Genomic DNA, 144,179 nt, shown 5'->3' on the forward strand with positions numbered 1-144,179 from the left:
CAATAAAGGCCAGTGGCTCATTCTGTGGTACATAGGCAACAAGCTGTAACTATCTACATTATGAAGTGCCCATCACATTGTCAGATTACAGGAAATAAAAATCACCAGGACATTGTTCTTTATACTCCCAGCCATCCGCAGAGTGATGGCTGAACCAATCCCATTCTGCCCTGGAAATGTATTCAGGAAATTCATGTCTGCTTGATAGTGAAAATAAAATAAAATAAAAATAAAAATCAGACTTGGAACTGGATCTATAGTGTTCTTTTTTTTTAAAAAAAATGTACTTTTCAGATTTATACATTTCACTGATTTTACAATCATTTTGACATTTCAAAACTTGACTTCCTCCCCCCACTTTCTGCAGTTCCTTAAATTAATTTTTAATATCTTCTGCATATCCAAATCAACTTCATTTGTTCTTTTGTTCATCTTCTTTAAATATACAGTGGTACCTCGGGTTACATACGCTACAGGTTACAGACGCTTTAGGTTACAGACTCCACTAACCCAAAAATAGTACCTCGGGTTTAGAAATTTGCTTCAGGATGAGAACAGAAGCAGCAGGAGGCCCCATTAGCTAAAGTGGTACCTCAGGTTAAGAACAGTTTCAGGTTAAGAACGGACCTCCAGAACACATTAAGTTGTTATAGATATTTTCCCAGAATCCCACTATCTCTCTGCACTCCCACCACATATGTAGAAAGGTTCAGGTTTTCATGGCAATGATCAATAGCCATCATTCACCTACAGAGATTCCTAGCAGTCCCTTGGGAAGTTGTGGACTCTCCTTCATTGGAGGATTTTAAGCAGAGGTTGGCTGGCCATCTGTCATGGATGCTTTAGCTGAGATTCCTGCCTTGCAGGGGGTTGGACTAGATGACTCTTGGGGTCCCTTCCAACTCTACAATTCTATGATTCTTTTATGGGAGTTGGGGTCCAACAACATCCACAGGGAACCACATTGCGGAAGGTTGTTGTATACCAATTATTAAGGGAGATATTGTAATATACCCTGGCTGTTGCGCCTTCTTATTTGTTTGCATTTTGAATTTCAGAAGAATAATTATAATGAAAAACAAGACAAGACCGGGGAAAAAGAGAATCCTACAAAGGCAATCCATTGTTATTGACAACATGAAGACAGTGCCAGCAAACATGTTGGAAAGTGTTCAATTAGAGATGCGGTAAGTGTAACGTAACTACAGGGAAAATCACAGCAACAAAACAAAGCTGAAATGTGAACTCCATTGATAATGCCAAAAAGCGCTCGGAGACCTATATTGTGACAAAATGTTCTCATACCGTCCTGGAGCCTTAAAAAGCCATCTCGACTGCAGGGAATTTCCTCCCTTGCAGGGGAAAATTTCAGTGACAAACAGTGTTTTAGCTTACAAAACAATGCTCCCTTTGTCACAAGGCAGTTGGCATTCCCAACAGCTCGAGGCCTGTATAATCTTCCACCAAATTAACATCTGTAAGGAGCTGTGAGCACACAAGCGCAGGAAAGAACGTGCTAAATTTGAAAGAATTCAGAGGAGGGCAACAGAGATGATAAAGAAAGGTGTGCCATAAGAAATGGAATTATTATTATTATCATTATTATTGTAGCAGTTACCTGCAGCACTTTTGAGGCACTATGAAAAGGTAAGTTACAGATAGGTAGCCGTGTTGGTCTGCCATAGTCAAAACAAAACAAATTCCTTCCAGTAGCACCTTAAAGACCAACTAAGTCAGTTCTTGGTATGAGCTTTCGTGTGCATGCACACTTCTTCAGATACACAGATACATGTGATACATGTGTATACATGTGATACATGTGATACATGTGATACATGTGATACATGTAGATACATGTGATACGTGTGCATGCACACTTCTTCAGATACACAGATACACAGATACATGTGTATCTGAAGAAGTGTGCATGCACACGAAAGCTCATACCAAGAACTGACTTAGTTGGTCTTTAAGGTGCTACTGGAAGGAATTTGTTTTGTTTTGACTATGAAAAGGTAAATAAGGGAAAGGACCTCTGGACAGTTAAGTCCAGTCAAAAGTGACTATGGGGGTGTGGACCGTCTATTTCAGCATCCTGTTCTCCCAGTGGCCAACTAGGTTCCTATGGGAAGACTACAAACAGCAACTGACCTCCCTACTTGCGATACTTAGCAGCTTGTATTCAGAGGCTTCATGCCTTTGGTAGTGGATGTCGAACATATAGCCATTGTGGGTATACCGGTAGCCTTGTTCGCCATGAATTTGTCTAATCCTTGTTTAATGCTACACTCCAACTCCACATTCGTGTGGGATGTGATATGTAAGTAGCAGTCAAGTACAACATTCCTTGTTTTCCTAGAGTGGACATGCAGGGAATGTTTGGTCCAGCCCATCGAAAACTTCCTGTTTCCTCCTGGCTGGGACATACTTCCTTTGCATGTGACTAGAGGTGGGCATGACCTTACCTGTCCAGGTAACAAAAGGGACAAGGCACACAGCACTCTCTCTCTCTCTTTGACTTCCTTTGTAGTTGGAGCAGCTTTTTGCTAGAGATACTCTGTTGGCTTCCAGAGCATAGCTCCACATGTATATACTTTGTAACTACGTCTGCCTTCAGGGATCACACTGTGCTCTGCCTGATGTAAGTAAACTTCTTTTATTGACTTTCAATAAGATTGTGGCATCTTTATTCTTTTAAGAGGGATTCACGGGAACTTATCAGGAACTAATAGTGAGAGGCTTACACAAGCCTGCAACCAGCTATCTGCTGTGCATTTAAAAGGGGAATGTGAATGTGAAACTCTGCTAGTGCAAGTTAGGAAGGATATTAATAAACAATATATCCAGGAGATGTAGAATCAAGATGAGGAGAGATCCAGTCCGTGGGGAGCCCCAAGAAATTAATAAATACAATTTGGACTATAATTTGATCTTTTTTATTTTAGTTTTTTTTAGTTTTAATTGAAGCATTATGATTGGATATTTAATTGGATGTTTTTTATTGGAAAATCAATAAAAATGATTTAAAAAAATAAAAATAAACAATATATCCTCTCCTGCCTCCCTGAACATTCCTACAATTTGGAGGCTTCTGAACACCAATTTCTGGAAATCATAGGATGGGAGAGGGTTCTTGTGCCCAGGTCCTGCGGGTTTTTCCCAGGCATCTGCCTGGCCACTGTGATAGCAGGATACCAGACTAGATGTGCCACAGGCTTGATCTTGCAGGCTCTTTTCTCCTGTTCTGATGTCTATTCTCTCTGAGCTGGAGGTTGGGCCAGTCATTCTGCTGGCTTATCTTCACCAGTGGAATAGCTCTGCTAGCACACCATTCAGCTAACATATTGGAGGAATTATTCTGGTGCAAAAGGACCACAGCTCAATGGTGGAACATCAGGCCTGCATGCAGAAAGCCCCAGGTTCAATCACACGTGTTTCCAGGTGGGGTTTGGGGAAAGCTTCCTACCTTAAACCCTCGCCAAAGCCATCACTGTTCAGACCAGGTAATACCGAGTCTGTTTGCATTTCTTAACACAGAAAGTATTGATCTGATGTGTAGAGATCTTTCCTATTCTAATTCATTCAAGAGGGTTCTGTAAGCTTCTCTGTGTGAAAGAAACAAGCAGAAGGTTCATGGTGTTTGGGTTATTCCTTCAGAGAAGCTGAGGACAGCTGACTTAAACTGGTTCTCTTATCTCATCTGTCAAGGTCATGCTGATTCTAAAAGTAAGGCCAGAAGGAGCCTGGGTTTCACTCTTTCTCTTTCTATCTCTTTTCCTTCTGGTGTGGTATTCTGTATATGGTATTAAGGTTTATTATAAGTTATTGTAAGTTTAAGTTAAGACTGCTGCAACTGGACTTCTTATGGACAGTGCCAATCCTGAATGTATTGGATTTGTGACCATTATGCTCATCCAGGGGCGCCGACTTGTAAAAAATATTGGGGGGGCCCCCAAGACCTCCAAACCGCTGCTGCTGGGGGAACGAAAGGGGCGAGCCCCAGGCTGCCCCGACCTTAAGTGAACCTGTGAGGGCCCGCCCTTTGCGGCAGCCGATCGGCTGCCGCCGTGGGCGGTAAATATTAATGAGCTAGGGGGAATCCCCGCTTCTCGCGGGGCTGGCGTCAGCCCCACGAGATTGTTGATGGGTCGAGAGCCCGCAACCCCACCCCCTCTCTAGATCGGGAGTAGCTTTGTTTTACCTCATTACTGAATGTATTTTAAAAGGTAACTATCGTCAAACAAGGAAAATAAAAAATACCAACATAATTTTGTGATTTTACAAAGCATAATATAACTAATAATTTTCTAAAATTATTGGGGGGGCAGAGCCCCCCCAAACGAATTTTTGAGGGGGCTCGGGCCCCCTCAGGCCCCATGGAGTCGGCACCTATGTGCTCATCTGCCTTCAGTAGCAGTGAAGCTCTGCTGGATGAGATATTAATTGTCTCTGGTCTATTCTTGGAGAATCCTGCAACGTGTTTAAGTTTTTACTCTGCGAACTATACGTCGGAGTTCTGCTCTGGATAGAATTTCTGTGACATACCGATGGTCTGGCTGAGTATATGCTCCACCAAATCCCATAGCTCCCTCAGCTGGAAGATCTTCCACATGCGATTGCACCCTCAGTCACCCTCAGAAGAAGGTTGGGAAATGTGGCAAGCTTGTGGGTGTGGGTGGTTTGGGTAGGGAAATCCAAAGTCTAAACGGATTTTGGAGCACTTTCAACTCTACGTGCAACTCCAAACTAGTGGTGTTGTTTTCTTCCAATGTCAGAGGATGAACTTATTGATTTGATTCTGTTCAGCGATGCCATTGGCGGTGATCAGAGTGAGAAAATCATTGCACTACTGGGAAATGGGGAAAAAAAAGATTTACCTTCATCAAGCAGAGAGAGAGAGAGAAATCCTCTGGAATGTACTGTTGCCACGAACCTGATGATTTAGAAAGAAGAGCAGGTGTTCATGCCAAGGGGCACAGTAGATGTGTGAGTTGAGCTCCAAGCTAGTGATGAATAAACCCACACTCTTATATAGAAAAAAAGAATTTTCTGGTGGATCTATTAGCCTAAGACCTGCTTATGAATACACCTACAATCTAGTAGTGTTGAAAAGATTATATCAGTGTGAGACAGGCAGCAAGGAAAGGGCACTGGGTATGTAGGCAGCTAACCATGGATGCTTGTTTGAACCTGTGTGGGCAAGAATGGTGACTGGAGGTCAGAGGGTGGGTGATTTTCTTCCTCCTCTTCAGTAAAGCATGGGGAGAAATACTAGTGTTATGTGGTAAATGAGGTTGCCTATATTTAAGCCTACAAACTCAACACCTCAACACCTTTTGAAATTAAGGGCACTTACAACTGGCAGGTCATGTTTCAGCAACCAAGTGCTTCTGAGTTTTTCTGCTGAAATCTGAATTTTGGTTCCAAGATTCAAATTTGGAAATTCACTTAAAAATATAAAATTGTGATGAGTGTAAAGTAACACTCAGGTGGCGCTGTGGGTTAAAATACAGAGCCTAGGACTTGCCGATCAGAAGGTTGGTGGTTTGAATCTCCGTGACAGGGTGAGCTCCTGTTGCTCGGTCCCTGCTCCTGCCAACCTAGCAGTTCGAAAGCACGTCAATGTGCAAGTAGATAAATAGGTACCACTCCGGTGGGAAGGTAAACGGCGTTTCCGTGTGCTGCTCTGGTTTGCCAGAAGCGGCTTAGTCATGCTGGCCACATGAGCTGGAAGCTGTACGCCGGCTCCCTCGGCCAATAAAGCGAGATGAGCGCCGCAACCCCAGAGTCGGCCACGACTGGACCTAATTGTCAGGGGTCCCTTTACTATTTTTGCCAATGCTATCTTCATTGCACTCTTCCTCCTCTTATTTATCTATTTACTGACTAGATTACTTATATCCCATTCTTCCAATACAGAGCTTCCCAGAGGCTCACAGTGTTAACCCAGCCCATCAACTGATCAGGCCTGCAGCCTATTGACTTCAGAATGCAGGATTCCCTGTGCTCTGCACTTGTTCCCAATGGTTTTCCAGGGCATGCCATCCAGATCATTTTTGTTTTCAGTGTGCTTTTCTGATTCCAAAATGAAAGGGCTGGATTTATGGCAAGCAGTGCAGGAAACTGCCTGAAGCATTAGGGAGTGGATTTGGGGCAGCGGCGTGGGAGGGCACCCAGGCTGTCTACTCAACCATCGACACCAATGATATTAATATAGCCTCTGAGATAGCTCAGTTGGTAAAGCATGAGACTCTTAATCTCACGGTCATGGGTTCGAGCCCCATGCTGGCAAAAAAATTCCTGCAATGCTGGTCCCATCCAACTCTACAATTCTGTGATCCTATCTTCACTTGCAAAGCTGGCCATACTGACCTGCATGGCCAGCTTTGTGCTAATGTATTCTCTCTCTCTCTCTCTTTCTCTCTGTCATATATATATATATATATATATATATATATATATATATATATGAGAGAGATAGAGAGAGCATTTACACTACTTGTTCAAGGGTGTGCATGTGAGTGAATTTAAATGATTGCAATGAGATCCATGCATGCAAATGTATTGCCTTATACCTATGACATGGATTAAATCACACAAGCAAATTGTGCAGCAAAGTGATGAAATGGGCTGTAATAATAATAATAATAATAATAATAATAATAATAATAATAATGGTTTTCAATCAAGTGGATGAGGGTGCCAAAAATTCCCAGGGCACCATTTGGTCAAAAAAATGTTTTGCTGGAAGATGCAATGCCCCCAAACCCAAAAAATATTCTCAGTAGAGGAATACTAGCTTGGCACACCTTATAGGCGTTCAACCAAAGCTATCCAGAGTAACAGAGCTTTCAGTCTTAACTCACACAAAGACCAAAAGACTGCTTTGCTCAGAAAAGGACACCCGCATGAAAAGGGGTCCATGGAGCTACTCCAGGGAAGAATTTGTCACCACACAATTGCCACTTGAAATTGAAAACCCTGGCAGAGTTGCCCTTTACCCAAATACGTGGCAAGATCCGATTAAAGTTATGTATGATGAAATCTCATCAGTGGGAAATGTAAGGATTGCTTCAGTCTCGGCTACTGAAATCAAAGCCGTATAAAACTGCTTCACACTGGCCGCATCATTAAAGGACATTTTAAATGACCATCTCCAAATTGGTTCTGCACAGTGTTCTGTGTAGCTCAGGGCTGCTTCATGCCTTACAGGAGAAGATGAGAAGCTGGTATTTCTACAGCAAGGCAACCACATCTGTTCTGTAAAGTTTGATGGGGGCAACACATGTATGCAGTGCTTTTTTTCCCAGCCGGAGCATGCCACAGCCCAGTTTCTGCACCTCTCTGGTGTGTGTCATTGCGGGCCGTCACTGTCTCCACCCGCTTCCTCCCTTTACGTCCTTCTGAGAAGCCCCAAATGAACATTTCAAGTCAAAACAGAAGCTGGCCAGCATGCAAGGGTCTACATTTTTCTAGATCTAGGACTCTGTCTAGTACCTAGCTGCTCCTAGCAATGATTGGTCAAGCTACAAGGTGGTGTCAATTCGCTTTTTTTTTAATTTTATTGAAGTTATTTACAACACAAATCTACTACAACAACTAAAACAGATAAATCCACCACCATAACATCTAAAACAAAACAAACTTAACAACATTAGACTTACAACAAAGAAAAAACATTAAAAGAAATAAAAGACTTCCTTTATCCTGTACACGGCTTCCTTATTTACTTCTTATAAACTGTTTCCTGTATAGATGATGATTATTGGTTATCTCAAATTGTAACTTAAGAACCATAAATCCTCCTGTGGGAATTGCTCGAAACAAGTCCAGGTGGTTATTTGGGGGCACTGCTTGATAAAATATTCTCTACATTTTCCCCATTCTTTTTGAAATTCTTGTCTGGGGTGGTCCCTGATTGCCTCTGTTAGTCTGGCCAATTCAATATAATCTAGTAGTTTATTAATTTGCATTTCATTTACTTCAATCCTTCTCCTGTGTAGCAGCGTTGGGCTTTAAGCTTTCCAGTCAGGTCTCTACCATTGCACACATGTGCATTTGTACAAGGGCCCTTCTGAGCTGCCCTAGCCATCTGCCTGAAATTAAGAGAACGAGGGTGATGGGGGCCCACTTATCTGACCTGCACCAGAACCAAGGGCGACCCCCCAAAACAGCTAGGGAGACAGCTTGCTGTCGTTTTCAGCAACTCTGCAGGTGGCGAATGTGGTAGTTGTCAAAGCAGCATCTTTTCAGGGCTGCCCCGATTCGCCCAGTGACTTACTGTAACATCTTCATTGTGTGTTCCTGCACCTATTTTTCTTGGGGAGAAAATACTGCATGTAGGCAAACAAAGAAACAAATAAAAACACGTACCTGGAAGATACTTCCTATGAAAACCACCAGCACCCTGCCATGCTTTTCTGCTATGTTAGGTGGCAGGGGAACCAAACCCCACGAACAGTTTGCCAGGAATGGATAAGACGAGGAAAAGTCCTTACCATCTGCTTTTTATTAAATATTTACAGAGAGAGGCTTGGGAATGCAGCCTCTTGGAATAATGGCTAAAACTCCAATCCCCTTCTCTCCCACTTCCTCATTCATTCATTCGTCCTCTCTTCTACAGGTGTTGCTGAGGGTCCTTTGCTTCTGAGCCATTTGCTCTCCTACTTTTAAGGCTCACCGGGTGCTGGGAGATGGTGGGTCTGGAATGCTTTCTAGTGACGTGTCAGCCAGCTGCTACACCTCCTCTCCCATGATTTCCCAACTTTCCCCCTCATCTTCCTCTGAGCTGTGACCCCCTCAAACCCCTGATGTAATTCTGAACTGTCTTCTTCTTCTCTGGAAGGGTCAGGCTGGGGAGGTGGTCTTTACCATTCCTCCTCTGCCCAGTCCCTGACAGGTGCCTTCAAAGTGGCAGAGACTCCAACAGCCAACAAGAGGGGATGGACCTGGATTCGGGATTCAGATTGCTCTGACACTTGTAATCTCTTACAAATGTATTGTGTGGATATTGCTTTGGGCATATTTAGTCAGGGGACTGGATCATTCAGGGGGATGAGCAACTCCTGCTTTTGCCTCCTCCCTGGGTGCAAATGAAATGAGGGAGCTGAAAGCTGTGGAGAACTGTTCCAGTACCTCCTTGTTAAAGGTAAAGGTAAAGGTAAAGGTAAAGGACCCCTGGATGGTTAAGTCCAGTGAAAGGCAACTATAGGGTTGCGGCGCTCATCTCACTTTCAGCTGAGGGAGCCGGCATTCATCCAGCTTTCCAGGTCATGTGGCCAGCATGACTAAACCGCTTCTGACACAACGGGACACAGTGATGGAAACCAGAGCATACGGAAACACCATTTACCTTGCCTCCGCAGCAGTACCTATTTATCTACTTGCGCTGGCATGCTTTCGAACTGCTAGGTTGGCAGAAGCTGGGGCAGAGCCATGGGAGCTCCCTCCGTTGTGGGGATTTGAACTGCTGACCTTCTGATTGGCAAGCCCAAGTGGCTCAGTGGTTTAGACCACAGAGCCACCCGTCTCCCATGCTTCCTTGTTAAACCATAATCCAGGAGGAGTGAACACACAGTAGAGTAAACCAGAGGAACAACAAAACAACAGAGCGAGGGAAATCATGTCATCCCCTATATCCCTGAGTTAGCCATGTTCCCAAATAGCATTGCACATCAGCGATACCGTGTTGACGCAAATCAAGAGTTGGAAATGATGCATTGAAATCAAATATTGTATCGGACACCGTTTCCAAATCCACAGAGAGAGTAACTGAAGGATATTTGACATCGCAATCCAGAAATATGAATATTATGGAAAAAAAGGTGGGAGCTACACTCCAAAATGCAAAATAGCACTGTTTCCTTCTGTGTTCCCCTTTCAGAAAAATCCTGCCCACGCTTACTACTGCTTCAGCAATAGAGATGTAGAACAATAGAGAAAACAGCATTCTTATTACCCCATTCCCCCCTGCAATCTTTTTCTGGTCCATGGAGGTTACAATAAATAAATTATTGCAGGGATGCTGCGTAAGTGTTTGGTATTGCCCTTCTCTCTTTCCTTACAATAGCTGCTACACAGACAGCAATGGGAACATTAAATTGCTGTATTAACTTGAATCAGCTGTGACTAGAGGCTTGAGATATCTGAAAGTGAAGCGCAGAGATATGTCCAGGTGTAATATCAAAAGAGGGGAGGGGGAAATGTTAAAAACCTCACCAAAATAAAGGAACAGGAAAGGAGGGGACAGGGAGCCTGTAATTATGACAGATAGCAAGATGTTTATAGGGCAAACAAAGTCCTCAGCAATACACTATAGGCAATTATATAGCATGTATTCCAAGCAATATATATATATATATACACACACACACACACACACACACACACACACACACACACACACAAATAATAATAATAATATTGGGATTAAAAACAAATATCCACTCTAGGGTTTTGATGCAGTCTTGCAGTTCCAGATTTATATAAAATAGCAAGCAAATCTTGCCTGTGTACAGCATTGCTTCTCAATCCCTGCATTAGCCTTGAGAAACAGGCTCATTTATGAAGAATATTTTATTTTTTGATAGTGCCTCTGTTATGATCTAGTGTGATTAGGGACGGTATTTCTTCTTTATACTTTTGGAAAGGATTTTCTTATGCTGCTTCTAGAGGGATCATTGATTCTTAAAACTAGATTTGATTGAGGCTGCATCCATATATTTTTTTTGCAGGTGAAAATTTTCAAGGGGAAAGTTGGAAGAAAGGCTTCTTTTTTTTTTTAAGGCTCACTAACTTCTCCTTGCTCACTTGTTGCCTGTTGTAAGGAGCAAAAGCTTCTTTCAAATTTAGTGACTTAAAAAAATTGCAGCCAGCTAGGAAACATATAAGCCTTAAAGCAATGTGGTCACACAACACTGTCATAGAGCCAGACATGCACACAAGCTTATGTGGTGTGTGTTTGTGTGTGTGTGTGTGTGTGTAGCATCTTGTATCATTATTACAATTTCCTTGCCCATATATGTTTCCAAGAAGATGCTGGTTTGAGACCTGGAACACTTGAGAGTTGTATTTATTTTCTTAGATTCTAATGGAATCTTATTAAGCTCTGATATTTATAAGGATAGGCCCAATTCATTATTTTAACCATTCATTCATTTGCATAACTGTTCATTTCCATGCAGATAACAAAGATAAGCCCTTCTAATTAGTAGTATACTGTATACTCAACACGGTTGAGTAAAATGGCAAGACTGGAGTGCTGCAGAATTTTTACAGAACTGAAATTGCAACGTGAAGCTGAAAGAAAGACATCCCATAAATTTTGGAGAAAACAGAAAAAGAACACTGATAAGATTATCTTGTGGACAGGAGATGGGGTCAACAAGTCAAACATTCCTTTATTGCCACCAAATTTAATCAACAAATCAGTAGATTCCAGTTGGGAATAAATAAATGAAGAATTTTGAGGTTAGTTTAGAATCTCAATAGGGCTAGGTACATTTCTTGTGTGGGTGTTACCCACATCCTTACTGAATACTGGTTTTAGAGCCAGTAAAGTTTAAAAGGCTTAAAAACAACAACACCAAATGCATGTTTCAGTGAATTGTTTTCTGAGGTTATTAGAATCAGACATCAATATGCTACTTAGTGTGGGCGAGTCTGGCTGATATAGCATAGCACTCCCCCCCCCCCCCCATTTCTGACACATCTTAATGTGTGGGCTGGATCTAAGTCTAAGAGAGAAGCGAAAAAATAAAATAAAACAGAGCTCTGATGATTAATACAAAGCTTCAGGCTGAAGAACACATTCGTCAACATCAGTGTGGCAGAGTCCTTCCTGGAATGTACTATTTTACACTACTAAATGGGAGCTACATTTTTTTTTTAACCCTCTCCCATTCCCTGAACATCAAACCCTTGGGTATCAACAAAAGGGTTAACCTAATATCTTTCTCCCTGGTATAATGACTGGGTCCTATATTGGCTCCTAGTCAGTTTTATGGGACAGTCACTTTAAAAATAGGTTATAGGGCGCAAGGACATGAACCAAGGGACCAAACAAAAAAACAACAGAAAATCTAGCACATTTAGATAGTGTTTGTTTGCACATAGGGTTCCCCCCACCACCACCTGTTGAAACTTTGACATCCGAAATAGCTGTGATTATCTTAGCCATGTTCAGTTTCATTGATGTAAAGCTCCACGTAGGAACCTCAGGGTGGAATGTTTTGATCCATTTAATGTGGGGCTTTAAAAAGGGCTGTTGTTATCGCTGTTTTTCAATTTAATCATGCAGATATACAGTCGCCACGGTACAGCTGATGGTTTAGCTGCAAACAAAAATGATGGAAGGGAGTCAATGTGTGTGCAAGCAAGGACATGGCAGAGTTTCAATTTAATGAATTCAGCAGACAACAGAGGTTCTACTGTGTGTTTGAGTGTTCAGTGGCATAGCGTGGGTTGCCAGTGCACGGGACCACCTGAAGGGAGTGGGTGGGAGGGACATGGAGGGAGTATGCATGTGCATTCAACTGCCTTATTGCATCTGCGTGACCCAGGAGATCACAGCCGCAGAGATAAGAAGAGTCGTTTCATTATCTGGAGAGGTCACTTCCTGGAGAAGCCATTTCCAACAGAGCCCACATACGGAAGTGTGCAGCTGCATTTGTTTTTGTCTATGTTTAGGCTGGTTAACGCTGATCTTTCAGCTCCCCCCATGAGTGTTGTCTGTTCCAGCTCCTTTGACTGTCTTTCCGCCCATAGACTAGCATTTGCTTTAACTCTCTTGTAAGTCTTTGTCATGCATTTCCTTTAAGCCAAATAAGAGGGGACCTCCTTTTTACCCCCTTTCTTCACTCTCCACATTCCAAACTCCTCCAAAAAATATAGTTCATTGTTTGGGGTATTGAAGAATTTACCACTTTGCGGACCAGGCTCAGGGCTGCTCGTTGTGGGCTGCTGTGTTCTGAGTTCTCACCCCCTCTCCGTCCCTCCTCACAGTGGGTCGAAGAGACCGCAAACTCCCTAAATGACACTGCTAGGTCCTCACTGTGCCCAAGACTTCTTCTTGGGTGTTTTGGGCTGCGCATTGCCCTCACATCTTCCCCTCATTCCCTGCTGACAACGGAGTCCTTCTCTGAGTGCCGGACCCCCCCCCCATTATTCCACTATGCGGCAAACTGGAAGTCTGGGTTCCCCATTTTATTCTGACCACCATCCTGTGAGGTAGCTTAGACAAAGAGACAGTGGCTGGCCAAAGGTCACTGATGGGAAGACATAGGAGCTGCTGCTGCCTTTTGTGTTGTTCCTCTCCCTGCTAGCTTACATGAGACACAAGTGAGACAGGTGACAGTGGAGTATCACCCAGCTTTTCAAAGAAATCTCATAAAAGGCAAGGTTCTGGAACCTGAGTGAGAAGACGCAAAGATGCAGGAAGAGAGGTACAGGGAATGGAATGGGAAGGTATCTAAAGACTTTACAGACTACCGAGAGGAAACAGGACAAGGAAAGTGAATCGGAGACTCCGGGAAAGAAAAATAAAATTATGAGGGGGCCACTAGGGGGCGCATTGGAAGATGGCCAACAATACCATCTCTCTGACCCACACGGGGTAATTAAGAAGCTGTTATGGGAGTAGGCAGCCTCCCTTGTTGCCCCAAGGAAATGGGGAACACTGCCCTTGCCTGCTGTGCCCATAAATCACCCCCTAATTCGAAAGAAGGGGGTGAGGGCCCTAGGCAGAATGCCCCCATGTGGACCTCGGCTCTCCTGGACACTGTCTCTGATCATGCACTAGCTGCAGCAATTTGGAATAATTAATTACAAAAGAAGCAAATATTTCAAGTGAAGAAGGGGAGTGAAGTCTGCTAATTTAAGTGACCTCTGCGAAAGAAGACGACGGGTTGGAGAAACAGGAATATTTTACGATGAAGATACACCAAAGGCGGGGTATGTTGACAATGGGACTGAATGGGGGGGACCTTTTTTTACTTTCCTTCTATGTGATTTACAAGAACCCCTCCTCATTAGAATCGTCGGTTGAACTGACCCAAGCAGGATGATTAAGGTCTGTGTGGAGATAAACTTTAACCAAAAGTATGCTTTATGCAGATTGAGAAGCAATAAGAGCTTTTGGGAATGGCGCAGCAATTAATTCGGAGTCGCCATCTTGCCAAAGGATTTATAGCCGGGAGGAAGAACGGACTTGTTTTTAGACTGCATTCCTAGTGAATCTCCTCAGAGGTTTTGAGAAAGGAGGCAGATTGGTGAAGATTAATGACGCTAAGACTGTTTTGATGTATGGAAGTGATGTTATATGGAAAACGTCTGGATATGGCTATTGGATAAAAAAATATATATATCCACGCAGGATTACAAACTGTTCTAACCAGCTTGCGGAGACTATCAGAGGTCATAAAGAGAAAGGAAAAATGTATGAAAATAACAACAAGAGATGTGGGAAAACAATAAGAAAGGACTGGATAGTACTGTGAACATCATAAGGTTAGATTTGTGGACATTAAAACAGCAGTAAGAAGCAAGAAGTTGATTGGATCCCCTTCGGAATTTGAAATATGGGTACCCCCAACAAAAATTTAAAATTCGGCTGTGTAATTTGGAATTTATGTAATTTGGTTTGATTTGATGTGATTGGTCGGTTAATAAAAAATTATTCTTAAAAAAAGAAAAGAAAAATAAATTTATGAGAGATAAAGGCACAGGGAAGCGTAAGGAAACAGGCCTGGGTTAGTAAGTGAACCAGGAGAAATATAAGGAGAAGTGCAAGGGTCAGGGAAGGAAACCACTGTGAGAGAAAACTTTTATAGATAGGAAGGACTCCATCATAGGAAACAGACTAGCTTACAGGTCTTGTGTTGAGAATAGTATCTAAGCCTAACTGGTCATGGTCTCATCAGGTGGTCTCTGGCAGGAAAAGACAATCTGGGACTCTGAGGATCCTGAGGACCTCAAGGACCACAATTCTGCCAGTCACCTAGTGAGCTTCATGGCAGAGTCCTCACTGAACCCTGGTCTCCTAGCTCCTCGTCCCACCTCCAAACCAATGCACCACTCTATTTGACCCCCAATAATGTAACTAACAGTTAGTGGCTTGTGTGTCAGACTAAGACTGAGGAGACACAGGTTTGAATCCTCACGCGGCCATCAAACTCATTGGGTGGCCTGGGCCCGTCTCTGCCACTCAGCCTAACCTACCTCACAAGGTTGTTGTGAAGATAAATGAGCAGGAGGGTTGACTAATGTTATTTCACCTTACTCTCCTTAAGAGGGAGGACAGGATTTTAAAAGTGTAAAGAATAAATGAGTTAAATGGCTGAAGCAAGTGCATCAAAACCCTACAATCCATTCACATATGAAAAAGCTTTGGAAATCAGCGCTAACCCATCTGGTATTCTCAGTGAAGCCATTTCTCTTCAAATTCAAAACCAAATATTCCTATTTGATGAGTCTGAAATGCTACTGTGAATGCTTAATGATTTCAACGCAACTCTTAAATGTATCTATTGTTGTCGGCAAGAGCTTTTTCTTTTCTTTTTAAAAAAGCAGAAAAAGCAGAAGGGCCTCAGGATAGTGGGAGTGACTTTCAACATTGTTCATTGCAAGTATAATACAGCACACTATTGTTTTCTTGCATAAGGTTTTGTTTTCCATGAAGACAGTTTGTGTTAGGGAAACAAGGCCAAATATTAGCTATTAAAATATTCAGCAAAAATGCACTCGCTCTTAAATTAATTTGTTTCATATTTAGGCATATCCTTCCTTTCTGCAACTATCACTACCTTAATAATAATAATAATAATAATAATAATAATAATAATAATAATAATAATAATAATTTATTACTACGGTCGGAGACCAGTTTGTAAAACACATAATGGGACCCAAAAGCAAAGCAGACATTTAAAACAATATACAGCAATGGCTTACATGTTTAAAAATGCACTAAACACCCAAACAAATAAAACCTTTGGGGAAAAACTATCATTGAAAATTGGCCCAGAGTCACCCATGGGTCCGAGTATGGGGGTTTTCTTGAGGGTCTAATTTGTATTGGGGGGTGGGTAAATGGCATTTTTGTGTGCTCTGGTTTCCATCACGGTGTTTCATTGCGCCAGAAGCAGTTTAGTCATGCTGGCCACATGACAAAAGCCAGCTCTCTCGGCCTGAAGCTAGATGAGTGCCGCAACCCCATAGTCACCTTTGACTGGACTTAACCATCCAAGTGTCCTTTACCTTTTTATACCGACCCGCAGTGGTTCTCCAGGGTTTCAGACATGGAACTCTCTCAGCCTACCTGGAGATGCCAAGGACAGAACTTGGGACTATCTGCACGCAGAGCAGATTCTCTGCCACTGAACAACAGTCTTCCTCGAACCTTCGCAGAAGAAGACAGTTTGAAAATCACATCCAGAAAGAAGACTTAACCAAAAGCTCCCGGGTGCAAGCCAGGGCAGTGTGCATGGAGGTCCTGGGATGTCAAGATGCCAAGACCACCCCCCCCCCTTGGTCTCACTGATGTGGTCCAAAGGAAAGCAGAGCAATACATTTGCACCAGCTGGGCTGCAGGAGTTGCCAGAAGCAGGCATAAAAAGGTAAAGGTAAAGGGACCCCTGACCATTAGGTCCAGTCGTGACCGACTCTGGGGTTGCAGCGCTCATCTCACTTTATTGGCCAAGGGAGCCGGCGTACAGCTTCCGGGACATGTGGCCAGCATGACTGAGCCGCTTCTGGCGAACCAGAGCAGCGCACAGAAACACCGTTTACCTTCCCGCCGGAGCGGTACTTATTTATCTGCTTGCACTTTGACGTGCTTTCGAACTGCTAGGTTGGCAGGAGCTGGGACCGAGCACCGGGAGCTTACCGCGTCGCGGGGATTCGAACCGCCGACCTTCTGATCGGCAAGTCCTAGGCTCTGTGATTAACCCACAGCGCCACCCACGTCCCTTGCAGCTGGGCTGCAGGAGTTGCCAGAAGCAGGCATACAAGGTGCTAAATTGGCTACGCTCACTGGGTTTAGGCAGCCAGTCAAAACGGTTCCACATTTTTTGTACATTAACTGTTTACTCTTAATCAGACCTCTTAATGCTGCAACTCTAGAGAAAATTGGTGTACTGTGTCAAGCACTTTTTAAAAAAATGGACAGGGATTTCAATAGAAGCATTTTTCCCGAACTCCAAAGTATAGACATTATCACAAAATTGTTTACAGACTACATGGAATTTTAAACCTTTGATCCTAGGCCACCTTCTTTTTAAACTAGTAAAATATGCATGCATATGAATCACTCTATGTGCAATCTTAAGATATGCATATCTACTCAGAGATTAAGTCCCATTGTAAAGTTGTGATACTAAAGTCACTTTCCTAGGAGTAACACCAACTTAGCAGTGGGGCTTATTTTTGAGATTGGGCTGCAAGTACCTGCAAGTGAAGCAAACATCCTTAAAAAAAGTACTTTAATTTAAGTGAAGGAAAATGATGCTTTGAGTGATGACTGATGGGGATGCAACAGAAGTGGCCAAAATACAAAAATATACACAAGGATGGACTCACCATGTAAATTACATGCTCATGAAAACAATACATAGGCTGAAGCCGATAGCTGACTGATTATTAGATAAAGACGTTGCATATCCAGGCAACTATCTGATTTCAGTAAACAAGCATCATATGTTCGATTTTTTACCAAATGGAGTTTTCAAAGGGAAGGCAATAAGCCTGAGCTTAATGCTTGTTCTTGTCTGGACACTCAGTACAATATGAAAAATATTGATTGGCTAGATGAACTATTTTCCGAGCCAGAGTGGCATAATGGACCTTCATTCAGCTTGTTCTTAATGAGATTTGCCTGCACTTAGACCACTGTTGACTCTATTTTCTCCCTCCACAGCAGTCATATCTATTTCTCTATCTATCCAAAGAAAGCGAAGAAAATCCCTCCTCCCCACTAAATCCACATTTATTATCAAAGGATCGGCAGGCTCTTGAGTCTATGGGGGAAGAAGTGGTGAGACAAATTTCACACAGAAATGTTGTTTCTTCGTAATTCTTTGGATTGATCCATTTCTGCTTCCACCCAAGCATAAATGAAGCTGTATATGTGTTATTGGAGCTGAGCTGAAATTTCTCAGATGTCTGAGATGTTTATCTTCTTCCCCATCTCACCCCTGGAAAGCAAGTCCACTTATTTATACCAGGAGTGTACAAAACCCGACTCTCCAGTTGCTACAGGAGTGTATGGGATGTTAGGAGAAGGGGAGTACCTGGGCTCCTTCTTGGGTAGTTTCTCTACCTTTGGTCCCCCACCCTCCATTCAGCTCTCACCTGTGGCTCCTAGAAGCTGTAAGCATGAGACAGCTCCCACACTGTGGGAACAGCATCTTAAAAAGCAGAGACATCTCCTTGCCAACAAAGGTCTGTATAGTTAAAGCTATGGTTTTCCCAGAAGTGATGTATGCAAGTGAGAGCTGGACCATAAAGAAGGCTGATCGCCAAAGAATTGATGCTTTTGAATTATGGTCCTGGATGAGACTCTTGAGAGTCCCATGGACTGCAAGAAGATCAAACCTCTCCATTCTGAAGGAAATCAGCCCTGAGTGCTCACTGGAAGGACAGATCCTGAAGCTGAGGCTCCAATACTTTGGCCACCTCATGAGAAGAGAAGACTCCCTGGAAAAGACCCTGATGTTGGGAAAGATGGAGGGCACAAGGAGAAGGGGATGACAGAGGACGAGATGGTTGGACAGTGTTCTTGAAGCTACCAGCATGAGTTTGATCAAACTGCGGGAGGCAGTGGAAGACAGGAGTGCCTAGCGTGCTCTGGTTCATGGGATCACGAAGAGTTGGACACGACTAAACGACTAAACAACAACAAAACCAGGTGAGAGTAGTTGATGGGTCTCAAACCCTCAGTGAGTTAGGGACTTCCCCTGCATGTGAAGACAGGCTCTGATGGATTGAGCAGACAATCTGACAGTGGGTCCAAGGGTCAAGAAGGCATTTTCTACAGGTGCTGCAGAGGGAAAGGAGGGGCAGATGGAGTTTGTCAATCTGGGAAGGTTGCCCATATAGGAGAATGAAAACTCTGATCCTAAACCTCCGCTGCCTTGTGGGATACCTTCAGCAGCAGGAAAGCGCTAACGAGTAAACCCTACACAAAACCAGGGCAGAGTGCTTAAGGTAGTTGCATGATGCCTTGTACACCTCCTTCTGGCAACTCCTGCAGCCCAACTGGTGCCAAATGTATTGCTCTGCTTTCCTTTGGACCACATCAGTGAGGCCGAATGGGGAGGTCTTGTCACCTGGGCAGCCCGATACTCTATGTATACTGCCCAGGCTCGTATCCCAGGCAACATCAGTTTGACTTCACCCTCAGAGGCACACTCAATTGTCTCTTGAGACAGATGGATCCCAACAACCACCATTTCCTACAGAGAGTCTACCTTGTTTCCCCATACTCTCAGATATCCATGGAGCACCCCAACTTTCCCAAACAACTTCTGCACATGAGGAATTCTAGGTACATAGGCAGCTTCCAGATCAGATCATCAGATCATCTATCTCGGCATAGTCTGTGCTTGTAGTGGGCAGACTTTGAGCTTGTTTGAATTACTTCACTTTTTCTTAGATTCCCAAGATCAACCAACCAGAGTCAGGTGCAAAGCACATATAGTTAGCTGTGATGGCCTGGGATTCAGATTTGGATGCTGAACCTGAGGAATCCCAGCCTGCACAGGAGTCCCTGCCTCCAGAACCAGCTGAGCCGGGGCTGGGGCATGAGCCTGAAGGGTCCTCACCTGTGCTGGATCCTCAGGTGGAGGCACCAGCTGAGTCTGCTCTGGCTCCTGAGGGGGTGGAGGACCCATTGCCTGCAGGTACTCCACTCTCAGCCCTGTCAGGGGAAGCTGAGGTTGCCTCTGGGTCCAGTAACCCTCCAGCTTCTCCTGAGCTGCAGAGGCTCAGGGCAGAGAGGTGGAGGGAACTAATTTCCCACAGGAGGAGTGCTCGCCTCCAACCTAGGAGAGGCGAGTCACCTGAGGATCGGGGCTGCCCTAATGCCACGGGGCAGATAAAAGCCAGCCAGCCCCAGTCCCAGGTTGCGGGAGCAACGTCGTTGGTTGTCAGTTCCAGTCTGAACCCTGTCCTGCTATCCTGCCGGAGCTCCTGACCTCACCCGACTCCCTGCCCTGCATCCAGCTTCAACTTTTATGGACTGCCTCCACCTTTGACCTTAGACTGGACTCAGACCTCGCCTCTCGGTTAGCCCACGGGACCACCACAGTTAGCATTAGGGGAATTCAAAAACGGAGTTTCTCTGACTGCATTCTGAGCCTAGGGATTTCTATCCAGTTTCATAGTTCAACTGAGCCCACAGTCCTTTAATGCAGTCCTCCCAGCAGGTGAGTCACTGTTACTTACAGGGAGGGGTGGGACGGCAGTGAGGTTGGTGTGGTGCAAATGAACCAGCTGAGCCAATCCGGCACTCCTGCTGGTTCATTTGCACTGCACCGCCCTCCCTGCTGCCTCACCCCTCAAAGTAAGCATCAGTGACTCACCCACCAGGAGGTCAGATTTTCATCTCCACCCTACCATGCTGTCCACTGCTGCATGCTGTTTGCATACTAACTAGCCGTGGACGTGGGTGGTGCTGTGGTCTAAACCACTGAGCTTCTTGGGCTTGCTGATCAGAAGGTCAGCAGTTCAAACCCCGTGACGGTGTGAGCTCCTGTTGCCCTGTCCCAGCCCCTGACAACCTAGAAATTTGAAAGCATGCCAGTGCAAGTAGATAAATAGTGGGTGGGAAGGTAAACTGTGTTTCCGTGTGCTCTGGCTTCCGTCACTGTGTTCCATTGTGCCAGAAGCAGTTTAGTCATGCTGCCCACATGACCAGTAAAGCTGTCTGTGGACAAGCGCCGACTCCCTTGACCTGAAAGCGAGATGAGCGCTGCAACCCCATAGTCACCTTTGTCTGGACTTAACCGTCCAGGGGTCCTTTACCTTTACCTTACTAACTAGCCATGCCAGTTGTGGTTGAGAGGATGCAATAAGCATCTTTCCCCCTCTCTACCTAGCTTGCGTATATAAATTCAATAAATATAACAACAGCAACAGCAACAGCTTGTGCAAGTGTTTGTGCACCAATAACAATGGTATAGAATTGGACATAAGGAAGGGTCAAGAAAATTGCCTACACCAATGGACACACAGTATCTACAGTTATTGGGTTATTTATGGCGTCCTTCATTTGCGGGGGAGTGTGCTCAACTCCCCAAGTCGTAATGTTCCTGCAAAGTCAGCAAGTATAACAAGGCATAGCTATTGTTTAGTTTGATGGTTTAAAGAGAAGAAGAGCAAATCTGTGTGAGAGAACTCACTTATCCTAAGACTACAATTCAACCGCTAGAGCTTACTTTCTTCCCAGGCACACACCAACAGCTGAGGTAAGCAGTTGAATAAGTCTTACAGTGGAATCCCAGCCACATCTACTTGGAAGTAATTCCTAATTGAAGTGGATGATGCTTACTCTCAGGTAAGCAGGGTTAGGATTGCAGCCTAAGCCACATACTATCAGAGTATCTACAGAGAAGCCCACTGTTCATGTTAAGAACTCTGACTGTCTACTATTTCCAAATTGCGATGCAGAGAATCGCCTTTCTTCACTGGTGGGTTATGAAATATTTTGGCACAGTTTCATTCTGGTTAAATTTGATCTCACTCCATAATCACATTTTATACTCCCATCTGTTCTATGAGAACCCTAAAATGAGAGAACTTTCAGCGAAGTAATATTTTTGAACTACTCTTTTAAAAACAAACGGATACACAGCAGGGTTTCAGAAGAAAATAGATTATGTTCTCACCGGGGTACTCATATGACCACAGAAATGTTTGGAATAATTGGGCAACCAACATTCCAAGCAGACAACCTTTCTTTTGGGGCATTAGCTACCCCTGAAGCAAAGCATTATTTATTGATACTATTTATTAAATTTATATCACACCCTTCTCCCAAAGGAGCCCAGCGTGGCAAACACACTAGGGATAAAGCAATGCAATAAAAACATTTGTAAACAATCAACAATGAAAATTGTTAAAAACAACTGAGCGAGATACAGACACACTTAACTGCTTCCCCAGCAGAGAAACAGAATTTCCAGCATCTAAATTGTGCCTTGGTTATGGGTGACAGGCAATCTCAAAAAGTAGTTGTGTGGTTTTAAGCCTTTTAAATGAAATCTACTTCATGTGTAGAATAATATTCAAGTAACAGAAATCTATATTTTCTTGAGATCAGGGAGATGAAAATGACTTCTCATGAACAAATCAGGAAATAAGGCTCTTGAAAGATACCCTACCAAAATTAACTGGAGCAGATCAGTTGTGCAGTTTTGTTTCCCAGCCATGAGCAATAATTTGAAACTCAAGTTGCCCATTCAAAGCTCAGCATATGAAAATGCATTCATTATGATCTGGGTATTTTTATGTATCCAGTTTCCATTTTCAGTGCAGTATGCTATGTGTTTTGGAGGTTTAAAACACTCTTTTTTTAAAAAAAATATTTTATTTAGGGTTTTCTTGTTTTACAGTGTGAGTGTAATGCCTCCTATTTTTTTTTTCTCCATGTAACATTTTTACAAATCCGTTTCATTTGTTGAGGCATTAGGGGGAGAAGAAAAAAAAGGGGAAAAAAGAAAGGGAGTGGAGGGAGGGGAGATGGATGGGGGTGGGGTCGGGTAGCGGTGTTTCTATTATGCTTAGTGTATGTAGAGTTTGGTGTCAGTGTGCTTGTGTTGTTCACTTGTCTTCCTTTGGTGGTGAGAGAGGTTGGGGTTGGCCTAGGATGTGATTGTTTGTTTGTGATTGGCTGTGATGATCTTTGTTTTCGTGTGTGAGTGAGGTGGGTGGGTGTTTTGGATCAGGTTAGCCATATTGATTTGTATGCTGTTGGTGGATTATTGTCATTGTCCTGTTGGGCTGTGTATGTGATAAAGGGGAGCCATACCGGGGTGAAGGTGTCTTCTTCTGTTTGTCCCCGTGTCAGTTTCAGTTTATTAGTTAATTTTTCTAGTAGGGCTGTTTCCCATACTATTTGGTACCATTGGTCCATGCTTACTCCTGACAGGTCTCTCCAGTGTCTGGTTATGGTGTTTCTGGCTGCTTGCTAAAACACTCTTAAGTGACACAATAGCCAGTTATCAACGGCTTACATTCATCCTCACTCTAATGTGTGCTGTTCCTTTATTTTTAAAAGAAGTCCCAGCAACTGACAGGCATAGGAGTTTCATGTATGTATGTATGCAGGTGTGATAAGGATTTATACCTTGCCTTTCAATCAAAATTCCCAGCGTGGCTATGGCTGTGACCCAGTGAATCCTGGGTCATTAGCTATCGGCGCGTCATTGTTCATGCATTTAATTCTCTGACATTTCTCTCTCAGGCAGTACAAACCACAAAGGATAAAGAAAAGTCTTTCCTTCTGGGCCCAGAAGATTAAAAACATTCTTTACTAAATGGACACATTTGGTATTCTCAGTACAGGAAATAACCCAGAAGCTGTAACTGCCATCCACTTGTAGGTAATACAAGAAAGGTTTACTGGAAAGCAAATGAAGCCGCAGGAAAATGCGACAGACCACTTGGGCAGCTCGGCTACAAAAGTCCTTTCTATTTATTGTGCCTGTGTGCTTAAAAAACAAACAAAACTATGCCATTAAGAACATGAGTTTGAAAATCCGGGGAGGGGGCAGCTTCAAAATGCATTGCAGAAAAGGGGAGATTATCCAGTACCCATGAGCCAAAATACCTGCCCAAAATGCTGGCTTGATTATTGAGGGACCCAAGTTCTGATCAGTATTCCTCATGACTGAGGATGCCTTCCACTGGAAGCTCATGAAAACAAGATTTAACATTTTTAAAATGCTGAGTTTTTTGTGTGGAAAAAAATTTATTTGATTTTACCAATACAAAATTATTTTTTTAAAAAAAACCCCAGATATATATCCATATACAGAGATCTCAGGATTTCCCCCACCCTCTGAACGGAGTCCCATTTTAAACATTTAAAATACACAATAAAACAAAAGGAAAACAAAACCAATAAACCCACCCCCCAATCCCACAAACACATTTAAAAGGACGTAGAATGTAAATCAGTTGGCAGGCCTATCTCATCCACTGCCATCTTGGCATGGGCATGGGCTAGTGGGCTACCTCTTTCTTCCAGGAGGAAGAGGGAGCCCACCTGTCCCCATGCGAGCTGAAGAGGGGGATTGATCATCTGAGAAGCAGGAGGCTTAAGGACACGGGTGACGCTGTGGTCTAAACCACTGAGCCTCTTGGGATTGCCGATTGGAAGGCCAGAGGTTCAAATCCCCATGACAGGGTGAGCTCCCATTGCTCTGTCCCAGTTCCTGCCAACCTAGCAGTTCAAAAGCACACCAGTACAAGTAGATAAATACCACTCTGGCGGGAAAGTAAAAGGCATTTCCATGCACTATGGTTTCCATTGCACCAGAAGCAATTTAGTTATGCTGGCCACATGATCCAGAAAGATGTCTGTGGACAAAGCACTGCAACCCCATAGTTGCCTTTAACTGGACATAACTACACAAGGGTCCTTTACCCACTTTTTTTTTACCTTAAGGAAGCCCACTTCTCAGCTGATCAAGCCAGTGTGGTGTAGTGGTTAAGAGCAGTAGTCTCGTAATCTGGTGAACCAGGTTCACGTCTCCGCTCCTCCACATGCAGCTGCTGGGTGACCACTTCTCTGAAGTCTCTCAGCCTCACTCACCTCACAGAGTGTTTGTTGTGGGGGAGGAAGGGAAAGGAGAATGTTAGCCACTTTGAGACTCCTTAAAGGTAAAGGGTAAAGGGACCCCTGACCATTAGGTCCAGTCGCGAACGACTCTGGGGTTGCTGCTCTCATCTCGCTTTACTGGCCAAGGGAGAAGGCGTACAGCTTCCGGGTCATGTGGCCAGCATGACTAAGCCGCTTCTGGCGAACCAGAGCAGCGCACGGAAACGCCGTTTACCTTCCCGCCAGAGTGGTACCTATTTATCTACTTGCACTTTGATGTGCTTTCAAACTGCTAGGTTGGCAGGAGCTGGGGCAGAGCAATGGGAGCTCACCCCATCGTGGAGATTCGAACCGCCGACCTTCTGATTGGCAAGCCCTAGACTCAGTGGTTTAGACCACAGCGCCACCCGCATCCCTCTTGAGACTTCTTAGGGTAGTGATAAAGCGGGATATCAAATCTAAACTCTTCTTCTCTTCTTCAAGCCTCCAGTCTCCAGCTCACACAAGCTGGTTTAGAGACTTTGGCACCTGCTAACTGTGGTGTGGGCAGCTGCGCTCTCCTCAGTGGCACAGTTTAAAGAAGCTGCCTGCCCATGCAGTCCCTATGTGGTATGAGGGCCACAATGTGCTGGAGGCTTCACCCAGCGTTTGTCATAGATGAGGCAGCCGCCACTCCAGAGTCCCTCTGCTACCTGGTTCCCCTCCACCCCAATCCCTTTTCTTGTTATTTCATTTAGGTTTGTGCACACCCACACATTTAAAGTACATTTATAGCATGTAACTTCCCTCAAAGCCTTCTGGGATCTGTCGTTGGTTGGGGCTATGGGAATTGTAGCTCTGTGGTAAATGACAGTATCTAGGATTCTTTGCGGGGAGGGGGGAGTTACATGCTTTAAATGTATAGTGTGTACACACTATTGCTGATTGTGGCAAGCCATTTTGGTAGCATTTGATAGTTGAATAGCAGGATATAAATAAATATTGGATAATATTCTTGACTTTTCCATGTAACGTTGCACGAGGCACACTGGTACATCTTAAGATTATACCTTTTTATGGTATCTACTTTATTATGTATAAGATGCACAGAGTGGGGGGGGGGGGGAATCGCAATAAATTTGGTCACAGGACTATGGAGCCACCTACTGGTCTTCCACAGCTGCTCTTCTCAGGAATGCTGATTTGCTTGTAGCGTATCCTGCCTAGATCTTCCTGGCTTGGATACTTTTGTTTGCATTTTCTTCATTCCGCACATCGGAAATCAAAATCTGCTCTTTTCTTGAAGCTCCGGGTATAGAGCCTTTTATGTTGCAATCCTCTGCCTGCTTACCCAAATTATATTTACTTCTGAGTAGACACATATGTCCATCCATGTGTCTATATATATGTTAATAATTGTTTTGTGGTGCAATACTATCAAGGTTAAGTTGAATGGGACTGAATCCCAGAAATAGAATATAGATATATTATATAGATCCTATATAGATATAGTATATAGAACTGCATTCCTGGACTATTGATTGCCTGCCAAGACCTGCGACCCTGCAGTTCCCAGAGAGTAATTAAGCAGACAAAACAATGGCATACAATTTGGGAGTAAAATAGGCCAGAAATTTTATTGGATACAGATGGGAATGGTTTCGCATAGGCATTATGCCATTCCAGCCAACCTGCTTGGAGTACATCTAAGGGTAAAACCAATTGGGGGGGGCTATGACCAACATCAAAGGGATGCGGGTGGCACCGTGGGTTAAACCACTGAGCCTAGGGCTTGCTGATCAGAAGGTCGCAGTTTGAATCCCCATGACGGGGTGAGCTCCTATTGCTCTGTCCCTGCTCCTGCCCACCTAGCAGTTCGAAAGCATGTCAAAGTGCAAGTAGATAAATAGGTACCGCTCTGGCAGGAAGGTAAACGGTGTTTCCGTGCGCTGCTCTGGTTCGCCAGAAGCAGCTTAGTCATGCCACATGACCCAGAAAAACTGTCTGCAAACAAACGCCAGCTTCCTCGGGCAATAAAGCGAGATGAGTGCCACAACCCCAGAGTCGTCCGCGACTGGACCTAACAGTCAGGGTCCCTTTAACTTTACCTTTTATGACCAACATCAAATAGGGGTTCCCCTGATAGGTCTCCATTGGTGGAGTGCTATGTCTGGGTGTTGGATAAAAGTCACTGCTCCCAGATCTCTTTAGCATGATGCTCTTAACCAGTTCATATTCCCTTAACCAATTCACACACACACACACACACACACACACAGAGAGAGAGAGAGAGAGAGAGAGAGAGAGAGAGAGAGAGAGACATGCAGGGTACTCTTTGCCAATTCATCCAGCGTTATTATGCATGAGGATGAGGCTTACAGCTACAACAGATATAACTCAAAGGGGACCAGGGGAAATCTTCCTGAAGTCCACTTTCCAGAATAAGAAGCAAACAGAAGCACAGGTGTCCCTCAAAATTGATACTTATCCGAATTTTGCATTGCGCTTCTGCAACCAAGGGATGTTCACAATAATGTTTATTTTAGTGGAAAGTATGCACAGAAATAAAGAAAATAGCATACAAAGATGCCTCATCTTAGGGGAAATTGCTCGGGCAAATGTGTATTTTAGTCAAAACTGCATATAAGAATGTGTTTATCAAGAGAAATCCGCATTAAAATGCTGGTGAATTTTCAAGAGGATTTTTTAAAAATGTTGCAAAATGTAGAGAACTGAATTGAAGATTTGAAAGTGATAAATTAAGAGACGTGCAATGGACAGCACCTTCCAAACCTTGTCAGGAATGACCTAAGAGTCCAGCTGCTGGTAGCACTCCCATTTTAGGTTCCCCAACTTGCATTCCTGGTATGGAGTAGTACTTACCCCATGTCCTGACAGCATGACAGTGTATGTTTTCCTCTCCTCATCAGAGACAACAATTGACATGGACAGGGAAATAGACATGATTCACGGCACTACGACACTGGATAAATTCTACTGCAGCAGAACCTCGATTTTTGAACGTAATCCATTCTGTAAGACCGTTCCATTTCCAAATGTTCAAAAACCAAAAATTAAAAGGGCTGTCAGCAATTTCAATGTGGGGAAAAAAGACACGTGTCTCGGAAGCCATTCAAAAACTGGAACACTTCCGGGTTTTCAGTGTTCAGGAGCCGAAACATCCCAAAATGGAGGCGTTCCGGAGCTGAGGTTTGACTGTATGTGTTATGCAGAAGAGAAGATTATATGCAGTTGTGTGCAATTTTGCATCATATACACATTTTTGCAATGCAGGATCCCTTGTGATGCATTTCCATAGGTTATTTTCACAAATTCATGCATACTTTACCCTAATATATGCACTTTTGTGCAACACATACTGAACTTAACTGCACTGGAAAAGCAGGCACATGAATTTCAAAGCATAGTCTGTTGTTCTGAAAGTATGACTTAAGTAGGCGCACCATCTGAATCAAATTTGTTCTCCATCCCTATTCTGAGGTTGATAGCCCATTAGTTTAACACAGTCTAAGGCAGGGATAGAGAGGCCAAATGTTGCCGGGCTACCACTTCCACCACCCCTGACCATTGGATAATCCAGCTGGGGATGCTGAGACTTGGAGTCTATCACCCTTAGGCTCCAAAATAACAAGCAGATTGTACAAAAGGAAGGGAACTCACATTGCATATAGTGTGGTTGAGAGTTTCCAAAGATAGCGCCTTCTGGGCAAATGTCAAAGCCCTCGTGAACAGCGGCTGGGTACCACCAAATTATTTTTGCTGGGAGACGTGGTTCTGTTCTCCTCCCTCCCCAGCTCTGCAGTTGCTCTGCCGCCATGGGAGTATTTATTATAGCGTAAATGATGAGAAAATCAAGATAGCGCAGGGAAGAACGAACGTGTGTTTTGTAAATTGTCTCTCATACTGCAGCAACAGTGAGAAAAAGAGGAAAGCAATATGATGATTAAAATGACTATCAGACACTCACCCGCTTGGCTATATCTGAAACAGTGAAAATTACAGTATAAATGTTCCAGTGTGCAACCGGCTTATTGAACATATTAATGCGGAGATGGAAGTCTAAGGGGAACAGATAGTCCCTCATACTGTATTTGTTTCCTTGTTGATATACAGCTGCAATAATAGCTCAGGGGTGATTATAATAAAAAAAGATAATATTTTAACTCTTCCAGGAGCTATAGATTGAGCCCATATATAGCATCTAAAGGGATAAATCAGAGCAGTTGTCAAGGCACCAATATAGAGCTAATTTATTTCCTTAAAAATGAGAAGAAGATGTGATTTCAGATGTCATCCTTATGATGAATGAGCCACATTCTGTAATCAGTCATCCAGCATAAACTATTATTTAGGAACTATTGGAAAGCAAACTGCCAAACATATGTTTCCCTTAAACAACGCACACAAAGACTTTGGAAATGCGTCCTGATTATCTCAGTCAACGGTTTGAGCACAACGTATGCATTTATGCAGATGTTATCTCAGCTATAAAACTCATCAAAATGTTTTACATTAAAAGAACTGTGTCTGTTGCTCTTCGCCCAGTTGGTTTTTCGCTTATGGGGGGGGAGGGACCAAAATCAGTTCTGCTCAAGTTTTGTAGGAAATGGTTGTGTTGTTAGATCGTTCTATTAGCTATTGACACAGCTTTTGGCCCATGTTTATGAACTCACGGTCTTCCACTGAGATCATCTGCTGAGACCCTGCTCCAGGTGCTCCCATTTTCAGATGTTAGGTGGGTGGCTCTCACAGACAGGGCCTTTTATGTTCTGGCATCCTGAGTGCGGAATGTCTTCTCCATGGGTCAGCAAACTTTTTCAGCAGGGGGTCGGTCCACTGTCCCTCAGACTTTGTGGGGGTCGGACTATTTTTTTTTGGGGGGGGGAATGAACTAATTCCTATGCCCCACAAATACCCCAGAGATGCATATTAAATAAAAGGACACATTCTACTCATGAAAAACATGCTGATTCCTTGGCTATATATGGGCCGGATTTAGAAGGCGATGGGTCGGATCCGGCCCCCGGGCCTTAGTTTGCCTACCCATGGTCTTCTCCAAACTGCTGGATTTTCGGAGTCAGTTGTTTTAATTCTGTTTATATTGTTCATTTCTTTTAAAGTTGCCTTGCAGGTGGTGTGGAGGAAAACCAGTTATTTCTCGGTATAGCCCCTCTTCGGCAGAATTAGCAATGCCTTTAAGAATTATGCCGTTTTTGACAAACATTGCACTCATGTGGCTTCTTTAAGAAAGCAGCAATCAAGGAATATGTCGGGCTTCAGGGAATTGGCTTCCTCCCCCTGTGGCAGTAGATAAGAGATCAAATGAAAGGAATACCTTACCAGTTAGAATCTTTAATAATCAAAGTGAGAGAACTGAGAACACATCTTGTAGAAATTGTGGTGATCTTAAAATCCCCCCTGCATCCCTATTAATCTACGTCACTCCTACGTCTTGTAATCTGAGCTTGTACCCTCTGTGCTTTCTATTCTGATACTTTCTGAGCTTTCCGTGACTTGGGGGGGGGGGGTAAGCTGTCCCGAGATTGAATCTGTTAACCCTCTTTCTTCCAGTGTTTCTTCTCCTAGCTGTTCCCCATCCAAGTATTTCCCAGCTTCTGCCTTCTGAACTATGCCCCTCTGCAAACCACTATTCCAAATCTATACTGTCCTCCTGCTCCCAGGAAGATTCAGGATCAGGGGGAGACACCCTTTGTGATTTATGCACATCAATAAGGTGTAGGAGTAGGTCAGGTGTTTTCTGTTTGTGGTTGATTTAGCTCCCCTGTTCATTTGGCCACCCAACTCAGATCAACATTACAGAATGTTTGGTCCCTCATGTACTCATCACTGTTGTTCAGGCATCAGATTTATTATGGGTAAACTGGGAGAGGTAGATGGATTGGGACACAACAGATGATTAAAAAGATTGTATAAAGTGGTACCTCTAGTTATGAACTTAATTTGTTCCGGAGGTCCATTCTTAACCTGAAACTGTTCTTAACTAGAGACATGCTTTCACTAATGGGGCCTCTTGCTGCAGCTGAGCCACCGCCACACAATTTCCATTCTCATCCTGGGGCAAAGTTCTCACCTCGAGGTAACTCTTCCAGGTTGGAAGAGTTTGTAACCTGAAGCATTTGTAACCTGAGGCGATTGTAACTCAAGGTACCGCTGTATATGGAAGGAAAAGGGATATTCATGGGTTAAAGGCGCTTAGCTCTGTTTAGCGATGCTGGTGGCCAATCTTGTAGCTGGCAAAAGTTATAGATCAACACCCTCTTAGGCCTCCTAAAATTACTTCCCTGCCTGTTGTGTGCAATTCTTTCATTTGCAGGATTTCCTGTCCCACTGTTCGAATGCTTTCTTTATCAGAGTGTAAATCTACAGCAACTGAAAGACAAGAGCTGCAGTACTTAAAGCTGCTAAAGTACTGCAGCCTTCACATAAAATACACTCTCTTTTTATGCTCTTGTCCACAGCTCCATATTTTACTGGGTACTTTTCACTCTGGGGCTGAAGCAATCCAAGTGCAAGACATTGCCTCGCCAGCAACGTGTTTACATTATGTAGGGTATTGAGTCTATAGAAATGCTACAGTATTTTATAAGCTCTCCAACCCAAGTTAAATAAAATAACCTGAGAGGTAGATTAGGTGGTAGAACATGAGATTTAGGGTCAAGGGTTCGAGTCCCATGTTGGGTGAAAGGTTCCTGCTGTTTCAGAGGGATGGACTAGATCAGGGTTTCCCAAACTTGGGTCTCCAGTTGTTTTTGGACTGCAACTCTCATCATCCCTAGCTAGCAGAACCAGTAGTCAGGGATGATGGGTAATGTAGTCCAAAAGCATCTGGGAACCCAAGTTTGGGAAACACAGAACTAGATGATCCTTGTGGTCCCTTCCAACTCTACAGTTCTATGATTTTGCTTTCCAATAAGTGCTCCAGATCCCCTAGTTTTGAGATACTATTGGGTTCTCCACATGGTTTCCCCATTCTTTGTACCCCAAGAACAGAACCTGCCCTTTATCTGTTCCATTGGGATCCATGCAACCTCACTTCTCATAGTGAGGGAACTGCCAGAAGGTCCTCAGACCAAGATCTCAGCATTTGGGCTGAACCATGGGGGTGGAGACACTCCTTCAGGTATGCAGGGCTGAGGTCATTTAGGGCTTTAAAGGTCAGCACCAACACTTTGAATTGTCCTTGGAAACGTACTGGGAGTCAATGTAGGTCTTTCAGGGCTGGTGTTATATGGTCCCGATGTCCGCTCCTAGTCACCAGTCTAGCTGCCACCAGTCTAGCTGCCATTCTGGATTAGCAGTAGTTTCCAACTCACCTTCAAAGGTAGCCCCACGCAAAGCATGTTGGAGTAGTCCAAGCAGGAGATAACCACTCAGGTGAGACAGTGTGCAGTCTAGTAGGGTCTCAGCCGGTGTACCAAATGGAACTGGTGGACACCCGCCTTGGACACAGAATTAACCTGTGACTCCATGGAGAGGTGTGAGTCCAAAATGACTCCCAGGCTGGACACAGTTACTCCATTCAGAACCAGCGGTCTGAGATAGTATAAGGAATCTTTCCTGCATTCTGCACATCAGAAGAGTGGCTTCCTAGGGGACTAATCCATACGACAGCGTCATTGATTTCCCTTTGCAACTGTTTGCCTTGAGCCAGTGCCACTTGGTCAGGTTAAGTATGCTTAATAAGTGGCAGAGCCATTCTAAACTGGGGTAAGTTTTCCTCCTGCAGAAATGGTGGCATTCAAATATATGATTCTGCTGATTGCTGATTGATATTAGTAAAAGGTAAAGGGACCCCTGACCATTAGGTCCAGTCGTGACCGACTCTAGGGTTGCGGCGCTCATCTCGCATTATTGGCCGAGGGATACATCAGCATACAGCTTCCAGGTCATGTGGCCAACATGACTAAGCCACTTCAGGCGAACCAGAGCAGCGCACAGAAATGCTGTTTACCTTCCTGCAGGAACGGTACCTATTTATCTACTTGCACTTTGATGTACTTTCAAACTGCTAGGTTGGCAGGAGCAGGGACTGAGCAACGGGAGCTCACCCCGTCCCGGGGATTTGAACCACCGACCTTCTGATCGGCAAGCCCTAGGCTCTGTGGTTTGACCCACAGCGCCACCCGCATGCTCCTTTTTTGATTGTGTAGCACACAAATCTATTAACCAATTGACAGAGCCAGGCCCAGATATTTCCTACTTCCACTAGTTCCACTTCCAAAACAGAGAAATTCTGTATGCCACATGAGGCCTCACAAGCTCAGAAGTGATATGCTCTCACCGCACTTTGATCTGCACTAATGCTACATCCTTTCCCTGATGCATAAACATGGTCAATATCTACAGTTAGGAACATCCTGTGCTGTGATGTCTTACGTTATTTATGCTATACTTGGAGGGAAAGCGGGGGCGAGAGAACTCTTATGCTTCCACAACATGCAAGCAGCATTCTTCTAACACTGCTTGATTTTTGAAATAGCATTGTTTACTAAATATTGATATTCTCCGGCTTATAGAAAATACAACAAAACAAAGCACAACGTTTCACAAAAACCTTTTATTAAAAAGAAATATAATGTTCAATTCTAAAGCACCACTCAATTAAACATCAGCTTTAAAGGAGCAGCAGAACGAAGCAATAGAATCATAGCATTGTAGAATTGGAAGCTGCCACAAATTTCATCTAGTCCAACCCCCTGCAATACAGGAATCTTTTATAAAGCTTGTTGGGTCAGAGAGGGGAAGCTGTCCTGGATGCATCTATGTTTGTCAACTCTTTGGATTAAAACCAAGCACTGATCTGCCCCAGGCACACCCTTACAAGATCCAAGTCCTTTCAAGGCTTTAGGCCACACATGAGGAACCTATGGCCTTGCAGATGTAGCTGAATTTCTTCTCTCATCAGCCCCAGCCAGCCTGGCCTGTGCTCAGAGATGATGGAAACTGTAACATCAAGTGGACCATAGGCTCCCCGTACCTGCTGTAAGTTGCAATTCTCATCAATTGTCAGGGGCTGGACTGAGAAGGAATGGTGGGGACCGCCCCCCTTCTCCTGAACCTTCCCAAGAACAGGAAGACAGTATAGATTTAGAACAGTGGTTTGCAGAAGGGCATAGTTCAGAGGCTGCAGAGGGGAAAAGCTGGGAAATATTGGGAGAGGAACAGCAGGAAGAATAAGAAGCACCAGGGGAGAGACATCTGATAGACTCAGTATCTTTGGAAAGCATTCTTGACCCCCCCCCCCCCAGGACCAGGTATGCATTGAGAGTAGTAGAACAGGAAGCTCAGAGGCAGAAAGCACAGATCAGCCAGCACAGGGATGATGTAGAATAGGAGAGAGACTTTACTCGGAGCAACGCCATTATTTAAGAGAGACTGCATTCCATTCTCTCTCTGTGTGAATATTGAATAAAGTACTTGGTAAGACCTCTTCTTGTTTATCTGCTTCTTGGCTGCCACCGTGGGTGGGATCGGATTCCCCTAACACCTGACATCAATGGAAGTAAGCCCAACTGAACACAGTGGGACCCACTTCTGAATAGACGTATTATTAAAGGCTAAAATAAACATTTTAAATTGACTAGCTTGATAAGGTCTGAAACACAATGGACATCATCAAATCAACACCCTGGGTACAGGTATGATGAAGAAAAGTAAAAGGATTATCTTTTTACGCCTTAGAAGACTAGTATTGTTTGTCAGCACCCATATTTATTAGATATATTTTGATACCATGGCTTTGCTGTTTTTGTTTTACTTGTTTACTTGCTTTTATCCTATATTTTATTCTGTGAACTATCCTGAAATCTTATGGGACCTGTGGGCAAAAAGGTAACAGTAAACATATTTAATAAATTAATAATAAATCTGTACTTCTCCAAACAGGCTGTGTTCCAGTCTTTCTCATGTAAGCTGCTCTGTGGAAACTTCCTGAGGAGTGGAGGAATGCTTTAATTAAAAAGATATTATTTTTAATGATTTTTTAAAAATTAAGTTGCAGAAGCATGTCAAATTTCCATACTTCAGTAATCCAACAAATATACAGGCTTTATTTATTTATTTGAGTATCTCCATATCCTTTTCAACTACGACAACAACAACATTCACCAAGTTGTTTACCTAAGACAAAATGACTAACAAATGTGTTCCAAGGAAGTTGTCTGCCAATCTCATCGGGGATGAATCTTCTGCAATATATTCATGAACGCTTCAAAACATCCCTGTCTTAATCCACCCATATTTAATACTGTTCCTGGTTTTATGCCAGTACTGGGGAAACTGTTAAGCCTGTCCACATTTTTAATAATCCTTATCCTTCCTTCTCTGTGTCAAGCAAGATATGTCGACCACAGACAGCTAGTTTAACACCCCAACATTTGTTTCCCCACATTTTAATTAATGATATATCTTTTATTTTTCAATATTGAGTTATTAAACATCTTGCAGCTATCAACATATGAAAAATTAATTCAGTTTTCTGTTTTGTGCCAAGTTTGGTTCAAGAGCCCCCATATTAGTTGCTGAATATCCAACAGGATATGACTGGTTTAGATAGCGTTGTAATTCCCAGTACATGGCTTGGGAGTGCTTATTGATTCATCTCTTTCACTAGCTTCTGTTTGTGCACCAGCCACACACATCCCAGGACATGGGCAGGCTTGCCACTGTGACATACATATATGACTTGCACAGACAGAACAATCACATTAGTGCTACATTGAATTCCACCCAATGGGTGTGCTTGGAGTATGACTAAATTGTATCCAACCGACGGGACATAAGTCATGACTACCTTATCCTATAATCTTCAATGAGATCTTAGCTCAAATGGACCCAACTCCGTATATATGGATATCCAACAGCCCGTTTCTTGTGAGGTTATGTTCAGGATACAGGTGGCACTGTGGTCTAAACCACTGAGCTTCTTGGGCTTGTCGATCAGAAGGTCAGCAGTTCGAATCCCCATGACGGAGTGAGCTCCCATTGCTCTGTCCCAGCTCCTGCCAACCTAGCAGTTTGGAAGCACACCTGTGCAAGTAGATAAATAGGTACTGCTGCGGCGGTAAGGTAAACAGCGTTTCCATGCACTCTGCTTTTCATCACAGTGTTCTGTTGCACCAGAAGAGGTTTAGTCACACTGCCCACATAATCCTGAAAACTGTCTGTGGACAAATGCTGGCTCCCTCAGCCTGAAAGTGAGATGAGCGCCGCAACCTCATAGTTGACCATCCAGGGGTCCTTTACCTTGTTCTCTTTTTTAAACTCCTTTTGAGATTATGTTCAGCAGATTCCCTTCCTGCATACTTTCAATGCAATTTTATTTACTGATACTTTTACAGTGGTTTATGAACAGCCCTGTTAACGAACTATTTGGTTTATGAACTCCACAAAACCATAAGTAGGTGCTCTGGTTAACAAACTTTACCTCGATCTACAAACAGAAGCCAAATGGTTGAAGGGCACCAGCAGCAAGAGGCCTCATTAGGGAAAGTGCATCTTGGTTTAAGAATGGACCTCCAAAATGGATTAAGTTCATAAACCAAGGTACCATTGTATTCCTATCTATATATAACAAAAAATAAATAAGTCTTCTTGTTTCTATCCAGGGCATTTTGCTGAACTGACTTGTCCTTTATGCCACACCAATGGTATAAACCTGGAATGGGGAACAAATGGCCCTCAATATGTTACTGGACTACAACTCCCAACTTCCTGGGCCATTGGCCATGCTGGTGGAGGTTGTTGAGAGTTGGTGTTTAATAATACCTGGAGGGCCACAAGCTCCCCTTCCCTGGTATAAACTGTAACTCTAACAAAGTAAATAGAATATGTGGAAGAACTGTGCAACTATTTTTTCTCTCAACCAAGCTGAGCACCAATACAGCTTAAGCTATGAGTAGATGTGGCTTCAAAAAACATGTGAGCTGAAGAAGCAGGACATCCAATCTTGATGAAGGACTCCTTGGGCCAATTATATATATATATATATATATATATATATATATATATATATATATATGTGTGTGTGTGTGTGTGTGTGTGTGTGTATGGTAACCCTGCCAATGTCTTTATCTGTTTACAATTTGTTTGTAGATATTCAATAAAGCATTTCCATTCTTTTATTAAAAAAATAAGCTTGTTCTCTTGATTTCTTATTCTTCTGTTAAGTTTCGCCATTTCTGTATAATCCACAAGTTTTTGTATCCATTCATCTCTCGTCGGGACTTCTTCTTTCCATTTTTGGACAAGTAACATTCTTGCAACTGTAGTTGCAATACATAAATAAATTTCTATACTGTTTGAGTAGTTCTACACCTATAATTTCCAAGAGAGGGTCAATTCAAAGATTGCAATTCCACTTTGACTTACTATTGATGTTTTTCCAGCGCTTTCCCTATATTCCGGTCTTCATTTCTAATGCATGACAAAACAGACATTTCTGCTGCCATATGCTTTCTGCTTGAATAGTATAATGAAATATAATGTGCAAAGGTTCTAACCCCCACCCCACTTATTGTTTCTTGTTACATCACCCAAATCCTGGCGCGCAATGTCCTTCGACTTTCCACCTCCACCCCAATAATAGATTTTTCATAGAATACAAATTATTTCAAGCCATTCCCCAACTGGTTCAATCAGAGACTAGTCAGCTGGGACAACTTATAATTTGTATATTCTGAGTGCAAAAATATGTTTATATTCCAGTGGAGCTAGTCTGGATGTTGCTTTTTATTTAACTTTATTTGGAACCCTTCCCATTCTCTGATTTAATGACTCAACAAACTCACCCAGATTTCATGGATCATGAAGGCCTATCTAGGTTCTGTCTGACTTTTTATAGGGTTACCAATCACCATTTTATATGAGAGCCTTGGGTTCCCTTTTTATATTACCCAATGAGAGGACAAAGTTTAGTGCGAGCTGTTTTTCTTCTTCCCTGCACTCTTTGCTTGCTGCATGGAGGGTCAGTTTGCCACTAATCTGTTAAACTGGAGATGTTCCTACCTAGAGTTGTACCGCAACACTGGCTTACTCTGAATGGTAAAAGGGGAAAAACGACTTTTTTTTTAATAAAGATTTTTATTGATACAACAAGAAAAAAGAAAAAAAGCACAAATACCAAATTACATACAAGAATAGCCATAGACACATAATTTTCTTAGCAAACAATAAAACATATATTGGTCTTAACACTATAGACCCAACCAATTTGGCCAACTATCGCCCAGTCTCAAATCTGCCATTCTTGGGCAAGGTGATTGAGCGGGTGGTTGCTGAACAACTCCAAGCATGCCTGGAGGAAACGGACCATTTGGATCCCTTCCAATCGGGATTCAGGCCTCACCATGGGACTGAAACTGCCTTGGTCGCGCTGGTTGATGATCTCCGGCGGGCTAGGGACAAAGGTGAGAGCTGTTTCCTAGTTCTGCTGGATCTCTCAGCGGCCTTTGACACCATCGACCATAACATCCTTCTGGACCGTCTAGAGGGGCTGGGAGCTGGGGGCACTGTTATACAGTGGTTCCGCTCCTTCCTCCTGGGCCGTGTCCAGAGGGTGGTGGTGGGGGGTGAGTGTTCAGACCCCTGGGCTCTCACTTGTGGGGTGCCTCAGGGTTCTGTCCTCTCCCCCATGCTTTTTAATATCTATATGAAGCCGCTGGGAGAGATCATCAGGGGGTTTGGACTGGGTGTTCATCAGTATGCAGATGACACCCAGCTCTACCTCTCCTTTAAATCAGAACCAGTGAAGGCAGTGAAGGTCCTGTGTGAGTGCCTGGAGGCGGTTGGAGGTTGGATGGCGGCTAACAGATTGAGGTTGAATCCTGACAAGACAGAAGTACTGTTTTTGGGGGACAGGAGGCGGGCAGGTGTGGAGGATTCCCTGGTCCTGAATGGGGTAACGGTGCCCCTGAAGGACCAGGTGCGCAGCCTGGGAGTCATTTTGGACTCACAGCTGTCCATGGAGGCGCAGATTAACTCTGTGTCCAGGGCAGCTGTCTACCAGCTCCACCTGGTACGCAGGCTAAGACCCTACCTCCCCGCGGACTGTCTTGCCAGAGTGGTGCATGCTCTAGTTATCTCACGCTTGGACTACTGCAATGCGCTCTACGTGGGGCTACCTTTGAAGGTGACCCGGAAACTGCAATTAATCCAGAATGCGGCAGCTAGACTGGTGACTGGGAGTGGCCGCCGGGACCACATAACACCGGTTCTGAGAGATCTGCATTGGCTCCCAGTACGTTTCCGAGCACGATTCAAAGTGTTGGTGCTGACCTTTAAAGCCCTAAACGGCCTCGGTCCTGTATACCTGAAGGAGCGTCTCCACCCCCATCGTTCAGCCCGGACACTGAGATCCAGCGCCGAGGGCCTTCTGGCGGTTCCCTCATTGCGAGAAGTGAGGCTACAGGGAACCAGACAGAGGGCCTTCTCGGTAGTGGCGCCCGCCCTGTGGAACGCCCTCCCATCAGATGTCAAAGAGATAAAGAATTACCTGGCGTTCAGAAGACATCTTAAGGCAGCCCTGTTCAGGGATGTTTTTAATATGTAATGCTGTATTGTTTTTAATACTGATTGGGAGCCGCCCAGAGTGGCTGGGGAAACTCAGCCAGATGGGCGGGGTATAAATAATAAATTATTATTATTATTATTATAACCTCCTGTCTATTCCATATTTCAATTTCATATTACTTATTGCCAATACACACTTTTATCACAATTAAACTTATTCTTAATAAATCTAATTTTTTATATCTACCTTGCAACTGTTACTGAAGTTCCTCGAATGCTGCAACAGAATTTAAACTACTATATTTATTTTTCAGATATTCTTTGAAAACCTCCCATTTTGAAACAAATTCCTGTTTTGATTTATTCTTAATTTTTTTCTGATAGACCATCTAATTCAGCATATTCTGTCAGCTTTTGGATCCAATTTGTATAGAGGGGATTTCATTACTCTTCCATTTTGCTGCGATCAAAACTCTTGCTGCCGCTGTCGCATATAAAAAGATACCCTTCTTCTTTTGTGGAATATCCAAATCTGTTATTCCCAGGAGGTAGGCCTCTGTTTTTTTATTGAAAGAGATCTTTAGCATTTTTTGCAGTTCTGCATGGATACTCTCCCAGAATACCTGTAATTTCCTACATATCCACCACATATGGTAGAAAGTTCCTGAGTCTCCGCATCTCCAACAATTACCTGACACATTTTTATACATTTTTGAAAGTTTCCATGGTGTTAGATACCATCGATGTTGCATTTTTTGAAAGTTCTCTCTAATCGTGTAACAATTTGTGAATTTCCAATTGATCTTCCATAAGTGGGGGAAAACGACTTTGAATTGCATTATTCAGTTCCAGTGTATGATGAATGAAGGAGAAGCATCCCTTAGAACATCTAAAACAGAGTTAGGCCAGTAGCAACTCTGGAGCTTTTCACTAGGAGTTCCATATTTAGAAGTACAACCTACATTCACACTGCAGCACCCACAGTATAAAGAGAGTGCACAGGTATTTATCATATTCCACTTCTGAAGGATTTTATAAAAATGGCCTGGCTGCTGCAACTGTCAAATGACATGGAAGATGTTAACAAATTTACGAACACAATCCTGGTATGAAAATGGAAGGCATGAGCCTCCTCCATGTCTAGATAAGATCCCCATAAAATCTAAACTTAAGGAGATTTTACTTCGCATGATTGGCTACAGGACTTGCATAAAATATTGGGGGGAGGGGCAGGTAAGCCCCACCCTGCATAATTGAACACTAGATGCGGCACACGCACACCATTTGAATAGCAGTTCCCATCAACTTGGGGGGGGGGAGTATCAAATATTTTATTTGGGGGGTGCGAAGGGACCTTGGCCCCTAAGAGTTGGCTCCTATGGTGACAACCGCACAGATAAGAAGTAGAGATCATTAGCTTTGCATGCTCTTGCATGTATTGGGAGGATAGTCACATTGTACTATTTCCCTCAATATTAAGCTTATTTGCTGTATTCTTGTATCACAAAACAAGCCATAGGCAAGCCACCATTAAATCTAGGGAACGAGCGAACTTCCTCCTAAAGTGGGAAGTTGTTCTGCTTATTTCCAAGCGAAAGGCCCCAATCCCTTCCTTCTCACCCCCCGACTCTTTTCCATTAAACCTCACCAGCTCAGCCAGCTGTAGCAGCATTGACTCTTTAACCTGGAAGAGGGGAGAAGGGAAGACTCAGTAGCTTTTCAGAAAAAGGCTAGCAATTGCTTCAGGCATCCATCCAGCAACAGCCAAGAGGAAGGCCTTGTTTGTGGTGGCACCCATACTCTGGAATGCGCCCATAGATCCATAGGTAAAGGTAAAGGACCCCTGGACAGTTATGTCCAGTCAAAGGCGACTATGGAGTTGTGGCACTTATCTTGCTTTTCAGGCTGAGGAAGCCAGTGTTTGTCCACAGACAGCTTTCCAGGTCATGTGGCCAGCATTACTATACTGCTTCTGGCTCAATGGAACACCATGATGGAAACCAGAGTGCACGAAAATGCCATTTACCTTCCCGCTGCAGTGGTACCTATTTATCTACTTGCAGTGGTGTGCTCTTGGACTGCTAGGTTGGGAGGAGCTGGGACAGAGGAACGGGAGCTCACCCCGTTGCATGGATTTGAACTGCTGACCTTCTGATCAGCAAGCCCAATAGGCTCAGTGGTTTAGACTAAAGTTACCAGGTTTTTTTCATTGAATCTGGGTACACTTTTCAACTTCAGTAGGAATGATAGAATTATGTCAGGAGACTGATTTGTAAATCCAGGAACTGTCCCTGGGAAACAAGGACGTCTGGTAACCTTAGTTTAGACATCCATAGACATATATCTAAAACAAGGGAAAGAGGAAAGTGGAGTTTGTGAACTCCATGAAAAGCCGCTCCAAGGTGGGGCAGTTGAGACAAACCTTACCAGGGTTTTCTCTCTCTCCTACCTGTCAATTTCCTCCCCCTGAAAAATTATAAAAGAGCATTTTCAAAAGGAAGTGTCTCAAAAATGATGACAGCAAGCTTTCCTGCCTCAAAATATTTCTATTCATTTCCTTATCATTTCATCTTAGCCTCACTCAGGACAGGGGGTGGGGGAATTCAAATTTTTCCTCTGATGGAAAATCCATTTCCTGGTCAGTCCTCTTTCAAACATTGTTAAATGCCACACATTATCTGGTAGTTAATCAACGTGCTTTTAATTTAGGAAAAAAAAAAAAACCACCACTTAATTTGGACAACTTCCAAGGTACTAATTTAATCCTAATACCACTTAATTGCAATGAATGCCGCTTAATAGGTGTAGTAATTCTACAAGCGCGCTCTCTCTCTCTCTCTCTCTCTCTCTGTGTGTGTGTGTGTGTTGCTGTGGGGGGGGGGGGGTGTCTCAGACTACTTTGCAAGAAATTGTATGACTGATCCACCCTTTCCCTAGCAGAACCACCTCACTTATTAATTAGTCCCAGCAAAACAGAAGATGTAAAGGTTATTCTGAGTGCTGTTGAAACCAATGGGAGATGATACAGGTGTAAATAATCTCTAGAGCTTTCAGAGTGCTGTACAATGAGCTTGCAAGTTGCTGCGCCTTTGTCTGCATGGTTAAATATCAATACCATGTGGGCAAAAATGGCTCACCCGATGGGTGACTGTGATGTCAGGTGATTGACAGGTGAGCAGCCCCACCCACTGTCAAACTCAACCCATGGGGTGTAGGGGAGATAAGGACCAGGCCCAATAGCCAGACCCATATCACCACTCCTGCTCTACAGAGAAATTAAATGAGATTTTAGATCCAGAGAAGAAATTCAACTCTTATTTACTATTTGCAAACTACTTGATATGTAGAATATTTTCAAAACAGTGAACAGTTGTTTTTTTAAAAAAATAATACAATATATAAGCCGAACAAAACAACAAAAACTGTGATGTCGCAGAATTGCCTTTGACCAGTAAATTCTGAGGTGCCTGTCATAAACCAAAAATGGCATATGCCAGTGTTAAAGGAAAATCCTTGGGCTCACTTGGATTACCATACAAAGATACCAGCCAGGAATATAGGAGCGAAACAGCAGCCAGTAGGCCTGATCTTTATTCAAAGAGTCTTGCAACAGGACTTCCACCCACCACATGGAAAAAGCAGGAAGAAGCCCCAAATAAAAGGGTTCTCCTTCTTCTATAAGTTTTCCCTTTTTCTTATAAACACCTTTCGTGAAGCCTCATGCACACATCATAGCTATGGCATACATATGTCACAAACAGGGAGGGGTTTCTGGCAGAAACCAGGTCATTTGCCCTCCACCTTAGACCCATCAAGTGATACAAAGGAAATATTTACAAGTTCCTAGTTTTCCAGCCAGGTAATCATACCTCTTTGTCCTGACCGAAAGCACAATGCATTCTTGGATGGTTTGCTATTGTCTGTGTGAGGACTACCTGTCTGGCACCCATTTGCCAGGATGTCATTGATTATCTCTTCTGCAAGAGGCTGTTGTGTACATGTTTCAGGGATTATGGCTCTCTTTACCAGTTTTTCCAGCTTTCCCCTTCCACAGTCCTTTGTTCCCTGAGTAAAATGAAGTTGGAATGGTGTCGATCCGACATAGGGCTGATTTTATATGAATATTTGAAGGTTTTGCTGCACAAGGGAAGGTGAATACTATGCAACCTTGAACAAGATGCAATGCAGCAAAACTTGGGTGGGTTTTTATGGGGATATTTACAAAATTGAATGGTGTCGGTTTGGGGGATGGTCTGGGGGTGCAGTGTCCCGTTTAACTGGAAACACCCCCCAAACAAAATTTTATAAAAATTCTGGTTACACCAGAAACAAGAAACATCATCATAATTGTCAAGCACACCAAAATCCACCTCAATTCAAATTTACCAGAATTCAAACTGAGATGTCTGAATTCTTGCAAAACTCCCTGTCAGAGGTAGGCCAGAAAAAGTAAAGATTGCAGGATTAGGGCATCAGTGGTCGAGCTTTGCAGGAAACAGTTCAGTCCCTAGTATTCCCTCATTCAGTCCCTCATTCTAGAAACTCATTCTAGAAACAGTTCAGTCCCTAGTATTCCCTCATTCAGTCCCTCATTCTAGAAACTAAGCAAATAAGGATGTAAACTTTTATGGTAACTTTAAAGAACCACCTGATTAAACCAACATCTTTTTTTTTATTGGGCATAGCATTTAAATAACAAATTCTTCTCTCTGGTGATTTAAGGAAAGCTCAAGCTTGGTTTAGACTGTGTATCTTTAAATGCCAGACGTAAACCCCCATAGGTATTGCAGTTATTTAAATTCAACGCTTCTCTGAACTTCAGAGTCATGCGAGGTTAGGAGATATGGTACCTTCTGCTGGCACAGACTGTAAACTATCTGCAATTAACAAACGGGTCTCCTTGATTTATACGTACAGCGCTATTCGTTTGCGGACAAACCTTGTTAGTAAAAGTATTGTTCTACCCAAGCGACATATTTTAACATCAAGAGGCGGGCATCGCGGCAATAGTTCGCACCGCGATCTGCAAATTAATTCTAGCCCCGGCACTGAGGCTTGAATTCTCATTTTTCACTGTCATATGTGTGACTTTAGTGTCAAAAGTGATGCATCTAAACCCCCTTGCTTTCCATTTGAATAGCAGGCTATCACACTGTGACATAATCAACAACCTTGAAAAATATTGAGGCATGGATTTGAATATGAGTGCATTTATGAAGCTGCTCTACCTGCTGATTAAATTTCAAGCTTGGAATCAAGCCCCATGGTGATATGGTCCCGGGCAGATACAGCTTGAAGGCAATTGAATTTTGAAATAAAGTTGGTTTTGCAGGATACACTTAAAAGAAAAAGGGGAAAAAGAGGCTTATACTTCTAGAACAGTCATGAAGGGGGCTATTAACAAGTACAGCCCTCTTGCAGCTTTCCCACCACTTCTGATTCTTATCTTGAAATTTTCTGCTGCAAAGGTCTTCATTAGACAACTTACAAAGGCTGTGTTCAGTTCTGTCCTCCTGGGTTAGTTCCATACCTTCCAATATTTCTCCAATGAAATTGGGACATCCTATTCAATGATGATGAAGATGATGGCGATGATTTTATTATTTATACCCCAGCCACTCTGGGTGGCTTTCAAAATAAAGAAAAACATTAAAAAGCTTATTCTAAAGGTTGTACAGTTGTATAAGGTAAAGGTAAAGGGCCCCCTAACCATTAGGTCCCATCGCGGACTCTGGGTTTGCGGTGCTCATCTCGCTTTATTGGCCGAGGGAGCCAGCGTACAGCTTCCGGGTCATGTGGCCAGCATGACTAAGCCGCTTCTGGCGAACCAGAGCAGCACACGGATCGCCGTTTACCTTCCCACTGGAGTGGTACTGAGGCATCTAATCATAAGCCTGCATGTTTATCAAAGCTTCTATATATTTCAATCAAGGCTTGTATTTAAAAATGAGCTTAAAAAAAAAGGATTTTCAAATGTTTCATGCCAGGCAAAAGACCAGCTGCCTAAAAGAACCTTGGCAAGATGTTTTTCCTCCTAAGACAAGAAGGGCCCCATTGATTTATAGTAGAAAAACAATTCTCAAAGTCATAAAAAGGGAGAATTACATATGCTGCCCCAAGGCTGAGAAAACACCATTAGGAATGGGGAAAGATAATACTAATGTGCCTCCCAGTAAAATGAGCCAGATCTTCTTTCTAAGGTTGAAAGGCCAGGAGCAAATGGAAGGAAAAACATTTAGCTAGAAAGAAAGAGAGCATTTTTGGGGAAGTCTCTTCTAAAGCTGTTTCTTAAACTAAGAGAGTTAAAAAAGGTTAAAATGTGTTAAATGTTGGAAAGGCAACTGGCTTGGCAGAAGAAGCAGCTTCTTCCTATTTTATTTTGAGGCTGGAGAGGAGGGGGAAAGGGGGAGGTGCAAACTGAAGAGGCTTCTTTTAAAAGCTGTGTTTTATTGAGTTCCTTCCTTTTCACTTTGAGAAGCTTTATTCTTTTAAGAGGCTACCTATGATAAATGTATGAAATATATTAGCTTAAATATATTGGCTTAAATGTAATTATGCAAAGGATTTAAGGAATGCTAGATTCTTATTTCATATGGTTGTAAGAGTTGTATTTATCCTGAAATTAAGTCAGCCACCAGCCCCCCACCCTGCCAGACAGAAGACGCCATCTAAGCAGTCTTGATATATAGTTGTCAGGCATTTTGTTTAGAAACATTAAATGAAGGAAATCTTTCAATGTTTATGTGAAACTCAAGATCCTTGACATCTGTTGAACATAAAATGTAAGATTAAACCATTTGTTTTAGAAGGCAATAGGGCAAGAAGGGCAAGAGGTGAGCTGGTAATTAAGATTCCATGTAAGATATATTATTACTTATTTGTCATTTATATATAGCTCTTTGTCTCCCATATAAGGGCAAGGAAATGGGTGTATCTTTTGTGGGTGTATCTTTTGTGATTGGCTCTAGCAAACAGCCAATAGGAATTTCAACCAGGCTGATTGGACAGAGGCAGCCACAGGAGGAGCAAAGGGGGCTGGATTAAGGGAATATAAGTGCTGGCCAGAATGGCAGGAGGCCAGGCCAGAGCTTGGTAACCACGTACCACTGAGCCTCTTATTTATTTGTCTGACAAATAAATTACTATTTTAATTTCTCTATTGCTGCGTTGAATATTTCATTCCAGCTAAGCGTTAACCACAAGCAGGGTGCTACATTTTATGGTGCCGTGACTCGGATAAGTGGTCTGCTGGAACGCAGCCCCTTCGCCCTACTGGGCAGGGTACAAGAGAGAGGACAACTGCTTACCCAAAGCGCGCACTGGTAATTTTTTTCCAGGGGGAACGCAGAAGACTCGTCTGTCTGATACCCTGCTCACTGGCGGCGACGGACCGGGGGAAACAGGGAACCAACCAAGGGTAAGTGCACAAAGGGATTTTTGGCCCTCCAATTAATTGGGAGGAAGAGAAGTCTTGATCAAACTTCTGCGTCTCAGTAAGGGGAAACTGAGTACGCTAGGTGGTTGGGTACATCAGATGGTGATCTGGTGTAGGGAAAGGGAAGGATTGGGAGGAAGAGTGTGGTGAAGTATCCAGCGCATTGTATGTGTGAGAAAGTACAGAGCAATCTGTAGCTGACCCGAGTGTGGAGTGGGCAGTACTTCGGTTCCTAGTAAGGCGACTTCACTAGGCAAGGAAACCCACGAAGCGCGTCTGTGAGTGACTGAGTGGATACTTCACAGGGCCATACAATGGGAGTTGGGGGTTCAAAGGGGGAAAATACACCTCTTGAGTGTATGTTAAATAATTTTAAGAAAGCCTTCTCAGGGGCATATGGAGTCAAAATGACGCCAGAGCGCTTGAGAACGTTATGTGAACTAGAATGGCCAAAACAAATTACTGGATGGCCATCCCAGGGAACCTTTGATATAAATTTAGTAAGCAAACTTTGGACTGATATCGCCAAAGAAACTGGAGGGTGCCCAGAACAATTTCCATATATAGATTCCTGGCTGAGCACATTAAATAAAAATCCTCCATGGATAAGGGAATGCAAAGTCAAACGATGCAAATTATTGGCTGTAAAAGCCGAAGCTAGGAAAGGAATCTTGCCAAATAAACTCAAACCCATTTTTGAGGGGCCAGAGGAAGAGGTGCTTCCACCTCCACCCTATGCTCCACATCGAAGGGAGCTTAATCCAAACACTCCACCAGTTGTAACCCCAAGGCAAGAAACTGGAATGAATAATGGGAGTGGAGTCACAGAGCTTGATTCCTTGATAGATTATGATAAATATCTTCAGGAGGCATTGGAGTTCTATAATAAAGCCCAAGCAGAAGTGGTTATTCCACCTGTGACTCCTAATAGACCTCCATCTACAGTCTCCTTTAGTGGAACAACTGATTGCCCACCCCAAACCCCTGTACATCCAAGTCCCAGAGAAATGTTACAGAAGTTACAGGGAGACCTTGCTCGGTCAGCAAGCAATACAGCCAGGCGTATAAAGCTGCTAAAAGAACGCCTTGCGACAGATACCATCCCCTATGATTTGAGGCCCCTAGAGCAAAGTGAAGAGAAAGATCACGTAGTAGCCCCTCTTAGAAGAGTATTTGATGCACTTGAGGAGCCTGCACTGGTTAATGGGCAACCCGGACCACGGCCACCTCGAACTTCGACCCTGCAATATATTCCATTCACAACTACAGATCTGATGAATTGGAAAACACACACCCCATCTTTTGCAGAAAAACCTCAGGCTATGATGGACTTGGTGACTTCAATAGTAAATACTCATAGCCCTACTTGGACAGATTGTCGCCAGCTCCTAAATACTCTGTTCACCACTGAGGAAAGGAGAGACATAATTGAAAAGGCACAGATATATTTGCGTGAGCAGGCCAGAGCGGGAAATATTTATAATATTGACCGTCATCTCCAAGATAACTTTCCCTTGGAAGATCCTAATTGGGATCCAAACAATGCAATTCACCTGGCCAGACTCACCACCTACCGCCAGACACTTGTGCAAGGTATCCGCAGGGCATGCCAGAAGCCCACTAATATGTCTAAAGTCTCAGAAGTAGAACAAAAACCAAATGAGAGTCCGGGAGACTTTTTAGAGAGGCTGCAAGAAGCCTATCGTATATGGACTCCTTTTGACCCTGAAGCCCCTGAAAACAGTAGAATGATTACTGCTACATTTGTGGCCCAGTGCGCTTCTGACATTCGTAAGAAAATTCAGAAATCAGAAGGATGGGAAGGGATGCTGATGAGCCAAATTATGGCCATTGCACGCCGAGTTTATCGGAATAGGGATGAGGCTGAGAAACAAGAGAAGAAGAAGTGGCAGAAGGAAAAGATGGTAATGCTAGCCACAGCAGTGAAGCAAGACCACCGCCCCTTAAATGGAGGGCGAGGGCGAGGAAGGAATCCACCACTGGGAAGGAATCAATGTGCAAATTGCAAGAAGGAGGGTCATTGGAAGCGGGAGTGTCCTGAACCCCTGAGGTTGGAAGAAGTACGCCCAGGCCCAGGCCCAGGCTCCGGCTCCGGCCCAAGAAACCAGGGACGGGGACGGGGAATGATCCGAGATGGAAGATATCAGAGACCAGGACAGGGACGGAGTAGAGACAATTTCATTGGACTGGCAGAAGAGGATTTTACCCAAGACTAGGAACGACCGGACTCCATAAAGTTAGGCTTCCAGGAGCCCACGGTCACGATTCAATTAGGGAGCCATTTAATAGACTTTATGATTGATACTGGGGCTGAATACTCAGTACTCCCAGAACTATTGCAGAAAAAGGCATCTAAAAGTGTAGTCATTAAAAGTGCCACTGGACAGTCAGCTAAGAGGTCTTTCCTCCAACCTTTGGAATGCCAGATTGGGGGACATCGTTTAACCCATCAGTTTTTGTATATACCTGAGTGTCCAATACCTCTCTTGGGTAGAGATATGCTGTCCAAATTGCAGGCCCAAATCACTTTCACTCCTCGAGGTCCAGAAATGAAACTGCCATCAAAAGCAGCAGGAATAATTACCCTCTCAGTACCTAAGGAACAATCATGGCGCCTAATGTCAGCCTTGCAAGTCCAACCCACATTGGATACAGAATTAAACAAGCTCCTCCGAACTCTACAGGTGCCACCAGGAGTATGGGCCGAAAATAGCCCACCAGGAATGGCTAAGAATATAGCTCCAATTGTAGTAACCCTAAAACCTATGGCTACCCCTGTATCTGTAAAGCAATATCCCTTACCCCGGCGAGCAGCGGAGGGCATCCAGAAACATTTGGACCGCCTATTAAAATATGGTCTGCTTAAGCCTTGCCAATCAGAATGGAACACACCCCTTTTGCCTGTTCGAAAACCTGGGACAGATGAATATAGGCCAGTGCAGGACTTGAGGCTCGTAAACCAGGCTATCGAGACCTTGCACCCAAATGTACCAAACCCATATACCTTGCTGAGTTTGATCCCACCAGAAGCAACATTTTTTACTGTATTGGACTTGAAAGATGCATTCTTCTGTTGCCGGCTGGCACCACAGAGCCAACCTATATTTGCCTTCCAGTGGGAAGACCCTTTGACAGGAACAAAAGGCCAGCTAACCTGGACAAGATTGCCCCAAGGATTCAAAAATTCCCCAACTTTATTTGGCACTGCCTTGGCGAGGGATCTAACAAGTTACCCCTCAACACCGGGAGAAAAGGTGGTTCTGCAATATGTGGATGATCTTATACTAGCTGCAAAGGATTTTGATACCTGTAAAGAAGGGACAGAGGAACTGCTCCACTTGCTCTGGGAAGCTGGCTACCGAGTTTCCCAGAAAAAGGCACAGTTATGTTTAGAAAAGGTCAAATATTTGGGCTTTGACATCTCACACCAACAACGAGCATTGAGACCAGAGAGGAAAGAAGCTATTTGCCTTATCAAGGAACCTACCACAAGAAAACAACTTAGGGGATTCCTGGGAACAGCAGGGTTTTGTAGACTATGGATACCTGATTTCAGTAGTCTGGCCAAGCCCTTACATGAAAGCACTCGAGGTGCAGAAAAGGACCCATTCGTATGGGGACCTGAGCAGAAACAAGCCTTTTTAGTTATCAAACAGCGACTTATGGAGGCACCAGCCCTTGGATTGCCTAATTCGGAAAAACCCTTTCAGCTGTATGTACATGAACAGAATGGGATTGCAGCGGCAGTCCTGACCCAGAGATTAGGAAGTTGGAACCGTCCAGTAGCTTATTTGTCTAAACAATTGGACTCAGTAGCAAAAGGATGGCCTCCATGCCTAAGGGCAGTAGCGGCCACTGCGAGCCTTGTCAAAGAAGCTGATAAATTTACCTTTGGCCAGACGATGTATGTGAATGTACCTCATGCTGTTCTGACACTCATGGAATATAAGGGTAGTTATTGGCTAACGAACCCAAGGATGGCTAGATACCAAGGCCTATTGTGTGAAAATCCCAGGATTCATCTACGAGTAGTGAATATGCTCAATCCAGCGACTTTGCTGCCCCTACCAGAGGTAGATGATGAGGAATCACATGATTGTCTCCAAGTAATGGATGAAGTTTTTTCCAGTAGACCTGATCTGAAAGATGAGCCATTGAAAAATCCAGATGTTGTATATTATACGGATGGTAGCAGTTACCTGCATGAAGGTGCCAGACGAGCAGGATATGCTGTGGTCACCAATGAGGAAGTTGTGGAAGCTGAGGCTTTGCCTGCTGGCACCTCAGCACAAAAGGCTGAACTTATAGGTTTAACTAGAGCTCTGCAATTGGCAGCCGGATGTAAGGCAAACATCTATACTGATTCAAAATATGCCTTCTTAACCCTGCATGCACATGGAGCTCTATGGAAAGAAAGAGGTCTAATCGGAGCCCACGGGAAGGCTTTGAAATATGGACCTGAAGTAGAAATCCTGTTAGAAGCAGTATGGGCTCCAGAACAGATTGCTGTAATGCACTGCAAAGGTCATGGACGAGGAAGGGATCCAATAACCAGAGGAAATCATGCTGCTGACAAAGCAGCCCGAGAGGCAGCCCAAAAGCCTGTGGGAGGATTTATAGCAGCCCTCATACCAGAGGTAGTTCCGGAAGATGTTAAACCTCACTATACCCCAGAAGAGAGGAAGTGGGCTGAACAGGAAAGAGCAGTTGTGAAGGACGGTTGGATGATCCTGCCGGACAATAGGATTTATGTACCTCATCATCTAGCAGGTACAATTGTAAGAAATTATCATGAATCTACTCACCTTGGCGGTACTGCAACTAGAGAGAGTCTCAGTCGGAAGTTGTATATTATTAATCTATCACAATTAGCAACTTGCATTTCACAGAAATGTGTTCTTTGTGCTAAAAACAATCCCAGGCAGGGACCGGTACAACCTCCTGGAATTCAGCATGTGGGATACGTCCCCATGGAAAGCCTAATTGTGGACTTCACAGAGCTGGTCCCTTCTAAGGGATTCAAGTATCTCCTTGTGTTTGTAGATACTTTTACCGGATGGGTTGAAGCTTTTCCCACCCGAACTGAAAAGGCACGAGAGGTAACTAAAAGACTCCTCACTGAATTGATCCCAAGGTTTGGATTACCTAGATGCATTGGAAGTGATAATGGGCCAGCGTTCATTGATCAAGTAGTACAAGATGTATGTCGAGTCCTACAAGTAAAATGGAGACTGCATACAGCATATAGGCCTCAGAGTTCAGGGAAAACTGAAAGAATGAATCGGACTCTGAAAACCCAATTGGCAAAATTAACCCAGGAAACGGGATTGGGATGGGTAGATGTGTTACCCATAACACTGTTTCGTGTTCGGTGTGCACCCACAAAAAGACTTAAGTTGTCACCTTTTGAGCTCCTGTATGGGAGACCGCCCTCCTTTGTTCAGGATATTCCAGCTGACCTTAAACAAATAGGAGACCATGTGACACAGGAACAAGTGCAATCTCTCTCCCGTGTTTTTGTTTCTCTTAACAGGTGGGCCCTCGAGCGCACGCCGTGCAGCATTGCCGAGCCGATTCATCAGTTCCAGGCTGGCGATAGCGTATGGGTGAAAGAGTGGAAACGCGATCCACTTGCACCTAAGTGGCGTGGACCTTACACCGTCTTGCTCTCTACTCCAACAGCGGTGAAGGTAGCTGAGGTGACCCCCTGGATTCATCACTCTCGTTTGAAGAAGTCTGAAGGCAGTTGGACGTGCAAAGGTGACCCCTCTAATCCTTTAAAACTAACTCTCTCCAAAAACCCCTGTATCTAGCCCTACCGGGAACGGGCTAGGTCACGGGCAACATTTGACGACCGGCCTGCTGCAGCCACAACCTGGAAGCTGGCTGACCTGCGCACGCCTGAAGCTTGAGGAGCGTCTGAACCAGCGACTGTGAACGGAAAGATTCTCTAATACAATTGATTGACTGCCCCCCCCTTGTGGAACAATTATCAGAGATATTACTCATTGGGGATCCTCGGGATATATGTTTTGGTCTTGGTGGTTCCCCATTTCTGTCACTGGGGGAATTATATTGGGGCTAATAATTATTTGCTATCACAATAAGGTAATCTTTTGTGGAAGGAATGCATATACTAGACATCAACATGATTTTATTATTAATCCTGATCCCTTGGGAAGGGGAAGGGTCCTTGAATCTGACCAAATTGGCTAAATATGGATTCAGCCATGACCACAATATGTGGGTAGGTTTAGCTGAAATGGTAGCTAATGTTGCAAATAGGACCAATTGCCTTGTTTGCTCTCTTGGGCCAGATGATTCAGAGGGAGGTATGCCCTTATTACCGATACCATTAGATGCCATTGGTATGGTAAGCGAAATGCCACACCAAACTGAAATACAGAATTTCCCCGGATGGAACTCAACTAAACCATTACGAGTTATACCTGTACAAGGGGAATTCTGTGTACATAAATCATCAGATGCAGCTGATTCTCCCATGATAGGCTCTTCTCATTGTCACTATACTTGGGATTATAAGAGGAATAGTCATACCTGGGCACACGGTACTACCTATCGAACTCGGAATGCCTTGCCCTGTGCACCTCCTTTTATTCATGCATGGAAAGTGGTGTGGAACATAACTGTGACAGAAGAAGGCAATCTAACATACTGCACTGTGAACTCTCTACCCCTTTTGGTATTTCGCCTTCTGTATTCCCCGTACCAAAAACCTCAGACCCGATGGTTGTGGTGGATATGTGGAGAATGGGCATACAAGAAACTCCCTTCCAAATGGAGTGGGACTTGTTTCTTGGGTTGGGTATTACCACCAATGTGGATTATGCCCACTAGTTCGGCCAGGCGAACACGAAGGAATGCTGATATTTCTCATATAGCAGGAGGAAGTACCCAAATTTGGAGCGGTACTGATGATTGGCCGCCAGAGCGCATTATAGCCTATTATGATCCTGCCTCCTGGAATCCTGGTGAGCTCATACAAGGGGCACGGGATCCTATTTATAATCTAAACAGAATAATTCGATTGCAAGCAGTAGTGGAACTTGTAACCAATGCAACGGCCCAGAGTTTGAGACTTATTGCACAACAGTTGGATGAAAGTAGAGCCGCCATTTTGCAGCTGAAAATGGGAATGGATTATGTACTTGCCAGGCAGGGAGGCCTATGTGGAGTCTTGAACTTGACAGGGAATGCCTGTTGCTTTAACATTTCTGATAATGGTGAGGCAATCCGTGTGTTGGCCACAAAGATGGAGAATATAGCACATGTCCCAGTACAAACATGGGAAGGATGGGATATGGGATGGCTCACCAATTGGTTACCTAATGTCACAGGACTCAAAGGGATACTATTGTCTTGCTTGTTTTTCTTGACAGTAGTAGTATTGGTTTTATGTATGATGCCATGTATCATTTCATGTTTTAGAAGTACAATTAGCAAGATGGTTTCAAATGAAACTCTACCTCATATCATGGCCCTATACAGAGCTTTACCTCAGGAATATGATGAAGGTCAAGCTATCAAGGACACTTGGGATGAAGGTCCTTGAGCTTGAAAGGGGGGAATGAGGCATCTAATCATAAGCCTGCATGTTTATCAAAGCTTCTATATATTTCAATCAAGGCTTGTATTTAAAAATGAGCTTAAAAAAAAAGGATTTTCAAATGTTTCATGCCAGGCAAAAGACCAGCTGCCTAAAAGAACCTTGGCAAGATGTTTTTCCTCCTAAGACAAGAAGGGCCCCATTGATTTATAGTAGAAAAACAATTCTCAAAGTCATAAAAAGGGAGAATTACATATGCTGCCCCAAGGCTGAGAAAACACCATTAGGAATGGGGAAAGATAATACTAATGTGCCTCCCAGTAAAATGAGCCAGATCTTCTTTCTAAGGTTGAAAGGCCAGGAGCAAATGGAAGGAAAAACATTTAGCTAGAAAGAAAGAGAGCATTTTTGGGGAAGTCTCTTCTAAAGCTGTTTCTTAAACTAAGAGAGTTAAAAAAGGTTAAAATGTGTTAAATGTTGGAAAGGCAACTGGCTTGGCAGAAGAAGCAGCTTCTTCCTATTTTATTTTGAGGCTGGAGAGGAGGGGGAAAGGGGGAGGTGCAAACTGAAGAGGCTTCTTTTAAAAGCTGTGTTTTATTGAGTTCCTTCCTTTTCACTTTGAGAAGCTTTATTCTTTTAAGAGGCTACCTATGATAAATGTATGAAATATATTAGCTTAAATATATTGGCTTAAATGTAATTATGCAAAGGATTTAAGGAATGCTAGATTCTTATTTCATATGGTTGTAAGAGTTGTATTTATCCTGAAATTAAGTCAGCCACCAGCCCCCCACCCTGCCAGACAGAAGACGCCATCTAAGCAGTCTTGATATATAGTTGTCAGGCATTTTGTTTAGAAACATTAAATGAAGGAAATCTTTCAATGTTTATGTGAAACTCAAGATCCTTGACATCTGTTGAACATAAAATGTAAGATTAAACCATTTGTTTTAGAAGGCAATAGGGCAAGAAGGGCAAGAGGTGAGCTGGTAATTAAGATTCCATGTAAGATATATTATTACTTATTTGTCATTTATATATAGCTCTTTGTCTCCCATATAAGGGCAAGGAAATGGGTGTATCTTTTGTGGGTGTATCTTTTGTGATTGGCTCTAGCAAACAGCCAATAGGAATTTCAACCAGGCTGATTGGACAGAGGCAGCCACAGGAGGAGCAAAGGGGGCTGGATTAAGGGAATATAAGTGCTGGCCAGAATGGCAGGAGGCCAGGCCAGAGCTTGGTAACCACGTACCACTGAGCCTCTTATTTATTTGTCTGACAAATAAATTACTATTTTAATTTCTCTATTGCTGCGTTGAATATTTCATTCCAGCTAAGCGTTAACCACAAGCAGGGTGCTACAGTACCTATTTATCTACTTGCACTTTGACTTGCTTTCGAACTGCTACTTGCACTTTGACTTGCTTTCGAACTTCGAAGAAATTAAATCGGTTATGATTCATTAGGCTAGAGATTTTGGATATAATACACAGTTATGTGAATGGATAAAACTATGGAACGAAAGGTTAAAATTTACGGCCTGTACTGCGTTAAAAGAAAATGTTATGAAAATGGTATATAGATGGTATATAACACCAGTGAAGTTAGCAAGAATGTATAAAGTGTGTAATAAATGTTGGAAATGTAAAGAAAAGCAAGGGACTTTTTATCATATGTGGTGGGAATGTAAGAAGGTGAAAGGCTTCTGGGAAATGATATATAACGAATTGGAAAAAAATGTTGAAATATACATTTGTTAAGAAACCAGAGGCATTTTTGTTAGGAATGGTAGGAAATGAAATAAACAGAAAAGCTTTTTTTATATGCAGTAACAGCAGCAAGAATACTGCTAGCCCAAAAATGGAAACAAGAAGAATTACCGTCAATGGAAGAATGGAGAATGAAGTTAATGGAATACGCAGAACTTGATAAACTAACAGGAAGGATCCGAGGCCTACGAGACCACAGACTGGAGTAAATTTGTAGACTATTTGAAAAGTATTTGCGATGAACAATTAACGTTTGTAGGTTTGCAAGAGGCTCTGTGAAAATAATATTAGAAATATTGTAAAAAAGGGAATAAGAGGGAGGAGGTTTTTAACAAAAGGCAATACTTGATTAAGAAATGCGGAAGAAGGACTAAAATGGAGGATTTGCAGAAGAGCTGAGGGAACTCCAAAAAAATGAATTTGTGCAAAATTGTGTTATGTGTTTTTATATGTTTGTATTGTAAAATTAATAAAAAATAATTCAAAAAAACAAACAAACATACATACAAATAAACAACATATTTCCTATAGCATTTGAGGGCACTCAGTCAGCAAGCTCATAATGCTTTGTGTTTCGAGGTCCCCCAAGCCACCCCTAAATAATTCACAATTCACACACAATTTTTGTTTAAGGTTTTTGGCATAATTTTGGCCACAACTTTATTAAAATACATAAATGTGAGTGGTTGCTTAGGCATTGGTTATGACTATCTGTCCCCACGCCCAGGGACAGAACTGACTTCCGGATTCCAGCAAAAGCCAGTGAGGGAAAACAATATTGGGGAGAGCATGGAGCCGGGCACAAGACCCTCATTCCCCCCCCCCGCATGCTCCTGGGGGCTTACGCAGCCCTAAGCCCCATTCCGGGGTACGGACGAAAGAATGGCAAGCCCCTGGATTCCTTTAATGGAATTCCCTTGCAGTAGCAGCATGGGAGGGGCAGGCACCTACCCCTCCACCAACCAATTTTTTAACCAATGCCTAACCGCCAATCATCCTGCCAACCTAGCAGTTCAAAAGCACGTCAAAGTGCAAGTAGATAAATAGGTACCGCTCCAGCGGGAAGGTAAACGGCATTTCCGTGTGCTGCTCTGGTTGGCCAGAGGCGGCTTAGTCAAGCTGGCCACATGACCCAGAAGCTGTACGCAGGCTCCCTCGGCCAATAAAGCGAGATGAGCGCTGCAACCCCAGAGTCGGCCACGACTGGACCTAATGGTCAGGGGTCCCTTAACCTTTACCTTTAACCGCCAATCGAGGGACGCGGGTGGAGCTGTGGGTTAAACCCCAGAGCCTAGGACTTGCCAATCAGAAGGTCGGTGGTTCGAATCCCCGCGACGGGGTGAGCTCCTGTTGCTTGGTCCCAGCTCCTGCCAACCTAGCAGTTCGAAAGTACGTCAAAGTGCAAGTAGATAAATAGGTACCGCTCCAGCGGGAAGGTAAACGGCTTTTCCATGCGCTGCTCTGGTTGGCCAGAGGCGGCTTAGTCAAGCTGGCCACATGACCCAGAAGCTGTACGCAGGCTCCCTAGGCCAATAAAGCGAGATGAGCGCCGCAACCCCAGAATCAGCCACGACTGGACCTAATGGTCAGGGGTCCCTTTACCTTTACCTTTAACCACCAATCGAGCCCTCACACTCACCGCCAAACCACTCAAACGGCACCCAATTCCTCAACCCCAACGACACGGCAGTAAACCAGATGTCATAACCAGCTGGAGAGAGGTGCACTCCATCATCCCTGTATAAAGAAAAAGCTTTGATGGTAATGTCAGGGTGCAAAATTAAGCAACCCCTCCCCAAGACTAAACCCTCTTAGCCACAGCACTATTAGTGCGCTTCCTGGCCTGCATGGCGGACAACCGCACCTCCCAAGGAAAGGACCCTCATGGCCACTGCGCTATCCACGTGCTTTCTGGCCCACTCTGTGGCAGCTGGGCCGTGGCTACCGCACCACGCACGTCGCTGAAGAAATTGCAACCAAAATATTTTGAGTCCAGGGAGAGCTGCCATCAACTCATTCAAGTATTTTGAGTCCAGGGAGAGCTGCCATCAACTCAATCAAGTCCTCATGCATGTGGGATGCAAACTTAACTGCCGGGGGAAGACGGCAAATCATTTTCGCTACTTTGAGGGGCGGGGTGCTGGGACCACCACCAGCAGCACCACAAAGCTACCGCTTAATCCACTCATTCCTCTCTCTCTCTCTCGCTCACTTACCACTCTATAGATTTCTGTCAATCAACGCCGAAGCGGACAAAAGCGGGGAGGAATTTGGAATAATTACACCCCTCGCTTATGCACGAGTTGAAGAGGATAAATATTTACAAACCGGGAGCCACTGGAGACAATGACATCTCCATTTGGCGCTCAAGAGAGAGACTTCACTTAATTTTCACTTTGCATTCCAACGAGGGCATTTTTTTTTTTAGGGAAGAAAATGAAAGGCCTGCATGCGCCTATTCTGCTGCACAAATGGCAGGGGAGGAAGGGGGGGGGGACGGGAAATATATGGTTGATTATGAACGCTCCGAGTGTATTGAAATCCATTCATAAGGTTGCAGAGATGCTATCTGAAATGCTGTTCAAGAGAGCGAATGTCTTGTTTCCTTTTGGCGGCAGACGGAGGAGGCAGTTTGCATGCATAATCAGCGGGTCGCTGGTGAATGCCAGCATTGGGATGATGCCACCTTCTTCCTCAGACATGCACAATGTCTCTCACTCTCTCAGGCTCGCTCTCCCCGCTCCTCCAACCTCCCCAGGCAATAATGGACACTTTAAAAATTACTGTCAAATAAAGGGGAAGAAACGGAAACCACCAGCTATCGCTTGCGTTTCCAGAAATGGAAGCCAGTTACCGAGACAGCAACGATGCCAAGTTTTGGAATGGCGGGAGAAGCTTTCCCAAATTAAGCCGTTCCCCCAGATCTAAAATAATGATCAAGTCAAAGACTGCTTTATAAATTAGGCAAGTCTATTGGAGAGGTATTGATATGCAGTTGAAAATAGAATCAAAAGGACCCATGGAAGGGATGTGGGGAAGTCAGATTCAGAGCAATCTCAATATTTCAATTTCGTACTGCTTTTTAATGTATGTTTATTTTCGCTTTTTCTTTCTCTCCTTTTGAAAATCAAATAAAAAGATTATATACAAAAAATATAAACTAGGCAAGTTTCAGAAACAAGCACTAGCCATTCCAAATTGTCTTTGTTGCTGTTGTTAAAACCCTAATCCTAATAACAACAATAATGTATATAGTTCTTAATGCCAATACACACACACACACACACACTGCTAGCATAATGCTGAAATAGGCTTCAAAGAGGTTTGCAAAGCATGAAAACAGTTACACAAACAATAGCCATTCAAACCCACGTACCCATCTCTCATACCCACCAACATTTCTCTGATGAAATTAGGAACGTCCCATTCCATAATGATAAGTTTAGTATTTATGCCCCACACATCATTCTGGGTTGTCCCAGGCACTATGGGCAGTTACCAACATAATAAAACGTTAAACATTTAAAAAAACAACCTTCTGTATACAGGATTGCCTTCAGACTGCTCAGGGGTCAGATAATTTCATGCCCTCCAACATTTCTCCAATGCCAATAGGGACGTCCTACCACACCCTCCAACAGTTCTCTGATGAAAATGGGGACGTCCTAAAGAATACAGGTCATTCCAGGATCAAATCAGAAACCAGGACGGGTTCTCTAAATTAAGGACATCACTGGAAAATAGGGAAACTTGGAGGGTCTGATCTCCTTGCCTTTCCCTAAAGATACTTCCCTGTAGAGGGGGAGGCCAAAAAGTGAAGACAGCTCCTTGCAACTTTTCCTGCTGAGGGACATGTAATAAATTTAACAATAAGTAAAAGCACACTTTCCCCAAGGCAATGTTCCCTGGTTGATGTAGTTTGCCAGGGCTTCCCTATTTCCCCCATATATATTTTTTATTAATTTTCCACATTTATCACAAAAACAATATGACAAAACACACAAACAAACACTAAACACAGAAATATTTCTTAAAATACCTAATTTTCATTACATTGGTAACTGACTTCCTCGAATCCCCTCTAACTGAATTTCATTATATCACCTGTTTAACAGTTCTCCAAATTCATATTTCTAAATCTATGAACTCCTTTTATTTACAAACCTCATCTCTTTTCTTAATATTTTAATCCTTAGTAATTATTACCACATATTCTTATTCTACCCCATAGCCTATTTGTTACTTCCAATAATTTTCAGTTTATCTGTTTTTGCAATATTTAGCTAAATATTCTTTGAATTTCTTCCAATCTTCTTGTCTCCTCTTCTTTCTGGTTGTGAATTCTTCCAGTCAGGTCGGCCATCTCCAAAAAGTCCAACAGCTTCATTTGCCATTCTTCTATTATTGGTATCTCTTGCATTTTCAATTTTTTTGGCTAATAGAACTCTTGCCATAGTAGTGGCATACAAAAGCAGTCTAACATATTTTTGGGGCGGTTCCAATCCTATTATTCCAAGTAGAAAGGCTTCTGGTTTCTTAATAAATGTATTTTTCAACTTTTTTTCAACTCATTATAAATCTTTTCCCAGAAGTCTTTCATCTTGGGACACGTCCACCACATATGATAAAAGGTGCCTTCTTTTTCTTTACATTTCCAACATTTATTATCATTTGTATGATAAATCTTAGCTAATTTCACCGGGGTTAAGTACCGTCTATACATCATTTTCATAATATTGTCTTTTAAAACAGTGCATGCAGTAAACTTAACCCCTTTCTTCCACAGCCTTTCCCAATCTTCCAACATGGGCTTCTCTGTCCTTAGTAAGGATATCAAATCTCTGGCATGCAAACTACAATGCTCACAGATCTTTGCATTTGGAATTTCCTGTTCAAATGAGCATTCAGGCCTATTGAAAGCTCCAGATGTAAGCTAGAGTCTTAAAGTTTCTTTCTCTGGTCTGTATAGCCTTTGACCATGCTGAGAGCTACATCATATATGAGGATTTTACTGCAAACTAGCTCCTCTCTCATCACACCATGGTAATGAGAGTGGTAATGAAAGTATAACCCTGGGAGGTCCTGGCAATTAACAGCTCCGTGAGAAGAAGGCATCAGCAATGGACTATTAAGAAACCAGGTCTGCTTCTGAAAGAGAAGTAAAATAGCAAGTCTGGATAGCAGAACAGCTTCACACAAGACAGACTATGTTTGAATGTAGGGCTCATCATTGTCAACTTCATTAGTACACCTATTTGAACTGCTTATATTAATCTGTATGTTTAAAACAGAATCAGTGGAATGTTCTTATTGTTGATGTCAGCTGGCAACATATTTTTGAAGTTGTTTTAGTATTAAGTATGAGTTTTATTAAAGGTTTTTTGGGTTACAATTCCAAATATAAAAAATAGGGGGAGGGGAACCAAGGCTACAGACATTAGGAAGCCTGCATGAGGCAGGTGAACACCTCAAGTATAAAAAAAGTTAAAAACGTAAAGGACCCCTGGACAGCTCAGTCCAGTCAAAGGCGACTATGGGGTTGCGGCGCTCATCTCACTTTCAGGCCAAGGGAGCCGACATTTGCCCACAGACAGCTTTCCAGGTCATGTGGCCAGCATGAATTAACCACTTTTGGTGCAATGGAAACCAGAGCACACAGAAACGCCATTTACCTTCCTGCCACAGTGGTGCCTATTTATCTACTTGCACTGGTGTGCTTTTGAACTGCTAGGTTGGCAGGAGCTGGGACAGAGCAATGGGAGTTCACCCCGTCATGGGGATTTGAACCGCTGACCTTCTGATCGGCAAGCCCCAAAGGCTCAGTGGTTTAGACCACAGCATCACCCACTGAAGCTGAAGAATGGGAAGATGGCTGTGAACCTCTCTTAAGAAACGGGGAATCTAAAGAATGTGGAGTCAGCGAGATAGCCATGGGGAGTGAGTATCACCAATCAGCCACAAGTCTTTGGTTGCAGGTATCTCATATTGTAAATGATACTTGAACTTCTGACTATAGTAGATCAACATGACAGAGTGCATTCAGTGCTGACTCAGTTGGATAGTACTTAGTGCTGAGGTCTGGTTAATAATGTATATATATTTACCACTTTGAGAGAGGGGGAATTTGGAATATTAAAGAAGACTTGCTGACCAACTTTGGTAAGAACAAGCTTTGCTGGAATAATAAGCCAGTGCCCCTTCAGCTGAAATCTTAAAAGCTCCACACCAAGGATTTGCTATAGGCTTCCTATCACTACATTGTCCAGAAATAGCCACTTTGTTGGATGCAGACATACTTGTAATAGAAATATGATCAAGACCAGGCATAGGCAAACTCGGCCCTCCAGATGTTTTAAGACTACAATTGCCATCATCCCTAACCACTGTTAGCTAGGGATCATGAGAGTTGTAGTCCCAAAACATCTGGAGGGCCGAGTTTGGCCATGCCTGATCAAGACTAAAACATCATCATGCACCTTTAGCATGTCTTAATAGGGTGCCTTTTGTGGAGACATGGAAAGGAATGAGAGGATGCAGTTGCAGATGACACCAAACTGGGAGGGGTGGCTAACACCCCAGAGGACAGGATCACACTTCAAAACGACCTTGACAGATTAGAGAACTGGGCCAAAACAAACAAGATGAATTTTAACAGGGAGAAATGTAAAGTATTGCACTTGGGCAAAAAAAAAATGAGAGGCACAAATACAAGATGGGTGACACCTGGCTTGAGAGCAGTACATGTGAAAAGGATCTAGGAGTCTTGGTTGACCACAAACTTGACATGAGCCAACAGTGTGACGCAGCAGCTAAAAAAGCCAATGCAATTCTGGGCTGCATCAATAGGAGTATAGCATCTAGATCAAGGGAAGTAATAGTGCCACTGTATTCTGCTCTGGTCAGACCTCACCTGGAGTACTGTGTCCAGTTCTGGGCACCACAGTTCAAGAAGGACATTGACAAACTGGAACGTGTCCAGAGGAGGGCAACCAAAATGGTCAAAAGCCTGGAAACGATGCCTTCATATTCCTTCCCCCATACTTAGAAACTTTAAAAGGTATTTGGAATACCCTCCCTGTGAAAATTCATAGCATTCCCTAAGCATCATTTTCTGGCTCACAGGATTCCTAGACTAGCATACAATCCATCCACAAATGCTGACAATTTCATATAACAGCACAACTTCAGCATACCCTCCAACATTTCTCCGATGAAAATAGGGACGTCCCATTCCATAATGATAATTTTACTATTTATACCCCGCCCATCTTACTGGTACTCTGGGCAGCTTCCAACATGTATAAAAACATAATAAAACAATAAACATTTAAACAAACAAACCACTTCCCTATACTGGATTGCCTTCAGACGGCTCAGGGGCTGGATAATTCCATACCCTCCAACATTTCTCCAATGAAAACAGGGACATCCTAAGGAAAACCCAGCCAGATAGACGGGTTGTTGTTGTTGTTATATATTTCAAAAAAGAAAGAAAAATACATAAGAAAGCACATACACATATCAAAATATATACACACATGAAAAATAAAACCTAAAAAACAAAAAACAAAGACATTCCCTAAACTTCAACTAAAATTTCACCCATGTGACTTCCCTCCACCCCAACTCAACATCCTTAAACCTTAAAAGTCCTGCAATCATTGTATCTTTTATGTATTATTATTATTATTATTGGATCATATCAGAAACCAGGATGTCTTCTCTAAATCAGGGATGTCCCTGGAAAATAGGGACACTTGGAGGTTCTGCTGCAGAGGCCGTAATTTGGCCAAAGACTTAATCTCTTGCACAGTTAGCATAATGGTGAATCCAGTTTGGGGCCAAAAGAAATATAGAGAGGAAAGGGCCCATTTAGTCCAAATCTCAAACTAATGGCTCAGAAAGGTAACGTAATGTCATTTATATGGACCTTTTTTTATCATGTGTTATCCATGCCATACTTAATGCTGCATGACTGTTTAAGTAATTAAGGGCCTGGTGGGGACATTAACAATGTAAGGCTTTATTTGCATTTACGCTAATGACTTTATAATGGAGGTTTTATTATATTAATGAACACTATTGGCAGGAAAGGTGGAGAGAAGCGAGCTGAAAAGTGAGCAGCGCCGTTTGTTAATATAGTCGCTGCGGCTGACACTGTTGACATAGGTGTTAATTTGCATGAAGGAAAACATGAGTGCTTGCAATGATCTATCATCATACGCTCAATGTACTCTGGCGTAATTGCTAAAATATAAATTTAGCCATTGTATCGGGTTTGAGACGGAAAGCCATTTGTTTTTGAAATTGCACTGTGTACAGGAGTGTTAAATAATTGCCACCAGTCTAGAGGCCTAGTGTGGGGTTCAAGCAGAAAATGGTTTCCACTGTAGGGTGGTGCTTAGATTCCATGCCGCAAGGAAGACTTATAGGTCAATTGGAAGGCATATCTGTCTAAACAACTGAGCTTCTTGGGCTTGCTGATCAGAAGGTTGGCGGTTCAAATCCCCACTACAGGGTGAGCTCCCATTGCTGTCCCAGCTCCTGCCAACCTAGCAGTTCAAAAGCACACAAGTGCAAGTAGATAAATAGGCACCACTGTGGCAGGAAGGTAAATGGCGTTTCTGTGCACTCTGGTTTCCATTGCTCCAGAAGCGGTTTAGTCATGCTGGCCACATGACCCAGAAAGCTGTCTGTGCACAAACGTCGGCTCCCTTGGTCTGAACGAAATGAGTGCCATAACACCATAGTTGCCTTTGTGAAATATACTCAGAGTCGAGAGTGGATTTCATGCTCTTTATTCAGCTCATAGTGGTGAGGAGGAATGGAAGTTTCCCCAGAATGTCTGCTTTATATACATTATTTACACAATGGGACCCACATGATTGGCTAATTCTGGGATTCTCCTGTAGGCCAATCAGGTTGCGGATTCACTTCCAACTGGAGCTGGATTGGGTGGCTTCTGTGGACCAATCAGACTGCTGCATTCTGGGTCCTATTGTTCAAGGTCATTCAGACTGCTGCATTCTGGGTCCTATTGTTCTAGGACCAATCAGACTGCTTCATTCCGAATCCTATTGTTCTAGGACCAATCAGACTGCTGCATTTTGGATCCTATTCAACTTAGTACGTAACACTTTGACGGGAATTAACCATCCAGTGGTCCTTTAACTTTTTAAATCTTTCAAACAGGGCTGAGTAAGAGTCCTCTTCAAACCCCAGAGAGTTGTCGCTGGTCAGTCTAAACCAGGGGTGGGGAAACTATTCTAGCCTGATTTTGAACTGGCCCACCCTTCTGGGGGCTGAATTCCAATGGTGGGTGGAGCAAAGGTCGGCACCTTTATTCCCACCCCCAAACACATATGCACCACACACACCCCACACAGTGCGCACCTGCTGTCACACAAACACAGACCCTCCAAGTGCCCTTATTTTCCAGGGACAGTCCTGGATTTACAGAAGCTGTCCCAGTTTCTGAGGTCCGGCTTTTCCTTAGGACGTCTCTATTTTCATCAGATCAGAGAAATGTCGGAGGGTATGGAGTAATGTGACTCCCCCCAAGCCAAGGAGATAAGTATTTTTTGCTCCATAAGACACACTTTTTTCTTCCTAAAAAGTAAGGGGAAATGCCTGTGCATCTTATGGAGCGAATGTGTGGTCCCCGGAGCTGAATTGCCCAGGGGCAAAAAGCAGATAATGTTGTTGGGGGGTTTTGTGAAAGAGGGAAGTTTGTGTTGAAACAAAGCCGCTGATCACAAGCGATTGGAAGCAAGATAAGGGACGCTAGCAATAAAGGAGGCTGCCTGGGAGGGGGGAGGTAAAGACAGCAAACTTGCAAGGAGAGGAGACAGGAAGGCTAAATCAATGGGGAGAGAATTTAGAAGAAAAGAAGCAGCAAAAAACTGTTCCAGCTAAGGAAAAGACACTAAGGCAAACATGAGGGAAGGGAGTGATGAAAGGAAGCAGCTGATCGGTGGGATCGGGAGAGAGATAAGGGACTCTAGCGATAAAGGAGGCTGCCTGGGAGGGGGGAGGTAAAAGCCCATGGATCCTCAGGATTTTTACATTGGGTCACCCCAAATTCAGATCACATAGCATGTCCAAGGCTATAGCCTGCACCCAAAAAATCACGCACCCATTGTTGCGTGGGGCCGCAGTGGCACAAAAATGTGGTTACAAAGCACGAATCCACATGGATTCTCAGGATTTTGGCATTGGGCTACCCCAAACTCATGGTCAAATCACATGTCTGTGGCCGCAGCATGAACCACAAAAATCATACATCTATTGTTTCGTTCAGAACATTCCCCCCCTCCTTGTTTTCCTCTTCTAAAAACTTGTTGCGTCTTATGGTCAGGTGTGTCTTATGGAGCGAAAAATATGGTAACTCTATAACCTTTAGAAGACATCTGAACACAGCCCCGCATAAGGAAGTGTTTTTTTTATTTTTTTAAAAAAAAAGTTGTATTATATATTTACATGTGTCGGAAGCCACCTAGAGTGGCTGGGGCAACCCAGTCAGATGGGTAGGATATTATTATTATTATTATTAAATAGGACACTCCTGTTTGCATGGGAGAAATGCTGGAGGGTATGAGCCTACCTTGTTCCAAAACATTTCCCCAGCCCCCAATTCATATAAATTAGCAATGCTCTTTAAAGATAGAACCCATGGAAGCCTATTACCAAAATGGCATAAAGAACAGGGCCATATGGCTTCTGCATTCATTGTACAAAATACCATCCTCCTTAGTTTCAGATGTTTCTGCAGATGTGGCTCAAAATGTCTAATTCCCTGAATCTCGGACTTCCGGGTTAGCGCGATCGGTTAATGGCGGATTCCCTCCGAGCTCCGGAGGGAATCGGCTCTGCTGAAGACGGGTCTTACCGCGCCGGCGACGCGGGGACCCTTAGAAACCGCAGGCGCGGAAGCCTGCGGACTTGGTGACTCGGCGGGCACCTTTAAGCGCCTTCCCCGACCCACGAAGAGCCTTTTTAAAGGCTACGGAGAGGGTACGGAGAGTGGCGTGGTGCTGTGAGTAGACCGCTACTTCAGTGGAGCGGAGCCACGAGCCATGGCCGGAGAGCACTGACTTTCTTCCCAAAATTTGGACTGGAAAATAAACAACCCGTGAGTAGAATGGAATTTGGACTTTAAAATTTTTACCTTTGAATTCGGTACGACCGGGGGATGTGCTAAAGGGAAGTCCGCACCCCCCCCCTACCTACAAACGATCTAAAGCAAGGATTGGAGAACTAAGGTGGAGAGATTACTGTCTTTTTGGTGTCAGATAAAAGATATTTCCATGAATTTGACAGAAGAAGTCTTTGTGCTGGAGAGAAAGTGAGGAATTTCTGGAAGCTTTTGTGTAAACCCCCCCCCCGAACCCGGGAGCGTCCTGTGCGTGAGCCACAGGAAAAAGAATAAGGAGTTTGACAGCTGTCAAAGGAGCTGTCAAACGGGCGGTTAAAGTTAAGAACTTTATTATTTAATAACTCTCTGAACTAAAGGTGCTACATTTGAATTGAGGTGGTTGGAAACAAAGTAGTAATAAACAACAAAGTAACGGATTGTTGGAAAAGGACTATTAAGCAATTGGAATCCCCCTAGGGGGGAACTAGAGACATTACAATGGCTGCAGAGGGAAAATTACTGGCAGAGATAGAAAAATGTTTTTTCTCGTGGGAATCTTGCAAGAGCAGAATACGGCTATGAACAAAGAACTTATGACCTTGAATTTTAAAACAAACAACTCTGCTGAATGCATAAAGGATTTAACTGATAAAAAATCTGCAGCTGAACCAGAAGAGACATCTTTGGAACTGGTGGAGAGGAAAGAAGGAGTGGAGAAAGTACAGAAGCCTATATTGTCAGAAAATAAAGAAGAAGATTTTTGGATTACAAATCTGCGAAAGATGAGAAAGATGAAGGAGGAAGTCCCTGGAGTACTTGGAATACTGGAATTTAAAAGAGTAAAGAAATATGATCGGGACTTCCTCTTTGAGTATGGGAGATCAGCTGACCTTTTGCAGCAACTGCTTTTAAGCATTTTGGATGGAAGAAAATTTGATGTGACTGTGACAGAACTCCTTCGAGACCTGAGGACCAACAAGAAGGGTTACCAACAAAATTGGCAGAGAGAGACTGACAGAGATTTAAAGGCCTCGGATGTGAGGAATCCGGGCTAGGAACTGTTTTTGTGGACATTTGCTTGGGAAGGGATGGAAACCGGGGTAGCGGGGGAAGGGAGAACAGAATTTCAAAATTTTATGATTTTTGTATTTGGCCATTATGACCTATAATTAATTAATATATAAAGGGAGAAATTCGTGGAAGGGAAGTTAGGTCGACCTTAGAAAAAGGATTTAATGTTTATAAGAGAATTGGATAAGTTAAATGAGGATAAGTAAAAAGAGCTAAGTTTAAAAATAATAACAATATGTTAAGGATGAGAGACAAGAACTTGCTGAACTAATTATTGGAATTGGGATGTATGAAGAGGGGGTGGGGGAAGTCTTTTTGTGTGTGTGTGTCTTCATAAAATGTAAAAACCCAATAATATTTTTTTTTTTAAAAAAATTCCCTGAATCTCATCTCCTTCCCAAAACGACTGAAGCTAAGATAGTACTGCCTGGAAGGAAGGCTTCTTAGGTGCCAACGCTAGATTTACGAGTTCGCAGGTATAGCTGAACACGAGCAAGTTTGCTGTGTGAGACGTTGCTGCTTTACCTTTTGGCATCTTTATGCGAGTCAGCTGGCTCTCCTGTCAAAATTTATATCCTTCCATGCACACTCTGAACCTCAATCATAGGGGCAATCAATCTGAAGGCTGCGCAGTACAATATGGTTCTTCTTTGGTTTGTGGGACACAGGACGCCCTGTGCTGTTGCAATCCCACCGTGGCCTTCTGTCTAACGACACTTTGTTGTGAAGTTTGGTACGGCTGCAGCAGGTCAAAAACATAAGCAGTGGGTCCAAATGCAGAAGTGAAAAGTCAGTGAAAAGAAAGATTGCAAGTAGAGCATCTGCTTTGTATGCAGATGATCCTGGGTTTAATTTCTAGTATCTCCCAGTAGGGTTGCGAAAGATTACCGTCTGAAACTTTGGAGAGAGGCTGCTAGTAACTGTTAACAATATTGTGCTGGACAGACTAATGGTCAGTATAAGGCAGTTTCCTATAGTCATTCATTTTACACCAGAATTATTATTATAATTATTATTTATTTATTTATACCCCAGAAACTCTGAGTGGCTCCCAACAGAATTTTCCAATATATTTCTTAAAATGGTGCTCAGAACTGGACACAGTATTTCAAGTGGGATCTGACCAAGGCAGAATAGAGTGGTACTGGTCCGTATAGTTAAAGCTATGGTTTTCCCATTAGTGATGTATGGAAGTGAGAGCGGGACCATAAAGAAGGCTGATCACTAAAGAATTGATGCTTTTGAATTATGGTCTGGAGGAGACTCTTGAGAGTCCCATGGACTGCAAGAAGATCAAACGTATCCATTCTTAAGGAAGTCAGCCCTGAGTGCCCACTGGAAGGACAGATTGTGAAGCTGAGGCTCCAATACTTTGGCCACCTCATGAGAAGAGAAAACTCCCTGGAAAAGGCCCTGATGTTGGGAAAGATGGAGGGCACAAGGAGAAGGGGACAACAGAGGACAAGATGGTTGGATAATGTTCTCGAAGCTACCAGCATGAGATTGACCAAACTGCGGGAAGCAGTGGAAGACAAGAGTGCCTGGCGTGCTCTGGTCCATGGGGTCACGAAGAGTCGGACACGACTAAATGACTAAACAACAACAACAACAACATTGCTTCCTTTGACATGGACACTATACTTCCATTTCTTCTTCTTTATTCTTCTCCTTTGGCGATCACTCGTAGCCAAGTAACACTGTCTTCCCTGAACACGGTCTTAACAGTGAGTCCGTAAATGAATGTGGAGGCCAATTCTGGATCCACACGTCCTTCCACAGTGGGGACATAGGTTTCAGGGTGGGAGTTGATCACGGTGAGGGTTTGCCAAGTGTGCCTTCCTCTTAGCATGTTTCTCCCTTTTGTCCTGAGTTCTTCCATGTATGCAGATGTGCTCTGCCACTGAACTATATCCCTAACCTTATTTGGGCCTTACTCCCAAAGAATTGTGTGCAGAATTGCAGCTACAATGCATCCAGATGGCTCAAGCGCACGAAACACACACACACACACACACACACACACACACACACACAATAGAAGATGTGCAGAGGTATAAAAGTGAGCTAGCAGTGCATGCCAGTGTTCAGCGGACTTCAACTTTTCAAGGTTATTTAAAGCAAATTAACGATGACAGTAATGTAATTTCTCTGGCACTATCTCTAGCCTCCCACCCACCCAGCCATTCCTTCACAGACACATCTCGCAAGAATCTTTAGAGGAGTTTAAACTGATTGCCAGGACCTCTTTTGAAATGAAGGCATTTCCCCCCATTATATATTCCCCAGCTTTCCACAGAGGTGCAGAAGAAAGAGCATTTATGTTTCCATTTAAATGCACGGCTTATGCAGAACTATGGATGGAAAGTGACAGCATATATTTCTCAAGCCTACAAATATTTACCTTTTCCGAAACACAAAGCTCAAATTTACAACAGCGACCTGCTTCAGATAATCCTTTGAGAAAGGGAAGGGAGGGGGGAGAGCTCCCTTTCCTGATTTCTTAACAAGATAAGGAGATGGTAAAAGTGTGGGGAGGCTGCCATGCTAATTAAGGAAGTGACTAGAGCTATGAATTATAATGTTGGCTCTGAGAGGGCCAAACGGATCCTGACGCCTAGCGACTTATTCGAGGCTCTTAAGAAAAGACTGCATCCATGAATTGGAGACACAGCCCGCCATTCTAAAAAGGAAGCGAGCGCATTGTCTTCCCGTTGAAAAGTGTAGTAAACCACGCCAGTCAAGGGCCCCAGAAGTATTCATGTGATGACGTTCGTACACTTAGGATTTAATTAGGCTAGGTAGAAACTAAATCAGTGATGGATCAAGAATAAGAATGCATTGTGTGGGAAGGAAAGAAGGACAGTGAAGGTTATGAAACACTCACTGTCTTGACCGCATTCAGTGGCAAAGGAAGGAGCTCGGGCACCTGAGGCAGCCCGCCCAGGGGTGGGGTGATCTGCCCATAGGGGCGGGGCAAGGGCGGGGTGATCTACCCTGGGGGGCCTCTGGAATCTGACTGCCTCCTCCCACTCAGTTGCCCTACAGCTCGGGGGGGGGGGAGGGAGGCAGCAGGCGGACAGATTGGGCAGCGCGGAGCTTGCGCGTGCCCAAGTCATCACATCTCTCCCAGGAGAGACGTGTGGCTCGGGCGCACTGCAAGCGCCTTGGTGAGTGTCACCCGGCATTTTGTCACCCCTCATAAGTGGTGACACCCAGGGTGGCCCGCCTCTACTGCACCCCCTTCCTCCGCCCCTGACCGCATTGGCTACTAGGATAGTTAACACCAGGGAGTTGTCAGAGAGAAAGGACATGAAGAAGAAGAAGAAGAAGAAGAAGAGGAGGAGGAGGAGGAGGAGGAGGAGGAGGAGGAGGAGGAGGAGTAGTAGTAGTAGTAGTAGTAGTAGTTTGGACTTGATATCCCGCCTTTCACTCCCCTTAAGGAGTCTCAAAGCGGCTAACAATCTCCTTTCCCTCCCCCCCCACAACAAAAACTCTGTGAGGTGAGTGAAGCTGAGAGACTTCAGAAAAGTGTGACTAGCCCAAGGTCACCCAGCAGCTGCATGTGGAGGAGCGGGGATGTGAACCCGGTTCACCAGATGACAAGTCTACCGCTCTTAACCACTACACCACACTGGTGCAGCCTTGCACTGAGTCGGACTATTGGTGAAGAAGAAGAAAAAGAGTTTGGACTTGATATCCCATCTTCCACTCCCCTTAAGGAGTCTCAAAGCAGCTAACATTTATATACTGCCCATCATAAGATCTCAGGGCAGTTCACAGAATAAAATACAGGATAAAGACAAGTAAATAATGAAAAGCAAAAGAGCAAAAACAATAACCCCCCTTTTCGGTGTGGAAGAGGAACGTTTTCACCTGGTTCCTAAAATATATACAATGAAGGCACCAGGCGAATTCCCCAGGAAAAGTGTTGCACAAACAGAGAAGGCACACAAAGAAGGGCCTCAGATGACGGACGCAGAGTCTGGGATGGTTTATATGCGGAAAGGTGGTTCTTCAGGTATTGCAGTCCTGAGCTGTTGATGATGTAGCTTAGGCTAAGTGATAATGAGTATTCTGGACTTCCGGGTTGGCGCCATCGCCGAACGGCGGACTCCCTCCGAGCTCTGGAGGGAGCCTGCTCGGCAGGGGCTGGGTCCTACCGTGCCGGCGACGCGGGGACCCTCAAAAACCATGGGCGCTGAAACCCATGGACATGGTGACTTGGCGGGCACCATTTGCGCCCCCTGACCCGCGAAGGAGCCTTTTTAAAGGCTATGGAGAGGGGGACGGGGGGTGGTGTGGTGCTATGAGTCCTCCGCTCCCCCTGCCGAGCGAAGCCGCATGCCATTTGACGGAGAGCGCTGACTTCTTCCATTGAAAATTTGGACTAAAAAGAACAACCCGTGAGTAATTGGGAAATCGGATTTAAAAGGAAAAAAAAATTAAATTCGGAACGAGCGGGGGAGGTGCAAAAAGGAAGTCTGTCTCCCCCCTGTTGTAGAGGATTTAAAGCAAGGATTTGACAACTAAGATCAAGAGCTATTTTATATTGACAAAGTTATTAATTTCACGACGGAAAATTATAAGATTGTGCTGGAGGAGAAAAGTGGAACGTGTGAGCTAAAACGTAACCCCCCCGGGAACCGGGAGCGATCCGTGAGAGCGCCTGGCGAGGAGAAATAGAAGCTTTGACAGCTGTCAAAGGAGCTGTCAAAGTTGAAGAATAAAAAGAGAACTTTGTTACGAGGAGTTTGCCGGTTACATTTGTTACAATTTGGATATAAATTGTTGAAAACAAGGGATAACAAGTTACTTTGACTGTTGGGTGTGATCTGGAAGGAAACTGAGTTACCATAATCCCTCTAGAGGGGCTTTGGGACACTACAAGTATTGCTGTACACAAGGAATTGAATAGGACTTTTTATCTCCTGGGAAAACTGCAGAAATGGAACATTATTTTGTCTACAGAGGTCTCTACACTAAAGGAGACAATGGATTTATCTATTGAAGAATGGAAGGGACTTGACGTAAGGTTTTGTTCCTGAATAACAAAGCCTCTGTAGAGGAACTAGAAGCTTTTGGAATTAGAACATTTTTGCAGTGGAGCAGGAATAGAAACCAGAGGAAAGTGAGGAAAGAGAATAACAAGAATTGGACAAAGCTGGAAGTGGGAACATTTAGGACATCCAGAGTGAAAAGGTCTAAAGAAATAAAATTGGAGTTTTACTCCTAAATATAGAGATCTGGATGAAAAAAAATGGACCTCCTCGAGACAGAGTCCTTCCAAGATTGGATGTTCGAAATTAAAGACGACCAAAAAGATGGCAAAGACTATTAAAAAGACGGCAAAGTGCAGCTGTGAGGGATTTGGGCCTAGACTTGGGATCTCCAGGACGACAGCAGACATTGATGGACATTGGGGAACGTAACCGGGAAAGGGGGGAGGGAAATTTGGAATCCAAAGGGTGTAAAATTATACATTGTTTTTTATTTTTTATTTTATTCTGTTCTGTATACTAAAGAGGGGAACTCGTGGAAGGGAAAAGGGGTCGATTCTAGGGGACAAAAAAAATGTCTTTAATATTGGGTTAATGATAATAAGTTTAAAATTTGGGGTAAGAACTTGCTGAATTCATCTGAAGGAATTGGAATACAAGAGGGGGTGGAGTGGGGAAGTCCTGGAAAGATGTTAATGAAAAGAAGGTAAAGTAATTGTTTTGTTTTTTCTTTTTCTTTTATCTGTCATATTTGGAAATTTTCAATAAATATTATTTAAAAAAAGAAAAAAGATAATGAGTATTCTGATGTCACCTGGTGAGTTTTATGGCTGAGTTTCAAACATGGTTCTTTCTGCTCCACGCCCTTGATAAAAACCCCAAACCTTGCACTGCGCTGGCAGTAACCTTCAAAACAGCAGCAAAGTCACCGATGAGGAAATATGCAACACATTGTCCAGGCATTTATCAGAAGAGAGGCACTGCGATGTTTGGAAAGGAACTAGATAACCATATTTTAGCATACATTAAACATTCGAGTTTTGCACCCCATGAATACCATCGCAGTTTGTCTAAATATATCTACTACATTCTCCCATGTTTGAAAACACTGGGTGTTCCCCTACTTTTAAAATTGCAGCTAGGTGTCAAAACGCATTTTAAAACTATTTCTTCCATAGGTAAGTTGTAAAATCAGTTGCAGGTATAAATATTCATGTGTACAACATTTCATTACAAACATGTTGGATCGTCCTTGGTTTACATCTGCACAAACAGTGTGCTAAGCAACTGCAGAAAGGTAGGGATGCAAATGAGCCCATCACTTCTGATTAAAGCTACATTTGCCTTTATGTTGAAAGCGAGATCTTGCAAGGAGGAAAGCTGTACCCAATTTGTTAAAAAAAGTGCAGCATGGGAGCTTGAAGAGGAGCAAAGTACTTCTCTGTGTTACTAAACCCATGATATCTGCTGGAGAGTTTTAAGTTTTTCATAAACGCAACTGACAGCATTGCCTGAGGTTATTGCTGTTGGTGGCCATCTTGATGAAATAAAACTGCTGCCTTCAGTGGCCCAGACAGTATATCTTCTACTTTGCTTTGGCTGCATGGCTGCCCTGGTAATAACCTTGGAAACAAATATAATTGTTAAAAAACACCACCACCCAACCAGAGGGCTTAGTTATGACCATCATAGCTCAGCCAGGATAGAAAAACAGGACTGTACAACATGTTTTACACACATACACGGACTGTAAACAAAGGCATGAATTTATCCCCAGGGCTAGAAACATTTGCCACTGTATACAAGTTGTTTTCGCATATGATGATTTCCACAAAGATCCCAGTTTGGCATTCCATTCCTGCTGCTCTGTGATAAGTATGCAGGCTTGGATAAGATAACAGAACAGACTTGGTTGCAAATATGGAATGCACTACATAATTAAGCAGAACTCCCAGCAAACAAAGGCAAGAAAACAACCGATTACATACCCTCCAACATTTCTCCGATGACAATAGGGACGTCCAAAGGAAAAGTGGGACATTTCTGGATCAAATCAGAAACCAGCATGGTTTCTGTAAAAACTTGGGGCACATTCTACTCATGTAAAAACACGCTGATTCCCAGACCATCCGCGGGCCGGATTTAGAAGGCGATTGGGCCAGATCCAGCCCCCAGGCCTTAGTTTGCCTACCCATGGATTAGAAGGTTTACAGAACACAAGTCATGTGCTATGTTTAAAACCTCTGCTCAAAATGCAAAAGCACCAAACTTTATTGCTCCGTATGAAGATCGCAGTTAGAGTTGCCCCCACAGATACCAACCCATGAGGAACTAAAAGTGAATTTGTGGGTTCTCCTTCAAGACTAACCATCTGAGAAATTACCAAAACTTTCTGGCAGTAAGAGCTGTTGACAGTGGAACAGTATCCCTTGGGAAGTTATGGACTCGCCTTCCTTGGAGGTTCTTAAGCAGAGGTTGGGTGGCTATCTGTCATGGATGCTTTAGCTGAAATTCCTGCATTTCAGGGGATTTGACCAGATGATCCTTGGGTACCTTCCACTCTACGATTCTATGATGCCCTCCAGATGATGTTGGATTTCAGCTTCCACCAGCTCCAACCCGCAATGTTCAGGAATGGTGGGGGTTCTCCAGTTTTATCTGGAGAACAACAGGTTGGGGAAAGCTGGTCATCACTGACTGACAGCAACTCTTTGGTGTAATAATAATAATAATAATAATAATAATAATAATAATAATAATAAAATTTATTTATATCCCGCCCTCCCCAGCTGAAGCCGGGCTCAGGGCGGCTAACAACACTAAAACAGTGCAACATTATAAAAACATTATAAAAATTAATTAAAATCAAAATTGATGGCAACCATAAACTAAAGTTTTGGAAAGATTGCCCAAGGAGGGAGTCAGGCTGCGCCCTGACCAAAGGCCTGGTGGAACAGCTCTGTCTTGCAGGCCCTGTGGAAAGATGTCAAGTCCTGCAGGGCCCTTGTCTCTTGTGACAGAGCGTTCCACCAGGTTGGAGCCGCAGCCGAAAAAGCCCTGGCTCTAGTTGAGGCCAGCCTAACCTCTCTGTGGCCTGGGACCTTCAATATGTTTTTATTTGAAGACCATAAGTTCTTCAAATATTTTATTTGAAGACCATAAGGGGCATACCAGGAGAGGCAGTCCCGTAGGTACGAGGGCCCTAGGCCGTATAGGGCTTTGAAGGTTAAAACCAGCACCTTAAACCTGATCCTGTACTCCACCGGGAACCAATGCAGCTGGTATAGCACCGGATGAATGTGATCTCTAAGCGAAGACCCCGTAAGGAGTCTCGCTGCGGCATTCTGCACCCACTGGAGTTTCTGGGTCAGTCTCAAGGGCAGCCCCACGTAGAGCGAGTTACAATAATCCAGTCTGGAGGTGACTGTCACGTGGATCACAGTGGCTAGGTCAGGGCGAGAGAGGTAAGAAGCCAACTGCTTAGCTTGGCAGAGATGAAAAAATGCCGCCTTTGTTATAGCTGCAATCTGCGCCTCCATGGAGAGGGAGGTATCGAAGATTACACCCAAACTCTTAACGGACGGTGCTGGCACTAATTGCATCCCCGCAAGAGATGGGAGTTGCCCCCTCAATCCCATATTGTCCCGTCCCAGCCAGAGGACCTCTGTCTTTGAAGGATTTAACTTTTTACACCTTTTTTGGTGTATCCCAAGGATAAAACTTGGGACCTTCTGCTTGTGCCTTATGACTCAGCTGTGTCCCTATCTAAGCTTTGGGGGAGAAGACATACTCCCTCCAACACTTGTCGCTGGATTTAAGCTAATGCACCATTCAAAGTGAATTGGAAATTGCTGTCCCATTTAAAAGAAGCCTGATTTATAGCAAGTAACAGTTACAGCAAAAGAGAACTAGAAACGCAACTAGCTGATCAATCACAATTAAGAAGAACATTCCTTGCTAAAGTAAATCCGAAATGAAGAGAGCATGCAAGGGGGAAAGACAGGGAGCAGTGGGGTCACTCATTAGACATTGGAGGATAAAAAGAAGTACACGAGATAGAAAGGGAAACTGTATGCTTCATGGAAGATGTTGGATAGTTAACTTCAGAGCTTTTCCTGTTGGGGCTAAATAGATGAGACTCTGCAGCATGGATTGGGGACCAATGCCCTCCAGCTGATGTTGGACTCCTCCAACTCCCATTAGCCATAGTTTGCATGGCCATGGGGAGCGGGTGGCACTGTGGTCTAAACCACTGAGCCTCTTGGGCTTGATGATCAGAAGGTTGACGGTTCAAATCCGCACAACGGGGTGAGCTCCTGTTGCTCTGTCTCAGCTCCTGACAACCTTGCAGTTTGAAAGCACACCAGTGCAAGTAGATAAAATAGGTACCACTCCAGTGGGAAGGTAAATGGCATTTCCGTGTGCTCTGGCTTCCGTCACAGTGATCCGTTGTGCCAGAAGCAGTTTAGTCCTGCTGGCCACATGACCTGGAAAGCTGTCTGTGGGCAAACACTGGCTCTCTCGGCCTAAAAGTGAGATGAGCGCCACAACCCCATAGTCGCCTTTGACTGCACTTCACTGTCTAGCAGTCCTTTACCTTTTTACCTTTACCTGCATGGCCATGGTCAAAGGATGATTCCAACAACAATGAGGGTGGGGCCCTTCAGCTATTGCTAGATTACCACTCCCACCATCTCCAAGACTTCTGGAGGACCACAGGTGTCCCATCTTTGCTATAGACCATTGGACCACTGGACCATTTGGAGCTCAGGGTGGCACTGTGGGTTAAACCACAGAGCCTAGGACTTGCCGATCAGAAGATCGGCGGTTCGAACACCCGCAACGGGGTGAGCTCCTGTTGCTTTGTTCCTGTTCCTGCCAACCTAGCAGTTCGAAAGCACGTCAAAGTGCAAGTAGATAAATAAGTACCGCTCTGGCGGGAAGGTAAACGGCGTGTCCATGTGCTGCTCTGGTTCACCAGAAGTGGCTTAGTCATGCTGGCCACATGACCTGGAAGGTGTACGCCGGCTCCCTCAGCCAATAAAGCGAGATGAGCGCCGCAACCCCAGAGTCGGTCACGACTGGACCTAATGGTCAAGGGTCCTTTAAAACGGGACTGGAAACATTCATGGAGGAGAGATCCAGCAATAGCTAGTAGGCATGATGGCTCAGGGGTGGCGCAACCCATTTCACTGCCTGAGGCAAAACAAAAAGCTCCTCTTCACCACCAAAGCCTCCCTTAGCTGGGTCACATAGCAGCGCCAAAACACAGAAAAGGCAGGTTCCAGCAAAATCTCATGAAATCTCATGGAACTTTTGCAAGATCTCATGGTGGTCTTGAAGGATCTTGCAGGACGCACAATACTTTGTGACATTTTGGTGAGATTTTGGTGAGATCTTGATGGAAGCCGCTACTGCCACTTCACCTTATGGGAGGGTGGGCCCTGATGATTAAATGGAGCATCCATGTTCAGAAGCAAAATACTATCAGTTTTAATCCCTGGTACCAGAAGATACTCTCCATCCCTTAAATAAATGATAAGTAGTAGCCAAAAGTCTGTAAGCCTATAAGATAGGTTATTCGTAATAAGCACCGTACATTAATTATACGTTTTACCACCCTGTTTTGATTGTTTATTCTTATTATTTTCTCACGGTGCATTTGCTTTTATGTTAAAAGTATTAGGCCAAATATGCCACTCACTGATATGATAGCAACATCATTTTTGTATCCAATTCATCCTAGGCAATTTTTCCTTTTTCTTTGGCAAAACTGGGACACATTTTTCTTATAACAAAATTTGATTATATTCCATACACTTATACCAAAATTTCAAGCCCTTTCTCTTTCAGAGATCAACCACTAGTATTTATATTCCAGTTTCTTAAAACATTATCTCTTTCTAATAGTTTGCTTCTATTCTAATCAGTCGAAAGTGCAACAAATGCCCTCCCCCCTTTCACTGAAGAAACATAAGACACATTATTGGCAATTAAGATAAAAAGCAATATATAAAGCTTAAACTGACTGAACAAATCCAGAAGGCTCTGCAGATCCTCTATGGATAAGCAGGATAATTTAGATAAGCAGGATAACCTTTGCTAGAAGTCAGCTGCGAGTCCAAAGAGTATTTGAAATTTCAACATAAATAGAGCAGAACCACAAAAAAAGCCTTGAATGTACTAGTCATGCTTAAAATGTGGTCGTTTGAAGGCTCACAATGTTATTGCTTTGAGCATGTTGGGTTGTGACTCAGCTACTGCATCCAATCAGTGCAAGGATTTCCACTTTTAAAGTGGGATTTTCCCAGTTCTCTTCTCCACATATGCCGCAACTCCAGATCTGCTCTTGATGTTTTGGGAACCCCTAGAACACATTGGATGGGAGTATGGTGGGAAGAGCAGGAGAGAGAGATAATATTCTGCTGTGGAAGGAGAAACCGTTGTGCTGATGGAAAGTTCATTTAATGCTATGTGGAATACAACCCTCTGTTATGAAGATGATCTGAGAGCCAGTGAGGTGTAGTGGTTAGAGCAGCGGTTCTCAACCTGTGGGTCCCCAGATGTTGTTGGACTACAACTCCCATAGCTAGGGATGATGGGAGTTGTAGTCCAACAACAGCTGGGGACCCACAGGTTGAGAACCACTGGGTTAGAGTGTTGGACTAGGACCTTGGGAGACTGGAGTTCAAATCCCCTCACAGCTATGCAGCTCCCTGGGTGACCTTGGGCCAGTCATTGCCTCTCAGTCTAGCCTACCTCACAGGGTCATTGTGTGGATTAAACAAGGAGGGGGAAAACCATATATACCACCTTGTGCTCCTTGGAGAAAAAGGTGGGGTATGAATGAAATAAAACTTGATAAAAATCAAATACATAGAGAGAGTCATTTACTATGAGTCTACCGTGGTACCTTGGTTTACGAACTTAATCTGTTCCGGAAGTCCGTTCTTAAAACAAGGCATGCTTTCCCATAGCGGGGGGACGGGGGGACCTCAATTTACAAGTGGAACACACTCAACAGGAAGCAAAACATGTTCTGCTTCCAAGGCAAAGTTCTCAAACCAAAACACCTACTTCCAGGTTTACAGCATTCTTAATCCAAGTTGTTCATAAACTAAGGTAAAGGTAAAGGACCCCTGACAGTTAAGTCCAGTCGCGAATGACTCTAGGGTTGCGGCACTCATCTCGCTTTACTGGCCGAGGGAGCCGGCGTTTGTCCGGAGACAGTTTTTCCGGGTCATGTGGCCAGCATGACTAAGCCGCTTCTGGCGAAACCAGAGCAGCACATGGAAATGCTGTTTGCCTTCCCGCCGGAGCATTACCTATTTATCTACTTGCACTTTGACGTGCTTTCCAACTGCTAGGTTGGCAGGAGCAGAGATCAAGGAATGGGAGCTCATCCCGTTGCGGGGATTAGAACCGCCGACCTTCCGATCTGTAAGCCCTAGGCTCAGTGGTTTAGACCACAGCGCAACTCATAAACTAAGCTGTTCTTAAACCAAGGTACCACTGTATGTGTAAAATCTACAGAAGCTAATGGCAGAACACATATTTAGCGAGCAGAAAGCCCCAGGTTCAGTTTTGGCCATTGCCAAGTAGTCATGCACAGGTTCCCTGTCTGAAAACCTAGACAGCTCCAGCCAGTCAGAAGAGACAATACTGGTCTATGTGAATCAATGGTCTGATTCAGTGTAAGGCAGTCTCATATGCCCCTAAGCTATTGGATAACTAAAGCAGGCTATCCTGTAGCAAACACATTCTTGGTGGATGCTTCTTTGACCTGTGAATCAAGAGTAAAACACAACACTGCTTGGGGAATGAAACCTTAATATTTGGAGGAGTGGTCATTGTTGAAGAAAGAATAGGAAACCGCAGCTAAGACTGACTGACACCCTTCTTTGGAAATTAAACCAATGTCCAGACTTCAACATTCAAAAACTTAACTTGCAGAAACTTATAGATGAATTAAAACATATTATTTACAGCTACAGGCTCATCCAAGCATGGGCTTACAGTATCTTCTTCTAACTTCCAAACAATGGTTTTTTCCTCTCTTTCCAGAGCTCAGTATTCAGCCTTCTGTATCTCAATGAAGCCATGCCTTGCAGCTCCTATGAGAGATTTCCACTTCTACCTTCTCCTGCAGCTTCGCTCTCTTCCTTTCAGGCAGAGATGAATCACTCCAACACTCGAGCTGGGACAGAGCAATGGGAGTTCACCCCATTGTGTGGATTCAAATTGCCGAGCTTCTGATCAGCAAGCCCAAGAGGCTCAGTGGTTTAGACCACAGCACCACACACTCCCACTATTATGAAGAGGGGAAGGTGGGAGGTTGTAGGAAAGTCAGTACAGGGCAGCCCCAATGGCAGAGCCAATTGGATGCTCCCGCCACTGTGTCCACACCAACTTCTGATCAGCAGGCCCAAGAGGCTCAGTGGTGTAGACCACAGCGCCACCCATGTCCTGCATACACCCCTCATCTCCCCTTAGCTATGAGCTGCCTGTGGAATGGGAAGCTAACAGAAGCAGTCCATGTAGTTTTCTTTTGTTTGCTTGGATCATTACTGTACCACCCACCCACCCACCTCCTCCTTCTGCTGCACCACTGATGTGCAAGGAAACATCTCCTTGCCGGCATTTCATTAAAAGTTGTTCTGTGATCAACAACACTGACTCCATCTCATTATCTTATGAAATATTAGGACGTGTGACTGGATGCAGCTGAAAGCCATTTCCCCTTCCGAATATGTGGCAATGAGGCAAATCCCATCTTGATGATCTTTGTCGGAACAATGTTCTCTGGCGAGGTAATGTCAGAAGCAGTATGTTGCCTGCTAGATCTACTCCATGAATCACCAAAATAGGTACGGCGTAGCATATGGATATATCATTTCCCGGAGGAATGTACCTGATAGCGCTGAATGCAAATTAAATTCCGCCTTGCTGCTTCAGGTACGCAGCCAGCATAGGGACTGTGCTAGACCACAGGTTTTGCAAGGAGGAGATCCCAGTTCAGTCACAGGGAATCTCCAGTGAAAAGGCACTCAGGAAGCAAAGCTGGTGAACACCTCTGCCTATGACCTTATACTGATTCAGACAATTGGTCTATCTAGTCCAGGATTGTCTAGTGAAGGAATAAGGAACCTTAGACCCAGGGGCAAATGTGGTCCTCCAATTCTCAAGACTCTCCCCAGACCACACTCCTGGCTAGGCTAAGCAGAAAACTGGTCAATGGCAGGTATTTACAACACCACTGAGTAGCCACAGGGAAAGTGCTTGAACCTAATAAAATAATAATAATAATAATAATAATAATAATAATAATAATAATAATAATAATAATTTTTTATTATTTGTACCCTGCCTATCGGGCTGGATTTCCACAGCCACTCAGGGTGGCTTCCAACAAAGATTAAAAATACATTAAAATGTCACACATGAGGTCGCCCAGTCTGTTATGAACTTTCCCCTTCCCATCAGCCAAGTAGGATCTCTGTGTCTTGAGCACCTACATGAGAGTCAACATTCCATGGGAGGGAGAGGAAAGCCTTACCTTGAAGTTAATGCTCTGACCATGATGTAGAACGTGCAGCTTTCTGCTGAAACTGGGGGACTGGAGGGCAAGCGAGATTGTTTACGAAGTTGGAGAGGCTGTCTACACATCTCATCTGGTCCTTGAAGTCTACATGATCAGAGGACTTCCTCAGCCTTCTCTGGTCTCCTGCATAATTGAGACAATAATGTAATCAAAACAAGCTTCACATAGGTGCATTGCTGCTTTCAGTGTGGTGAGAGCTTGAGAGAAAAGAAAATATCCCAAGCTTTTTCTATGGTTACTTCCAGAACTTTTCGGTCATGCACTATGCTACTGAACCAGAACATGGGCAGCTGTTAAGCAGATGTGCTCTAAGAAGATTCATATCTTTGGGAGGGAGCACCAGGGAAGGAGCACAGTGGAAGTGTCACAATCACCTTGATCAGGGGATAATTACCCTCAAACAAAGATGTCGATGTCAGGGAGAGGTGCATGAACATTTGTAGGATCTCTGTGGTATCGTAAAGCATTTAAGCAACAGGAGGTGACAGGTGGTAACATTTCTAGATGATTAGAACATGCCTCAGGTAGTAGTGTAAAGTATCTTGACAAGAGATTCAGTTTGAGATTTTCCGTACCCTGTTATGTCTGTCAGCCTCTAGTGATTTTAATCAGCAGAGAATGGACTGTTTGGTGTGGTTTACAAAAGACCTTGCTTCTTGCGAGCAGAGAGATGGAACAGCTGTCAATCAGAACTCCTAGGTTTTCTGTGAAGTATCAATCAATAGTACAGTTTGGGCTTCATTTTGTTTTGCCCAGTAGGAATGTAGGTTGCAACTTACAAAGCCCCCTGGTACCCTGCCGGGCCATCCTTATTGTTCCTCCAGACCAACACAAAGGAATCTTTGCTCATTATTCCCATAAGCATCGGGACACAGACTGCAAAGGTTCTGAGATGCAGGGAACCACTTCTTGGGTTTTTCTACACTACAGGCAAAGTTGTTTACAGGCATTCCCTCAAGCAATGGAAACCTGGGAATTGTAGTTGCAAGAGGTGGTTGGTAGGGTTTCTTAATAGTCTCGGCACATCATCAAAATACAGTTCCCAGGATTCTTTGAGAACATAAGAAGAGCCTACTGGATCAGGCCAGTGGCTTATCTAGTCTGTCATCCTGTTCTCACAGTGGCCCAACCAGATGCCTGAGTCTTGCAGCAGGACCCAAGCCCAAGAGCACTCTCCCATCCGTAGTTTCCAGCAACTGGCATTCAGAAGCATTACTGCTTCTGACCAGCATGAAAGTTAAAGTACAGTGATACCTCATGTTGTGAACGCTGCAGCTTACGTCTTTTCGGGTCGCATCCCGTGGCAACCCGGAAGTACCGGAAAGAGTTACTTCCAGGTTTCACCGCTCGCGCATGCGCAGATGTGCAAAATGACGCCACGCACATGCACGGAAGTGGCAAATTGTGTCCCGCGCATGCGCAGACACGCAGACGCAGGTTGCATTCTGTTCAGGTTGTGAACAGGGCTCCGGAACCAGAGGTACCACTGTATACAAAACAGGTTTATGTTTACAGTATACAGTAGATACATTTGCAGGATCTTGTTTCCTGGGGGAAAATTTTCAGCAGTGTGTTCCCAAAACATAGACCTTTTCAGGGTGCAAAAGGAGAATTGGAAGAAAGGCAGTTGCCAAAAATGTATAAAATCGGGTCAAATGCATGTTGGAAATGCAGAGAAAAAGAAGGGACTTTTTATCATATGTGGTGGGAATGTAGAGAAGTTTTTTTAAAAAAGGAAATAATATATAATGAATTGAAAAAAATGTTTAGAATGACATTTGTCAAACAAACAAACAAAAAAAACCAGAAGCATTTTTGTTAGGGATTGCAGGACAAGACCTGCCAAGGAAAACAAAGAATTTATTTACGTATGCTACAACAATGGCAAGAGTCTTGATAGCACAAGGATGGAAGAATGAGGAAATCGCAACAAAAGAACAGTGGCAAGAAAAATTGATGAGCTATGCAGAGTTGGCTAAATTGACATGCAAATTGCAGGACAACTGTGACTTTAAGGAAGAATGGGAGCTTTTTACAAATTATCTAAAGAGACAGCAAATGAACGGGACTCCTTGGCAGGTTTTGAATAAACATACACAAATATATTGGTTGTTAAGATGTTAAATAGATAATGTAAGGGTATGTACAATTTTATAACATGCAGAGAATAATATGTGCTGAGAAATCAGACAGAGGGGCTGAGGGAAGTCTGGGGGGGGGGAAGGATGGAAGGGAGGGAGGGGGAAAGGGGGGGAAATGTATGCGATTATATGATTTGATAATTTGTTATGTTGAAATTGCTAATAAAAATATTTTTAAAAAGGAAGAAGAAAGGCAGTTGCCTTTGTAGGTTCACCCACCAACTCTTGAGTTAACCAAATGAGCCCCTTGCACCCAGTGGTGTATTGGAATAGCAGCAAGAAGGTGCACAACTCCAGAACGTTTTTCACACAGGATTGATGATGCCATATCCTTGGAAATGTAAAGAGAAAGAAGGTTCTTTTTATCATATGTGGTGGTCTTGTAGTAAGGTTAAGGCTTACTGTGAAATGCTATAAAGTGGTACCTCGGGTTACATACGCTTCAGGTTACATACGCTTCAGGTAACCCAGAAATAGTACCTCGGGTTAAGAACTTTGCTTCAGGATGAGAACCGACATCGCAGCAGCAGCAGGAGGCACCATTAGCTAAAGTGGTGCTTCAGGTTAAGAACAGTTTCAGGTTAAGAACGGACCTCCAGAATGAATTAAGTACATAACCAGAGGTACCACTGTATAATGAAAAGCAAAGGATGTTTAAAATAACATTTGTAAACAAAAAACAAAAAAAACAGAAGCCTTTCTTCTGGGAATTACAGGGATAGAACTATCAATATTACACTGGTACCTCAGGTTACATACGCTTCAGGTTACAGACTCCACTAACCCAGAAATAGTGCTTCAGGTTAAGAACTTTGCTTCAGGATGAGAACAGAAATCGTGCTCTGGCGGCGCAGCAGCAGCAGGAGGCCCCATTAGTTAAAGTGGTGCTTCAGGTTAAGAACAGTTTCTTTTTTAAAAAAATAATAATAATATTTATTAAAGTTTTAAATGTTACAAAAAGAGAAAGAAATAATTCCAAGTTAAACAAAAACATAACAACACATCACAGTAAAAAAAGAAGAGAATAGAATTTTTTTTATATAAAAAACAGAAAAACAGAAAAATAGAAACAATTAAAAAACACAACGAACCTTCCCATAACTTATCTTTCATTTACTTGTTTCCTTGACCTCCTCACACCTCCCTTTTTTTGTATTCTAGTTCGGTTAGCTATTTCAGCAAATCCTTTCCATCTTTCCCAATTTTTATCCTATAATTTATCTTAATATAATTTAACTTTACCTTTCCTCCTTTCATCCATTAATAATCTATTTTTACTTAATCCTTTATAATATTTCCGCTAAAGCCACATAACTTCATTCCAGCCTCCTTCTAACATTCCTTAATTTTACAATGTTTCTGTAAATAAACTTTAAATTTATTCCAATCTTCTTCCACCAACTCTTCTCCCTGGTCTCGGATTCTGCCAGTCATTTCCGCCAGTTCCATGAAGTCCATCACCTTCATCTGCCATTCTTCCCGGGCGGAAACAAAACAAATTCCTTCCAGTAGCACCTTAAAGACCAACTAAGTCAGTTCTTGGTATGAGCTTTCGTGTGCATGCACACTTCTTCAGATACGAAGAAGAAGTGGGTGGGTAGATCTTGTGTCTCAGGTTAAGAACAGTTTCAGGTTAAGTACGGACCTCTGGAACAAATTAAGTACTTAACCTGAGGTACCACTATAGTCATGTACATGACTACAGCGGCAAGATTGTTACTTTCCCAAAAACAGAAAGAAGAAAAAGTCCCAGGAAAGGAAGAATGGATACAAAAACTTACGGAATATGCAGAAATGGCAAATTTACCAGAAGAAGTTCCAGTTACAGATAGGTAGCCGTGTTGGTCTGCCATAGTCAAAACAAAACAAATTCCTTCCAGTAGCACCTTAAAGACCAACTAAGTCAGTTCTTGGTATGAGCTTTCGTGTGCATGCACACTTCTTCAGATTCTTGTTATCTGAAGAAGTGTGCATGCACACGAAAGCTCATACCAAGAACTGACTTAGTTGGTCTTTAAGGTGCTACTGGAAGGAATTTGTTTTGTTTTACCAGAAGAATAAGAACTCAAGATAACAAACTTTTTATAAAAGGATGGAAATAGTTTACTGAATATTTACACATAATTTGTAAACAGATAAAAACACTGGCAGGATTATTGTAATAGCCTGCTGCTATATAAGAGTATATATAAAAAGAAGATAAATAAACGAGTAAGTGAAGTGGATATGCAGAAGATATTAAAAATAAATTTAAGAAACTGCAGAAAGAGGGGGAAGGAAGTCAAGTTTTAAAATGTCAACATGAATGTAAAATCACTGAAATGTATATATCCGAAAAGCATAAATAAAATTTAAATAGATGATGCCATATGCTGGAGCAGACTTTCCCAGCATTGTTAGTTGGAGGGGTTAGAGGACAGGTCTGGTCCAGCATATGATCTCCTTTCCCTAAATCTGTTTATTTCCAGCTTACAAGTTTTTAATATCAATCAGACAGCAGTTGGCTGATCAGGGATTTGAAGCCAGGTCTCCCCAGCCAACGTCCAACTATTGCACCAGCCTTTGACCACCAGCTATTCTATGATTGTTGTCTGATCCTAATAAATGTGGGTTTTGTGCTATGTACTGTTGTTCTTTGGGGAATATATGTGGAGCAACACAACTGGCATTTCTATATGGTGGTTGTTGTTGTTGTTGTTTAGTCGTTTAGTTGTGTCCGACTCTTGACCCCATTTACCAGAGCATGTCAAGCACTTCTGTCTTCCACTGCCTCCCGCAGTTTAGACTACAACTCCCATCATTCCTTACCAGTAGCCATGCTGGTTATGGCTGATGGGAGTTTGAATCAAACAACACTTTGAGGACACCACTCTGGCTAGTCCTGTTATTGGAACTGTCATGGTGAGCTCTTGCAATTCAAAATGAACCACTACAGCACAGCTTGTACCCGCTATAGGATCTCCTATTTTATATAATGTATTTTTTATTTTATTTTTTAAAAATGTATTTTTTCCATGTGACAAATGTATCACACAAAAATGGGGTTGGCGAGGGGCAAATTTTAACGCGGCAAAAGTCATCAAAGTGCATTGCCAAGTTGTTTAAACAACCCATTATTGGGCTTGTGCTAATTTAATTGCAAAATGGAGAAAACAAACAACCGATGAAAAAAGCATTAGCAAATTGCCTTTGACCGTGTGCGCAGATGCTCAGGCATTCAGATTAAATGAGAATTGCAATTAACAAGAGTGGATTTGATAACTGACGGCTCAATTTGAAGTGCCTCTCAAAAATCCTTTTGTACACAAACACACACACACACACACACACACACGCCTTTCAATCCTGCTAGATTTTTGATGGAATATATGCATTGCCCTTTCTCACTTGCATCAAGAAATCTCAACCCTTGAGAAAGCCTTTATATACAAAGCACAGGAGAATCTGCTTTGTATAGAGAAGACTCAGTCCCCAGCGTCTCCATGTATGGCTAAGAAAGTCTTTTGAATCCTAGAGAGCTTCTGCCAGCCAATGAAGGCAAAACTGAGCCAGATGGAAAAAAAGGTCTGACTCTACAGAAGTGTCCTTCCTAAGTGTTGTGTAACTGTCCAGGGGGTAAGAGCTGCAACACAGGGCCGGCTCTATCGTTAGGCAGACTGAAGTGTCTGTCTCAGGCAGCTGAATTTGGGTGCCATGAATGGGCAACAAATTATTGGTTTTATAGATTACTATTGTTGAATTTTTACTGCCAAGAAGAGGCACTTACGGTAGGAATTTCTGCTCCAGGTGCCGAAATAACTTGGTTAGCCTCGAGTCTCATGCACCCAGGGCTGGTCCAAGATATTTTGCTAAATGAGACCAAGAAGCAGATGGGGCCTACCTTCAAATCCTAGCACCTCAGCTTTAAGACTTAGGCCAGCTCTGCAAAACATGTAAACCACCAAGCCAAATGCATCCTATCAGCTCAGAGTCTCAGTAAACTTCCTGGTTTTGCTAAGGATTGCAATAAATTGAGGGAGGGGGAGGGGAGCTGTCAAGCACAGAAGAGGGCATACTATATGGCTGGTAACATTCAGTAAATTAGATTGCAGTTGGATTGGCCTAGGTCTGTCAGTGCAGGTTTCTACACCATAAATATTGGCACGAGCCACTGCCCTTCTAGAAGCAGGAATGGTTGGGTATGGGAGAAAATTGCCCCTGCCCTGGAATTTCTGCAAACCCCCCTCCCATTGGCTCCATCATTGCACTATATCTAGTTATAGATGTTATATCTAGCTGTATAATAATGTGTGGAACTGTAACTACTTATAATTAGCGTACTATATTATATCTTTATTTTTTTACTTTTTTATTTGCGCGCTCTCTCTCTCTTTTCTCTCTTTATTTCCTATAATTGAAAACCTCTTAGTATAATATTAATACATAAATAAAAATCAGATATGGGTCCATGGTTCTAAACTAGTGTCCCGTCTGCACTATATTCCAAAAGCAGTATCATAGCATTTTAAACAGTCCTGGGAGCTATAGTCTGTTAAGGGTGCTGAGAATTGTTAGGAGAACCCCTATTCCTCCCACAGAGCTACGGTCCTAGAGTTCACTGGGAAAAGGGATTGACAATTCAAACACTCTGGGAATTGGAGTTCTGTTAAGGCCTTAGGGTTCACTGAACAACTCTCAGCACACTTAACAAACTGCAGTTCCCAGGACTGGGGAAGGCATGACTGTTTAAAGTGGTACAGAAGGGGCCAAGGAACCTGAAGCCACCATATATGCAGCTTTCAAGGGAGGTACAGGTGCTGGGACGCAGGTGGCACTGTGGGTTAAACCACAGAGCCTAGGACTTGTCGATCAGAAGGTCGGCGGTTCGAATACCCTGCAACGGGGTGAGCTCCCGTTGCTCGGTCCCTGCTCCTGCCAACCTAGCAGTTCGAAAGCACGTCAAAGTGCAAGTAGATAAATAGGTACCACTCTGGCGGGAAGGTAAATGGCATTTCTGTGCGCTGCTCTGGTTCGCCAGAAGTGGCTTAGTCATGCTGGCCACATGACCTGGAAGCTGTACGCCGGCTCCCTTGGCCAATAAAGCTAGATGAGCACCGCAACCCCAGAGTCGGCCACGACTAGACCTAGTGGTCAGGGGTCCCTTTACCTTTACCTTTTACAAGTGCTTAAATAAAGAATTGAAGCCCTCCTGCTCTAACCTATGAATCAATGAAGAAAAGATTTGAAGGAGCCTTTCCAAAATAGCAGCTAAAGGTATTTGTGCAGGCTGTGAGCCTATCTATTATCATGTTGATTGATAACACCAACAGAGCAATTTTAGTTTTTCATGGTTTCTTCAGATATTTTCCTTCATGCACAAAGCATGAATCCACAAAGCTAAAGTGTGTCTGGTTGGTTTTAGGGTGTGTGTGTGTGTGTGTGTGTGTGTGTGTGTGTGTGTAAGTGTTTGTGTTTATAGTAGGCGAGTGCAACAACCCCGAGATTTGCCTTGGACCCTGATTGAATATTTCAGAAAACAGCCTGTCTCAGTCTGACATGTTTCATTGGCTGTCCAGTTTGGCTCATGGTTCATTCAAATGTATGTCATTCCCTTCTCCCTTCTGAACTACTGGGAAATAAAAATATATATAGCTATAACCTCTCCCCTCATTTTGATAGAAAGCCCCTCCAAAGTAGATACAAGCAGATACAAGTTGGAGGTCTAAAGGCTTTCCCACTAGGCACTTTTAAATTTTATTGTCTATAACTTCTTCTTTTTTCTATTTTGGGGCAGAAGCGGATGAAATTTTCAGGCAAGGTTGCCTCTTCTGAGGACATGAATTGTACCAAAATTCAGGACAGCTGGAGTGTTATATCCCCCTCCCCCCGAAAAGGCAACTGTTTCAGTTTTAGCGTGGGGTTTTGTTTTGTTTTGTTTTTTAAAAAGGATGACTTAATCTACCCTAGTATTTTGTGGGCAAATTGGTCTGAAAATTGCAGACATGGGAGGGCTGCCCATAGGTAAGAAACCTGGCAGATTTCAGGCAAATGCACTCAAGGCTTTTGTTCTAGACACCTTTAAGGCTGTTTTGGGGGAGTAAGGAGACCTAATGTGGATTTACTTCCCAAATAAAATTGCTACCTCTGAATACAAGTGGTGCGTGAAATGTCTAGACCAGCACTTATTGCCAAGTCAATGTGCTAAGGACAAAGAGTAATATATGCCTGCAGAAGTTCAAGGGGCATGAATTATTATTGATTAACTAAAGGATGATCGCCAAAGGAGCACTGCTTGGCTGTGAGAACACCTTTCAGAAGGAGCACCTAAATATCCTAGGTTTGCCATATTTTCAAAAAATTGTTGAGCTTTTTTTGGCAAAATCTAAAAAAAGAGGGGGAAAGAAGTTTTGAGCTATTTATAAGGAAACAGCTCACGTGCTGCTAACAAGGGCCAAATCCCGGCTATGGCTGGTACATTCTGGACACATGGCAGCTCTAAGATATCCCAAGAACGGTGATTCTTAGGCCAACCTTTGCCCAATGTAACCTTTGGATGCCATCAACTTTGCAGATCATTTCCAGTCCCGTGTTTCTATTCTTACGCATGCAAAAAGAAACACATTACAAGATGCTCACTCTAATGTGTTCTGTTGTATTTCTCTGCTGCCTGTAAAAACCCCCCCACATATTTTAGAAGCACTCAGAAAAGCAAAATACACAAGGGGGAAATTGCTGCAGAAGATTTCTCTCTATTACTTTGGCTTCATCACAACATGACACACCTTTGATAACGGACAAATTGGTAAGAGAGTTGAATAGAGAAATATCCCCCCCTGTGGCTTGGTGAAGGCTTGCTGTTTTTAAAAAACAAAACTGCTCAATAAAAACAGCAGCACCAACACCAATGGGATTCATTACCATAGTTGTCAGCCCCTGATGGCCAAAGTAGCCCAGACAGCTACATCCTTTGGTTATTCGGGGTTAAGGCTTTCTCTTTCTTGCATTGTGTCTCTGACCTAGAGCTCAACTTACTTTGACAAGTACATGCATACAGTACCAACGTAATGCAAAATCATATGTAGACTGTCACTTTCATGCTTGCATCGCTTTACGATAGGTAATAAGCAGGGATATGCTAGTAAAGAAAGATACAGATTGCCAAAGAGAAATACATGTTATGGCACAGAGCTCTTGCCCAGGCAAGCAGAGTTAAAACATAATTTTGCCCAAATGGGAAATATTGTGGGGTCCTGCTTGCTGAAACATCTGTGGGATGTAAAGGGAAGTAAAAGTACTTAAAATTTAAAAATTTAAAACACCTGCCTTCAATCCCCAGCTACCTCAGGCCCAACACAAAGAGGTGTGGATGGCACCCTCAGCCTCAGAACCTATTTCTAAAGTCTTGGAGCATGCTCAAAGTGTGCCTTTGTATATCCCGTTTGTTCCCTGCTGGATAATCATGACCATCTTGTTTTTTTGTTTTGAAATAATTTTTGTTTGGTTTTACGAATACAAAATAATAGGTAAAGGTAAAGGGACCCCTGGCATTTAGGTCCAGTCGCGGACGACTCTGGAATTGCAGCACTCATCTCTCTTTACTGGTTGAGGGAGCCAGCGTTTGTCCACAGACAGCTTCTGGGACAGCATGACATGTGGCCAGCATGACTAAGCCGCTTCTGGCAAAACCAGAGCAGCGCATAGAAATGCCGTTTACCTTCCCTCCGGAATGGTACCTATTTATCTACTTGCACTTTGACGTGCTTTCAAACTGCTAGGTTGGCAGGAGCTGGGACCAAGCAATGGGAGCTCACCCCATCACGGGGCTTCGAACCGCCGATCTTCTGATCGGCAAGCCCAAGGCTCAGTGGTTTAGACCACAGCGCCACCTGCATCCCTATACAAAATAATACACACATGCTTGAAAAAAATATCCATATAAAGAGATTCCTCCGAATCTCAGGACTTCCTCCCACCCCCTCCATGGAGTCCCATTTTAAACATTTATTACTCCATGTTCTTCCATACTCCAATTTTTATATCAAACCATATTATCCATGGTAATTATTACACTACAACTGAGATCAAAACCCTGCTAATGTTTCCATTTGCTTACAGTGGTCTCCTAAATAGTTTATAAATCTTTCCCATTCTTTTACATTTTTTTGTCCTCTTGGTTCCTGAGTTTTCCAGTTAGTTTTGCCATCTTGTGGCTGGGGAAACCCAGCCAGATGGGCGGGGTACAAATAATAAATTGTTGTTGTTGTTGTTGTTGTTGTTGTTGTTGTTGTTGTTGTTGTTGTTGTTATCTTAGCATAGTCCACCAGCTTGGTTTGCCACTCCTCTCTGGTAGGGACTTTGTCTTCTTTCCAACTGTGGGCAAGTAACAATCCGGGCAAATGTTGTTCCATGCATAAAAAGTATTTTCTGTTCCATTGGGATGCTAGTACCTATAATTCCTAATAAAAAGGCTTCTGGTTTCTTAACAAATGTTATTTTAAGCATTTTCTTCATTTCATTAGATATCATCTCCCAGAAAGCTTTTGTTACCTTACAAGTCCACCACATATGATAAAAGGTGTTTTCTTTTTCTTTACATTTCCAGCAGGCATTTGTACTTGTCCAGAATCATGACCATCTTGTAATCTGACTGTCTCCTAAAACTGTGACCTCCAGGCTGGCTTGAACATCAGCATCAGGAATGAGTAAAAGGGGAAAACAATCCATAGAGGAAACTTCACTTGGGGGTTCATGTGGATTTTTACAGGTTTCCTCCAACCATTTGGAAGGAGAAGCTGCTTATCTGTGAGAGGCTTCTGCTTGGCTGTGAGAACATTTAAATCAGGGATGGAGAACGTGGTGCCCTCTAAATGTTATTGAACTTCCAGTTTCCATCAGGCCTAGCTAGCATGGCCAGAGATCAGAAATGATAGAAGCTGAAGTCCAACAACTTCTGGAGGGCCACATGTTTCTTCATCCCTGATTTGGGATGCGGGTGGTGCTGTGGTCTAAACCACTGAGTCTCTTGGGCTTGCCAATCAGAAGGTCGGCTGTTCGAATCCCCATGACCGGGTGAGCTCCCATTGCTCTGCCCCAGCTCCTGCCAACCTAGCAATTAAAAGCACACCAGTGCAAGTAGATAAACAAGTACCAATGCAACAGGAAGGTAAATGGCATTTCTGTGCGCTCTGGTTTCCATCATGGTGTTCTGCTGCACCAGAAGTATTTTAGTCATGCTGGCCACATGACCCAGAAAGCTGTCTGTGAACAAACGCCGTCTCCCTCAGCCTAAAAGTGAGATGAGCACTGCAACCCCATAGTCGCCTTTGACTGGACTTAACTGTCCAGGGGTCCTTTTCCTTTACCTTTTCTACCATCCCTGATTTAAATGACCCAATCCCATGAGCACTGGCTGATCACATTGTTCTTTCCAGACTTTCTCCATCACGTGAGTGTCTGCAGTTTACCTTGACAATTTTTAAATAACATTCAAAAGCATCATTCAAAAATATTTTTGGCCAGGAGAGATGTCCTCATGCTGTTTTAAGACTGGCATTTCCAATCAGACTTCTTCTTTTATTCCAAATTAGTGCTTTCATATTTTGGGAAGGAAATAAAAGAACAACAAGCTGGAATTAAATACTTCGGCATTTTAGTAAGCCAAAGTATCTGTTTCTTCCATTACGGACCTACATTGAGTTATCCTAAATTAAATTTCCAAAGGGATATGTTTTCAGATATTACATACCTCATGGTTGACAGGGACACTATGTAATTAGCTATTTATATGCAAGAAATACAAGAGATAATTAGAAACATGGATTATGGGAAAAGGCAGTCACGCTGACAGAGGGCAACAGAAGCCAACATATTAACTCAAATTTGTATATACGCTCATATGGTTTATCATGTGTCATTTGCCTTGTATTACATTAATACTTCATTTAATATGGTGCTAAAGCATCAGATTGTAATCTGCTAATTTATAAATTAAGCATGTATCCTTCTAAATACAGCAGCTATTGGCCTGGCAAATCAGTTAAGCCTCCTGGAAAATGTTAAATTAAGTTACATATGCTCTCAGGCTCTGGGGAGATGGTCTATGCATTTGTAATTACAACCACTGGTTCCATTCAAGTAGCCTGTGTTTCTTTTTCTTCTTTAACTTTTTATAGTTTGACATGATTGCTTGGAAAGCGCAGAACATTTGGTTGAGCAGGCAAAGGCTAAGCAAGGCTTGTCAGGGTCACTTTGATGAACTTCCTTACAATGTCTCAATCGGGAAGAAGCATTTCAACTGATAGCCATGTGATCAATCCTATTCTGTAAAGGTGGGGAGGCCTTCCTGATGTTGCTGAACACTCATCACCCCAGACCTTTCTGGGTGAGCTTGACAGGAGTTGCAGGTCAACAACATCTGGAGGGCCACAGGTTTACCATCCTTGTATTAGAGGTTGCCTCAATGAAAGAACTATCTGTCAGTCCAGGAATTGATATGCCGGGATTGGCCTTTGGCATCAGCTGACCTGGGCTGGTTCTACACTGACCTGTTTAACGTTATTCACCCTATTGGAATGATATTAGATATATTGTTCTAAAACATCATAGGTCATACTTGTTATTAAAATGTTTTGTTTTTTTACCTTGGTCTTTTTTTGTTAAATGTAAGTAATACTCCATCACAGCTTTTTCCAAAATGCTGTTTCTTTCCTGCTGCTAGTCGCTGGTTGCTCTGCCCTCTGGTGTCACATTGTAATTCTCCCTCCCTCTGTGCCCTTTGTTATCTGCCCTCCTCTGGTACCACTGGAGGGGTGTGTGTGTCGGAGTTTGAATTCAATAAAGAAAGGAAAAACACTACCTAGGGACTTAGGAGCAGAATTTCACTGATACAGCAGCATAAAACGATTAAAAATTAAGCGATAAAAAGATAACGTGATAACACATTATGAACGTAAAAAGTAGAGCGTCATGTGTCCATCTACCTTATCAAAAGCTTTCCTAAACCCTTCCTTAACCTTAAAAACCATGCCCTTGGTTCTTAGGCAGACTGGTGCACCCATCGCGATGGGATCCTTGTAGACCAGAGTTCAGTCTACCAAACTTGCATTAGGATCAGGAGGGTGATGGTACAGGAGGTAAGGTTCTGAATGCCAAATATTAGGGTTCCTCATTTTGAGACGTTCTCTCCCACATATGCCTTTTTTTTTAAAAAAAAGTAATAATTATTAGACAGTTTCAACAAAACAAATTATCAATCCAAATAATCCATTATATTATTTTTCCCCTTTTTGTTCCTCTCCCCCCCCCCCCACAAAGACTTCCCTCAGCTCCCTTCTCTGGTTTGTTTACACATTCCTCTTCTCTGCATGTTAAAAATTGCACATAGCATTACCTTGTCTATCATATATTCTGTTCTACTAATACATTTGTGGGTGTTTATTCAAAACCTGCCAAGGACTCCAAATCATTTTGTTTTGTTTCTTTAAGCAGTTTGTAAAAAGTTCCCAATCTTCCTTGAAGTCACAATTGTCCTTCTCACGTAGTTTATATGTCAACTTTGCCAACTCTGCATAGCTCGTCAGTTTTTCTTCCCATTGTCCTTTCTTTGGCATCCCTCTCCCATATGCCTTTTAACACAACTGTTCCAAACAGGAAGCTGCTACTGGCATTGACCTTTACTTTATAGTTCCACATGCAGCTTACTTGGTGGTTGCACATCTCCTGAGGCTCAGGGATGGCTCATGGTTCATAGAATCATAGAATCATAGAATCATAGAGTTGGAAGAGACCACAAGGGCCATCGAGTCCAACCCCCTGCCAAGCAGGAAACACCATCAGAGCACTCCTGACATATGGTTGTCAAGCCTCTGCTTAAAGACCTCCAAAGAAGGAGACTCCACCACACTCCTTGGCAGCAAATTCCACTGTCGAACAGCTCTTACTGTCAGGAAGTTCTTCCTAATGTTTAGGTGGAATCTTCTTTCTTGTAGTTTGGAACCATTGCTCCGTGTCCGCTTCTCTGGAGCAGCAGAAAACAACCTTTCTCCCTCCTCTATGTGACATCCTTTTATATATTTGAACATGGCTATCATATCACCCCTTAACCTCCTCTTCTCCAGGCTAAACATGCCCAGCTCCCTTAGCTGTTCTTCATAAGGCATCGTTTCCAGGCCTTTGACCATTTTGGTTGCCCTCCTCTGGACACGTTCCAGTTTGTCAGTGTCCTTCTTGAACTGTGGTGCCCAGAACTGGACACAGTACTCCAGGTGAGGTCTGACCAGAGCAGAATACAGTGGCACTATTACTTCCCTTGATCTAGATGCAATACTCCTATTGATGCAGCCCAGAATTGCATTGGCTTTTTTAGCTGCCGCATCACACTGTTGGCTCATGTCAAGTTTGTGGTCAACCAAGACTCCTAGATCCTTTTCACATGTACTGCTCTCAAGCCAGGTGTCACCCATCTTGTATTTGTGCCTCTCATTTTTTTTTTTGCCCAAGTGCAATACTTTACATTTCTCCCTATTAAAATTCATCTTGTTTGTTTTGGCCCAGTTCTCTAATCTGTCAAGGTCGTTTTGAAGTGTGATCCTGTCCTCTGGGGTGTTAGCCACCCCTCCCAGTTCGGTGTCATCTGCAAATTTGATCAGGATGCCCTTGAGTCCATCATCCAAGTCGTTGATAAAGATGTTGAATAAGACCGGGCCCAAGACAGAACCCTGTGGCACCCCACTAGTCACTCTTCTCCAGGATGAAGAGGAACCATTGATGAGCACCCTTTGGGTTCGGTCAGACAGCCAGTTACAAATCCACTGAGTGGTAGCATAGTCAAGACCGCATTTTACCAGCTTCTTTACAAGAATATCATGGGGCACCTTGTCAAATGCCTTGCTGAAATCAAGGTAGGCTACATGCACTGCATTCCCTTCATCTACCAGGCTTGTAATTCTGTCAAAAAACGAGATCAGGTTAGTCTGACATGACTTATTTTTCAGAAATCCATGCTGACTATTGGTGATCACAGCATTCCTATCTAGGTGCTCACAGATCACAGCATTCCTTTCTAGGTCTCACAGTTCAATGGTGGAGGTTTTCCCCTCCCCATTCCTAAGCTACCAGGTTCAGTCCTTGGCATCTCTAGGTTTGACTGGGAATGTCCCCTCCCTGAAATGCTTGAAAGCCACAGGAAGCACAGACAGCAGTGAGCTAAGCTGTAAGGCAGGCATAGGCAAACTCGGCCCTCCAGATGTTTTGGGACTACAACTCCCATGATCCCTAGCTAACAGGGCCAGTGGTCAGGGATAATGGGAATTGTAGTTCCAAAACTTCTGGAGGGCCGGGTTTGCCTATGCCTGGTATAAGGCGACTTCCTATTTTCCCAAGTTCTCCTTGCCACGAGGGTAGTATTGCCCAGAAATATGAAGCTGGGAATAATTCAAAATCAAGACAGAGCTGGCGCTGAATTTTTTTTAAAAAGGGGCTATGTGAGGAAAGCAGCCCAAGTTGTCTTGTCTGAGTTTGTCCACCTCTGACTTTAACGGCTTTGCAAAACCTGAGGTATTTCCAAACAATGCAGGCATCAGCCACACACCTTTCCTTACATCTCATGGTTCAGTTCCCTTTTGAGGTGCTGGAGAATCATCATTTCTTTCTTTCAATCCCAGAGCCGGAATGGTTGTTTTCAGCTGCTCTGCTTCAAAGAGGTGTTTCTGTCTCTTGGGGGCTGCAGTCCATCCTATACCCACATGCTTGGGAGGAAGTCCCATCAAACTTGATAGGTTTTACTTCTAGGTAGACAGACATGCACAGGATTGCAGTGAAGAGCAGGTAGTCTGAGCCCACAATAAGCCTGTTGTGTTTACAGAGGATAAATTTATAAGCAAGGAGACAATGTTCAATGACTTAATTTATAGGTAATTCATCTTCTTGCCTTTCTTCAGGGAGTACCAATGTAAACCTTGGCACTAGGTTTAGAATAAAGCTGACAGATATTTTATGAGATGGTCATATTGGCATTAAGCAAATCACCTGATAAGGCTGAATGTTGCAGAATGTCGGCATTCCTTTTGGGGGTCTGTGTTGTATTCAACGTGCCATTGCCTTCCGTTAAGAGTTTGGGTGTAATCCTTGACACCTCCCTTTCCATGGAGGCGCAGGTTACAGCAACAGCCAAGGCGACATTTTTCCACCTTCGCCACATCAAGCAGTTGGCCCCTTACCTTTTCCGCCCTGACCTGGCCACAGTGATCCATGCAACGGTCACCTCCAGGCTTGACTACTGTAATTCGCTCTACGCGGGGCTACCCTTGAAGCTGTCCCAGAAACTCCAGCAGGTGCAGAATGCTGCAGCGAGGCTCCTCACGGGATCTCTGCCAAGGGAGCATATTCACCCAGTGCTTTTCCAGCTGCACTGGCTCCCAGTGGGGTACAGGATCAGATTTAAGGTGCTGGTTTTGACCTTTAAAGCCCTTCATGGCCTAGGATCCTTGTACCTATTGGACCGGCTCTCCTGGTATGCGCCACGGAGGACCTTAAGGTCCATAAATAGCAATACCCTAGTGGTCCTGGGCCCTAAGGAAGTTAAATTGGCTTCAACCAAAGCCAGGGCCTTTTCAACACTGGCTCTGGCCTGGTGGAACGCTCTGCCTCATGAGACCAGGGCCCTGCAGGATCTGATTTCTTTCCTCAGGGCCTATAAAACAGAGTTGTTCCACCTGGCCTTTGGCTTGGAGCCAATTTGACTCCCTCCCCCTCTTTCTTTCCTTTCTCATCCTGTGATGAGGCTGCATTTTAACATTTTAATATTTTACTGTTTCAGTATTTTACTGTTGTATTTTAATCTTGTTTTTAAGTTGTATTCATTCAACTTGTTTTATTTTTGCTCGTTAGCCACCTTGAGCCCGGCCTTGGCTGGGGAGGGCGGGTGTCAGGGAACTGCCATCGGAAAGGCAGGTGGTGGAGAGGCTCTCAGAAGCTAGGAGAGACTCAGCAGCGGGGGAAGGCACCAGTAGGGGGAGTGTGGGAGATCAGAGAGAGAGTGAGGCGCCAGATTGGCTCAAGGAATCTTCCAGCGAAAACAGTGGAGAAGTCTCAGGACCTCCTATAGGTACACCCACTCCTCGCCTGAAACTGTTGCGCCGAGAGTCCAGACGACGCGTTTCCGTTAAGGAGCTTCTATGCTGGAGTCGTTTCCGTAAACGCCCACTGTCGGATTCTGCCAGCGATTAAGGGAGTCATGCTTAAGGGGCTCCGCTGTACACAGAGTCTTGAGAAACATGCCCAAGATCTGAGGGACTGAACTTTTACGCACAAGTAGCTCATAATCCCATCACAGCGGGGTATAAATAAAAATTATTTGTTATTATTAACGAGGTCATCCTATTCACTCAAGGATTTCCACTTGTACAATGGAACATCCTTTCCCTCTCCTCCTCTTCATACGCATTTCAAATTGGTTGAGGGGTTTCCTTTACCTCCCTGGAGCAGATTTTGGGATGCTTCCGCTTCCTCTTCCCCTTCCAAGAGGATCCTTTCTTACGATCTTGGAAGGAGTTGTTATAATGTCGCCTTGAGCCATGTGCAACTGAGTCAAGCAGAGGAGCTGTTAATCACATTTGCAACCCTTCCTTCTTCCTAGGAACTAAGGGTGGGTCATGTAGAAGGATGAATGGACCTATTAATGTCCAGTCCATCCCATTTCATTATATAAAATTCTTGCAAAGTGGTCCAGGAGTTGGATACTGTCTCCACACACAAACATTCCCTTTATATCTTCTATAATGGTGCATCCAGCAACCTACAGTTTGACCAGCTAGTACACAGAGCTCTTTGTCACTGTGGGCTTTGAATGCGTGTCCATCTGGGGACATCATCAAGTTTTGTATCCGCTGCAGGCATGTCCAAAGTCCATTTTGGTGGCCTAATCTGGCCCACCAGTTGGTTTAATCCAGCCCAACAATGTCAATCCTAAAAAAAGGTCAACAATTTTGGTTTGCCCTTTGGTCAGCCCTCAAGGCCCTCTACATCATCATATCTGGCCCTCTCTGAAAAAAGTTTGGACACCACTGGAGGGAGACTTGTTTTTGTGTCTTTGCTCTGTGCTAGCTGGTCAGGCTGTGGGAAGCTGGGTACCCCTGTTTTAGAATGGAATCAAGAAGAGCATGGAGGCAGTACAAAATCTTTGGACTGCTTTGTAATGACATCTGCCAGACTGCAGATTCTGAAGTGCATCAGAATCAGGTGAGTCTGATTCAGAAACCATGTGAGGTGGGTTCCTCCTCCATTGCTGGTCATGCGCAGGCTATCCTATTTCTTTCTCTAGATGACTCTTTGAGAAAAGCTTTCTCTTAAGCTTGACCCAAGCAACTTGTCATCATTCATGTTTGGATGGGCCATTTGAGAGCAGAATTTCTCAATCCACTTCCTGCAATGGGCAGAAATGTGTGGTCCTCCAGCTGTTCTGGGACTCCAACTTCCTTCAGCCCCAGCCAACATGGTCAATGGGCAAGTATGATGGCAGCTGTAGTTCAGCAACCTCTGAAGGACCATGGGTACTCTATCTCTATTGTTGATAAAGAACAATGACCCACTGCAATCAAAGGTAAACTCTTCACCACCACGCCTCGATTTGAGTTGAGTAAATGCTTAATTCTCACATGGCAACAATTGGGAAGACTTTTTAAAATTGATTAATTTACCCAAACAGAGCTTGACGTCTTAAGCATCCTCACTCACAAATAGGTCCTTCTGAGTTCAATAGGGCTTACTCTTTAACAAGTTTGCTCAGGGCTGCAGTTTAACTCTGGAGCATGTCTATTAAACTTACAGCTTTGGAAACACAACTTCCATTCTCCTAGAAATCATGTGTGTGATGGTATTATAGAACTATTAATTACTTTATATAGCAGGGAAAATGTATTGTTCTAAAGTGCATTTCTAGATTATAATCAGTGGACCATTAATCTTAATTTCAGTAAATCACAGTCATGCTAGTACAATTTACTCCCAATGAAGTAGTGCCCTATGATTTATTCAACCATTATTTCTTAGTTTCTCCATAATAGCTAGAGCTATCCAATACTTTTCTTCATGGCCCGGACTAATTAGCCTTAAACATCCATTTCAGGAGTTTGCACTCTTTTCAGAATCAGATCCTTTTTAAGCTTGGGGTAGAAAAATATCTTGCCATTTCCATTTTGAGACAGGATTTCCAGATGGGACCTTATGGCCAAGCTCCTTTAAGGGCAGAAGAAAAAAATGGAGAGAGAAAAAGTTTGAGTGCTATCATTAATTTATTGCAGCTGTTTTCAAACTGTGTTCTGGGAGCTTCTTCATAGCCTATTAAAGACTCCTTGCTAAGTATGACTGAAAGAGGCTGGCAAACTACAGTCATCAAGAGGAATTTGCTACTGTGCCATTGTTGTTGTTTAGTCATTTAGTCATGTCCAACTCTTCGTGACCCCATGGACCAGAGCATGCCAGGGACTCCTGTCTTCCACTGCCTCCCGCAGTTTAGTCAAACTCATGCTGGTAGCTTCAAGAACACTATCCAACCATCTCATCCTCTGTCGTCCCCTTCTCCTTGTGCCCTCCATCTTTCCCACCATCAGGGTCTTTTCCAGGGAGTCTTCTCTTCTCATGAAGTGGCCAAAGTATTGGAGCCTCAGCTTCAGGATCTGTCCTTCCAGTGAGCACTCAGGGCTGATTTCCTTCAGAATGGATAGGTTTGCAGTCCATGGGGCTCTCAAGAGTCTCCTGCAGCACCATAATTCAAAAGCATCAATTCTTCGGCGATCAGCCTTCTTTATGGTCCAGCTCTCACTTCCATACATAACTACTACTGGGAAAACCATAGCTTTCACTATACAGACCTTTGTTGGCAAGGTGATGTCTCTGCTTTTTAAGATGCAGTCTAGGTTTGTCATTGCTTTTCTCCCAAGAAGCAGGTGTCTTTTAATTTTGTGGCTGCTGTCACCATCTGCAGTGATCATGGAGCCCAAGAAAGTAAAATCTCTCACTGCCTCCATTTCTTCCCCTTCTATTTGCCAGGAGGTGATGGGACCAGTGGCCATGATCTTCGTTTTTTTGATGTTGAGCTTCAGACCATATTTTGCGCTCTCCTCTTTCACCCTCATTAAAAGGTTCTTTAATTCCTCCTCACTTTCTGCCATCAAGTTTGTGTCACCTGCATATCTGAGGTTGTTGATATTTCTTACGGCAATCTTAATTCCAGCCCAGCCTTTTGCATGATGAATTCTGCATATAAGTTGTGTTCTTTAAAATGTTGGGCTATACCACTTTGGAGATGTTTTGCAGAATGAATGAAAGAAAGAATGCTCACAAAACACCCCTTGGCCACTCAAAAGCAAAGTGAGCACAACCTTGCACCCTTTCCTCTCCTGGGTCATAAACAAATGCAATTTCTTTTCTCGTGGAGAAAGGTGGAGATGGAGAATGGTCTGGAGAAAATGACGGAGAATTATCAGCACTTCACTATCATCATCATCATTTTTAATTTATATACCATCTTTCTATCTTACAATACTCAAGGCAGTTTACAAGCTGCAGAAACAAAACATGTACATCTTATAACAATCTAATGCAATGCAAATGTGTGATAATAAAACATAACTTTAAAACAAGCAACCTACATCAAAAAAGTAACGCTCAACAATCATTAGAATAGTATAAAATAATAATATCAGCATATAAAAGTTAAACAGAAATTCACTCTTAACAGTTACAATAAATAATTTCTAAACTATAATCAATAAAACAATGGCAAGCCACAGTACATAAAAGAATACAATACAAGTTGAGAATCAGAGACTAGAGGGTGGAGCAAGGCAGGTGGAAGTAAGCCTTGCCTGATGAAGTCTCTCACCTCACAGTTCTTCCAGGACCAGCTCCCTTATGAGGACTCCTAGGGCCTGAGGGTGGGGCAAGGCAGGTGATTAGCTGATGGGTGCTAATGCCTAAGGAGACAGCTGGTAATATCTCGGCTTGAAGGATGCAAATCAGGGGTGGAGAACATTTTTTCAGATGAGGGCAAGATTAAGACCTGGCTTATCCTCTGAAGGAGAAATAGGTGTGTAGAAATAACAGAGGACGGCACGGAAGTTGAATGCGTGTGAGCTGTGCAGGAGCAAGCAAGCTGCCTGCTAGCTCTGCAGATGCTCTTTTTATTAGCAGAAGTCAACAACTGGAAACAGTAGTGAAACCACCCGGAACCTAACGTATTTCCAGCAAGGCACATTTCCAGCATTAGCGATACATGTGTCAGACAGGGGTTTCCCCCAAATGTTCCCCTGATATTTGAAAGTCTGCCTCACTCATGTTGCTCCAGCCACGTGAAACATTAAGCAAATCTTTCTGCGAGGGAGGCAAAGGTCAGAGAGTGTGCATGGCGGCTAGACACTCTATGACATGTCTTATGCTGAGGTGGGGGTGTGCCCCCACGCTGCATCCAACATCCCCACATAGATGGCCAGAGGCAGAAGGGGCAGGGCCACAAAAGCAAGGAAAGCAACAACTATGGTAATTTGTACAGTGGTACCTCTGGTTGCAAACAGGATCAGTTCTGGAGTCCCGTTCGCAACATGAGCAGAACGCAACCCGCGTCTGCATGGGTTGTGATTCGCCGCATCTGCGCATGCGCGTGATGTCATTTTGTGCATCTGCGCATACGTGAGCGGCAAAAACCAGAAGTAACCCTTTCTTGTACTTCCGGGTCACCGCAGGATGCAACCTGAAAGAACGTATCATGAAGCAAACGCAACATGAGGTATGACTGTATGTGTTCAGAGACATGAGGGAGAAGAGAGAGAGAGAGAGATTAGTTGGCAGAAGGCCCCTTAGAGAGGCATGGCCTCTCTGTGTCTGCCTTGTAGAAGTGGCTGCTGTCTGCCTCCACTTATAGAATCATGGAATTGTAGAGTTGGAAGGGACCACGTGGGTCATCGAGTCCAACCCCCTGCAATGCAGAAGTCATTTGCCTAACATGGGGCTCAAACTCACATCCCTGGGAATAAGTGTCTCATGCTCTACCGAATGAGCTATTTTGGCTCAGCTCGGCCTGTGTATTTGTAAATAAAGCAAATACCACAGTGACACTTTAAGGCTCCCCAATTCTCTCATCCAAAGAAAATAAGCCTGGTAGTGCTGCCCCCTAAATTTGTGTCTGCTCCAAGAATTGGGGTGCGCACAGCAATAAAACACACACACACACACACACACACACGAGTGACAAGGGCAGGGCTTTGAGACTCAGAAAGTATTTGCCGGAGAAGCCAAATTCCCAGATAAATAAACCAAGCAGGCTAACCAATGACATGCTGATTAACTATGCAACTAAACTATACGGTAATTCACTGAAATTATAACACAGATGGGGAAGGAGGAATCATTAAATTGTTTAATAACATGCAAAAAAATAAAGGGAAAGGGGGAGCAATGCTCATCAAAGAGGGAAATATTTTACCACTTTAAAAAGTCTTCTGTTCCTCCCTCTACCACTTCTCACAGTTATGGGAAATAAAAATCACCCCATCTGTTGGGCCAAATTCCCAGCCATCTTTTTCCAAAAAGGAAAGAATATTTCAAACAGTAGCTGTTTATGCATTGAAATGGAACTTGAAAAGGTGTATAGAGCCATAGGGACATCTTACATGTATCGCACACTATCTTGAAAATGAACAGTTGTGGAATTAGCACCTATATGAAATGGTGGATATTCAGTGGCTCGTGCACAACTTTGTAATGCTCATTCCTGTTAAATTTACATTGCTGTCAGGTGTGTACCAGCATTTCCTGCCCTTGGCAAGCAAAGGTACCCTACCCCATTAGCATTTTCAAAAGTGATTGATGTAGGTGTCTGAAGGCATAAAATGCAGAAACCATTGCTGTAGGGTCTGCTTAGTGTCTGGATGCCTGACCTCCTGTAAACTCTCATAGTCTCCAATTGCCATGGAAATGCTGGACCTTCACAAAACCCTTAAGCCATCACAGCTTCTCACTTAGTTATGCAGAGTCCCCAATTCTCAATTGCCTCTTCCGGCCTCAAAAAAAGCCTCAAATCTCTCTCCACCTTTTCATTGGCCCCTAGGAGTTGGCTCCTCTGAAAGGGCCCGAGGTCTTACAGTTACACAACAGGGAGGTTATCTTACCACAGGGGTGATTTTAAAGAAAAAAGAAAAAATCAAAGGTAAATGTTGGAATTTTAATTCAAAACTTTGAAGTGTTAATGAAAATAAATCTGAGATTGTAAAGTTGAAGTTCAGCAAGCAAAACTAAACTTAGGGGAAGGGGGCTCAAAAATATTTCCCCTAAATTCAATTCAGCTTTGCCTTAGAGTTCCTTCAGATAACCTGTTTACTGAGCATTCATCCTGATCTGCTTGCACAGAGTTCGCAAAGAGATTGTACAATGTCCCCTCTTTTAGTGAGCATCTGTTCCAATTTGCTTCAGCTGAGGTTATCAAATTTCTCCTCAATAAATCTTTATTCTACACTTTTTAGGGCATTTCCCTGCCCCTTTCCTTACTGCAAATGCTTGTTTTAAAAAGTAGATTTGTTGGACAAGAGCACTTTAGCTGTGCAAATCTAAATTTCTGGTGAACAATTGAAGCCCTCTTGCAGATCAGTAACAGTCTGGAGCTAACCTAATAAAGCCATTTTTTGAGGGGTGGGCAATACCAGAGCAATGCAATCTTTTATATCTAACAAAGCAGTTTAATTCTCCCTTCCCCCACAATTAATGCTGTCATCTAAATTTGGACTTGCTTTCCCACAAAATCCATCATTAATTCATTTGCCTCTGAGTCACACAGTGTACAATCATCTTCTCTTGAAGGCTAATTAATTTCTATACTCACAATAAGAACAGAAGCGTTTCCTCCATCACAGAAGATCTTAGCGGGATGCTTTGCTCTAACCAAATTATTCTACCTACTGCAGGTGTAAAGAGTGACATTTGTCTAGTGCCTATTAATTTGAGGAGAGATCTTTTCCGCTATTATTAGCAGATTAATGATGGGGCTTCAAAAGTAAAAGGTCTATTGTGTATATTAAGTCCCTTTGTCTCCTCAAGCCCGAAGCAGAACTCTACATGCTGGATGCATGTAACTGTCTACCAACATTGTTTAAAATGAAAAAGTAGTCAGGAGTGGATGTGAATTCAGTTGGAGAAGCAGCAGATGGGGTGCTTAACTCTTTCTGTACAGATGGATATTTTTTGTAAGAACAAGGTTGCTATCTCCAGGCTGTTTATCCATCCAGGAAAATGGGACAAGGAGACAGACAGACAGAGACAGAAACACACACACACACACACACACACACACAGAGAGAGAGAGAGAGAGAGATGGGCAAATCAATCTATTCCTGATCCATGCGGGTGGCGCTGTGAGTTAAACCACAGAGCCTAGGACTTGCTGATCAGAAGGTTGGCGGTTCGATTCCCCGCGACAGAGTGAGCTCCTGTTGCTCAGTCCCAGCTCTTGCCAACCTAGCAGCTCGAAAGCACCTCAAAGTGCAGGTAGATAAATAGGTACCGCTCTGGTGGGAAGGTAAACAGTGTTTCTGTGCGCTGCTCTGGTTCGCCAGAAGCGGCTAAGTCATGCTGGCCACATGACCCAGAAGCTGTACGCCGGCTCCCTCGGCCAATAAAGTGAGATGAGCGCTGCAACCCCAGAGTCGGCCACGGCTGGACCTAATGGTCAGGGGTCCCTTTACCTTTACCTTTTACTCTCAAGTCTATTCCATCATGCTTCTGCATTAACCTGCAATTCTGCCTCCCTCCAAACCTCTCTTTTTAAAGTACTTTTGGCCAGTTGTTGCCTCTCATCCTAACCTACCTCACAGGGCTGTTGTGAAGATCAGATGGGGAGGGGGAGAACTTGAATTCCTTAAAGAAAAGGGCAGGTTATGAAAGCAACAAATAAATAAATACAAATCAAATGCATATTTTAAAACAATTATCTCTCAAAATATGCATTTATAAACACATTTCCCCCTCAAAATGTGCAATACTAAAATGTACTCTTTATACATTTTTAAAACCAAGAACTATGACACAGCGATAGAAAAAGGTGAGTGCTGGGGTATAACGAAGTCCTGACCTGCACATCAGTCCAGAAGTTTTGCATCCAGTCACTTCATAAAGATGGGACTTCTCAAGCATCCCTAACAAGAGATGCAGATAATCGTGGGGACATTGTTGCATGTATCTGCCATACAACATCAGCTTGGCTCAGCTTTATTGATTAATGGGGTTTCCCCTGCCGAACCTTGATCCCTTTCAAATTTGCCATGCCAAAATTTTATTATTTGGACATGATTAATCTGAAAGGCATCTGTTCCATCACCCTGTATTCTGAGAGAAGATTCTGTACCTGAAACACATGTTATTTCCTAGGGCTGTGCCCACCTGATCTGAGACTTTGGATCAACTCCCCCCCCAGGCTGATCCGGGGCTGGCTCAATTCAGTTTGCAAATTTGGTGCACATCCCAAGTAAACAGCCATGAGAAAATGGATCAACCCACATGCCATGACCCCAAATCTGGGTCCTCCTCCAGTTTTTACTTCTGAAAGAAAACAAGGCAGGAATTGATGCTCCTTCGGGGTTTAGTCATGGCACCTGACCTGTGGCCTTTTTTCCTATACAGCATACAACCATGGGAAGTCAGACTGTTAGTCCATATGAACCCAGTAGCATAGCATGGGTTGCCAGCACCCAGGGCCACATAGAGGGGTGAAATGGACAGAGTATGCATGCACTTTCAACTGCCTAATGGTGTCTGCGTCTCCCGGGAGATCACGGCCACAGAGATAAGAAAAGTAGAGTTGTTCTGTTGTCTGGAGAGGTCACTTCCTAGTTTAAATGGAGAAGCCGTTTCAACGGAGCCCAGCAATGGAAGCATGCAGCTATATTTAGGCATCCCTGAGTGTTGAAATTTTGCATCCCCTAACAATTTTGCACCCGGGGCAACTGCCCCGGTGCCCACCCCCCATGCTACACCACTGCATGAAGCTTGCTAACATTAAGAATACAGAAAATCTTATTTGAAAAGGAATTGAAATGCAAATTCTAGGATTTCTGTTTTAGGATTAGACATGGCACCTTGTTGTTTTCACTATCATGCTTCAGAAACAGTGTGATGGCAAGTCCTAGGGCTAGAGGTGAGGGACTGCCTCTTAAAACCCATTGGCATCCACAGCATTCCTTTCCTTTGAATGTTCAATTCTCTTTTGCCAAGCCGCTTACTTATTAAACAGTATTGCAGAGAGCAGAACTCTGGGGCACACCGCCACATCTTCTCTTGCAAATGGAGCTTCCTGCTGTTTTACCACCCCTGTGGTTAGCGTCTTTCCCCCCTCCCTCTATTATGCTCCTCTGGATATTGAATTAAATGTCAGATATAATTTGGCGTAAAAACATGAAGGCTGCAGCTGCCCTCGGAGCAAAGCTGACAGATGCTTGATACATCATCTCAATAGGGAGCTATAGACAGACAAATTGCTGTTCAATATATCACCACAAATGGTTCCACGCATAACTTTTTTTTTTTTAATGGAAGGCTTTGGAATTTTAATATGCTATCATGTAAGCAAAATGGACCCTTTTGCGCAATTAGTTAAAAACAAGCTCTGGAACTTTCCCAATCGCATTTCATTGGTTCCATTAAAAGAGAGAGAGAGAGAGAGAGAGAGAGAGAGAGAGAGAAGAAAGGGAAGATTCTAAACCCACATCTGGTTCAGGCAATAAATGTGAAGTCTGTGAATTGGCATTGCTAAGGATGAGCTTATACCCCAGTGAAATCAACTGGACCACATCAGTGTGCATTTGAAGGCATGAGACTCAGATCCTCCAAGTGTCCCTATTTTCCAGGGACAGTCCTGGATTTACAGAAACCGTCCTGGTTTCTGATTTGATCCCAGAATGTCCCACTTTTCCTTAGGACACCCCTATTTTCGCTTTATATCTGTACTAAGAAAAGCCATGCCTTTCAAATTGTTGCCAGTTGTGCCATAGTTAAAAGCAGTAGAACTGTGCCGGCAAAATAAAAGAATACAGTTGGCAACCTTAGTTCATGTGAATGTGTTTAGAAATGCAGTAAAATATAAAGATTTTTGTTTTTTGTTTGTAAATCTCTCCAAATGAAGGGCATCAAAGAGCTAAGCAGGGAGGCAAGCATTGTCTGTTGAGTGCGCAACCATATTGATGGAAACAGTGACCTGGAAATATTAATACAAGGGGGAAGTGGGAATGTCTCAATCTCCCCAAATTTGTAGTGAAGTCAATAACTGAGATTGAGCTGGTTCAGGGGAATGCAACTATGTGCAAGTAATAAATTTACACAGTGAGCAGTGGCTAGTTCTGGACTTGGAATAAGGAGACATAGGTTCAGAGGCAGAGCTAGGTGCTCCAGCACCCAGAGCGGTGCGCGTGGCGCGGGGCTAGCCGTGTGTGTCCCGGGGGGCTAGCCACCCACCCGCGACTTTCCCCCATCTCCTGAGCTGTCAATACAAAGGGGAAAGGCCTCCGAGCCATTGGGAAAGGCCAAAGGGGAAAGGCCTCCGAGCTGTACTGCTTTCCCGGAGGCCTTTCCCCTTCGTTTTGACAGCTCAGGAGTCAGGGGAGGCTTGGGAGTCACAAGCGGGCAGGCAGGCTGTGCACAGAATGTCACACCCCCCTCAGGATGACACCCAGGTAGGACCACCCCCACCGCACTCCCCTTTCACTGTTACTGCATAGGTTCAAATCCCTCCTCAACTATAAAGTTTACTAGTTGATTGGCTCTGAGAAATCTACTTCTCAATGGCTTGGTGAGGTTACAATGTTGTAAACTCATCCATGTGCATTTTCCTGAGCTTCATGGAAGGCAAGTGGAGTATGAATGTTAGGACTAAGCAGGGAATATGGCTCAGTCTCTGCTGGTGAACTTAACCATATCTCATTCACAATAGCTTCCTGTGCAATATGATGAATGTTGCATGATAACGAGATAACTTGATGGTGTCCAAACTGCATCTTGGCAAAATTTAGAATATGTAGTTTATTGCATCATTATCTATTTACTGTTCTTTTCTTTGGATCTGTGTGTGTGTGTTTCAAATGATGCCTTCTTGCCGCTTTTGCAATTTGAAAACAAAGAAAAAATAAAACAGAACCAGCAGAAAGTGTTTTCTTTTTCTCATCCTGCAAATGATTATACCTAAGACTTGTGAAAATGGTGTGTCTTTCAGTGAGGTACTAATCATGGCATTTTGAAAACAACTATAAGGTAGTCTGCTGTCAGTTTATTATTTTTCAGCCGCCTACATGTCCTGTGCAAATTACAATAGTCAGTACCTTTCCCCACTCGAAACAGATTGTTGGAAAGTTGCTGCAAAATTCATGGCGATTGTAGCAAGCTGCAATTGCCTCCTCCAATGTCCCTTCTGCCATTCATTTACAGAAGCACTAGGTGAGACTGGTGCTGAGAATCAATTAAGCACAACTCTTCCTAACAGCCTTTCTGGATAATATAATAATAATAATAATAATAATAATAATAATAATAATAATAATGCAAGAGAAATTACTCCTGATTCCACATTAAGCCATGCAATCAATTGTGCAGGACACATAACACAGTTCTGTTCCATTACTGGGCTATGTTCATTAGGCTAGGAGATTCATGAACTTGCCACTCATAGTGAAGCAGCACAAAAATGTTCACGGCTGGTGCCTGGGATCAGCATTATCGAGTACCTGCTCAGTCCCATGGCCCAAAAAGAGGGTTACTGACAAAACCTGGAGCCCTCTGGCCATTTCTGCCCATCATCCTCATTGCGTCCACCTGACCACTTGTCTTCTCCAAGTGAACAAGCATTGAAAGAAGAGCCCTCCTTGCTGTCTCACTTCTGAGAGGTGGTGTGGATCGGGTCCATTGGGGGAGGCAAGTGAACAGGAAGCAGAAACGCTGTTGGAGAGGAGGAGGTGCTCAGTAAATTGAGAGCATCTTGTCTAAATGCCGTCTACAACCTGCAGCTGGGACAAAGAGTGCCGCGTAGTGCTCCTGTGGTATCACAAAAATCACTTATGGGTGCCCTTTCAATATTAGAAAGCTATGACACCTTGACTCTAGAGAGAGTGGCTCTGCTGGAGGAAAGGGAAAATGTAGCCTGCATCTCCAGGGATTCTAGGGCAGTTATGTAGAAGGGAACGTTCCCAACAGCTGTGTTTCTCCTTTGTGAAATTTTCCATTTCTTAAAATTCATTCTTTTGTAAAATTAGCAACTTTTGGTTTGTTTTGTTCAGGTGAGAATCCTTAGGAAGCATATCCATTTCAATGTATCCAAATATCTCTCTACACAGGCACATATTTGCACAAGACTAGTATTTACAATCGTGTGTGTGGTGCAATGAGTGTGGTAATAATAATAATAATAATAATAATAATAATAATAATAATAATAATTTATTTATACCCCGCCCATCTGGCTGGGCCTCCCCAGCCACTCTGGGCGGCTTCCATAGAAACCAAAAATACAGTAAAATATCACACGTTAAAAATTTCCTTGAACAGGGCTGCTTTAAGATGTCTTCTGAATGTCAGGTAGTTGTTTATCACTTTGACATCCACTGGAAGGGCGTTCCACAGGGTGGGCGCCACTACCGAGAAGGCCCTCTGCCTGGTTCCCTGTAGCTTTGCTTCTCGCAATGAGGGGACCGCCAGAAGGCCCTCGGCGCTGGACCTCAGCGTCCGGGCAGAATAATGGGGGGGGGGGGAGACGCTCCTTCAGGTATACTGGACCGAGGCCGTTTAGGGCTTTAAAGGTCAGCACCAACACTTTGAATTGTGCTCGGAAACGTACTGGGAGCCAATGTAGGTCTTTCAAGACCGGTGTTATATGGTCTCGGCGGCCGCCCCCAGTCACCAGTCTAGCTGCCGCATTCTGGATTAGTTGTAGTTTCCGAGTCACCTTCAAAGGTAGCCCCACGTAGAGTGCATTGCAGTAGTCCAAGCGGGAGATAACCAGAGCATGCACCACTCTGGCGAGACAGTCCGCAGGCAGATAGGGTCTCAGCCTACGTACCAGATGGAGCTGGTAAACAGCTGCCCTGGACACAGATTTGACCTGTGCCTCCATGGACAGCTGTGAGTCCAAAATGACTCCCAGGCTGCACACCTGGTCCTTCAGGGGCACAGTTACCCCATTCAGGACCAGGGAATCCTCCACACCTGCCCACCTCCTGTCCCCCCAAAACAGTACTTCTGTCTTGTCAGGATTCAACCTCAATCTGTTAGCCGCCATCCATCCTCCAACCGCCTCCAGACACTCACACAGGACCTTCACCGCCTTCACTGGTTCTGATTTAAAAGAGAGGTAGAGCTGGGTATCATCCGCATACTGATGAACACCCAGCCCAAACCTCCTGATGCATGTAAATGTTGAAAAGCATGGGGGAGAGGACAAACCCCTGAGGCACCCCACAAGTGAGAGCCCAGGGGTCTGAACACTCACCCCCCCCCCACTTTCTGAACACGGCCCAGGAGGAAGGAGCGGAACCACTGTATAACAGTGCCCCCAGCTCCCAGCCCCTCAAGACGGTCCAGAAGGATGTTATGGTCGATGGTATCAAATGCCGCTGAGAGATCCAGCAGAACAAGGAAACAGCTCTCACCTTTGTCCCTAGCCCGCCGGAGATCATCAACCAGTGCGACCAAGGCAGTTTCAGTCCCATGATGAGGCCTGAATCCCGAATGGAAGGGATCCAGTAAACTAAAACTCACCTGAACTGTTTCTCTGTCCTCCTGCACGTGTCCTTCATTCTACAATCTGGCAGCCCCTGACTCTTGTCTCCTGGCTGTTGCAGGCTCCCCAAAATCATCGACCCCTTCATCTAAGTCAGTCCTAACAATAACAATAATAATAATTTATTTATCCCCCACCCATCTGGCTGGGTTTCCCCAGCCACTCTGGGCAGCTCCCAACAGAATATTAAAAACACGATAAAACATCAAACATTAAAAACTTCCTTAAACAGGGTTGCCTTCAGATGTCTTCTAAAAGTCAGATACAGTGGTATCTGGGTTGTCGAATGTAATCTGTTCCAGAAGACTGCTCAACTTCTGAAACATTTGACAACTGAGGCACAATGGGCGGTTGGCAAATTCCATTGAGAAAATGAGGAAACACACTTCGGAAGCTATTTGACTTCTGAGGTGCGTTTGAAAACAGAAGCATTCACTTCTGGGTTATTGGTATTTGGGTTTCAAACCGTTTGGCTTCCGAGAGGTTCCACTATAGTTGTTTGTTTCTTTGACATCTGATGGGAGGGCATTCCACAGGGTGGGTTCCACTACCGAGAAGGCCCTCTGCCTGGTTCCCTGCAACCTCACTTCTCACAGTGAGGGAACCACCAGAAGGCCCTCAGAGTGTCTGGGCTGAATGATGAGGGTGGAAACGCTCCTTCAGGTATACTGGGCTGAGGCTGTTTAGGGCTTTAAAGGTCAGTACCAACACTTTGAATTGTGCTCAGAAATGTACTGGGAGCCAATGTAGGTCTTTCAGGACTGGTGTTATATGGTCTCAGTGGCCATTCCCAGTCACCAGTCTGGCTGCCATATTCTGGATTAGTTGTAGTTTCCAGGCCACCTTCAAAGGTAGCCCCACGCAGAGCGCATTGCAGTAGTCCAAGCAGGAGATAACCAGAACATACACCACTCTGGCGAGACAGTCCACGGGCAGGTAGGGTCTCAGCCTGGGTACCAGGTGGAGCTGCCCTGGACACAGAATTGACCTGCGACTCCACGGACAGCCATGAGTCTAAAATGACCATCCCCGCTTCTCCCTGTGCCTACTCAACAGTATCTCGCTACAACTCCTCAGTGTCCAGCCAGTCCTCCTCTCTCTATCTCCCTCACACACACATGCACACACACATAACCTGATTACAGGCACGCTCATTTCCTTCCTTCCAATTATTGCTGACAAACCGCTCTGAAGAAGCTAGTGCTGAAGTAGAACCCCCTTTCTTTTGCTGTCAAAGCAAAAGAGTTATATTGTGAATGTCTGAAGGACTAGGTAAGAAAACAAGACTGCTCTTTCCATGCCAAAGCACTGAAGGACAAGCCTTTCCAGGGCAAGGATGGCTTCTGCTTCTCTTAGGATTTCAGAGGAATGCTGACTCAAGCCTAGCTTTGCACCCTCCTGTGAATCCAAGTATAATTTTCAAAACTGAAACTTTGCATAATGTCTCAGCAGGAGATCTGCCATGTGGTTACCAAGACAAGTGTCGTGTCTAACAGTGTGGTAAATTGGATAAGAATAAATTGCTTTATATTTTTAGATTTCTTGCTTCCCCCCTCCCCCGCCCCACATAAACTCAGGAAAGTTGCTTAACTTCTCATTGCTTTCTATCCTAAAATGGGATAATGATTATAATATAGCTCAACCTCAATAAATTGTATGTGGGAAAACTGTGGTAATAAATGGAACTTGATTGGTAGAGATATCTGCAGATGGAAGGAGGTGAATCCATCAAAAATGGACAGATTAGTTTAGGTTTAGTCTGTGCTTTGCCGCAGCACCTATATTGATTCTGAACCTTTCCAGTAATGCAGTTAAATAACTGGCAAAACAGGCAAATTAGTGTATATTTGGTTCTAAGTGTCTGAGGTTAAGAAAGGATTTATAAATAAGTGCAAGCTGGCTTTTACTTTTATATTATGAGGTCTGTCACTTAGAACATGCTACTGCTTTTATAAATGAAGGCTCAAGTAGGCATTGGGTGCGATTAGAAAAAAAAAATGTATGATAGATAGAGTTCCACCGACAGTTTGCCTGTTCCTACAATACAAATTCTGATCCTTGTTCTGGATCACAAGCTCATTTAAAGGTAAAGGTAAAGGTACCCCTGCCCGTTCGGGCCAGTCTTGACAGACTCTAGGGTTGTGCACTCATCTCACTCTATAGGCCGGGAGCCAGCGCTGTCCACAGACACTTCCGGGTCACGTGGCCAGCGTGACAAGCTGCATCTGGCGAGCCAGCGCAGCACACGGAACGCCGTTTACCTTCCCGCTAGTAAGCAGTCCCTATTTATCTACTTGCACCCGGGGGTGCTTTCGAACTGCTAGGTTGGCAGGCGCTGGGACCAAGCAATGGGAGCGCACCCCGCCGCGGGGATTCGAACCGCCGACCTTTCGATCGGCAAGTCCTAGGCGCTGAGGCTTTTACCCACAGCGCCACCCGTGTCCCACAAGCTCCTGTACTCTGCCCCTTTTAAAAATCTGGGTTAAAGGGACTATGACACTCTCTCTGGGTTTATTTAGAACATCTCTGGATCATTTAATATAGCTGGGTAGGAGAACTATCTGTATCGACTAAAAAAAACTTTTATCATGAAGAAACTCTGTCTTCTGTTGAAGAAATTGAGACAGCTGGACAATCCTGATATGCCTTGGCTCTTGGGACATCACCTTAATTCTTTTCTTTCTCAGGCAAGTATCAAGGAACAGGTGACTAGAAGTTTGTCTCAGCTTCAGCAGCTATTTATGGATGGTAGAGGGAATCATGTCCATAATTTGTAAGATCTTAGAAGTGAATAATGCTAAGAATGCTAGGTTGATAAACTGGTAGGAACCAAATTTGCAAACACAAGTAGATGAGCAGGAGGAGGTGCCACTATGGGACAAAGCTCCCTGTAAGTCTGTCTCAGAATGAGAATATTAATCTCAGGGTCGGGGGTTTGAGCCCCGTGTTGGGTGAAAGATTCCTGCATTTCAGGGGGTTGGACTAGATGATCTATGTGATCCCTTCCAACTCTACAATTCTATGTTCTGTGAAGAACTTTGGAGACCCGGGTGGCACTGTGGTCTAAACCACTAAGCCTCTTGGGCTTGCTGATCAGAAGGTTGGCGGTTCAAATCCCTGCAACAGGGTGAGCTCCCATTGCTCTGTCCCAGCTCCTTTCAACCTAGCAGTTGGAAAGCATGGCAATGCAAGTAGATAACTAGGTACTGCTGCGGTGGGAAGGTAAACAGTGTTTCCATGCGTGCTGGCACTCGTCACGGTCCTCCGTGTGCCAATAGCGGTTTGGTCATGCTGGCCACATGATCTGGAAAACTGTCTATGGACAAACACCAGCTCCCTTGGCCTCAAAGCGAGATGAGCACCACAACCCCATAGTCGCCTTTGACTGGACTTAACCATCCAGGGGCACTTTAAAGGTAAAGGTAAAGGTACCCCTGCCCGTATGGGCCAGTTGTGTCCGACTCCGGGGTTGCGCGCCCATCTCACTTAAGAGGCCGGGGGCCAGCGCTGTCCGAGGACACTTCCGGGTCACGTGGCCAGCATGACGAAGCTACTCTGGCGAGCCTGCACCAGCGCAGCACACGGAAACGCCGTTTACCTTCCCGCTAGAAAACGGTCCCTATTTATCTACTTGCACTTAGGGGTGCTTTTGAACTGCTAGGTGGGCAGGAGCTGGGACCGAATGACGGGAGCTCACCCCGCCGCAGGGATTCGAACTGCTGACCATGCGATGAGCAAGTCCTAGGCACTGAGGTTTTACCCACAGCGCCACCCGCATCCCCTTTTACCTTTACCACACCAAAGAGTTGTCTTTGAAATTGTTGCAAGGGTGGTATATCAGCAGTTGTCCTTTATGAGCCCAGTGTACTGGTGAGGAGGTCAAGTTACTGGCACCTACCAGCATATGTGGTGGGGTTACTCTTAAGTCCAGAAGATTTTCCTGGAAATTTCTGATGTAGTGAAGCATTACCCCCATCTAGGATTTTTTAATTTATTTGGGGGACAAACCAAGGATTTGAGTGATAAAGAGCAGGGTTGCATTCTTTCTGTTTGTGGCCCCAAGTGACAATAGTGAAGTTTTGGAAGGACTTCAAGTTTATAGACCTAGAACACTGGTACCACAAAGATGGGGAAATAGTCCTCATAAATAATAATAATAATAATAATAATAATAATAATAATAATAATAATAATATCTAATATGGGAGGCATTCAAAATAGTGCTATGGCAATTGTTCTTTCAGGTTTCAGAAAGAATGGTCCCCCCTTTCCTCTTAGGTGTGTTGTTCTGGGATTTGTCCTGACATACACAGACCCTGTGCCAATTTGGGGAAGCACACAGGGGAGCAGAGAGAGAAGGCCCTTTGCCCTAGTTGAAGTTCTTGTGCAGGCAATCCAGTCATATATATTTTGGAAAGTTGTTTCTTTGCTATGCACTTCTTAAAATATCATAACCACATTTTGCATGTCAGTTCCTGAGATCAAGAAGCAGTCTTTTCCCTGTGTTTGGATGCAACTGGACATCATTTTCAGTTAAGATGATGGACTAAACCTTTCAAAACTGCACTGATTTTTTTTTTTTTTTTTGGGGGGGGGGTTCTTCAAATTCCCAAACAATGCCTTTTAAAGGCAGACACTTGTCACCAGAGATCAAATGGAGAATCTCATTGTTGATGACCCATTAATTTGCTTGGGTAAATGACCTGATTACTTCTTTCTATAACTATTATGGGCCTTAACTAAGGACCTAAGGATGCAATAGGACATAAAGATGCACTTAGAAAGTCTTTTTAATGACATTTTTGTCCAAGGCAAGTCCCACTGACTCAGCAACTCAGGATACTACAGTTACTTACATGGGGGTAAGCCTAAGTGAACTCAGTGGGACTTATCCATGACTAGACATGTATAGGATCACACTCTTAGTCTGCGGTGTAATGATCCTATATGTCACAAGGTTTAACCAAGTTGCACTCAAAATGTGAAGTCCTATGAAAAGGGATTATTGAAATTCTAAATTTAGCTGGGCACTGTGTCTCCCTTCGCTTCCAAACGATTCTTTCCTGCTCTTTCCCATCCTTTCTAGGTTGCCACTTAAACTACATTTGCAATTGGAAAGCAATTCAATTTATTTCTCTTTTCTCTGCCCCCCCCCGGACTCTCTGAAGAAACTGCTCTTTCCAGACTTCACATTTTTCTTTGCAAAATATTGCCTTAATAATCTAGCAACTATGGCTGCCACAGCTCATCCCCTCCTCTCATCTCCATTTTCAACAGTCACACCAAGGCTATTTACGTTTCTTACCATGGAACTGCCTGAGTGAAAGTTCCCTTCTGCCCTTTGGTTTATTCTTTCTTTGCCAATAAGAAAAAGAAAGAAACAGTTGTTTGAGCCATACTGACGAGACTTTAATGTCGAATGGTGCTGCATAATATACAGACACAGCCCTTACATAGAGCCGATATATTTTTCCCCTCCTGAATAAAAAACAAACACATAAAAGGAATGGGAATCTGCTGCTGGGCTCCTGTCACTCAAAGGATTTTTATGTGGAAAGATACTTGACAGAACCAAGGAGAGGGGAACTTTTTATGCCTAAGCTTTTGAGCCAATCTATCTAGCTTTTAAAAGACTAAAATCTGAAAGTTGTGGACACTATAGGGCTTAACTGAAACCAAGGTATATAAGACATCCCATCATCAGGAATGGGTGGGTCTTTCTCTTTTGTTTTCTCTGAGTTTCTCATGTTTGCAATCTTCAGTTTAGTTCTCCAGATTTCTGCACCAGTTTGATATCTATCTATCTATCTATCTATCTATCTATCTATCTATCTATCATCTGTCTATCTATCATCAATCTATCATCTATCATATTCTATCTATTTATCATCTATCTTCTATCATCTATCATCTATCTATACACACACACACATTCATTCCATTTTCATTTTGTTTTCACTCATATGTTCATTTTGGGGCATACTTTGCCCTATTTTCGCACACTTTTTTGTTGGTGAACTGCATCACAAAATGTGGAGAAATGCAGATTTCAAAGGATAGCTATGTTTTAGTTCTTTGGGGACTTTAGAGTACACAGGAAACAGCAGAACCAGAAACAATAGGAGTTTGCTGATGTGTAACACACACACACACACACACACACAGGAAAAACTAACTCTGTTGTCTTTGGCAGAACTAACTTGTTTGAACTATCTGCATGAGGCTCACCTAAAGCTATCCTTTCATCATTATTTCTAGGGCATAATGCATTGTGCTCCTCCCCCTTCTCTCTTTAACATGCAAAAGAGACAGGTCCTTGTCCCAAGGGTGTTGGCAGTCTAAAACCAGAAGCCTGCAGCCAAAGAACTAGCTGGCTGGTTCAAATAAAAATGTGAAATTTAGCCCCCACTTATGGCTTTTTCTGCCTTGTTGCCATTCTGCACACAGGTTTTTGCTGCTGGATTCCTTATATCCTGGAATAATTTTCTTGTTCTCTTTCTGCCCGATGATGCCATTTTTGTCCCTCTAGATATTATGATAGCTCTGGGTGATGTTTTGCTCCTTTAAGGAACTGTAAGTTGCATGCAATATAGGGTCTAGGTGAACATTCTGTTAATACAAGGATTTCTCCATGCACAATGAAATGTTGTCCCACTCGCCTCCCCCTATGTGCCCCCTAAATCTGTTATGGGTTTGTTTGTTTTTCTAAAACCTTTGGAGCAGATCTGAGGAGGTGGAATGCACATGGGGCAGGGAAGGGAAAAAATCCCATTGCACTAGTGTTACTCCTTTAAATACTGCAACATTTTAGTTGCCTACGCAAAGCTTTTGGAAATTCTCTTGTAGAAGCTGGAGGAGACTGTTGGAGATCTGAGGTGAGACACCCAAACAGTGGAAGTTGGTCCCAATACCAGTCCACCACATGGAAGCAGAGAAAGTTCAGAAGGTTTACTGTTGCAGAAGATAAGGCTCAGTAAAACAGTTCTGGACATAGATATATACAGCTTGTAGACTTTTGCAGATACAGATATATGCAGACAAGTAGCACCGACTAACCAGCTAAACAACTAACAGACAGATGAACAGACCAACAAACTATTGAGCTGACATGAATTAATCACAGATATAGACAGGGCACTGGGCTGTTACCATAGCAACTGGCTTGGCCAGCCATGTACCATGAGGTGATTTAGACTCATAGAGGAAATTAACTCCTTCTCGTGTCTCATGCAAACATCCCAAAAGCTCTGTTCTTTGGCAACTGGAATGTTCCTGAGCACACCAACTTCTTCACCAAGTGGTTGGGATAACATGGGGACAACTCACAGAGGGAGAGGACAAAATAGCACTTGCATATACTTAATACAGCTGGGATTATTAAAGAATTAACCCAAAGACTTTTCAGAAAATGTGAGTGTCGTGGGAACCTGGTTTCCACAAGAAACTTCACAACTCTGCCTTCTCCAAGAGTATGGAAGATTCTACCTCAAGAATGAACTTTTTGACCTTCAGTTCTCTTTCAGACCTGCATTTCCAGCAGTCTACATCATGAGAATCCTTTAAACCTATGTATTTGGGGAAGAAACCTACCATCAAGATTCAAAAGGGTTTGACCCTTTCGTTTTAAAGGATTATCCACTATTACTGTTACAGTTTGAAAACAGCACAGATAATCTTTCTCTCCTCTTCTGCTTTTCATTAACAAATCAACACAATATAATGGGTTGATATCTTGGAGCACATGGCTGGAAGCTGACGAGAAAATTATTTCCTCATTTACTTGTTTCAGAGAAATCCATGCACCCCATTTGACTTAGACAGAACTAAATCAATTCACTGAAAGAAGAAGAAGAAGAAGAAGAAGAAGAAGAAGAAGAAGTTGCAAGTTGTGCTTCTGGGCTCAATACTTATCAAAACATGAATGAGCCAGCTCCCAGGGAAAGGTTGCTGGGAACTGAAGAAAGCAGCCAGGAACAGAGAGGGTTAACTGCCATGCAGGATGAGCATCGACTAGTGCCAACTCCCCCACTCCTGGAAATGCCAGCTGATAAGGGAATGGCGGAGAGAAAGCTAGAACATAGTCAAAGCTTGAGGGAAGCACAAACAGGTGGGAAAGAGTTAAGAGACAGCCTTTCAGAGAATGGGGAAGGGGAGGGAGCTGATGCACTCAGTACGAGGTCTCGACAAATGGGAGGGCTGCGAGATAGGAAGCAAAACAAAAGGCATATGAAATGAAAGTTCAGTTGCTTCTGGTCATGCTGGAAGCAGTTTTCAGAAGGGTCATCTTGATTGATGATGGTGGAGGTTGTGTTAAAGCTGTCCGGAGCTTTCTGTTTGTTTCAACAATAAATCATCCTTTTTAACTAACTACGCTCACTGTGTTATCAAGCCGGGGACTGGACTTCTGACCTCTCCTTTCCTCAATTAACATATATTTAGGTGAAAACAAAATAAAAAAATTCCTTCCAGTAGCACCTTAAAGACCAACTGAGTTAGTTCTAGGTATGAGCTTTCGTGTGCATGCACACTTCTTCAGATACACTGAAACAGAAGTCACTGGACCTTTCTATATAGTGAGAAGGTGGGGAGGGGTATTACTCAGAAGGGTGGTGGGAATGGGTGATTGGCAGATAGCTGCGATGAGCCTGTTGACGACTCTTAACGACTGCAATAGGTCTAACAGGAAAAAGCAAGGGGTGAGATGGTGAAAAATGGCTTTGTCATGTATAATGAGATAGTTGGTGGTCAGTGTTCTGTTGGGAGGGTGGTTGTTGTTCTGCAGTGGGTTGTGAAGTTGTTGCTTGTTCTGCTTTGTCTTGTTGTGTGTGTTGAAAATACTCCTTCAGGCGTAAACGGCGGAAAAATGCTTCCAAGTCCCCACAGAACTGAATCATGTTTGGGGATTTGGCAGGGCAGAATGACAGTCCACGTGAAAGGACTGATTCCTCAGCTGGGCTGAGTGCTTGCTGTGAGAGATTGACAATATTGTTGATTTTGTTTCAGTGTATCTGAAGAAGTGTGCATGCACACGAAAGCTCATACCTAGAACTAACTCAGTTGGTCTTTAAGGTGCTACTGGAAGGAATTTTTTTATTTTGTTTTGACCATGGCAGACCAACACGGCTACCTATCTGTAACTGGAAATATATTTAGGTGGTTTCCTTGCAACCACTGTGATGTGTTGTACAACCATCAGACTCCACTTGCATGATGTGGGCTCTGCATTGTGCATTGGTACCACTTTGAGCCACCAGCCTCAGGTGTGCTTGTGTGTATGCAGAGCTTTGATACCCTGCTACTGGGAGCTTGTTGGGTTATTTGGAACCTCCTTTTTCTATACTTTCCAATCAATCAGGCAAGCAAACAAGCTTTGCCAGGAAAGTTCTCCACAAATGCTACAGAAAGACTTTGTTTGCAAAGCGTGCTGCGATACAAAAGAATGATGTTGCTACTGTAACCTAATGCATATTTCAAACATGGAGAAAGTTTGTTTCTATAACCTGTATTGTGACAGCGACACTCAAAGAACCTACGTCATCTATGCAAAAGTCCACCATAAAAAGCAATGAACCATTGGCTTAGCCAGCCATAAAAACACTATTTCCTTCAAATTCCTTTGTTTATCAGCTTTTTCTCCCCCTTTTTTATTTTATCCATTACTCTGCTCTAGGGAAAAGACAGATTAATAATATTACACCATGCAGGGTAAGGCATGCATATTCATGGATGCTCATGAATTATTTGCAAAATTCAATCGAGACAACATTCATCTCAGAGGGAAGCAATTAAAGTACTTTGCTTGCTCGGTGATAAATCACAAGTGAAATTTTTGTTCTTGATCACACGCAATTTGAAACATGGTTTGTTGAAAAGCAACATATTATAGCATATTCAATATCCCTAAAGGGGGTGAGAGCGGGGTGGGGAGGGGAACCGTTCAGTCATTTAAATATTAAAAGTTTAGTCTGGATCATAAAGCATCCTTGTTTATAAAAGCAGAAACTACAAAAGGATTTTTTTTAAAAGCAGCCATTTGATTTAATTTGAATCCAGAAATCCAAAAGAGTTTAAAGTACAGTGGTTTCTACGTAAAAAAATAAATAAATAATGTATAATGCCTGTGAACTAGTTTATGAAATCTCTTGATGTAGTTAGGAGAATTAATCAAAGGGCAAATGACAATGTTTGTTTCTTGCTGATATAGATGGGGAGCAGCAGCAGGAGGAAAAGCTTGAATTACATCAAGACTCTCACCTCCATAGGATTCTGTCACTTTTCAGGTAAGGGCTCCCTTATGGGCAATTTGTTTCCCTTAGGACACACTTGTCCTAAGCATCTATACCTGCTTTAGCCTCACCAACTTAGGCCTGCAAAAGACTGAGATGATACCATTGAATGGATATTGTGAGAATAAGGTTGCATTAGGGCAAGAGTATTTGAGCAATCTGAGGGGAGAACTGTGGATAAGGCAACAACTAGATGGGAAAGCTGTTGTCCTGCAAATATTGTTGGACTACAACTCCAATCATCCTGGAGCATTGGCCATGCTGACTGGGACTGACGGGAGTTGGAGTTCCACCACAACTGGAGGACACCAGTTTCCCCACTCCTGGGGAATGGGAGAGCAGGTAGGCGGGTAGGGTAACATCAGACCTGAATTTGGAAGAACCACCCATCACCTGAGTCTAATCTTATTTCCATTGTTGTCAAGTGCTGCTCTGCTCTGAGATAGTTCTTGAGCTTCTGAAAGACATCACAAGAGAGGAGAAGGACAAGACAATGCTGTTTGCCACCCCACTCAGTTCTCCAGCTTCGTCCATGGAGCAATAGATGTCTAGACACTAGATTGCTGGGCCTAGGTGTCCATAGCTGTATAAGCGGACTGTGTTATCTTTCACAATAAAGAGTTAGCTATCTACTGTGTGCATTCATTTGGCTGGGAAGTGTCTTTGACCATTAGGAATGGGGAGCCTATGGACTTCTAGATCTTTTTGGACTATATGTAGTTCTATAATACCAACATCTGGAGTCCAACAACATCTGGGGGGCCACAACCACAGGTTCCCTGCTCTGCCCTTCTTTTATGATGGATTTGCTCTTCCAGCTGCTCCTTCTCTCATCCTTTCTCATCTCTCTATATTGAGTCAAGGGGCTGCATGGAGCTGATAAGAGGGCATGCACAATAAGTCCCAAGTTCAGTCTCCATCACCTTACATGCAAGACCTCTGCCCAAGACATCACAGATCTGCAGCATATAATACTGGACCAAATGAACCAATGGTCTGACTAATACAGGGCTTTTCTGTATGTTCATATGTCCAACTGCCTTGATCAAGCTTGATATCCATTTAGAACCATATGTGAGAAGGTTCTTCAATGTCTAGGCATTGTCCAGCTGCCATGTGCACCCAAATGGGGTAAGATCAGGAAAAGGATAGAGCTCAATGAAGAGTGGGGAGAATATAAATTTAAATAATTTAAGGAATTATCAGGAAACTTAACAACATGGATACAATATCATCATTTGAAAGAAGTATTTAAGAAAGATGGGATATGAGGGTTTGGGGAACAAATATGACAACTGGAGAGAGACCTGTTGGAATGTAATGTAAAAGAGTTGCCTTAATAAAGGTTCTTTTCCCTCATATGTGGTGTTATTGTAGCAAGGTTAAGGCCTACTGGGAAATGATATAGAATGAAATGAAAAAGATGTTTAAAATAACCTTTGTTTAAAAAAACCCAGAAGCTTTTCTTTTGGGAATTATAGGGACAGAACTACCTAAACTGTATAGAAACATACTCATGTACAGCGGCAAGAATGTTGCTTGTCCCAAAATGGAAAGAAGCAGAAGTCCCAGCAAAGGGAGAATGGGTACAAAAACTTATGGAATATGCAGAAATGGCAAAAGTTACCGGAAGGAGAAGAAATCAAGATAACAAACTTTTTATAAAAGAATGGAAATGGTTTAAAGTAGATGAATAAATGAGCAAATTAGGTTAATTTGGATATGCAGAAGATATTAAAGATAATTCTAAGGAACCACAGAAAGAGTTCTGAAATGTTAAAATGATAGTAAAATCAGTGAAATATATAAATCTGAAAAGTATAAACATTTTTTTAAAAAGGATAATGCTCAATGATTGTCAGGAATAAGCCAGTTACAAGTGAAGGATTGCAGACAACTGCAGAAAGCTGCCAGGAACAGCGAGACTTTGATGTTAGTCAGACGGGGGAGAGCTGACAGCTGCAGACTTCGGCTCTGCGTGACCTTGACGAGCCGGCTGAGGAGGCAGTGGCTGAGAGCAGACTGGAACACAGCCAAAGCTCTCTGGAGGAGCAAATAGGCACAAACAGGCACAGAGAAAGTTTATCGGAAATGGAAGGGGTTGGAGATGATCCAATCAGTCTAAGGAGCCAGCGAATGGGAGGGCTTCTAGACAGGAAGCAAAACAAAAGACGTAAGGTGTGAAAGTTCAATATATTCTGTGGACACAGGAAACAGGAAGCAGTCTTCAGAAGGGTCATCTTGAGTAATGGTGTCGGAGGCTTCATAGAGCAGTCCAGAGTTATCTGGGAGAGAACTCTGTCCACAATCCTGGAGAGTCACAGCCAATCAGTGTAAACAGCACTAAGCTAGATGGACCAATGGACTCGTTGACTGAGTGGCTTCCGAACCTTGGGTGGCTTAGAGGACTTAGAGGTTAATGAACTAATCTTGCTTCTTTTCTGCTCCTGTATACCCTGCTTAATGCAATGCCTGCAAAATATGATGTATAAAATGATGTCACGACTGATTCGGCCCCAGATTACAGCACTGACATGAGAATACCGGCCAGTACCTTGGGACGAGCCGTAAGGCTGTCCAAAAGAAGAGGAGGGAATGAAGGAATGGATTTCCCAAGCCTAAAACTGACTGTGCAGGCAGTTTGAAACTGCACCAAAATCCCTATTTTTCCTTAGCTAAAATCCATTAACTTGAGCTCTGAGTCAATGTATAAACAAAAACCCGACTGTGCTCAAAACTCTCTCCTTTATCAGTTTGTGACAACAAGTATGGCCTTCACTGTACCAGTAGAACAGAGAAGACACGTCTGTGCCTTATCTTACGTCCTGACCACAAAAAACACACAAACCCAGTCTGGGAACAGCGCCAGAGTGTGTTCTCGGAGATGGTGACGTCTTGCTCCATGATAAGAGTAGGAACAGGAAGATCCTTTTATGGTCAGAAGTACAGGAAGGAATACCCTTTTATGGTTAAGAATACCAGAGCAGGAACATCTGTGATGTCAACCTGCGTACATAGGCTGACGTGGTTGGATTCCTGGGGAAGGAGGGAGAGGGTGCCTGGAGGATATATATACTGCATGAAACTTCTCATTTCTTTGGACTTACTTGCAGTGGACTGACCATGCAAGTGCCTTCTGCTATCCGGAGAGCAGAATAAACTCTTTCTTTGAACCAACCTCGGTGTCATTTGACTTCCTTCCTCCTGTCCAGGAGAAACGCAGACCCAATTGGTGAACTCCAATAAGGCTACAGTCTGGCTCAGTTCAAGGCAGCTTCCTACAGGATGTTCCTGTGTTCTTCCTGTGATGAGATGGTAGCAGCCTCATGCATGTCCCAAGTTTTGAATAACAACCACTACACTGAAGCAAATTCCATATGAAAACTTTACTTTTAATTGCAATGTTTTGTTGTATAGGCTGCTGTGGGTGTTTATTATTGGTATTTCTTAAATTTGATTGTATAGGATATATTTAAATTGGCTATTTTATTATGATTAGAATTGTTGAGTTTTAATGTTTGCTTTAAATGAAATTGAATATTTGTTATTAGTGGAAGCCACGGTGGGAAAGTATTCACAGGTGGCTTAAGGGGAGGTGGAAATTAAATGTAAAAATAATGAGATAGAGGTGAAAATGTAATTGTTAAAATATGAGACTTCCCCTCCTTCTAATAAACATTTTCCTCCTTCTTATTCCAGTGTTCTAAATAACCAAGCACAATGCACTATGGATATATATGGATATATAATCTGTATTTTGAGAAATATCATTAAATTACAATAAGTCCAGACCATTTTCATATTAAGCTGATTCATATAAGCCATTTTCAGCTTTGCAGCATTTAGTTTAAAACCACATGCACATGAAAGACCCAAAACATTATCTAGGAAGAGACACTGAAAAATAATTTGAAATGCCCTTTATAAATGGGAAGTCTCGCAGAGTATGAAAAAAAAAGAAAAGAGTATTTCTGAAGTTTCATTACTGACAAAAATGATTAGGGGGATTACCAGTCAGTGGAAATAGTTGTGTCTTTAAAAAGGACAATTTGACTCATAGACCAACTCCTGTGAAAAAGAAGGTTAATGTACCTGAGATGGATTAGTGCAATTTTTCAGCTTCCCACAGTTGAGACTCAGAGCCAGTTTGGAGAATAAATTATAAATGAATTCCTTTTAAGAAAAAAAAAACCCATGCAGAATGAAATTGAGAAGCCTGTTATATTAAGGTTTGTCTCCACTGGAGTTGTAAGAAAGATACATTGGCACAATTCAGTCTCCATTGAGCACAGTGTATTATTATTATTATTATTATTATTATTATTATTATTATTATTATTATTTCCACCCATGCAGCTCCACCCTTCCACATGTATATAAGCTACTCAGAGCTGCCACAGTTCTCTGTGTGTCTGCTCAGAAGCAAGTCCTGTTGAGTTGTTCCTAGGTCATGGGATTGCAGCTCAAATATGTTTTTATTACGCTTTTAGATATGCCATAAGCCACCCAGAGTGGTTCGAGAAACCCAGTCAGATGGGGGTGGTGGAAATAATAATAATAATAATAATAATAATAATAATAATAATAATAATAATATTCCCAGCACAATTCAAAGTGCTGGTACTGACCTTTAAAGCCCTAAATGGCCTTGGCCCAGTATACCTGAAGGAGCATCTCCATCCCCATCATTCAGCCTGGACACTGGTCCAGCTCCGAGGGCCTTCTGGCAGTTCCCTCACTGCAAGAAGTGAGGTTATAGGGAACCAGGCAGAGGGCCTTCTCAGTAGTGGCACCCGCCCTATGGAACACCCTCCCATCAGATGTCAAGGGAATAAATAACTATCTGACTTTTAGAAGACATCTGAAGGCAGCCCTGTTTAGGGAAGCTTTTAAAGTTTGATGGTTTATTGTGCTTTTAATTCTTTTAAGAGCCACCCAGAGTGGTTGGGGAAACCCAGTCAGATGGGCGGGGTAGTAGTAGTAGTAACAGCAACAGCAACAGCAACAGCAACAGCAACAGCAGCAACAGCAACAACAACAACAACAACAACAACAACAACAATTTATTATGCACCAAGCAGAAAGAAGTGAAAAGTTTGTGGTGTCTGTCTCTGGACGACATAAATTTCTCTCATCCCATTTCTGCGTTAAATGGAGAAATATTTATTTATTTCACCCCCACGAAAATCTGTATTTTAATCCACATTTCTTAATGTATCTCTCCCCCCCCCCATCGGAAATATGCATTTTCAATCTGATTTTTTTAATATACTTTTGAAGTTGAGAATTGGGTCAGAACAGGTCAGGAAGTGCCAAAATCTGGTGGGATAACTACAGAACGAGAGGTGCAGATCATCAGGTCAGTTTGTAGCAGAATTTGCCAAGACGGAATTCCCTCGGTGTGAATGTGGGATTTTCATAATGAGCACAGTACAGTAGCCTGCAAATGGAAGAGAATGGGAACAGTTCACATAAAGTAGAGTAAAATTAGCATAGATTTCAATTGAGCCGAATCTTCCTTTGCCACTTTTATCAGCCCACCCGGCCAAGGAAACAGGGGCTTCCATTATTGTGAAAAGATATGCACCACTATTTTCACATTAATGTCAATGTGATAGTGAACAGATAATTTTAATTATGTAGTTTGCTTGTCAGTTAGGCATTTTGAGGATATACTTTGAATAATTGCACTGGTTTTTCTGCTTCAGTTTCTCTTAAATGCAAAAAGAGAGAGCTGAAGAATCATATACAGGTGTGCGGTACTGATAACTATGCTTCAATGTTTTCTTCACCCCTTTTCTGCATAAAAAAAAACCCCAAACATTTTCTAACGGCAGATGTTGTTCTTAAGAGAGAACACAAGTAAAGCTTTTATGAAATGGCATGTCAATCAAGTGTAATAAGTCTGATTTATTTTCAGGGTCTTGGAGTAGGTATTAATTATATAAGCTGTACCTAGAAGCTGGACATAAAATCCTATTCTATAGGAATTGCAGTAATTCACCATTTATAGAATAACATATGATGCAAGTGAGGCTGGCATAATATTCCACCGCAATTTTGCTGGATTTTTGCAATGTTTGAATCTTAATAGGAAAATCAGGTATTATTATTATTATTATTATTATTATTATTTACTCGGAGGTCTCAGGGCAGTTCACAGAAAAGATCAATGTTAAAAATTAACAACAACAACAACAACAACAACAACAACAACAATTCAATCAACCAATCAATCAATCAATCAATCTGTATACCCATAGATCTCAGGGTGGTTCACAACATAACAGGATGAGTTTTTTCCATCCAGTCCAGTGGCAAGCTGTCCCCAAGGAGAAAGTGGGTCTAGGTTCAGAGACAAACAAGGTTTCTAGCAAGAGAAGTAACAAACACTTGCCTTTCACGTGGTTTAGACATCCAGAGGTCACACTGCTACTTATTTGCATGAACCAGGTTTTGAGGGAAAAGCACAAAAAAGGCAAAATAAATGGGACAAATTTATTTGGTTTTTCAAATTACAGTTTTACAATCACCTATCCAACATACAACAAAAACACAAGATTCCATAGAATCTCCTGGACTTCCCTCCTCCCTTTTGTGAGTCCTATTGTTAATCATTTCCTCCTGCATCTTTTATAATAATCCAGACGTTTTACATCTCCATTATATCCAAAATTCACCATTAAAGTACAAGTGTTATTTCAATCCTACTAACAATTTTAACTGTTTACAATGGTATTTAAAATAAATTACAAATTTCCCCCATTCCTTATTAAAATTTTGGTCTTCCTGATTTCTGATTCTTTGAGTCATTTTTGCCATTTCGGCATAATCCGTCAACTTCATCTGCCATTCTTTTCTGATTGGGACTTTATCTTCTTTCCATCTCTGGGCCAATAACATCTGAGCAGCCGTGGTTGCATACATAAATAGTCTTTTCTGTTCCATTGGGATTTTGGCACCTAAAATTCCTAAAGGAAAGGCTTTAGGTTTTTTAGAAAAAGTTATTTTAAACATTTTTTTTTCAATTCATTATATATCATTTCCCAAAATCCTTTTACTACCTTACATGTCCACCACATATAATTGAAGGTGGCTTCTTTTCCTTACATTTCCAGGATATATTTGTCCCTGTTTTATACATTTTTGCTAAATTACTGGGAGTTAAGTACCAACGGTATCTCATTTTCATATAGTTTTCTTTCAACATATAACATGCTGTAAATTTTAGATCCCAATTCCATAGCTTCTCCAATGCTGTAAGTTGTATATTATACCTGAAATCTCTCGCCCAGTGTATCGTTCCTGGTTTAAGCTGTTCATCTTTTATATACTAAACTCAAAATTTTCACACACACCCCTTGTTTCTAAGCTTCACTGACGCCTGACACCCACCATTGTTGTTTTTTTTATGATTATGTCTTTTCCATGTGTACGTAATGCATGTACACTACTGCTGTATTCTTCTCTGTGACCTCATGTTAATTACCCTTGTTTAGTTCCAGACTGTGGGTTGTAGCTAAGTAAGTCCTACTCAGAGGAGACACATTAAAAACAATGGGCCTAAGTTAGCCCTGCCCATTCATTGTAATGGGTCTACTCAGAGGTGTACGGCTAACATTAGATACAGCCCAGAGTCTCTTGCTCAAAAGAAAAAGGCTTAGCTGGTCTACACTGTATACAAATGATTTACTGTTTCTTTTCAAGTTCAAACAATCATTCATTGCATCACCCAAAGGGAAGGAACAAACTTGTTCCACCTTCCTGATCATAATGTGTTTCCAGTGACATTGTAGTCCCCAAATTTATTAGTGCATAAAACAGGGACTCTCTTTTTTTCTCTCTCTCACCAGGTTGCCACTGGATTAAACACATTCAGCTCCATAAAAAGGTAACACCTGTACAATCCATTTTGGTTCTAAAAACCTCAGCAACAAAAAAGAGATGTGTTGGCATGACTTCAGAAGTCTCTTTCTTTTTTCTTTACTCCAAGTTCATTTTAGAGGATTTCCATAGGGATAGGGGCTGTATATTTCAAAGCTGCTTAATGTTTCCCTGTCCTTTAAAAACAACGGAAAGAAAAACACTGAATTGCCCGCCGACACATTTTATTTTGTGTCTCATGCATTAGGCAGCCCCTGGGAGTCCTCTAAGCCTCAATCAGTATCTGACACCCATTTTGTTGTTGTTTAGTCGTTTAGTCGTGTCCGACTCTTCGTGACCTCATGGGCCAGAGCACACCAGGCCCTCCTGTCTTTCACTGCCTCCCGCAGTTTGGTCAAACTCATGCTGGTAGCTTCGAGAACACCATCCAACCATCTCGTCCTCTGTCGTCCCCTTCTCCTTGTGCCTTCCATCTTTCCCAACATCAGGGTCTTTTCCAGGGAGTCTTCTCTTCTCTTGAGGTGGCCAAAGGGCTGATTTCCTTCAGAATGGAGAGGTTTGATCTTCTTGCAGTCCATGGGACTCTCAAGAGTCTCCTCCAGCACCATAATTCAAAAGCATCAATTCTTTGGCAATCAGCCTTCTTTATGGTGCAGCTCTCACTTCCATACATCACTACTGGGAAAACCATCACTTTAACTATACGGACCTTTGTTGGCAAGGTGATGTCTCTGCTTTTTATGACACCCATTAGTTTGCAATACAAATTCCCAGAGATAGGCAAGTGCCTGGTAGCCATATTACCCAAGTTTTGTTTCCCTTGAATTAAACACTTACATGGACCCTGATTGCACTGTGGCCTTATTTCCCCCAACAACATTCTAGGTTGCTTTATGAAAGCAAGCAACTGGGATCTTATCAGCAGTGGCCAGCGGGGTGGCATGGAGAGAATGTCATTGCACAGCTTGCTTCCAAGTTACTTAGAGCAGCAAGGCAGACATGGTGGTGAGGACATTAATGGAAGCATCAGAATGGCTCCACTCTTTCACCAGGACCTGGCTGAGCTTCCCCTGATTCTCCCTGTCTCCCCCTTGGTAACTGGCAGCAATATGTAGCACTGGGAACCAACTGAACAACGCAGCTCAGACAGTTCAGTTGGTAGAGCATGAGACTCTTAATCTCAGGGTTGTGGGTTCGATTCCCACATTGGGGAAAGGATTCCTCAGCCCAGTATACCTGAAGGAACGCCTCCATCCCCATCGTTCAGCTGGGACACTGAGGTCCAGCTCCAAGGGCCTTCTGGCGGTTCCTCCCTGCTAGAAGCGAGGTTACAGAGAACCAGGCAGAGGGCCTTCTCGGTGGTGGCGCCCTCCCTGTGGAACGCCCTCCCATCAGATGTCAAGGAAACAACTATCTGACTTTTAGAAGACATTTGAAAGCAACCGTGTATTGGGAAATTTTTAATGTTTGATGTTTTATTGTGTTTTTAATATTCTGTTGGGAGTCGACCAGAGTGGCTGGAGAAACCCAGCCAGATGGGCGGGGTTGGAATAAATGAGACTTGTGGTCCCTTCCGACTCTATGCTTCTTTGAATACTCTGTCTGTGGCTACTTGACCTTGGGCAGCTAAGTTGCATCATACCTGCATTAGCAGGGTCATCTAAGGTGGAGAAGCCATCTCTGTAAACATCCATGTGCATAGCTTCCCCTCGAAACCGTGTGTGAGCAAGATTTCAGTATTCAAGTAACTCCACGTACAAACAGTCCAGTGTCCAAAGACTTCTATGCCTCCGATGTCCATCAGAAATATTGCACCATCTTACAAAAGGAATTATGCACATCTCCAGATGTCAGAATCCCCGAACACTTCCACACTGTGTTCCAAATCACCCTGCGCTAAACAGCCACTCTGCTAAAGTAATCACTTCAATTCCTGTGGCCACAATGGCCTGTAAAAGTTCAGCCACAATCCTAGGAATCACCCTGAGCTGTGTCTGTTTATAGACCAATTCACGCTACTGTTTGTTTGCACAGTTGAGGGTGAGTGGCCACTTGTGTATTTGAGAAACTGCATATGTGATCCAGCCTTATTTGCTTAATGCATCAGGAGAGTGTTACGCATGTGTTTTAAAGAGATCTTCTATCTGCAGAGATTGCTGGGGATAGCCTTGTAAAACATTTATGAGCGGGGAGGCTTGTGGCTAAATTAATAAAGCACTCTATGCACATGCTAGAAAACTGAAATGTTTGATGCTAAACTGATTAAAAGAGGGAAAATCCACTTAAAGCTGGCATGTTAATTAATTGTGACACAGTGGGAAATAGGGGATACTGAGACTACAGTTCAATCCAAATGTGTAAAAGATTCATGAGAAGATTTCCCGGTCAACTTGTGCTCACTGCCCTTTTGGGACTCAAATAGAGAGAACAGGCAGGACTCCAAGCCCACCATATCCAGCATGTGAGATAAATCAGTAGAGGGATCTGCTGCAATTTGGGTTTTAGTGGGTGTTAGTGCATGTTCTCAGTTATGGTGTGCCATGGTAAATACTAGGCTCTCACGATAAGGAAATATATCATTATACTGTGGATTATTATTATTATTATTACCCCACCCATCTGATTGGGTTTTCCCAGCCACTCTGAGTCATAGCTGTCAACTTTTCCCTTTTCTTGCAAGGAATCCTATTCGGAATAAGGGAATTTCCCTTAAAAAAAAGGGAAAAGTTGACAGCTATGCTCTGGGTGGCTCCCAACAGAATATTAAAAACATGATAAAACATCAAACATTAAAAACTTCCCTAAACAGTGTTGCCTTTAAATGAAGGTCAGCAGTTTGAATCCCTGTGATGGGGTGAGTTCCCGTTGCTGGGTCCCTGATCTTGCCCACCTAGCAGTTCAAAAGCATGTCAAGTGCAAGCAGATAAATAGGTACCGCTCTGGTGGGAAGGTAAACAGCATTTCCGTGTGTTGCTCTGGTTTTGCCAGAAGCGGCTTAGTCATGCTGGCCACATGACCCGGAAAGCTGTCTGTGGACAAACGCCAGCTCCTCGGCTGGTAGAGCGAGATGAACCCCAGAGTCATCCGTGACTGGACCTAACAGTCAGGAGTACCTTTACTTTTACCTAAAAATCAGATAGTTGTTTATTTCTTTGACATTTGGTGGGAGAGCATTCCACAGGGTGGGCGCCACTACCAAGAAGGCCCTCTGCCTGGGAGGGAATCACCAGAAAGCCCTCGGAACTGGACCTCAGTGTCCAGGCAGAACAATGGGGGTGGAGACACTCCTTCAGGTATACAGGACCGAGGCCGTTTAGGGCTTTAATGGTCAGCACCAACACTTTGAATTGTGCTTAGAAACATACTGGGAGCCAATGTAGGTCTTTCAGGACTGGTGTTATATGGTCTCAGTGGCCACTCCCAGTCACCAGTCTAGCTGCCACATTCTGGATCATTTGTAGTTTCCTGATCACCTTCAAAGGTAGCCCCATGTAGAGGACATTGCAGTAGGCCAAGCGGGAGAAAACTAGAACATGCACCACTCTGGTGATACAGTCCATGGCAGGTAGGGTTTGAGCCTGCGTGCCACCATCTCCCCAAAGCTTGACTCAGATTTCTTGCAAGTCAGTCTACATGGTCCACAGAATCTTCTTTTGAAAATATTTAATCAATGGTCACAATTTATTTGTGTGTTCTCACAAGAAAATGATCAATGCAGGTAACCTTGTCTGATTATTTGAAGAAAACAGAATAATTACAGTAGGCTGATTCCACTGTTTCACCTCTACTGCATCAGAGGAGACACCCCATAACCCACCATTTAACGCATCCTGCCAGTTACTGATGTAAGCAATGAATAGACATGGGGCAGCACACAGTACGGCTCAGATGCTTCATGAAGCAATATAGGACCAAGACAATGTGGGGCATCTTTGCTGGTCTCAGACACTCCATTCTTTCCATCTGAATTTGAACCTGAAATAGTAAATACTAATAATAAATTATTTGTACCCCGGCCGGAGCCAGGCTCAGGGCGGCAAACATCGTAAAACTAACACAGTATACAAAGAACATAAGAACATAAAAGCAGGCAATCAATTAATTAAAATACATCTTAAAATTAGTTCAGAGCAAATTAAAATCTGGACAGATGGTAGTTCACGGGTAAAATTGAGAGTGGTTAATATTCTCTAGGGCCAACTGTTACCACTGGTCTTATAAAGGACCTGTGAGCGGGCTAGGAGGCCCCTTTAACGCTTGCTCTTATACAGAAAGACCAAGTCAAAGTGTGGGTGTGTACAGGGCAAGCTGTAATCAAGTGATATTTGTGACATTGCACAACATCATTTGTGATCATGGGGAATGTCTGCTAAGCCTTAGCTTTCAATTTCTCAGCATGAGATACTCTGGTCTTAAAGCATCAAGTTTTTTTTAAAAAAATATAATCATCAAATAATTATTTTAATGCAGGTTGATTTTCTTTTCCTTAATGGATTTTGCCATAATGAATGACAAGTATTTCATCAGGTTTCAAAGCATTCCTCATAGTCTTTGCATAAACATCTCCCATCCCCATTCAGTCAGAAAATTGGCAAGAAATGAGAAACATGAAAAAAAAATATATGGCATGCATCGTATTTAAAAAAATATGGGAGAGGAATTGGATGCATCATATGGGATGCAACTCATATGGGATGACTGCATATATCAGCTGATCAAACCAGAAGATTAGACGGATTATTTATTTTATTCCCACTTCATCTTTCCACCACGGAGTTCAGAACATCATAGATGGCAGCTCCTTGAGATGTTTAGCAAATTTGGTCTTTGTGAAGTGACCTGACTTGGGGTAATGTGCAAAAACTCATGATCCACTGGATTTTCACACTTCTCGAAATTTTGTGGTTTTGGAAAGCAAATGCACATGTAAGTAGTGTCTTGAGAGAAAATGAACTTCTAAACCAATTTTAAGATACCCAATGAAATATGTTTTGATCTGAAGGTAGCCCTGTTTAGGGAAGTTTTTAATGTTTGGTGTTTTGTTTTACTGTTCTGTTGGGAGCCACCCAGAGTTGATGGAGAAACCCAGCCAAATGGGCAGGGTATAAATAATAAAAATTGTTGTTGTTGTTGTTGTTGTTGTTGTTGTTGTTGTTGTTCTTGTTCTTGTTCTTGTTCTTGTTCTTGTTCTTGTTCTTGTTCTTGTTATTTCTTGCCCACCTTGTGGTGTTTATCAAGGGCACATTAACTATGATGCTAGCTGGCATCCAGAAAGCCCTTTCTGACCCTCGGGAAGGAGAGGGTGTTGCGGTCTTGCCCCTCCTCCCAAGCGCGGGGGCTGGCCTTTTGCCCCCGCGAGAGCTGGGGGAATCCCTGGGCGTGCCTTCCACCCGTCCGCCAACTTCCCCATGAAAAGGGGGTAGTCCAGTAGAGGACTCCGGGGGGCGTTGTCTTGTCCGAAACCTTGGTAGGTAAGGGCCTCCGGCATGTGCCCAAGCGGTGACACCCGTGGGATCCTAGTTGGCGTACTTCAACAGGACCCCCACGGCTTGTGTTAACCCTTCCTGGTCACCATACCGGGTAGTGGATAGGAGCCAATGCCTAAAGCCAATACCTTCAATTCTCTAATCAATAAAGTTGTGGCCTTTTCATGCCCAATTAAAACTTAAACAACGTGTCCTGTGTCGTTATTTCCTTTGGGGGAGGGGTATTGACACGCAAATGTTATTTTTATTTAAACAAAGACCTGCACAGCAGTCCTAAGCATACTTTCTCAAAAGTCAGTCTTGCTGACTTCAGCAGGACTTTAAAAAAGGTAAAGGTAAAGGACCCCGGTGTTATGTAGTGAAGTTTCACCCTGGGACAGCAGGGGGATACTGTATATAGTTTTCACTCAGGTCTGTAGATAGTTTTCCCTCAGGTCCGCGTCAGTTATTTTAGGCGGGAACTCTGGGCTTCAGCAGTGGCATCATCGACTGGCAGTTGTTGATAGGCTTGGGCAAGGTCCAGCTTAGCGAAGACCTTACCCTCACCCAGGGAATGCAACAGGTGTTGGACAACAGGAACCGGATAAGCGTGCTGCTGAAGTGCCTTGTTGATCGTGCACTTGTAGTCAGCGCAGATTCTCACCGACCCATCTGGCTTGACAGGCGTGACGATGGGGGTTTCCCACTTGGCGTGGTCAACCGGCTCCAAAACTCCTTGGGTGATCAGTTTGTCCAGTTGTTCGTCCACCTTAGCCTTGAGAGCAAAGGGAACCCGGCGTGGCTTTAGCTTGATGGGGGCGACTTGTGGATCAAGGCTAAAGGAGATGGGCGTACCTGTATATTGCCCCAAGGTGCCGTCAAAAACCTCGGCAAAGTCTTTGACCAGACCCTCAGTCTCTGCGTTAGAGATGCAGTTGATGCCGGTGACTTCCAGGCCGAGGGCATCAAACCAGTCTAGCCCTAGGAGGCTTGGCCGCTGACCTTCGACCACCACCAACCGGAGCAGGCCCGAAAAATCCTTGAAGGCAATCCGGAACCGGCCAACGCCTACCACGGGAATGTCGTTTCCCTGGTAGTCTCTCAGGTGTACGCGGTGAGAGTCGAGTTGCCTTTTGGACACTCTGGGTACCAGTCTTTTGATGGTGCTCCACGACACGATGGACAGGGCAGACCCGGTGTCGATCTCCATGTCACATGGAGCTCCTTCAATGAGCACCGTGACGTTCAGCTTGCGTCGCGTAGGCGAGTCGGTTTGGCCAGCCACAAGTGCCAATGCCTCCTTGTCGAGCTGGCTGTAATTCCGTTCCGTCGGAGATAGTGTCCTGGAAAAGTAGGCGAGTGGTGCTTCTCTTCCATCTGGAAAACGGTGACTAAGGACAGCACCGAGGCCAAAAGGTGAGGCGTCGCAGGCAAGGACCAGCGGCCTGGATTCACCGTACTGTACCAGCACACTGTCTGATGAAAGGAGAGCCTTAACAGCGTTGAAGGCCGCCGTCTCCCGATGACCCCAGGCCCAAGGCGTCTTTGTACTAAGGAGTCGGTGAAGAGGCTCAGCCACTGTGGCTTTGTGGGGCAGGAACATGTTATAAAAGTTCAGCAGCCCCAGGAATGCCTGCAACTCCGTCTTGTTCTTTGGGGTGGGGGCCTGCTGGATAGCGCGGATCTTGGATGTGGTCGGGTGAAAACTATATACAGTATCCCCCTGCTGGCCCAGGGTGAAACTTCACTACATAACACCCAGACAGTTATGTCCAGTTGTGAACGACTCTGGAGTTGCTTTGCTCATCTTGCTTTACTGGCTGAGGGAGCCGGTATTTGTCCGCAGACAGTTTTTTCCAGGTCATGTGGCCAGCATGACTAAGCCACTTATGGCATGGAAATGCTGTTTACCTTCCTGCCGGAGCAGTACCTATTTATCTATTTGCACTTTGATGTGCTTTCGAACTGCTAGTTGGCAGGAGTTGAGACCGAGCAACGGGAGCTCACCCTGTTGCGGTGATTCGAACCGCCGACCTTCTGATCGGCAAGCCCTAGGCTCAGTGGTTTAGACCACAGTGCCACCCACGTCCCCCGATCAGCAGGACTTACTCCCAAGTAATTGTGTATAGTTTGGCAGCCTCAGACTAAAAGAAAAGGCCTTCCCCCCTCCCCTGCAGTTTGCCTAGCTGTTCCAAGAAAGGTACTCCATCACTGAATATATTTTGCATGAGCCTACAAGGCTACCAGATTAGTCTGAACACGGCCTGAATAGGTGCAGAATCTCATTTGGCATTTTGAGCCAGGGAAATGACACTTCTCAGGGAAATAACATGATTCATTATATAGCTGAGCGTTCCAAGCTGGGCACCTCTGCCATTTCTTATTACTAATTTCAGCTACTTGTTGATACTTGTACTTGCAACCAGTTACCCACAACTGGAGCTGGATTGGAACAGTGCAGGGGCTCAAAAAATATTGGGCTTGCTTATCCATGTCTTTGTCCCATATGAAAATAATATCGCCATTCGAGGGGGGGCCACTAGGGGGCGCATCGGAAGATGGCTGACAATAACATCTCTCCGACCCACACGAGGTAATTTGGAGGCTATGATGGGAGTAATTAGCCTCCCTACCCCCCCCCAGGATAGTGGGGGGACTGCCCTTGCCTGCTGTGCCCTATACCACCCCCGAATTTGTGGGGATGGGGGCACTAGGCACAAAGCCCTCCTGTGGGATTCCGGCGCACCTGGACACCGTCCCTGATCCGCGCCACTAGCTGCAAGAACTTCAAAAGAAACAATTTGGATGAAGGAATGCACATATTTCAAGGAAAGAGGGGAGTAAATGTTAGGTAAGATGGCGCCCAGTACACTTCTGCTGCGCCAATGGACGTCCGTGCCGATAGAAAACGTAAGCTCCCTTAGCTATCTTAACATAGTCCTTAGCAGAGTTCAGCAGTGGGAGAAACTGTTGCCTTGCGTGTGGATAATAAATCAGACTGAATGCAGGCTTCTTGCTAATCTCAAACAATCTTTTAATGAGTAGAAAAACATCGTAACTCAGCCCGGCGAGAGAGCGGACATCCTTTCGCCTCTCAGCCAAAAACAAAAAAGAAGAAACACACAAAGAAAGGTTCCTGTATGTGAACATAACCACGCCTCAGAATGTGAGACGTCACACAGAACTGTTTAACCCTGTAAGTTCTGATTCTCCTCACAGTAAAGACTGCTAACAGAAGAGATCTCTGATAAAACAAGACAAGAATAAAACATGAGAAGATACGCCAAGATACGGTGTGGCAAATGACTGATGGGGGAGGGGAAAATATTTCCTTTCTTTTCTTATGTGATTAAACAAGAATCCCCTCCCCTCGCGAGTCAGAAATGTCATTTTAAGGACTTAAGCTGTGGATTTAAGGCTGTGTGGAGATAAACTTTCGAACCAAAGCATGTTTTAAGAAGAGCGTGGAATGTATAAGAGCTTTGGAATGACACAGTTAAAAATGCTGTCGCCATATTGGGAAGTTCTGTTGGAGGTCTTGAGTCTGGGAGGAGAAAGAGAAATAGAGCTGTTTATACATTGTGGGTGAAACTCCTCAGAGGGACTTAAGAGTGACAGTTTTGCATGATGGAAAGAGTGATGTTATCTATGAAGGTGATGATATATGGAAGCCATCTTGATTTGAGGATTGGAAGAACGGAAAAATTCACACAGGATTATTATTGGTGTTTATCAGCTTAAGGAGACTATCAGAAGAGATCCTAAAGAAAAAAGAGAAAATATATTAACAAGATGTGATGTGGAAACAGCAAGACAAGACTGGATAGAATTATGAACTCTGTTTGGACTGATTTGGATTGATTTGGACATTAACGCAGTAGCAAGAAGATGATCAGAATCCCCCTTCGGATCTTGAAATATGGGTCCCCCCAACAAAATTTAAAATTCGGCTTTGTAATTCGGAATTTATGTGATGTGATTTAATTTGATTTGATTGGCCGGTTAATAAAAAATATTTAAAAAAGAAAATAAGAAAATAATATCGCCATTCAAGCCACTGGCTGTGGCCTTTCCCTGCAAGAAATCAATCGTGAATTTATTTAAGCATGTTTTCTGGTTATTGTGAAATAACTGCTATTGCCATATGATTAAAATGGAGGTGGGTGAACTGGCTTTGTGGGTGGGGATTTGACACTAAACTGATTTTCCTTTAAGCTGCCTTGAATGTAGGCCAGGGGTGGGGAAACTCAGGTCTGGGGACAAATGCAGTTGTCCAAGGACACTCTATCCAGGCCCTCAGAACTCTCCCTCATTGGCCCTTGACAGAAGTTCCAAGGGCAGGTTTCAGCAATGTAAAATGAAGCGTTCTATACAGTCTGAAACATACCCTCTCTGCAGGCCACAACTCTAACTGGCCCTGCTCCATTTTGTGTGGGTGGAATGGGTTCCTGCACTGTGATCAGGGCCGCCTTACCCGTAGGCACTAGGGGTGCGGGGCACCCAGGTGCCAGGCTCTCAGGAGCGCCAGGTGGAGAGTCCAAGACCTGAGAGTTGAGTCTGGTGGGAAGAGCCTGCCTGCTGGTTGGAGCGCTGCAGCAGGTTCTTCTGCTGTGGGCAGCTCTCCACCCCAACCCTTTGCCCTCCTCCCCAGAGTCTGACGGCAGAGTCATCGTCAAAGTCTTAAGGTGCCATGGTGCTGCAGGACCAAAGCAAGCAGGCACTCCAGGTCCCCTGATGAGTTTTCGCTAACTGCCCACAGAGGCTTGCCACTTGGGTGCCTGGCAGCTGCCAGCCTTTACTTTCATCCACCCCTTTCTCTGCCTCCCAAATTTTAGGCGCCGTGCTTCACGATTCCCCCCCCCCCATTATGATTTTTGCACAGCACACAAACACACAAACACGCATGCATTTGTGATATATTGCCAGGTCCAAAATATGAAACTGATACCACAATATGGAATTCAAACCGGTTTAAGACAATATAGCGATATTTCGCCCAGCCTTAGTCTGCATCACTGCCCCAGCCTCTGAGGAAGAGAGGGGGCACTGATGCAGAATACGTCCCTATTTTCATTAGAGGAATGTTGGAGGCTATGGTCCGTGTAAACCTCTGGCTGATTTCTGCCACATCTGTTTGCTCACCCACTTTTGCAACCGGCCACTCCTGCTTTTGCACAGGTCCTACCAATTACTGGCAATCACAGTCCTGGGAAGGTTGACCTCAGAAGGATGGCAAAGAGGGAATGAGACCCTTAGGATGGCAGAGATTCCCCCTGATGTAGGCTCTGTTCAGAAATAAGATGTCCATGCTGAGATCTGGAGCAGGGCCAACAGAACAATCACAGTACAAACGCCCAGCATTCATTCCGCCTTCATTGTTGTCTGCACAAGGCTTCTGAGAGGCAGCATTTTGCAACCTATCATTAGAAGTACAAGAACAGACAGCACGATGACAATTGCAAGCATTTGAAATGTTTCAACAACAATTTCTTACATACGTTCCCCCCTCCATGCTGCTTTCCAGCGCTGGATGTAATTATAATCTCTTTCAAATGACAACAACTTTGAAATTAGATACACCGGGTTTTGTCTATTAACATAAGCATACCGAGAGGGGAATACCCAGGGGAGGAATCAATCCTGTAAAAGATGGTATTTGGCTGATTATTTATCCTGCAGCAGTAAAACACAGACTGTTTCCCCTGCCATTCAGCCATGGAGAGACGAAGGGCTGCTAAAAATGAATGAACACAACTCAAATAAGTGGGATTTGTGTTCTGCAACACTGTGGCATTCTTTCTGGAAACGGGTTGGTTTATTCCTCGAACTCCAGCTGGGGTTCGTGAGCACTGTGTTCTCTTATGCTGATTGATTAATAATTGAGAAGTCATTGAATAATAGCTGAGAAATCATTGTGGAGGCTATGGTGAAGCATGAATGTTGTGTCAAAAAGGCTGCTTTACTGTACCACTGTACAGTATCCCTGTGTGGAAGGCACTTGCAATGGAGCATCTGGCAGGACTGAATTACCAACAGGTGACTGGAGGGTCCAATCCTGTAGGGGTGCTGCTTGCAGGGAAGGTGCTTCCAAAGCAAAGCAGAGCCTGGCAGCTTCTCCTCATCTTCCTACCTCCCTGACCTTCCTTCCACCCAATGCTCCACCTTAGTAGCCAGGGATCATTCAAGCCAGCCTGGCCTGACCTGACCTGGGGCATGTCAAGACTGTCACCACATGACTTGGTCTAAACCTGAGACCCCATGTATTGGCCCAGTTTGATTTGGGATTTAGGCTAAGGCTGAATGCAATGCATAGCCCCACAATTTATAACCCTGTCATGATGCTAGAGATGCATCCCAACAGTAAAGATTTTTCTGAGGTCTAGGACTGAATGAAAATGTCCCCTATTTGCTGTCCCATTCTCAAACTGAAATTGGAGGGGGGGCATTTTATATAGATTATATAGGTATAAGTATATAGATATAGACACTGCTTTTCTTCTAGGAAGAAAAACACAGTGCTGGTACCCTCCATGAAGTTGTTACAGGAAGTGCCATGCTTTCAACCAGTGCTTTTCATCTAAACCACTGAGACTCTTGGGCTTGCCGATTGTAAGGTCGGCAGTTCGAATCCCCGCGACCAGGTGAGCTCCCGTTGCTCTGTCCCAGCTTCTGCCAACTTAGCAGT

At 43.5% G+C, this 144,179-nt stretch overlaps 1 long non-coding RNA gene across 1 annotated transcript; it reads left to right on the forward strand.

The window, feature by feature from the left end:
- Positions 1 to 24,693: 24,693 nt before the first annotated feature.
- On the forward strand, positions 24,694 to 116,319 carry LOC309335148. Its single transcript, XR_014153396.1, has 2 exons — positions 24,694 to 24,879; positions 115,952 to 116,319. It is a non-coding gene; the product is annotated as an uncharacterized lncRNA (long non-coding RNA).
- The last annotated feature ends 27,860 nt before the right edge of the window (positions 116,320 to 144,179 follow it).

Source organism: Podarcis erhardii (genome assembly GCF_964252035.2).
Source record: "Podarcis erhardii genome assembly, chromosome: 2".
Lineage (NCBI taxonomy): Eukaryota > Metazoa > Chordata > Lepidosauria > Squamata > Lacertidae > Podarcis > Podarcis erhardii.